General features: G+C 40.7%; 3 protein-coding genes across 9 annotated transcripts; 2 read left to right on the top strand and 1 right to left on the bottom strand.

The window, feature by feature from the left end:
- The first annotated feature begins 4,914 nt into the window (after positions 1–4,914).
- On the top strand, positions 4,915–24,037 carry AKAP3 (A-kinase anchoring protein 3). The gene is made up of 3 exons (XM_060026049.1): positions 4,915–5,010; positions 14,566–16,878; positions 23,766–24,037. The coding sequence occupies exons 1-3, from the start codon at positions 4,915–4,917 to the stop codon at positions 23,919–23,921; spliced, it is 2,565 nt and encodes an 854-aa protein (XP_059882032.1). The 3' UTR covers positions 23,922–24,037.
- Positions 24,038–34,154: 10,117 nt separating this feature from the next.
- Positions 34,155–63,377, bottom strand: RAD51AP1 (RAD51 associated protein 1). Of its 6 annotated transcripts, none has more exons than XM_060026043.1 (10): positions 63,261–63,306; positions 62,385–62,414; positions 56,790–56,839; positions 54,831–54,972; positions 51,893–52,002; positions 49,892–49,978; positions 49,239–49,388; positions 44,968–45,123; positions 41,888–42,037; positions 34,155–34,574 (listed from the first exon to the last, which is right to left on the bottom strand). In XM_060026043.1, the coding sequence occupies exons 1-10, from the start codon at positions 63,275–63,277 to the stop codon at positions 34,354–34,356; spliced, it is 1,113 nt and encodes a 370-aa protein (XP_059882026.1). In that variant the 5' UTR covers positions 63,278–63,306; the 3' UTR covers positions 34,155–34,353. The 6 variants fall into 6 exon arrangements, with proteins under 6 accessions (XP_059882026.1, XP_059882027.1, XP_059882031.1 ...); XM_060026046.1 differs by lacking the exon at positions 34,155–34,574 and adding an exon at positions 38,137–39,764; XM_060026044.1 differs by lacking the exon at positions 62,385–62,414 and having other exon boundaries at positions 63,261–63,377.
- A 339-nt stretch (positions 63,378–63,716) lies between these two features.
- FERRY3 (FERRY endosomal RAB5 effector complex subunit 3) lies at positions 63,717–109,678 on the top strand. Of its 2 annotated transcripts, none has more exons than XM_060024143.1 (14): positions 63,717–63,800; positions 65,407–65,609; positions 67,595–67,740; positions 69,856–70,037; positions 73,317–73,416; positions 73,507–73,628; positions 78,774–78,880; positions 79,248–79,445; positions 80,295–80,423; positions 84,619–84,693; positions 88,643–88,845; positions 99,337–99,394; positions 100,098–100,165; positions 108,732–109,678. In XM_060024143.1, the coding sequence occupies exons 2-14, from the start codon at positions 65,432–65,434 to the stop codon at positions 108,747–108,749; spliced, it is 1,584 nt and encodes a 527-aa protein (XP_059880126.1). In that variant the 5' UTR covers positions 63,717–63,800; positions 65,407–65,431; the 3' UTR covers positions 108,750–109,678. The 2 variants fall into 2 exon arrangements, with proteins under 2 accessions (XP_059880126.1, XP_059880125.1); XM_060024142.1 differs by lacking the exon at positions 108,732–109,678 and adding an exon at positions 100,768–101,330.
- Positions 109,679–111,125: the final 1,447 nt, after the last annotated feature.

Genomic DNA, 111,125 nt, shown 5'->3' with positions numbered 1-111,125 from the left:
AGAGGTTATTACTAAGGGAAAGTGAAACTATAGGAGAACCACAGGAAAGCTGAACAGTGAGTGGTACCACTGAGAAAAAGATACACACACACACACACACACACACACACTTTTCTAATCCTTATTTAAACAAAATCGCATGAAACTGATTTCATCAACAACCAAATTTATTGAGTGTCTACTATACGCCAGGCACTTAGAGAAAGGGAGTGAGAGAGAAAAAGAGAATGGATGTAATAGAATATATTCTTCCTTTTTTAAACTAGTAATAAAAACTAGTCGAGGGGTGGGCTGGGAAAACAAAACAAAACAAAACTAGTCAAATAAATTTCAAAACTTGATCAGATATGTATCAACCCTGCAAAAGCTTCATTTATGCTGCCTGTAAATTTGAGTTTTTCTGTGAGCTTAGGAACCTTGAGTAAACAAGAGCTCATCCTTATGATGAATACAGGAAACATGTCTCGAGAGGGAGCTGTGGTCTGGGATACAGCACCATAACCAAGCCCCTGTATTGTTGTGCACTCCTGATTCATGACAGGCACTCCTCAGTTATCTCTGAGGTAATAATCACATTGACATTTTTAAGGAACATTTTAGGTCAGTCCTTCCATTGTCCACAGGGTCCCTCTGTTGGCCATAGAAAAAATTCTTCGCTTCCGGAATGTTAACCTGCAGAGCTGTAAATATTTCAATGAATATATCCATTGTGGGTTTTTTAAAATTTATTTATTTATGTATTTTTGGCTGTGTTGGGTCCTCGTTGCTGCGCACGGGCTTTCTCTAGTTGCAGCGAGCGGGGGCTACTCTTTGTTGCAGTGCACGGGCTTCTCATTGGGGTGGCTTCTCGTTGCAGAGCACAGGCTCTTCAGTAGTTATGGCACGCGGGCTCAGTAGTTGTGGCTCGCGGGCTCTAGAGCACAGGCTCAGTAGTTGTGGCGCACGGGCTTAGTTGCTCCGCCGCATGTGGGATCTTCCCAGACCAGAGATCGAACCCGTGTCCCCTGCATTGGCAGGCGGATTCTTAACCACTGCGCCACCGGGGAAGCCTTATCCATTGGTTTTAATATTCCCTTTATGGGCCTCAATTTCCTAATCTTTAAAATGAGTATGTTACAATAAATGGTTCCTAAGGTCCATTTATCTTCACATTGTATATAGTTAGCCTTCTTTCCTCATCAAACTTAATAGATAACACAAAGCATCCTTTGCGTCTTTGATTTTCCACCCTAACTCCAGGATATTATTCACCAACTTTGAGGTTAAGAAATGGATGAATCCACTCCTTGGCTCCATTAGTCTCTAGACTCTGCTCTCTTTTCCATTTCGTTATGAGACAGGTATACAGATTCAGGAGTCTGAATATCACTATCATCCAAAGGTATTTGAGTACCTCTTTATATACACTATTATCCAGGACAATTTAGGGAATTTAAAGTCTAAAACAAACTTCATGGATGCAGACCAACATACAGAAGCTATAGAAAATAGAATAAAAACCTCAGGACATATGTGAGTGGAAGTGTTTGCTGACTCTATATAACTAGCAGGTGTGAAAGAAGTACAAGAGTGCTTTTGGCATATCGATTTATTTGTTTTATTGGGATAGGAGGTCTATTAGTAAATCATTGGATAAATATTTACACCTTCGATAAGTCCCTGGGGTGAACATATCCCCCAAAAGAGTCAAGCTTCATGCAGGTCTTAACCAGCCTAGCACACTTGAGCAAGTCATTTCTTTTTTTCTCAGATTCTCCACCTTAAGAAAGAAAAATTGAGCCATCTAGAATTAGAAATAGGCTGTATTCGTATAGTCATTCTTTCAGCAGGCAATTAGAAGGAAAATAATTGATCTGGAAGCTGGTTTTGAAGTTAATTATGAATTCCCTTTGTAACATGAGGATGTATATTTCTCCCGAGTCCTCAAAGGAGTGCCTACAAAGTGTTTTGATTTTTTGTTTTATCTTTTTGGCCGCTGCCATGCAGCATGCGGGATCCTTAGTTTCCCAACCAGGGCTCTAACCTGCGCCCCCTGCAGCGGAAATGCTGGAAGCGCGGAGTCTTAACCACTGAACTGCCGGGGAAGTCCAAAAGTGTTTTGAGATTCATGAGCTCAGGGCACTTCTTCTCCATTCTAGCTACTTATCTTCTGACTTCCTATTTAAGCCGGGTTTGAGATTAGGCTAAAAACTTTCAGCGTCCTCGTTGTCAAATTAGTCTGTCTACCAATGATTTGAAGGTGGAGAATAACAGTAGTCATTTCAGAAATTATTGGCCAGATGATGAAACCTCTGTTGTCACGTAGGAACCATCAGACTGCACCAAGAATGAGACCTGGAATTTGAATGTGAATGTCATTTTGTGCTCATCACTTATGTACCCCATGTGAAAAATCATAGGTCAGAATCATTATTTGGTAATAAGAGCAATAAAGTTCATATGTAAAATCAGCCATTTTTATTTGTGTCTTTCCGTTGCAGGTTCCTTATATTTCATGGCAGGAGGAGTGGATAAACTTAGGAATAGTGAAGACAACAAGAAATTAATCCAGAGCTTTCCTCATAGCTCAGAACCTGTCCTCAGTAAGAGTAAGTGATCACACAACTTCCTTCCTTTCTGTACTTCATTTCCATCCTTGCTTTTTAATTGTGCTATATAATCTAAGGTCAGTAGATCCTATTGATTTTGTCATTTTCTATTAGAAGTAACTCATTAAGATGAAATGTAAACTGGAGATTAAAAGACCTGCACTGTCAACAGTCCAGGACAGCCTGTTTCCAAGTCTTCTGATTCTTTGGCCAAAGAACAGTGCCCTCCCTTCCTTATGCATGGTAATGGTTCAAGGGTTCGAATATATGCACAAAATAGTGAGCTGCTGAGAAACAATACAGGGTTTAACTTCATTGACATTAAAAGCTTCCTTGTTAGGGTTTAAAAAAAAATTAAAATAAGGTACCAAGAAGGTTAGGAAATCTCAGAGAAAATTTTTAAAGAAAAGAATAATTATCTTTCCGGAGCTTGCAAGTCTACTGCGGAGAGGATCTCTCCATATAAGCCCAGGCCCAGGGGCTCTCAATTCTAGATGTACATTAGAATCACCCAGAGAGCTTTTAAGAAATTCAGTGCCTACATTGCCACAGCCTAAAACCACTGAAATAAGATTCTATGGGGATTGGTCTCTCAGATACAGTATTTTTAAACAGTTGATCCTAAGTTTCAGTATTTTTAAACAGGGCGATTCTAAGGTCTAATCAGGGTGGAAAACCCATTGCTTATTCAAGGAATCTACTGTATTACAGTGTTAGGAAGAGAAAAGAAAGCAGTTTCCCCAGCTCAGTAATCTAAGTTAGTGGGGTGTGAAAACAGGAACGCATTCTTTTGGGAGCAAAGAACAGGCGGCTCTTGAAAGATCTTATATTTTCTTTTTAGTAATTACCCATAATGTTACGTATAACAAAAATAATAAATCCACTTACAATTAAGTTTAAATCATGTGTAATCTGTGTTTGAGTTGTGTTGGTTCTATCTGTGGGGGAGATGTATAGCCCACCACGATCTAAAGTCCTTTAAAGCAAATATTTCCAATTAACCAGATATTCAACCGCTAATAATGCTCCATTTATTTCAAGCAATTATTTTTACAACACAATTTCATTGTTAAAAAAATTAGGGTAAGCTTTTGGACTTTATTATAACAGAATTTTAAACCAGTATATTTGTTGGAATTAAAATATAAATATATATGCCTGTTTCACAAAGATGTTTGTGAGGCATTGGGGAGGAAAAATTGGCCATCTTATCCCATGTTGCTTATTAAGAAGTATAGATCTAAGCAACATTTATAACACAAGAAGGGAAACTTCAGTGTGGAAGCCTGGTAATGGCATTCTGTCATGGAAAAAGAGGGCAGAGAGAAGCTGCCCATACTTGTAGATGATCAGTGGGCAAATATGACAACTAGTCCTGTTTCCAAGAACTAGCAAAGATGTGGTGCTGCAGAAAGTGGATGAGACTAAGGCCAAAGGCCAAGGAGTAAGTGGATTAGGGACCATGATGCTCACTTGTGAGATGAGGCAGTGAGAGCAGCGAGTATAAGCAATTCTTCCAAGAAAAATGACTACAAATGAGAGAAGAGAGAAATAGTAGGCTTGGGAGGGAAGAATACATGTAAAATAAATTTCAGCTTTCTGGAAGACCAGGTAGATGGCGGTGCCATTACAGAGGTTAGGGAACAGAGCAAAGAGTCGGAAAGCTTATGAAAAAATCAGCGTCAGCGAAAGGACATCACTGCCTCCAGGGCCCTTTGGATGGTGCATATGACGTCTCCCTTCTCCTGGCATTCAGATACTTGGTGGAACCTTGGAGAATGAGAATTCCTCCAGGACCCCTGGCTAATTGGAAGAGGGATTAAGGAAGCCCTTAATCTTAAGGAAGAGATACTAGACTTGCTGCTAATATAAGCAAGTTAGTGCTCTAGGAATTAATTACAGTGAAGCCTACGTTACTGTAAAAAGTTGGTGGAGGCAAGAACAGAGAGGGACAAGTAAATTAATTCTACTCTGATCACATTGAGCTTTGAGCCTGTACTGAAAATCCAAGATCTGGAGGGTCTGTCAAGCCAGGACACAGAGAGCAGGACACGTCTGCTTAGGTTCATTCATGAGCAAATCTATATCAAGCACCTCTAGAATACACCAGCCTCTGGCCTCTGCACTAGAGATACATATGCTTAAGAAATCTTCCTGCAGTTGGGAGCTGAGGATGAAAAGGTCCAGAGTTAAGTGGGTGTGGAGTAGCTCTTGGGACAGGTCTCTGTGGAGACCTGTTTTCCACATCTCAGCCTTTTACCTTATTTCTCCTTCCGTATAACTAGCCCTTTTGATGACCCATTCTCATTTTTTTTTCTTCTTGCAGATGTCGGATAGGGTTGACTGGTTACAAAGCCAAACTGGAGTTTGCAAAGTTGATGTCTATTCCCCCGGAGATGACCTACCCCAGGACTGGAAAATGGTAAGTGTGAGCCGCCTTATAAGTACTGAGTCAGGAATCTGTGCCATTAAGAGTAGCTTTATTCTCTCCACCACCACCTCTTATTCTTGAAGATGAAGTTATTGGGGGAAAGATGAACTCCTTTAGAACAAGTGATATTGTCATTCTGCCTACATCATTCAACTTAGTATCAGGCACCGTAAGTCAGAGTCCTGTCAGAAGATGGAAACCGCACCAGTAACTGAATATTAAAAACCTGTTCAGTGAAAAGTATTTAACTAAGTTAACTACTAAAAGCTGTGAAAGAAGACTCAAAGAGTTCCAGAAGCAGCAAACGCAGAAGGCAGCTACTACCCCTAGGCTGAAAGAGTAAGCAAGGAAGAAACTAAGGCTCACGAAAGCTCCCTCGCCCTCAACCAAGGCTGCTTCAGATCTCCTTGGAGAGAGTGAGCTGCAACAGGACAGCCACCTGCATCCCAGTGGTGCTGAAGACACTTGCCAGAGGGTACAGGGGGGACAGAAGGGAAACGCCTCCCACCTGTGATGACCACATAGTGCCCCTCCAGTGCCCTAGGTCAACAAAGCCAGCTGCCAAAGGAGAAGTGTTTAAAGAGTCCAGTTCCAGAGTCACAAAGCAAGACAAAAAAGGGTGGACCTGGAGTTGAGAGACAACAATGAATAACTGGCACAGACACTGTGCTGAGTCTTAGGGTCAGAGATAGATAGAAAAATAAATTAGAATTCTCTCCCTTTAAGGATCTCACAATCTAATGGAATCCCCATTGTAATCCTCATCCTTAGTACTAACATTTATCAAACATCTACTTGCATGTAATGTTACATGATCCATATTCTGTTTGTCCACAGTCTATTTGGTCTGCCTTATATAGCCTAAGAAAGAAAACATTAACAAATCTACATTAAGACATTCGGACATACACATACTAGATATCCAATTAATGTAGAATGAGTGCTAACCAAAACTGCTTCCACTAGATCTTTTATTTACTTCTGCCCTTTTCTTTAGAAAAACAACAAAAAAATGAGTTTCAATATTAAATTAACAAAAATTTCTCAATTTTTCAATAAGTGAGAAGCACTCTAGCGGATGTAGTAAAGAGTTAAAGTTTCTGTCCTCGTAGACCGTATCATTCATTTGGGAAAATAAAAAATACGCATGTGCTCTAAATAACTAGTAGACACCAATTATAAGAAGTTCGTGGTAGTGTGCCAAATGGATTTTCTGGACAGCAATTGCTCTGGGTGTTTACAGAACAGATCATTTAGAAGTGGGAGATAGGGAACATTTTATAAAGTATGTTTAATTGAGTTAGACGTGAAGAATAGGACGGGAGGTGTATGTGTTGACTTAACACTAAGCTACTGAAGCAGAAGACGGCTGAGGAGAGAAAATTAAACCCCTTAACCCTTTTCATATTCTCCTTCAGGGCCATGAAAATTTTCCCTGTTCTTAATTAAGAAAGACTCAGAAATAATGGGGCATCCACCTTCCCCAACTGTTCAAGATGCTAGTCTATAAGAAAGTTAAAGGATGCAAGAGGGCAAAAGGTTTGGAGGAGATGGGTGTTTGATTGTCAACTCCATCAACAGAAAAAGAAACAGGGTTAGTCTTTCCGCCAGTCACTCTGACTTCATCAGCTACTTCTGCAAAATTCTTCTGGATTGAGTGGAGTCATGCACATAGGGTGCACACATTTTAGTTTAAAAAACGTAAATAGAGACAATTGAAAAGCTAAAACCCACCAAGCTAACACAGCTCTTCAGACTCCATCACGAAGCTCGCTGCTGTGCTAGAGGGTTGTTTTTCCTTAATGTTCTGTGAAAAGGATTGAAAAGTAAAATCTACGTCTGCATTATAATAAGACTGTACATGTTACAGCCTAATTTTGGAAACATGCCTATTTGCAAATAGTGTGCCCATCTGTAAAAGTAGGTAACATTAAGGAATAATTTTCAAAAGGCAAAATCAAGACTCTTAATTAGATACAAAAATGAATGCATGTTAAAGATTTTTTCAACTAATTAATGAGGAAATTGGTGAGACGTGTTACAGCCAGTGCAAAGGAGAATTTTTTTAAAAGGTATACTTACAGATCAGGAATGTTGAAACGAATGTGCAAATCAAGGCAAAACTGGCCTCTTCCACAGCTAAACCTCCACTGGACAGAAGTTACATGTTTGTAGACACGTTGAATTATTTTGCATTGCTATCAATTATCTGCAGCCTACAGAGTTGCAAAGTAGCTCACACAGAATCAGAATCAGGTTATGTGGACGGCTATATGCAATGCTCAGTCTACAGACTATGGACTATAGATAGTGCATAGTTTTCTATTGAAGCACAAATGTTTTTCCTACACTTACCTCCATTTTTATTGAAAAAATCTCAAAATAAGATAAATTTTGATCACAAAATAAGGCTAGTCTCGTCAGATTTGGTCTGATTATTTATACACTTGTAGCAACCAGATAAGCCTTAAGTTTGCTTTACTGGAACTTTTTATAAGGAGTCACAGATTGGCCTTTAACAGGATCTTTTATTTTATTTTAGTTTTGCCTGCGCCGGGTCTTAGTTGCAGCACGCAGGATCTTCACTGCGGTGCACAGGCTTCTCTCTAGTTGCAGCATGCGGCTCCAGAGCCATGGGCTCTGTAGTTTACGGCACGTGGGCTCAGCAGTTGTGGTGCGAGAGCTTAGTTGCCCCGTGGCATGTGGGATCTTAGTTCCCCAACCAGGGATCGAACCCACGTCCCCTGCATTGGAAGGTGGATTCTTAACCACTGGACCACCGGGGAAGTTCCAAATTGGCTTTTAAAGGCCTCCATTGTTTGCTGTCCTGAGAGCAGGGAGTCAAAACTAAGAAACTCTCTCCACCAGGTTTCACCTGCAGTCCCTAGAAAAATAGGCATGCATTCTGTTGGATTCCTGTGAAACTATTGTTCCTAAATAGAGTCTCAGCCACTTACATTAATCATAATTTTTAACCTAAGTACTTTCCAATCTATTTCACAAAGAAACCTGGGAGAGAGGAGGTTTACAATGGTGAACTGTCACATAGCAGCTGAAGTGCAGACTAACAGAGCTTATGGACCAGACAGGACGACTGTCTACAGACATACACATCCCTTACACAATCTAAGTGGCAAAAACAAACACATTCATTAACAGACCCAAAGATTCAACCTCTCTATAGTAATAAAAATAGAAAGCAAAAGCATATAAATTATGCTTAGCTATTAGTGTTTCACTGTTCTACCTTACTTAGAAATGATCTAAGTATCCAGTGAATATCCATTAATTAGCTCAATTTAATACCAGTCCAGTGTTTTAAGTTACATGAAGATGTTGGAACTTTATCATCAAGCTGACATACTATAAAACATAATAACTGTTGAAACAAAGTTGGTCAGGATAAATATTCAATTTGATTAAACACATTTATATTTTTCATGATCTTAAACATTAAGTACAAGTAATACTAGCTGATTGGATCTGCATAACCTGTATAAGTTTATGAAGAGCACATCAACATAAAATAAAAACGCATACTTAATGTTATACCTAACTCTGGTAAATCAGAAAAGATGTAGCTGTTTTTATTAAACCAAAGTTATTAAACTAATCTTATTTACCAAAAATTTACCCAACTATGTGAACTTAGACTCCTAAAATATTTCTGAGTTAGGCTCTATAAGAATACTTTTTCCAGTCAGAATAGAGATTCTTTTGCTCAAGAAACGTTATAATATTAACTTGTTAATACCATGTGGAGGTAGGAAGACATTATTACTTACACTTAATGCTTTTCTGAATGGCAGACACGTAATGATTCAAACACTGATAAACAGCTTAGAGCCTCAATTCTAAACTTTCATCCAGTAGATTCAAATGTCCAGTGTTTTTTTTTTTTTGCGGTACACAGGCCTCTCACCGTCACGGCCCCTCCTGTTGCAGAGCACAGGCTCCGGACGCGCAGGCTCAGTGGCCATGGCTCACGGGCCCAGCCGCTCCTCAGCACATGGGATCCTCCCGGACCGGGGCACGAACCCGTGTCCCCTGCATCGGCAGGCGGACGCTCAACCACTGTGCCACCAGGGAAGCCCAAATGTCCGGTTTTTAACCAAAAAAAATTCACAAGCCATACAAAGAAACAGGAAAGTATGGCCCATTCAAAGGAAAGAAAGAAATCAACAGAATCTGTCTCTGAAGAAGACCCAGTGGCAGATCTACTAGACAAGGACTTTAAAACGACTGTCCTAAAGATGCTCAAAGAACCAAGGGAAAGATGTGGAGAAAATCAAGAAAATGATGTATGAACAAAGTGGAAATATCCATAAAGAGATAGAAAACCTAAAGATAAACTAAAAGAAATTCTGGAGCTGAAAAGTACAATAACTGAAATGAAAATATCACTAGAGGGATTCAAAGGCAGATTTAAGCAGGCAGAAGAAAGAATGAGCAAAATTGAAGATAGGACAATGGAAATGATCAACTCTAAGGAACAGAAAGAAAAAAAGGATTGAAGAAAAGAAACAGAGCCAAAGGGCTCTGTGGGACACCATCAAGAGAACAAACATGCAGCATGGGAGTCCCAGTAGGAGAAGACAGAAAAAAAGGGACAGAGAGAATATTTGGAGAAATAATGGCTGGAAACTTCCCAAATCTAATGAAAGATATGAATATAAACATCCAGAAGTTCAGTGACCTCCCAATAGGATGAAATCAAAAGACCCACACTGGGGTACATCATAATCACAATTTCAAAAGGCAAAGACAGGGCTTCCCTGGTGGCGTAGTGGTTGAGAGTCCGCCTGCCGATGCAGGGGACACGGGTTCGTGCCCCGGTCCGGGAAGATCCCACATGCCGCGGAGCGGCTGGGCCCGTGAGCTGTGGCCGCTGAGCCTGCGCGTCCGGAGCCTGTGCTCTGCAACGGGAGAGGCCACAACAGTGAGAGGCCCGCGTACCACAAAAAAAAAAAAAAAAAGGCAAAGACAAATGGAATATGGGTAGAAGTGATGTTTGTCACTTGCAGGCCTGGACAACAAAAGTTTCTCATTCAATCCTCCACAGTCTCTGGTGTTTCCCATACACTGGCTCAAAGGAAAGATTCTGAGTCCCTAAGGGAGGGTGAAACCATGCAAAAGCAGAGCCTGAGTCCCTGAGTCACTGCAAAGAAGGCTGCTCATCAAATGCCCTCTCTAAATGACGTTACACACAGACACTATATACATATTGAATTGTTTTATTATAGTTTATGATACACATCATTCATCTCCCCTAAATCACCTCCGCAAAGTGGGCTATCAGGTTGGTCCCCCTGGTGAATAGTTTGTACACTGGAACCCACTGAGTTTTCCATTTCTTGGAAGTCTTTGCTCTGACTCCACCACCTTTTCTCTGTCCCTTTCTCAGACATGCATACAGGCAGCTCTCTTTCCTACAGCTTCTTCTTAAAACTAAATTTTGTCCTTTTAGAAGTTCACCCTTGTTACTGACCTTTGGTTCAGAAAAATAATTTTTTAAAAGATTCATATGGAAACTCAGTAGTCTCTTCACACCTCCCACCCAGGCTGATGGGAATGAATTGCAGGACACACCCCTAGCCATGCTCTCTTCCAGCACTTCTGTTTTCACCCAGAGCACTACTTCCCATACACGTAGGAAGTCAAGTTATATTCCCTAGTACTCCACAGTTGGTTAACCGTGTTTCACCACATTACCCTACGATCAAGCATCTTGACTTCTCCTCCTCTTCTCTTACCCTTCTGAAGTCTAATCTTCACTTGACATGTTTAAGGAGTACTACCTGTCTGATACATTCCATTTCAAGGGTACAGATTATTTTGCGCACATTATCTCATTTAATCTTACAATCATATGAGGAAATTATTTAAAAATAATAGTAACTACCATATCCAGCAATTCCACTTCCTGGTATATATCTAAAGGAAACAAAGTCACCATCTCGAAGAGATATCTGCACCTCTGTGTTCATTGCAGCATTATTAACAACAGCCAAGACATGGACAACAACCCAAGTGTCCATTGACGGGCAATGAATAAAGAAAATGTGGTTCATATATACAGTGGAATATGAGAAGAAGGAAACCTTGCCATTTGTGACAATAGCTGCTATGTGAAATAAGTAAGACAGAGAAAGACAAATACCATATGATCTCACTTATATGTGGGCTCTAAAAAAAAAAAAGGACACATAAACTCATAGGTGCAGAGAACAGATTGGTGATTGCCAGAGGTGGGTGGGCAAAATGGGTGAAGGAGGTCAAAAGGTACAAATTTCCAGTTATAAAATAAATAAATCCTGGGGGTATAATGTACAGCATGGTGACTATAATTAATAATACTGTAGTATGTATTTTGTATATTTGAAAGTTGCTAAAAGAGTAGATCGTAAAAGAGCTCAGCACAAGAAAAAAATTTTTGAACTACGTGTGGTGATGGTGGACGTTTGACTTGTTGTGAGATGATCATCTCACAATACGTATACAGATATCGAATGATTACAGGTGTTGTACACCTGAAACTCATGTAATGTTATATGTCAACTATATGTCAATGGAAAAAAAAAAAACTTTTAGTCATGTGTCAAAGGTAAACATAGAAACCCCAAACTCACCTGTCCGGAGGTTAAAGAACCCTTCTCCTTCCAACTAGGCACAAAATTCCAAACTGATTTGAGCTTAAGGTAGGCAAAAAATACTAGCAAAATAGATTTTCTGTTGTCTGTCACCAACAGAGAATAGATCTCTATAAACCATTAATCCATTAAAGAAATCACCAAATGGTGATACAATAAAACCACATTCTCAAGCATTGCTGCCACTGGTGATTATTGGCCATGGAAGAACCAAAATGAAAACCAAAACCAAAATTCGTAGAGAGGAAAATTAAAACTAAAAAACAGAACGTCTGCAAAGTTCTGTTGCCCTTTGGATTCACCTCTGGGGGCCTAAGGAAAGACGCACCTGGTACACCATCCTCATGATGACGTTTACCTCTGTTAGGCAAAGCTGCTGGACATCTGGCAGAGACTTCCAAAACTGTTAAAAGATCATTTTCAGAGAAAGGTGAAATAATGACTCTCCTATGAATATAAAAATAAATCGTGAAAGATTTTATTTAACTCATTAATGAGGAGCTGGTGCAGTTCAAAGGAGAATCAAAGGAAAGAGACATATATAGATCAGGAATATTGAAGTGAATGTGCAAACGGAAGCAAAACTGACCTTTTCCACAGTGGGAGAGACAGTAAGTAATTCTTCCCTGGTCAGAATTAACATGTGTGTAGACAAGAATTATATTGCATTGCTATCAGTTATCTACAGTTTACAGAGTTATCAAATAGCTCTGAGAGAATCAGAATCAGAAAATGTGGAAAGGTATGCTATAGATTATGCATAGTTTTCTACTAGAGCACAAATTTCCTTATAGTAGCTATTATTCAAATTAGCAGAACCATTTAGGAGGACTCTGAACCAAGCTCGGTAGCCCACAAGCAACTTAAACCAGCCTGTAGAGGTCCAGCTGCTTTTCTCTTCTTCCCAAGTCATCCAAACATAACAGAATACTGTAGGGGTGGAGAGTGCCAATTTTAGAGTCCAAACTAGATTTGAATCCTAGCCCCCATCGTGTAGTAGCTGTGAGATGTTAGTCAGTATTTAACTTCTCTAAGCCTCTTTTCCACCTGTGAAACTGGTAGAGGGATACCCACCTTACAGGGTATGTATGAGAATTAAATAAAATAACATGCATAGAGCACTAAGCACGGTGCCTGGTAGTAGACCTAAGTATTGAACAAATAGTAGCCAGCAATTCTATGATACTTGGTAGTTAAAATAGCAAATTATGCTTTAAAGATGGGCAGTACCTGTGGTCATCCCCAGATAGATATAACTCGTTATTACAACGATCCCTTACATTTGATGGTAAGTAGGATACCTTTACATACATTCTTACTTTAGCCTATGTTCAAGTGAAGATTGTAGATTACAGTAGGTGAACATATAAATATGTCCATGTGCTTATCACAGCTAATGTCCACCGAAGAATCTGCATTCACTCAAAACTAATAAATTCTCCACAGATACTAAGTCCTCAATTACAAATCAGATTTTTAACTTAAGTCACGTCAAAGAGTCCACTGGAAGCCATTGAACATATCACATTGTGCTTGTGTAGCCCAGTAAAGCGATGAATTGGGCACAACTGTCCTTGAATTTTCTAATTTTTTGAAAACTATGCTGGAATAAAGAGACCTAAACAAAACAGATCAACCATAAAAAAATAACAATTAGTAGCAATACATGAAATCTCTGATTCAGCTCAAATGCTACCTCTGTAGCTGCTGACAGTCAGATCTTTTTTTATATATAAATTTATTTATTTAATTTATTTTTTGGGCTGCATTGGGTCTTTGTTGCTGCGCACGGGCTTTCTCTAGTTGCAGCAAGTGGGGCCACTCTTGGTTGCGGTGCACGGGCTTCTCATTGCGGTGGCTGCTCTCTCTTTTTTTAAAGTATTTTAAAAATTTATTTATTTATTTATTTATTTTTGGATGCGTTGCATCTTCATTGCTGTGTGCGGGATTTCTCTAGTTGCAGCAAGTGGGGCCACTTTTCATTGCGGTGCCCGGGCTTCTCATTGCAGTGGCTTCTCTTGTTGCGGAGCACAGGCTCTAGGCGCACGGGCTTCAGTAGTTGTGGCACGCGGGCTCAGTAGTTGTGGCTCTTGGGCTCTAGAGCTCAGGCTCAGTAGCTGTGGCACACGGGCTTAGTTCCTCCACGGCATGTGGGATCTTCCCAGACCAGGGCTCGAACCCATGTCCCCTGCGTTGGCAGGCGGATTCTTAACCACTGCACCACCAGGGAAGCCTGCAGTGGCTATCTTGTTGCGGAGCATGGGCTCTAAGTGCGTGGGCCTCAGTAGTTGTGGCACACGGGCTCAGTCGTTGTGGCTCACGGGCTCGAGAGCACAGGCTCTGGAGTTGTGGCGCACGGGCTTTGTTGCTTCTCGGCATGTGGGATCTTCCTGGACCAGGGATCAAATCCATGTCCCCTGCTTTGGCAGGTGGATCCTTAACCACTGAGCCACTGGGGGAGCCCTGACAGTCATATCTTAAGGACAGTTGTTTTTGGAGTCAGTATAGTGCAGTGGCCAAGAGCATGGGCCCTGGAGTCACTGCCTGGGTTGGAATTCCTCCTCCGTCAATGATTATAGCTGTATAACCTGAGGTAAGAAACTGACTTAAATCTCTCAGTTCTTCAATTTCCTCTTCTGTAAAATGTGGGTAATAAGAGAGCTAGCATTTAAGTTTACTGCCAGAATAATATTAAATGAGATAACAGGCCTAAAATACTTGCAGCAGTGCCTGATACCTAGTAAGCACTCAATAAATGTCAGTTACATCTATGGGGCTGACGGAGCAGTTAAGACTTGAGAGAGGCGACCATTTTTGTAACTGCTCTTTGAGGTTGTCCTGAATATCCCATATCTTTGCGTTGTTGTAGTTGGATGAATCCTTGTCTGTTTTTCAGGAAGACTCACATGATCCCATCAGGGTGCTCAGCTGGCTCCGCAGAGACCTGGAGAAAAGCACAGCAGAGTTCCAAGATGTTAGATTCAAGCCTGGAGAAGCATCAGTAGGTGGGGAAATGGTCCACTCAGGAGACCCACACAAAAGTTTCTGTGTGGACTATTATAACACCACCAGCAAGGGCAGTCCAGGGAGATTGCATTTTGAGATGAGTCACAGAGAGAACCCTTGTCAGGGCCCCAGTGCCCACGCTGGTAACAGGAGCTCAGTAGACGAAGTTTCCTTCTACGCCAATCGCCTCACAAATCTCGTCATAGCCATGGCCCGCAAGGAGATCAACGAGAGGATTGACGGCTCTGAGAGCAAATGCATCCATCAGTCAGTGTACGTGGGGGATAAGCCCGCACCCAAAAAAAGCCTGAGCAAGGTGGCATCAGAGCTGGTGAACGAGACTGTCTCTGCCTGTTCCAGAAACTCCACCTCGGATAAGGCTCCTGGCTCCTATGACAGAGCCTCAGGAACATCACAGAGTCCCATGAATGTAAAATACAAAAGTGCTTTGAAGATCAAGGACAGCACCAAGGAAAGCAGGGGTCCAGACGACAAGCCTTCTTCTAAGAAGTCTTTCTTCTATAAGGAAGTGTTTGAATCTTGTAACGCAAGTGATGCCACAGAGGGCAGAAGGTCCTTACCCGCAGAGGGAGAGATGTTGAGAGAGCAGGAAAAGCCCAATGACTTCACAGCTTCTGTCAGTCAAGGGATCATCACCTATGCTAACAGTGTGGTGTCTGATATGATGGTCTCCATCATGAAGACACTGAAGATCCAAGTGAAGGACACGACCATTGCCACCATCCTGCTAAAGAAGGTCCTGATCAAGCACGCGGAAGAGGTGGTCTCAGATCTCATCGACTCCTTCATGAAGAACCTCCACGACGTCACAGGGGCCCTCATGACTGATACGGACTTTGTCTCGGCCGTGAAAAGAAGTCTCTTCGTTCATGGAAGCCAGAAGGCCACAGATATCATGGATGCCATGCTGAGTAAACTCTACTCGGTGATATTTGCCAAGAAACCTCCTGAGACTGTCAGGGAAACCAAGGACAAGTCTGAGAGTTATTCCCTCATGTCCGTGAAAGGAACGAGTGACCCTAAAAACCGAAACGTCAGCTTTGCATCCATGAAATCTGAAGGTAAATTGAGGGAAAAAATAGGCTCTCCTGCACCCAAACCCGAGAAGGAGAAGACTTGTGTTGAAACTCTGGGCGAGCACATCATCCAAGAGGGCCTGTCCCTGTGGCATAAAAACCAGCAGAAAGAAGGAAAATCTCCAGACCTCCAGTGTGCACCGCTTGCAGCTTCCAACAAACAGCATAAACCTGCGCCAGACTCTCCCTCGGGAGTTCCTCTCGATCCTAGCAACCTCAGTCCCTCTACGCATCACCCAGAGAAACTGGAGAATTTTATGCATGACTCTGAGTCCTGGGCCAGGGACCTGATCGTATCCGCCTTACTTCTGATTCAGTACCACCTGGCCCAGGGGGGAAGCATGGATGCACAGAGTCTCCTTAAAGCTGCTGGCGGCACCAACTTGCAGGCCAGCAAGTCCCCTGCAATTTCTGATGAGTCCGGCCTTAGGTCTCCTCATATGGGGGTTGACCAAGAAGCAGCAGAAAAGAAGGATCTAATGAGCGTTTTCTTCAACTTCATCCGGAACTTACTCGGTGAGACCATTTTCAAGAGCGACCGTAGCTCTGAACCCAAGCCAACTAAGGAAGAAGACAGTCCCCAGTGTGAAAGACCTGTAAGTCCTTCTCCCATCAAACTAAATGAAGGTGATGAGGCTGGAGGTACTTTTGCTGGGCTGACCAAGAAGGTTGCTAACCAGCTAGATGACCACATGAACAAGCAAATGGTAGAACATCTGATGGACTCAGTGATGAAGTTGTGTCTCATTATTGCCAAGTCCTGTGACTCTCCATTGGCAGAAGTAGAAAGTAATAAGTCTGGGGATACCAACAGGCCAACTTCATCCTCCCCAGATAGTCTACATGAGTGTTTGTCAACCAAGGGCACAGGGGCAGCAGAGATCCTCCTGAAGAATGCTTATGAAACTATCTACAACGAATTGAGAGGCATATCAGCACCGCTCCCCGAAGGGTCTGCAGCACCCAAAGTGATTGTCAGCAGTCACAACCTAGCCGATACGGTTCAGAACAAGCAACTCCAAGCCGTTCTTCAATGGGTGGCCGCCTCTGAGCTCAATGTCCCCGTGTTGTACTTTGCTGGTTATGATGAAGGAATCCAGGAGAAGGTAAGGAAGTAGAATCGGGAATTTGGGAAGATTTTTTAGGGGTTAATTAGGGTTTTAAGTTCTTTTTTTCTTTCTGAATGGAAAGAGAGCCACGAGAAGGGTAGAATGGGGACAGTAAAAATTTGAAGCTCATGCCTCATGGTAGAGATAATGGGTAAATTAAAATTCAATTTTGCCCGCTAGGAGGCGTATCAAATGGTAAAAGGGAGATAAATCATTTTTTTTCCTCTTTTTTTTTCTGCGTATATTGATGGAAGTGCACAAATAAGGAACCTCCAAGAGACTTGGTGAAAGAATCAGATTAAGGTCTGGGCTCAGGTTGAATTCTGCATGACAGCTTTGCCCAAAGAACGAGAAGGAGCTGCTGGGAAGCATCCCATCCTGGGGATGTGCTGCTGGGCCGGGGAGGCGGGGGGGTGAAGGGTGGACTGATGGCCTTTTCAAGCCTGTCATTCCTCTCTTAGCTGGTGGTCTAGGAAGTGTTGGGGATTTGAAGGGATTCAATAAATAACATCCCTCTTCCCCTCACCGTGGGTTCTGAGTCAGTTGAGAAGTAAGACCAAAGAATAAGGCAGATGGAAAATCAGCTTATTACTGTTCTTACTGGTAAAGGTAAGTGTGCCTTCTAACTCCTTTCTTCTCCCAGGTTAGGCCTTGGAACTGCTCACTGAAGGGAAATTTGGGGTCCAGAAAGCTTTTGTTTATGTAGTTGCCGTTGCATGCTAGTGTGGGAGAATTAAGAGAGGCCATCTCCACAGCACGCACGCACACACACACACACACTCAGGATTTTTTATTATTTTCCCTCAATTGAGAAAAGTAGAACAATGGCATTTTAAGTAGTAGAAGGTGGCACGAGAGGCTGGGATTATTTATAAAAAGCATTCATCTTCTTAGAAACCAGAGGATGTGGAGAAAGAGGCTTTCTCTGTTTAATATGGGGTATTAGTAACCCTCGTAACTGGGTTACTTGGTTTATCTGATGACCGGGAAGACACAGAACTGTGTAGCATATAGAATAGGCCACACTCAGGCTAAGCGAGAAACTGTGTCATCTGTAGACTTGCTACTCGTGCGGTCTGTGGACCGACAGCATTGGCATCGCCTGGGAGCTCAGTACAAGTGCAGAATCTCAGGCTCCACTCCTGACCTACTGAATCAGAGTCTTCGCTTTAGCAAAATCCCCAGGTGATTTGTGTGCATATGTTCCACTTGGGCTAAAGGACAGAACGTGGAGATCAATCTTAGGTTTATCCCTAAGAGTCCTCGGCAAGTTCTGTCTCTTTACAGTTTTTCCAGTCTGTACAACAGACAAGTGTTTTGGCACGTAGTAATTAGCGGATGGGCCTGTATTCACAAAAGCTGTAGACTGATGCAAAAAATCTAAAAAGCCTAGCTTTCATGTGTACAGTGTGAAACGGGCTTTGTTCTGACACCATCTTTTAAGTCATCCCCATCATACATAACACATTCTGATTTTAGGTTATTTTGAATCAGAATGTCTGTGATAGAATTCTCTAAAATGGGGACAGTGGACTTGCAGGCCTCCTTGTTCTACACACACGCACATCTTTGCCCAAAGTAAAGACTGTCATCTCTTTCCTTGAAGAGTGGAAGGGTTGGGCAGCAGCGTGTCCAACTTCAACTGAGTGGATTTGCTCTGAGCGTCAGTATATGTTTAAGAACAGCTGGACGAAGTATACATCAAAGAAACTACCTAAAAATGAGTCACAATTTGTTTTTGGAAAGAGATTTAATTAACATATGCAAACATTTTCATGCGATGCAGGTGATTGAACCTGGTAACACTGGGATGCCCATGAGCCCAATTCCTTTAAACAAATTTGCATCCATTTTTGAATAAGTATGTGTGCATAGTTCAAAATCCAAAGGCACAAAAAAAGATGCACACTTAAAATTAAGGGCTTTTTCTCATCTTTATCTCCCATCCCATTGCCCTCCCTGGAGAAAACCATTCTGATCAATTTCTTGTTTATCCTTCCAGAAATGCCTATGCATGTACAAGTTAATACTTTCATATACTTCTCTTTCTTTAAGTCACACATGGTAGTCTTTTATCTATGTGTATATATGCTCTTCTGCAACATGCAGAGTTGCCACATTCTTTTCTAATGGCTGCATATTCACTGTATGCAGGTGCTGTATGCAACCACTCTTCTATGGATGGACATTTCAGCTACCAGTATCTTGCTGCTATAAGCAATGCCGTATGCACAGATTCAAATGTATCTGAACATGTGCTTGTAGGTTGGATATGTATTCCCCAATGCCTTTTATAGAGCTCGCACCAACCATATGACAGTGTCTACTTGCCCCAGTTTAACCAACAGTCCATTCCAGACTTTTGACCTTTGCCAAGTGTCGCCTTACTTCTCACATATCTTATTAGGAACGAGGGTGAATACCATTTCATATGTTTAAGAGCCATTTTTCAGTCCTTTTTCATGGATGAATTACTTGTTCATGCCCTCTGCCCATTTTTCTGTTGGGTTGTTGGTCTTTTTTTCTTTATCTCTGAGAGTTTTTTTATATACAAGGAAATTAGCCTTTGTGATATTTTTATCATTTGACTTTTGATTGGTGTTTTTTGTTGTTTTTGCCATACAGAATTTTGAAAATGTTTATGTAGTCAAATATGACAGTTTATCTTTTATTTTTCCCAGATTTTGTGTCGTATTTTGGAAAACATTCTCTACCACAAAATATTAACAAGACTTCCCCATGTTTTTCTTCTAGTATCTTTATGATTTTTTAAAAAAATGTTTAAAACTTTGATCCACGTTGAATTTGTTTTCACATAAGGTGTGATGTAGGGATGCAATCTCTTCTTTTTTTTTCCAGATAGCTGTCTTTTTTTTTTTAACATCTTTATTGGAGTATAATTGCTTTACAATGTTGTATTAGTTTCTGCTGTATAACAAAGTGAATCAGCTATACATATACGTATATCCCCATATCCCCTCCCTCTTGCGTCTCCCTCCCACTCTCCCTATCCCATCCCTCTAGGTGGTCACAAAGCACCAAACTGATCTCCCCGTGCGATGCAGTTGCTTCCCACTAGCTCAGATAGCTATCTTTGTTTTTTTTTCAAAGCCTTCTATTCCATTGAATCATTTGTCTATTCTTACTAGCTTAATACTATTTTCATAGCATATTGATTTAATTACTGTAATTCTATAATATGTTTTAATATCTGATAAGGACTAGAGACTCCTTACTTCTCTGTCTCAGAAATTTTCTAGGCGCTATTTCTCAGTTTCACCCCCAGCTGCAGGCAACCATCAACCTGCTTTCTAGCATTACAGATTTGCCTCTCCGACATTTTACATAATGGAGTCATAAACTGTGCAGCCTTTTACATCTGCCTCTGTACACCTAGCATAACGTTCTTGAGGTGTATCCATACTGCAGTATATGTCAGTAGTTCATTTCTTTTATTGCTGAATATTTTCTATGTTTTCCCTATCCGCTCACCAGTTAACAGACATTTGGGTTGTTCCCACTAGTTGGCTATTATGAATAACGCTTCTGCGCACATTCACATGCACATCTCTGTGTGGACATAACGTTTTCATTTCTCTTGGGTGACAAGGAGTGTAACTGCTGCATCTTACGGTAAGTGTACTTTCTTAAGAAGCTGTCAAACTGTTTTCCAAAGTGGCTGTACCATTTTACGTTCCTACCAGCAATTTTTGTTGATTTCAGTTTCTCATTATTCTTTTTTTTTTAAATTATAGCTGTTATAGTGGTTTCTGAGTGTGGATTTAATTTGACATACATACATTAAAATGACTAAAGATGTTGAACATCTTTTTTATGTGTTCATTAGCCATTCATATATATTCTTCGATGAGTTGTCTGTGTAAGTCTTTTGCCTATATTTTGACTGGGTTACAAGAATATAAAGTTACAAGAATTCTTTATGTATTCTGGATACAAGTCCTTTGTCAGATATGTATGATTTGCAAATATTTTCTCTCAGTATGTATCTTGTCTTTTTACTTAATGGAGTGCTGCAAATAGCAAAAGTTTTTAATGATGACATCTAATTTATCACTTTTTGCTTTCATTGCTTGTGCTTTTGATGTCATATCTGATAAATCTTTGCTTAACTCAGTGGTTCTCAACTGGAGGCAGTTTTGCCCCCAAGGGACATTTGGCAGTGCCTGGAGACGTATTTTCTTGTCACAACTGGGAAGGGGCAGTCTAGTGGGGAGAGGCCAGGGATGCTATAAACATCCTACAGTGCACAGAACAGCCCCTCAGCAAAGAATTACCTGGTCATAAGGTCAGTAGAGCCAGATTGCGAAACCCTGACCTAATAACCAGGGTCATGAAGATTCTCTTGTTTCTTTTCTTCTAAATAATAATTTCAGCTCTAATATTTAGGTCTGTGACCCATTTTGAGCTCATTTTCATGTATAATATGAGGTAGGTGTCTAGATTCTAGATTCACACTTCTGCGTGTGGGTATGCTGTTGTCTTCAGCACCTTTGTCGAAAAGACAAATGGACATCTGGCCCTTTTGAATTCTTCCCCCTTTATACCGACAGAATCACCACAAACGTTGAGGTTCAAGCTCTCTTTTGATTGGTGTTTTCATGGTACGTCTTTTGCCATAATTTTACTTTTAACTTACCTATATCACAAAATGGTACAGCCACTTTGGAAAAGAGTTTGACAGTTCCTTACGAAAGTATACTTACCATAAGGTGGTTCACGTTACCATTTTCCATAGGCAACGTAAGTAGGGTCATTTTTTTTAAACTATTCTGACAGCAGTTGGTGTGTTTAGACCATTTACAGTTAGCCTAATTATTGATATGCTTGGATTTAGGCCTATTATTTTAATGTTAGTTATGTTTATTCTCTCTGCTTTTCCTGTTTTTCCTTTTGTTGCCTTCTTTTGGATTATTTAAACAGTTTTTAGTTGTCCATTTTAATCTATCGTGTTTTCGTCTGCATCTCTTTGTGCAGTTTTTTAGTGGTTTCTCTGGGGATCACAATAACATACCTAACTTTTCAGAGTCTAACTAGAGTCAATAGTTACCACTTAAATTGGAATGTAGAAATCTTCCTACCATATAGGTCCCTTTACTCTTCTGCCTTAGGTTGCAGTTATTTTATGTATTTAGTTGCAAAAATCCTTAGGCAATGTTATTTTTGCTTTCAACCGTAAAGCACATTTTAAAGAATGGAGGCGAATCGTTTATCGTTTATCCTGAGATTTTGACTGTCTCTTTTGTTCTTTGTTCACTCCTTATGTTCCCAGTTTCCTTCTGATACCATTTTCCTTTTGCCCGAACAACAAGAGTGCATTTTCTGGCAATGAATTCTCTTAATTTAATACGAATTTTTCTTTATTTGACCTTCATTCCTGAAGTATATGTTTGCTGGACATAGAATTCTGGTTTGATAGTTCTTTTCTTTTAGTGCTTAAAAAGTGCTGTTTCACCTCCTCTGTCCTCTATGGTTTCTGACGAGAAACCTGCTGTCGTTCGAATTGTTCCCTTTCACAAAATGTGCCATTTTTCTCTGACGGCTTTTCGATTTTTTTTTTTCTTTTTCTTCAGTTTTCAGCAATTTGACTGCAGCGGGTCTTGAAGTGAATTTCTTTGGGTTCATGTTGTTTCAGCTTCACTACGCTTCTTGAATGTGTCAGTTATGTCTGTTGGCAAATAGGGGAAGCTTTCACTAAGTACGTGTTCTGTACTCCCCTCTTTCTCCTCTCCTTCTGGGATTCTAATGACATAGATGTAAACCTTTTGGAATTGTTTATTTTCTCAGTCGTTTTGAAAGAGGTTGAATCAGTCTCTTACCCTGTTCAGTGCGATGCATTTCTATTGCTCTTTCTTCAGGTTGACTGGGTTTCCTCTCTCATCTCCGTCCATTTAGTTTTCATTTGGGATTTTGTATTATTGCTTAGTTCCAAAATTTCCATTTGGGTCTTCTTTATATCTCCTCTTTGCGGAGACTCTGTCTTTCCATTTGTTTCAGGAGTATCCTCATTATTGGGTTGGCCAAAAAGTTCATTTGGGTGTAGCCGAAGATGTGATGGGAAACCCCGAACGAACTTTTTGGCCAACGCAATACTTCAGTCTGCACGGAATTTCCGCTGAAACAGTTCCTGATTTTTGGCCTGTTCATTTGCCCTTTGACTTTCTCACACAGTCAGGTGCGGAATGCACAAAATATAAACTTTGATTCCTTTGCTGCTGCGAGGATTCCGGGTGGGATAGCAATGGACTGTGCTCACATTAGAATACTTGCTTTGGCTCATGGTTTCTCATTTTAAGCTTGGGAAGAGACCTGGGTATGAGTATTACCTCCGCTAATTTCTAGCATTGTATTACTGACAGTCTTCACCTCTCCGGGCAGCGTTTTCGTGGGGGTTGAATGGATCTTTGAGTCACCTTCCTGCTCTAACATCCCAGTGTTGTCTGGTCTATGGGGCAGGGAAAGCAGCACCCACATTTGTCCTTTGTCTCTTTCTCTCCTGCCCTTGTCAGTCTTGGGACAATGATGGAGCCCGTTTTATGATGCTACAGTGAACTTAAGAACTTTAGAATCCTGAGAAGGCAAGAAGACCATTGACCAAACACCCACTGGGAGCAGGAGGTTTTTAGTCTTAGTGGGAAATCACATTTTCCGTATCACGGACAGGGGGATGTTACTTAAATTAAGGGCGATGTAACCACCTTTCTTCTGTCAGACAGGCCAGCGAGCGGCCCAGTTACGGACATCTCCTCAGCGTCTCCCTCGAGGCCCCCCCGCTGCAGGGGCTCTTTTGCCCTCGCCTCGGCAGCCCTTCCCCGCCCTCGGTGGGATGCTCGGCCGCTCACCACTGCTTTCCTTCCCTCCCTCAGCTACTTCAGCTCTCGGCAGCCGCCATGGAAAAAGGGCGCAGCGTAGGTGAGGTTCTGCAGTCGGTGCTGCGCTATGAGAAGGAACGACAGCTGCACGAGGCGGCGGGCAACGTCACGCGGCTGCAGCTGCTGGACTGGCTGATGGTGAACCTGTGATGGGGCCGCTGCTCTCCCCTCTTCCCGCGCTGGGCCCGGCCCTCGTCCCCTCCCTGCCTTCTCACCTCCGCAGCCCCCCCCTCCGTATCATCACAGAGCCCCAGCGTCACCTTCATACCACTCACATCCAAGACACGTCATCTTGTGCTAGTCCCTGGATTTCGCATTTTCCTGTCCATGTGAGCAGGACATAAAAAAAAAAAAAAAAAACATGGCTTCGGGTATTTTGTTTCTTTGGCATCCAATGGGACGGTAAGGTGAAGCAATCTCAGCAAGGAGAAAGAACCCGATGGCTAATAGCAGAAGAAAACTACTGCCGGCCTGAGAGACCCCAGCAGATGCCGTTTGGCCTGTTGTCTCTGGATCCCCCCGTCAGTGCCTTGTGGCTCCCCTGCGTTCAAGTGGTCCCTAAATAAGCCACAATTCATCAAGCGTCATTTCAGCCCTTTATAACCTTGTAAGTATTTTTCAGTATCCAATCTAAATCCTCCTAATTAGGCTACCAGGACTTGGCTCCTTGTCCTGTCTCCGCAGCACAACTGTCCACCTCAGCTCTATCCGTGGTTGCAGACAGTCGGTGACAAAAAAGGTCCAGAACACCTGAGTTCTGTTGCCAGTTCTGAACCTTTCTGGCTGTAGGACCTGGGACGAGTCACCTCTCCTGACACTGCTCTGACTTAATGTCCATGTCACCCCGCTTTAGAAGCATTTTCTGAAGTTTACATTCTCCAGATATTTTTAATTCTCCATCCTTCCTTTTAGAAACGTCCTCCTCCTCTGGTTTCTAGTTTCCCTATTTTTCTACGTCTCTCAGGGGCTCTACTCGACTTTGTCAACCCCTTACATGTTTGTCTTTCCCAGGACTTTCTCTTGACCCTCTGCTACTCTCTACCATCTTCCCTAGGTGATCTCATCCAAACCCATAGCTTCAATTACCTGGTGTCTCCCTTCATGGACAGTTACACACTGATTAAAATGAAAACTACGAAGCCATGTACGATGTTTATGACGTTATGATCTTGAGTGCCTGGTACACATTTATCTGTACTATAATTACAACCATATACAGACTGAGTTCGTGTAGGTAAAGGCTAGAAGGGCAGGTGGTGGGTGAGTGGATGCGTCCTGTAGTTTGCTCGTCTTCCGTCCTTTGGGAGAGCTGCTGTGTCCTACTCCACGTGGCCCTGGAGAAGCATCAGTCATGGCACTGCCACCACTCCACACCACACTGTGGGCTTGTGACCCAGGCTGGCCAATCAGAGGACCCCAATATCTCAGACACAGTGATGAGTTCAAGTCCGACCAATCACCTCTGAGACTTTCCCACCAGCAGGAAGACTGCATCTTCTGACTGGCCGAGAGTGGTCACCTTAACTTCTGGGCAGAGCTTGTCTTCAGAGTGAAGTTAACCATAAAAAGAAGCAAGACTAACGCAGGAGAGGGAGTCTGAGCTCCATGATCTTGTCTGAACTCCTAGATCTTGCTGTATCTACACTTAGCCCTCCTGATTCCCCAGTCACGTAAACCGATAAATGTCCTTTAAACTAGTTGGAACTCAGCTTCTGTCATTTTCAAACCAGAATCCTGACTGTCTTGGGCAAGAGGAAAAAAGTGTTTTTTTATTATTTAGCGTCCTCTCAGTGATGCTGTAACACTGAGTACTTAACCCTCTCCCCACCCCATCTCCCCACACACGCACCCATTGTTGTATTTGATTGAGGGCATAAGGAAGGAGCATGGGTGCAAGGACATCCTTTCCAATCCCTCATCATAGGAATCATGCCAATAGGCCATGTGAATAGAGGGTTTTTTTTTAAACCTTTATGCATTAAAAAACAACAGTCTTAAGTATTGTACAATAGAAGTGCTGTCTCTAATACAAATCACTGGTGGAAAGGAACAGGACACACCCTCCTCTCAGGTCACACAATAGGTGGTAAAATGTTTGTGTTCTCGGGGGAGCAGTTTTTGTTTTGTTGTCCTGTGGAGGCCTTGGACTCCGCTGGCCCAACAACTGCCTCGGGCTTTCCGGAAGCTTCTGCTAGATGAGGCAGCTGGACTTCAGCTGTGTGCTGGACAGAGCCCTGCTGACTACCTGAGTTCTGACCCTGTTTAGTGGTGCCTTCGTTGATTTTGTCTTTAGTCTCTATTTGAAGGATCATCTCTGCCAAAGAGGAGAGAGCAGGAACAAGCAAGTGTTCAAATATGAATTACATTCTAACTGTCCATTAGGCTGTAAGTCATTTGGGGGACATCTGGTTGTAATGATACAAAAACAAGTCATTTGTAAAGCACATTCTGTGTGCCAGGCATCATTCTAAGCCCTTTACACTTACTGGTTCCTTTGATCCTTCCTGCAACCAGAGAGAATAGGCATTATTCTCATTCTCATAAATGGAGAAACTGCGGCACAGAGAGGTTAAGTAAATTGCCCAAGGGCCCACAGCTGGTAAGTGGTAGGGCCAGACTTTATCCCAGGCAGCCTGACTCCAGTGACCGAGTACATAACCATGAGGCTATATTGCATATAAAAGATCCTCGCATAATTCCATAATCTGATCAAAATTCAAAAGGTAATTACAGGGCTTGCAGAGGAGGACGCATTGAAAGAAAAGGAAAGGAGGGGAATAGGAATTGGAGATAGGAGAAACACAGAAATTCCTAACGATGAGAGGGCAAAAAAAGAGGAGAACCCAGCCACAACCAAGTTTCCTGAAAGAGGAAAATCCCCAAATTACGAAGTGTCAGGCCAGTAGTGATGAAACCAGAATAATTAACCGAGGTTGAGCTCAGAGAAATTGGCAGGCAATCCTCCAGAGACGGCTGACCCCCTGGATTATGGAAATAGGACTGGCTATTTGAGGGACTGGACCTTGTTTGCCCAAGTGATGTTGCCCTTGAACCTTGCCCTTCCTGGCCTCAGAAGGGAAACAGAGACTGGCTTTCCTCAAGGTCTGAAGCCTGGGCTGTGCTTTGAGGTTCCGCGGCTCATGAATCCAAGCATGCTTGAGGGCCTGGTCAGGGGTCACGCGAAGAGAAGGCTCCCAGCTACACACCAACAAAGCCCAGCATTGGTTAGGGTTTTATTTCCCTTTTGAATAATGAAATATTTTCAAAGACCCCAATAAAGAACCTAAATAAGATGTAAAAATGGTTCATTTTTAAAGAACCCATTTAAGCTATGTTAAAACTCAAAGATACCATAGAACAGAGCTCATGACATATAATTTTGAAGTACCTGGAGGCAACTATTGGAAATGATCTTTTTAGAAAATGTGTATGACAAGCCGAGGAATGTCTCACAGCCCAAATTCCGTTACAAGAAATATTAGAGAAAATCGAAACCAGTGGGATTTAGGGGTTAGTAAACTAAGAACATCAAAATGAAGAGATGCTTAATTGTGATTCCCAAACTATGGAATCTGGACCTCCAAGTATATCACAAAGAACATTATAGAACACTAGAACATTAAGATCATGAGGGGACTTGGAGATAATCCAAACTGCTAATGCAGTAACAAGATACACTTGACCCACCATGGAATCATCTTGCCTTTCTTGAGTAATTTTAGTAACATGGCACTAACTCACAGAATTAGCTATTCCAGTTTTAAAAAACTCCAATTCTTTAAAAGTTGTTCATTTTGATTGAGCCAAGATTCACTTCTCAGGAACTTTTAGCTTAGTAACTTTGACCCGGTCTTAAATTCTACCCATGAGCATCATACAGAATGAGACAACTGATCCATCTTTTATGTCACAACCCTTCAACTATCTGAAAACATTTACATGACTACTAGTTATTGATCATATGACATGATCAGTTCCTTCCTAGATAGGAAATCTCAGCTGCTGTCTAACTGGTGTCCATCATGCTGGGAATAGCTACTAACTGCGAGGAGATGGCATCAATATTTCAGACTCGTCGAGGTCTAAACAACTCAAGTTCCCAGTTCTTTGTCCAATGAACTGCTGTTAAGCTACACCTCGCCTCTCCTGAACTCCTAGAGTTAGCCTATAAAATCTAGACACAGAACTTTACCTTTATCCCTATTAAATCTGACCCAAAACTTTTAGTCTCTCAAAGACTTGCTAATTAGCCAAATACGAAGTAATAAAACAACAGGCCCTGACAGCATGACTGCCTCTTACAAGGTGTGAGCAACCAGCCCTTTGCACTAAAAAGGAGAATAATTTCATTCCTGGCTGTGAGTTTCTGGATTACCCACCTCTGTCTCAGTACTGAGTTTCTGTTACGAGTTAATGGCCATTCATTCTATCGCCTCAGCAAGAGGCTGGGGTGGAGTGGGGGTCATGATGGGGTACAGGATCCTTCTCTGTCTCCATTTTTCAGATGGGTAGCATGACCCCGCAGATGGGAAAACTTTCGGCAGGCCCTGGTGGTTTATTTTCTGAGCTAGTACCTAAACTCCAGATGCACAAATGCCAGAAGAGTAGTATTTTGCTAAAACTACTTCATCCCACTGAAGGAATGAGAGAACATAAAGATATGGTCTTCTAAAACTACTAAACAATTATAGGACTAATACAGCTGGAAGAGACCTTAGGAATACCTCACTCTACAGAAAAGGAAACTGAAGCCCAGAGAGACAATGACTTGTCCAATATCACGTGGCTAATTTATTTGCCACTCAGTGGAGACAGACTTGCATAACCTCTTTAAAATTGGTGACAACAGCTAGTATTTTCTAAATACCTTCTAAACTAGGTACAGTTCTAAGGTGCTTTATGGACTATTGGGTTTTTTTTTTTTATCAATACTATGACGGGTGAAGTACAGAGCCTACTTTCTAAGATTCAAAATATGCCTATAGATTCTAAAAAGCTGTACATAATAAATGGTTTATAGATCACCCTTTCCCTAGTTCCCTAATATGAGAGGATTTAGACTCTAAATCCTAGGGGAATGGGTGGGAAGGGGCCTGAAACCAGCTTGTACTGGGCATGTATGCAAATAGTTATTGATACAACAGACTCTCTGAAGACCTGGGCTTCAGTCCATGAAACAGAAAACACGGAGGACTTGCCTACAACCTTGCTTCCAGGCAGTCAGGGCAAGAAGGAAGCAAGCTCGACCCACACGCTGTGTAATCCAGGGCAAGTCACTTAATCTCTCGAGCCTCAGGCTCCACGTCTCAAATCATCAGGTCGTCTGTCCCACTGACCACACAGGATGGACAGTGGAGACAGCAGTCTGATGAGGCAACAGATAGGAAAGCATCTCGTAGACCCTAAAGATCTATGGTCTGTGTTTATTATGTCCCATGACTGCCTCCCAGCCCCAGACTTTCACCAGCAAACGTGTGGGAAAGTACAGTGTTTAAGAGGAAACCCAGAAGCAAAGACACCCTGACAAAACTCACACCAAACACTTTCTCAGAAAGTCCAGGAAACCGGTGTCGTAGGTTTTCAGCACCATGGTGAGATCCTTGGAATCCGGGTATCTTTTTTTCCCCTTTTGTTGGTTATATTTTTAGGAAAACCTTTGGAATCTTTAGAGATACAACATTATGTGTTTAGTTCCAGGTGTGAATATGCATTGGTCACATCACAGCTGTTCACTCAACCTTGCTGCTTCTGGGAGTGGTCTCTGCAGCTCTCCCGCCCCCTCCCACACAGACAAACACACCCACAGTCTTAGTTTAAAATAACCACATGTACATTATCCAATGAATACAATTTACTTTTACAAATAACTTCCTACTACTCGGCATGTTCTGAGCCACCAGCTCCTCCTCCTGGAATCAATCAAATGATCTTAATGGTTTAACATTAACCAACGTAAAATAATAGTGACGATGATAATAATAATAGTAAAGTAAATCTGAAGTGACAGAAACGGTCCGCTGTGAACAAAAAGCATGTTGTCCATTCTTGGCTTTTCTATGCCCTTGATCCTCCCTCACCCCAAAACGTGAGAATTTGGGACACCCATGGGGAATAACAGCAAAGTCATTTTAGGAGAAGGATTGACTTTCAGAGCTCATGTACAAGCCACACAAGCAAGTTAACCTCATTTCTTATTTTTAGTCGTGTCAAAATTTTGTCCATAGCTGGAATGATCAAACTTGGTGGTGGCTTAAGACACTGCTTGGAATGATTTTCTTCAGCCATTTCCACGGATTAAAGCCCTCACCAAATGTATCTTCTGTCATTGCTGAAAAGAAACCCCTGAAGACAGGTCCAAAGGTGGCCTGAGAACACAGTGCAATGCCTTGAAGGCAAGACCATTCGTTTGGACATCTAGGTCGTGGTGAGCATGTTCAGAAAGGTGACCACGTATGCTCACACCTTGTAAATATACATGTGAAAGGGCAGATATGTATATACACACATGCAAATGGACACATTCCATGAAATTCTCACAAAAACTCGGGGTTCATACAATGGACATCCTGGAAGGTACATAATGAGATGCTTCTAATTACTTTTGCAATCAATACAATTTGCAGGGCGTCCAACAGAACACCTGCTCTTACTGAATTCCTGTAAGAGCCCATGAATGTGTGTATGTGTGTATATACACACATGGGTATCTGTGTGTTTATATAGAAAAAAATGGGCTGGGCGTACTGCATAGGGCATAGGTCCTGTGAACTCCTTTTTGACTGTGGCACCAGGGCTCCCACCTTATCCTAGATTGTCTTTGGTCAAAGAAGAATTAGATTCACGGGCTTACAAATAACATAGCTCCTACAGTCATCTTTATGCAATTGCTTTTCTTGCACAAGTTTTTCCTACCTCTCTGACCTTCCCCAATATCTCCTTATTCTCCCCACCTCCTCTTGCTGTCTGGAGCACCTACGTATCTTGCTACCTTTGAAGAAACAACTTTCCTCTTAATTAAGGGTATTAACTAGGAGTGGCTGGGGGCTGAGGACCTGTTGGCAGCCCAAACCTGGGGAAGGGAGAGCCAAGAACTTAAGTGGATATAGTGTTTCCAAACTCGCCTCATCATAAGCTGCTGTAAAAAACATACAGACTTCTGAGTCCCACCTCAAACACACTATACCATAGGAGGATCCTAGGAATCAGCATTTTCCCCAAGAACCCAAATGATTCTTATAATCAAATAAAATTTGGGAAACACGGATGAGGATGCAGCTCCCAATAACGTCCTTTCTTACGCAGGAAGGGAAGATGTGTGCTTTTGCTACCAAAATCACATTCGGAAGCTTAGTGCTGATGGTAAAAATCGGGTACTCTATGAAAGGGACATGAGTCTGTCTTTGGTACCCTCTTACCAAAATGCCTATATTCCCTTCCTTTTGATTCCCCCAAGTACAATCTCTTGAGTTCAGGGTTATAGGCTTGAGATGTGACTCTTCCCACATTGCCTTTGTCTAGCAGGAGGGAGCACCAACGCCCCTACTCGTCTTTCCCTAAGTCCTTTGAAATCCAAAAGGCTGAATTAAAAGTGGTGGATGGGAAAAGGACATCCGGGGTCAAGAGACCAGTTCCATTGCCCCATGCATAAGTTATACCAGCGAGTCGGCCAGTTGCTCTGCTCTGGTATGGGACTGACCAATCCGAGTGGACGACAGTCTTGGCATTGGAGGGGGATCCTGGAGGACCTTTTCTTGCCAGACCTTAAAATTTTAGTTTCTGGATCGTGGGCTCAGGGCTGTGGCTTTTTAACCAACTGGTACAGAAACAGACTCCATTTTAACCCCCAGGTGGCTGAACCAACATATACCGACTGCCCATCAACATGACTGAAACACTTTCGTCCAGGAGGGTCCCCCAGGGTGGTGTTTTTTGACTTTCCTCTTGATGGGACAAGATGTGGAGAGAAATTATGTGATTTGTCTACCCGTTTTGAGGCCACCGTTGGGTGAAAATAAGAGGCAGGAGGGCTGGGAACGACAGTGTGAGCCTGTGAACTAAGCTGACGACAATGTCGTTCCGGATGGCAGGGAGCCCGTCTGTGGAGCCCTCGTTCCTCACATCTGGCTTCACTCCACTTGGCTGACATTAGGGCCACTACGGCTTTTTGTACACAGGAATCCCTTAGCAAAGGGATTTTAGATCTGGGACTGGCTTCATCTTCTGGTTCACAGTGGCTCAGAAGCCCGGCCCGAGTTGGACTTCATTGATCCCCCGGTCCGTCCTGTACAGCACAGCTTGGCTCGAAAGACAGAGGATCATAAAATCCAGGGTCTGGGAACTGGGATGGGGGGGTGCAGCATGGAGACTGTGGATGAAGCTTCATTCCAGCAATTAGGCAGATGTCCTATACAAAACTGACAAGCCATAGCTGACAGCCCTTGCTTACCCATTTTATACCAAAGTTGCAATGAATCTGGAATAGTGAGGGACTGGGGCATTAGGAGAATTTCAGCAGGAAAGAATAAGCCTCCATTAATGATAAACTGTAGCAATGGAATTTTCCACTGTTCTTGCAAAGACGCTTCTGCTCTTTGATTTCCTTCACGGTGCATAGTGCGAGCGGGCAGGCAAGCTGCCAGGGGAGGTGGGGAGAACTGTTAGGAGAGGGTAGAGTTCTAATCTTTTGGGGTTTCAAGATCTGCTGGTAGGCCTTCTGAGCAGGAACCTGGTCATTCTTGGCACCTGTGCATTTTCACTGCCGAGACCTCGCTCCCAGTGACTGCCCCACCCATCTCCATCATGCCCCTGGTACCACGGCTCAGCATCTTTTTACTTTTCTGAAAGAAACCTCTAAGCACAGCCTGCCTTTTGGGGCGTGGCCAGAGGAAGAGCATCATATGGGGTGTAGGGCATGGAAGGTGTCTTCCGGGGCTGGGAAACCTCATCAGCTACAACAGGAAAAAGAGAGTCAGACCTGGGACTCACCAAAGAACGTCTGTCTCCCGGAGGCCGTCTGGATGAAGTGGGTCGGTGGTAAGCCCAGCACCTTCAACAAGGACAAAGCAGTGGATTCCCTCCTCTGGACTCACACATTCCAAGACTGTTAGAACTGGGTGGGACTTCAGCTAAACGTTGTCTTCTACAGATAAGGACCCAGGATATGAAGCGATAACCTCAAGCCAGTGGCAGAGCAGGTCCAGAGCCTGAGACTCGACTCCTGATCCAGGGCCGTTTCAGTACCCCGAGCACTGACACCACCCACATTATTCTAAACAGACATCAGCACCTACTAGACAGGCCACTCGTGATAGCAGGCAGATCACACTGTCTAAGCAAGTAAACCCGTGCAGCTGCGGACCACCCCTGAATTAAGGGGTGACACATCCCAGCTCAGAGCATGGGAAGGGAGGAAAGGAAAAGGAGATGGAAATCACCAGATGGGCATCAGACCACGATATGACAAAGTATCTTCTGAAAAGACAAGGGTAACACCTGCTTGGTCACCTTTCCCCAGTGCCACCTATAGGTGTGCACACAGAAGAGAGAAACGACAGGTGTCCCCCTCAGCTCTGGGCCCCTGTCCTTGCAGCCAGGTTCCCAGGTTGTCCCTTCACGACCCTGCCCTCCTGTTCCTGAGCCGCGCTGACTGAGGTCAGGAGGAAGCTGCAGTTCAGGGGCAGCAGGAACCTCCACCCAGATCCCATGCCCTCCATTGGAGGAGAAAATTGGAGGATTGGCTCCGGGATGCTTCACTGAATCGTCCATCATCAACCTTAGAAGCCATGGACTCTGGTCCCCTCATCTTACAGACATCAGACCAGGGAAGTGACTTGCCAAAGAGGACTAGCCTCCGGGTTTACTGATCTCCAGGGCGGTGTTCGTCCCACCATAGCTATCATTTATAGCTACTGTTAACTAAATTAGTGGAATACTTTATTATCAGTTTCAACCATAAGATGGATCTCTACATTAATTCCCAAGGATGTATGTGTCTCCCCAACCAACCTTTAACTTTAAGACAATCTAGAAAATGGGGATTTGGGATGAATGGATAGATAGGTTGAGAGAGAGAGGAATTAGATACGTCTTTGTTCAGAGTCAAAATATCTTTGTTCCCTGGGGAAATCCTAAAATGTGAAATTTCCAATTTTTAGGATTATTTTCTCCCATGTCATCTAATTTGGCGTAACAAGATGCTTTTAGGCAAAAGAAGAGCAGGTATAATGAATAACCATGTGAGAGTCTTGGTAAAGCCTTTTCATGGCATGATATTCTTCCCAGAAAGTTAAGATGGTAAGTAACAACTGAACAGTGCACAGATTTCAATGGGTGTCATGTCAGCCTGGTTTTTAGATTCTTTGGAATATATTTGAAAGACCGGTATAACAGTTTTATTTTTAATGTCACTATTCACAGTATGCTGGAAGTTACATCCTTTGCAGTTACTTACATTTATGATAAAAAGGTTAGATGTCGACTCAAAAGTGTACATAATTTCAAAACATCCAACCCTGTCCCGTAAACAGATGCAGGCCATTGCCCTAGAGCGAGTCCGACGCAGCCTGGAGTCTGAGAGTGGAAGTTACCCCTCCCGAGGGCATCGGTTGGAAGGCAGCCTTGTCCGCCTCACCTCCATGATGCAGGCTAGCTGCTCCACCTCGTTCTCCCCAGGGAACAGGGGGGTAGCCTGTGTACAGCTCGGCCGTGATGCACCCAGGCTCCACATATCAATGGCCATGTTGTAGGGATGGCCCAGGATCACCTCTGGGGATCGGTAGAACCGGCTTTGGATGTAGGTGTAGACTGCAGGGGAAAGAAAGAGAAACCTCACGTGGAAATCTCCTCTCCAGAGCACGCGGCTCCACATACCTGCCCAGGCGGGGGTGGACGATAATTAATTAAGAACCCCCCCTACCCCCGACTTCTTTTCACTCTCCGGGCTTTGCAGGGAGAAGGAAGTACAAATGGTCAGCACTTATGAGTCCCATCCTACATCTAATCTCATCACATCCTCAGAGCAACCTGATTATCATGAGGGGCTGTTAGCCTCACGTTACTGATACAGAACTCTAAAGTAGGCATTGTTCTAGAGAAGTAAATTTGTCAGGCAAGCTTTCAAAAAAGAAAACATAAGACGCATATAAAGCTAAGTTTTCAAATTGTCTGATTAATCTGGGGTAGACGCTCTCTGAAGTATTGCGATTTGGCAAGGGAAGACATGTATGAAAGTTGAAAAAGAAGCGTGGAAAATGCATAATGTAAAAATGTATATTCCATATATTATGTGCATTGTGTTACATAAAGTATAGAAAGAAAAGTTCAACAAAATCTCAGCAGACGAGGATGTACAGAGGATATTTAGTATTGCAGGCAGCCTAGATTTTACAGAGGAGGAAACTGAGGTTGGAGAAATGGGACATTACAGTTATTTGCAAATGCTGTTAACTGGTTACCTAGATGGCGGCAGGGCAAGGGATTTTGTAGTCACTTCTCTGTTGTTTGACTTGGGTACAGTAAGGATGTAATAACTTTTAGTGACTTAAAACAAAGATTTAATAAAAATGACTTTGTACCCTGTCTGTTTCCAAAATGGACATGAGGCACTTTGCAATCAAAGTACGAATATACAGGAAAGATTTTTTAAATGAATTTAATGACAGAGGAAGACAAATACAGTATGATTTCACTTACATGTGGAATCTAAAAAACAAGTGAACAAACAAAAGGAAAGAGAAATGTCTATTTAGGTCTTCTGCCCATTTTTGGATTGGGTTGTTTGTTTTTTTGATACTGAGCTGCATGAGCTGCTTGTATATTTTGGAGATTAATCATTTGTCAGTTGCTTCGCTTGCAAATATTTTCTCCCATTCTGAGGGGTGTCTTTTCATCTTGTTTATGGTTTCCTTTGCTGTGCAAAAACTTCTAAGTTTCATTAGGTCTCATTTGTTTATTTTTGTTTCCGTTTCTCTAGGAGGCGGGTCAAAAAGGATCTTGCTGTAGTTTATGTCAAGAGTGTTCTGCCTATGTTTTCCTGTAAGAGTTTTATAGTGTTTGGCCTTTACATTTAGGTCTTTAATCCATTTTGAGTTTATTTTTGTGTATGGTGTTAGGGAGTGTTCTAATTTCCTTCTTTTACCTGTAGCTGTCCAGTTTTCCCAGCACCACTTATTGAAGAGGCTGTCTTTTCTCCATTGTATATTCTTGCCTCCTTTATCAAAAATAAGGTGACCATGTGTGCGTGGGTTTATCTCTGGGCTTTTTATCCTGTTCCATTGATCTATAATTGTTTTTGTGCCAGTACCATACTGTCTTGATTACTGTAGCTTTGTAGTGTGGTCTGAAGTCCGGGAGCCTGTTTCCTCCAGCTCCATTTTTCTTTCTCAAGATTGCTTTGGCTATTCGGGGTCCGTTGTGTTTCCACACAAATTGTGAAATTTTTTGTTCTAGTTCTGTGAAAAATGCCATTGATAGTTTGGTAGAGATTGCATTGAATCTGTAGGTTGCTTTGGGTAGTATAGTCATTTTCGCAATGTTGATTCTTCCAATCCAAGTAATGGTATATCTCTCCATCTGTTTGTATCATCTTTAATTTCTTTCATCAGTGTCTTATAGTTTTCTGCATACAGGCCTTTTGTCTCCTTAGGTAGGTTTATTCCTAGGTATTTTATTCTTTTTGTTGCAATGGTAAATGGGAGTGTTTCCTTAATTTCTCTTTCAGATTTTTCATCATTAGTGTATAGGAATGCAAGAGATTTCTGTGCATTAATTTTGCGTCCTGCTATTTTACCAAATTTATTGTTTAGCTCTAGTAGTTTTCTGGTAGCATCTTTAGGATTCTCTATGTATAGTATCATGTCATCTGCAAACAGTGACAGCTTTACTCCTTCTTTTCCGATTTGAATTTATTTCTTTTTCATCTCTGATCGCTCTGGCTAAAACTTCCAAAACTATGTTGAATAATAGTGGTGAGAGTGGGCAGCCTTGTCTTGTTCCTGATCTTAGTGGAAATGGTTTCAGTTTTCCACCATTGAGAACGATGTTGGCTGTGGGTTTGTCATATATGGCCTTTATTATATTGAGGTAAGTTCCCTCTATGCCTTTCTGGAGAGTTTAGCATAAATGGGTGTTGAATTTTGTTGAAAGATTTTTCTGCATCTATTGAGATTATCATATGGTTTTTATCCTTCAATTTGTTAACATGGTAAAAGCAGGAAAACTAAATAGTTGAATGACAGCAGCATCACCTGGAGGAATATACAGTCTGGTCCACGGAGGAAACAGACATTCAAATAAAATTTTTTTAAGGAGCCAAGTTGATTTTCAGTCTTCAAGGACAAGTAGAAATTAGCAATGGAAAAAAGGCAAATAAGAACCATCTGAAGACCTGGAGCCATGGGTACTAGCACCCAGTGTGGTGTGGCGGGGGGTCAAAGGTGAACGTGGGCAGCACGCGACAAGGTTGAAGAAGCGGACAGGGGCCAGCCTGATTCGAAATAGCTTGTGAACTAAACAGGCTAAGGGGTATGTGTGTGGATTTTAAGCAGAGGGGTGTTCGGGCTCAGATTTTATTTTAGGAAACTCCCTCTGGCTAGAGTGGCTTGATGGGTAGGCCCGAGTAGGTTACCAGTCAAGGCAAGGACGCCAGTTAGTAGTCAGAGTAAAGGCAGCAAGTGGAAGGAGAGAGCAGTTTTGAGAAACGCAGGAAATGGACTAGAGCTTGCTGAACGGATGTGAAGGGTGCAAGTGCCTGAGGCACCTCAGCTGACTGATGGTGATGCTATTTACTAACAGAAAATATAGGAGGGAAAACGCCTGGGGAGGGGGAGACGTTATTGATTCAGTGATGACTTACGTCAAATGATCAAGTGGTCTGTGTCAGGAGCAAGGTCTGGGCTTAAAGATCCTGACTTGGCAGTCACCGTCACACTGGTGACCATTGAACTTGAAGTTGCCCAAGCTTTGAAAGAAAAAAGGACCAGGGGGGAAAAGAATGGAATCTCACAGAATATGGTATGGTAGTGAGAGCTGTGGGTGTAGGTGACACAAAAGATTAGCAAGCCACAAACAATGAAGAGAGGCAGGGAGGCAGGGAGAAAAGTACAAAAGAATGGTGTCATACGCGCCCAGAAATAAAATGTACTAAGCAGGGTATAATGAATAGGGTCTATAAGATACGGTGAGAAAGTGCACCCTGGGTTTGGCAACAGAAAGGTCATGAGTGCTTTCTGCAAGGCCAGTTTTGACGCACATTAAGGTAATTTTCAGTGGAAAGTACTAATATCAATAGCATAGAGAAAACAGGTTCATCAAGCTCGTCCAGATGACTAATTAATGATATTAGTACTAACACAGGGTAGGCTCTTAATAAACGTTTATTGTTAAACTGCCGCACACGGAGTACCTCAATACCGTGTCCCTGGGAAACATGTTTCCAAGAAGGGGTGGGGCGGGGTAGGTAAGGGGGTGTAAGACAGTAGAAAATATATACTCGATAAGAAAAAATATATATAATAGCAGTAGGATCATAATTCCTACATAAAATCATCACTTTAATCACAATTCTAAATACTTATCTTCACATTAACATAGATATTTCATTAACCAAGAAGAACTGAGCTAAGTATTATGCATTTTTTAATGGTTAACATGATTCAAAGTATTTTTATTAAAAATTGAAATTTGGTTTGGTTGAAGTTCTCACCATAAAGTATCACTATTTTTACTCACAGTGAATTAGGATGTAAGCTTCCGAAAGGGCTGTACTATCTAATACAATAGGGGTGACAAGTACTTGACAGCCACCCTCTAGAGCACGGGCTTAATGTAAAAGTGACGACTTTAAGAAACAGCTCTTCCCTTTATATTTACAACAAAAAGGCTAAGTTTTTTTGCAAAGCACTCATTTTATCATGAAATGTAGACAGAGACAGATGGATGCATTAGCATCAAGGAAAAGTGCATATCACAACTTTTTCACTTTTATTAAAGGTTTTGACAATGAGGGCTTCATAAAATGTCACAAAATTCTATTTGCTATCTAACCATCTACTTCGAAGTAGGAGACATACGCTATAGTATAGCAACTGTTTTGGGTTTTTTTGTTTTTTTTTTTCTTTTGCGGTACGCGGGCCTCTCACTGCTGGGGCCTCTCCCGTTGCGGAGCACAGGCTCCGGACGCGCAGGCTCAGTGGCCATGGCTCACGGGTCCAGCCGCTCCGCGGCATGTGGGATCCTCCCAGACTGGGGCACGAACCCGTGTCCCCTGCATCGGCAGGCGGACTCTCAACCACTGCGCCACCAGGGAAGCCGATCAACTGTTTTAATATGGAAAATTATTCTGAATTCTCAATATAAAAACATTTGGCTAAAATATGAAACATCATTGCAACAAAACTGACAATGCAGGTTAAGTAACTTATAAGATTTCAGAAATGTCTCCTGGGAGAAATGGGAATTTTCCTTTTGCCAGATAAACTGTGCACAGTTAAATTTCAGGTGCCATAAACTAGACAAAGCCAGAAAGAAGCATCGGGCATGTTACTCGGAAAGAACAACATGTAACGGGGACATCCTCCATGTCAAACTGACAGCCACGTAATGACAGTGACTTATTATATACATATAAGGGAAAGAGAATATGCTCTTCAGAAGAGGATGACATTCCAAGATAATTCTTATAAACAAACCTCTTACTGAAGTCTCAGATAGCTTTTCAGAGAACAATCACAAAACAGGTAGAGATCATTTATACAACTTTAAAGGATTCATTTATGTTACAATACCCTCCTCAAATATAAACACAAATATATACATGCTTATAAAAGTGAGATCTTCTCGATCAAACATTTTCTTGCCACTACACTCAGCTACTAGCAGCATTTGGATGCAAAGGTTTAACTCGTGCTAATCGGGACAAGCCAAGGCGGAGACTCTGAGTTGGAGACTTCACAGACACTCTGGCCAGTGGGCTACGGCTGCTGCTTCCAGACACCGCTGCAAAAAGACAGATCACCTGGTGCTGAGAACGTCAGAAATCTCGTAACAAAGGTCAGTTTATAAAACAGAAGAGGCCAAAAAAAGGAGTTAAGCATTATTCTGCTATGCAGGTTCTATCAAGGTACATATTAGATCAAGAGAATGGGAAGTACTAAAGAGCAGAAAATATGTAGCATTGCGTATTTTCAAACATCCTCAGAGGCCAAGGTAATGACACCGAAACTTTAAATGTGAAAGCTAAATAGGAAAGTTGGGAGCAAAGAACACTGATTGTAAAGACATAAAGAAATGAATGGAATTATAATTTCTAAAGTAGTAGCAAAATCTAACGCATTTTTACAAAATTCTGCAACTTTTACAAGTACTCCTTACAGAATCTGTTTTTCAACTATCACATAACTTTAAATATGACAAATACCATTTTTCTTTATTTATACTAGTTTCATTTATGCTACCACTCTAATACAGCAATCATTTCCAACAAGTATTAAATTTCAGAATTTATCCACATGTATGTTCGTAGCTGGTCATGATTTTAGCCGTAAAAAGTACAAGTGTGTGTGTACTTTTTCCATACGAAGGTTTTATGAACATTCCCATGTTTCCAGCCATCTGATTTATCATGCTTAGTTGCACATACGTGCCACATATTGGTCAAATTCCTACAACAAACTTCTGGGTTGTTTCTAGTTTTTCACCACTTTTCTACAAATGGCTATAAAGAAATCACTTAGTACTGACCACTTGCTACTCTTCCTTCTTTTGAATTCTTTTTAAGGATAAATTCCCAAGATTAGTTCCTAAGTCAAAAGGCCGATTTATTTTTATGGCTCCTGTCAAGCTGTCCTGTAAAGGGATTATAAATTTATAATAATTATACCTGCTACCCCACAACCCAGAGTGCACTGCTTGATACAGCTTTATTATTTTCTAGTTTGAGAGGTATAAAACAGTATTTTATTATTTTAATTTACATTTCCGTGATTACCAGCGAGGCTGCAATTCTTTTCATATTGGTTTCTAGTTGTACTTCTTGGGGTCAGTGGTATGTTATGTCCTTGGCTCATTTTCCCATTGGAATCTTGCTGGTCTTCTCACATTCGTATAAGACAGGAGGCTAGCTGGCAACCTGAGGGTCAAATCCTGCTCTCAGATATACTGTTTGGTCCACGTGGTGTTTTAAAAAGTCTACTTTTAAGAACTAGGAGATTTCACACTAAAATCTGTACGTCTGGCTTCTCTTGAAAAACTCAGACGTGGAAATCCGAGGTCCATAATCCTGCATGTTAACAGCCAGGTGGAGCAAAGGAACGGCGGCTTCCTTCCAGAGGGCTCGCGCTCTCGAGGGCAGCAACGCCCACTCACTCACGCTTCCTCCCCAGGCCCAATTCCCTCACCTCTGTCACCTGCCCGGCCCTTCCCCACAATGAATTAATAAGCACTTCGTGTTTTATGACGTGACTCTTTACCCATCAATCCATTATTTCTTTTTTATCTTTTTGCTTATGCTACTTTCAAATTTCTACAGTCATTATATAAATACTTTTAAAATTCTTTTGTTGCGGAATCACTAATTATTCTCATAAGAAATACACTAAGGATTATCCTTGAACTGACAGAGCTTCATTATTTCAATAACTAATCTTCCGGGACTTTCCTGGTGGCACAGTGGTTTAGAATCCGCCTGCCAATGCAGGACACACGGGTTCGAGCCCTGGTCTGGGAAGATCCCACATGCCGCAGAGCGGCTAAGCCCGTGTGCCACAACTACTGAGCCTGCGCTCTAGAACCTGCGAGCCACAGCTACTGAGCCCACATTCTGCAACTACTGAAGCCCACGTGCCTAGAGCCCACACTCTGCAACAAGAGAAGCCACCACGATGAGAAGCCTGCGCACCGCAACGAAGAGTAGCCCCCGCTTGCCGCAACTAGAGAAAGCCCGTGCGCAGCAACAAAGACCCAACACAGCCAAAAAAAATTTTTTAAATAAAATAAAAATAAATTAAAAAAAATAGTATGAGCAAGTGCTCATATGTAACATTTACAACTAAGAAGAAACAAATCTACTCGTGGTAATTTTCCAAGCCCCTGCCCTTGAGCAGTAAATAAATATACCGTACCTGGTGGGACCCACTTAGGTCTCTTGCTTTCAGCTGGAGGACTTTGTATTTGTAACGGCTTCCTAGTAGCCTCTGAAGAAGGAGAAACCTTTTTCGGTGAGGGCCAAGATTCTGACTTGACAGCAGCAGGAGCAGAATCTACTGAAGTCACTTATTTGAAAAATATACATAAAAAAGGGGTCACAGAGGAAGATAAAGTTTAGCATGTATGTGTGAAAATTGTCAAGTTACATAAGCTTATAAGAATTAAAGAAGCGGAATCATAAATTTGAAAAACTCATTCATCAACATTTATTGAGAGTCTAAGAATGGCCATCTTTTATGAGCACTACATGCTAGGAAGTATGGTAAGCATATCATATACATTCCCTCTAACCCGTAGAGCAACTCCGATACAGAACTGAGTATCCATACTGCCAGTTAAGGAAACAGAGAGGTTAGACAACCTGCCTGTAGTATGAGAGCTAGTAAGTGTCTGAGTCCAGAGTCCACACTTGTAATCATCACACAATAGTGTCTCATCGGAATATGTCAGTGAGACATTTTATTAGGCTCTAGGAATTTACGGTCCAATCACTAGACTCTAGTAGAAAGGGCAGAAACGTACAGAGATGCGTACAGTGCAACGTGGCGAGAGATGACAGACTCTAGAGGCGGTCACGGGGCAGGGAACCTACATCCAGAAGCATCTTGCCGAGGGCGGTGTAAAAGCAGACCGCCTCGACGGCTCTACGGTAACCCAGGCGAGAGGGGATCAGGGCCTGAACTAAGGGGAGAAAGGCGGGAAAACAGCAGAGTGGACGGCTTTTAGTAATCAGAAGGGGGAGGCGTGCTGGAGATGAGGGAATCATCATGATTGGCAAGTTCCTGTCAGGAACACACCATCTGATGCCGCCATTTACCCAGAGAATGAACACAGAATGGGAGTGGGTTTGGGTTTTTTGTTGGTTTGGTTTTGATGGAGGGAGGAGAAGCAGAATACAAATTCACTTTCAGATAATGTTTGCTTCGAGATACCTAAGTGGCATCTACGTGCATGTGCATATGAACATCTTCACTATACACTCTTCTTAACGTTAACATCTACATTCTCTAGGTCAGCCCCATCCCACAGACTTTTCTGCCGTGGTGGGAACGTTCTTTATTTCGTGCTGTCCAATACGGTAGCCACAAGCCACACACAGTTAGTGAGCACTTGAGATGTGGTTAGCAAAGCCAAGGAACTGACTTTTAAATTTTATCTAATTTTAATTCATTTAAATATGATAGAGCTCCTTTGGCTAGTGGCTACCATATTGGACACCAGAGCTCTTGCAATTTTCTCTATTCAGGGAAAAATTGTAACACCTGCCAGGTCAGAGACGCTTAGAGGTTATCAGTACATTATTAGTGGGACTAGAAATATAACCCATCTTTCCAAATTCTTAATCTCCTTATTTAGCTGTTAAACTTTACTTCTAATATTACATAGGAAATTTTCTCGGGAAGCAACTTGCGCCAGGGTATATGGAAGACTTTAAGCAGCAAACTCCAACCTGGAAACTGAAATTTTATCGTTAGTTTTTAGAATGTTTTGGTGAGCAAGCATAAACAAACACCTGAAGAAAATATGAAATATATTCATGTTAGGTTTTTTCCTATTGTCAATGACTTTTTCATATCAGTTTGTGGTAGGCGGTCCCTTAAAGAGACCTGTCTCCTAATTCCCAGAATGTGTGCACATGTTACCTTACACAGCAAAGGGACTTAGCAGGTGTGACTAAATTAAGGATCTGGAGATGGGGAGATTATCCTGAATTATCCGATGGCCCCAGTGTACTCACAAGGGTGCTTATAAGTGCAAGTGAGAAGTAGGAGAATGAGAGAGTTATGTGATGGCTCTGAAGGGAGAAGTGGACCACCCGTCAGAGAGCAGGCGGCCTCTAGAAGCTAGAAAAGGCAGGAAAGGGGGTTCTTCTCCCCTTGAACTTCCATAGAGGAACACAGCTCTGCCAGCAGCTTGATTTTAGCTGAGTGAGGAAAATTTTGAACCTATGACCTGAAGAACGGTAAAGTAATAAATCTGTGTTGATTTAAGCCACTAAATTTGTGATAAATTTTTACAGCAACAATTGGAAACTAATACACAGCTTTATCTCTAAAAACCCCTACATTTAAAATCTAATTTCTGGAAACCAGATGAATTTGCCAATTGCAAAAAAACACCAATTAAAACCTGGCTAATTGAGAATACAGTGGTGGGAGGACGACGACTCGATCAGTACTTAGTTCTCATTTCTCAGTTAAGTACTCAGCACCATGCTATTTAAGGTGAGAGCAACGCCCACCCTTAAGGAATCGGGTCTGAATAATGGAAAGTTTAGTTTCAAACAGTACATATGTTAAACAACCGAGACATAAAAATATCTATCAATAAGTAAAACAAAGCAGGTTAAAGGAAGTTATATTTTACAATAATCTAATGTATATTATGAACTCAAAAATATCCTAACTTCTTTTACACAAGAAACAAATATTCCACATTCAAGTCTTCACAGATTCCAAAAGTTTTATTGTAAGACTGGTTTCTCCTAACTGAATTCATTCTGAAGAAACCACAGGGCCCTAAACACATGACAAAAGTGTTCTCAACTCAAAGACTGAGTCATGTGCAACAGCAGAAAATGAGAATCACGCCAACTTCCCCGTTTAATCGTGTGGAGAAAATGTGGTCTAATGGACAGATTTACGCTCTGAATGGACAAGCCTGGGTGCAAATCCTAGCCCCTCGCTTACCAGCTACAAGAATTCCAACACACGGTCTGACCTCTTGGAGCCTCAGTTTTGTCGCTGTGAAATGCAGGTGACAGGAGCCACTCAGAGGGAGGCCCAGCATGAAGGGGGACAGTCCGTGTTGGAAGGGTTGGGGGGGGTCAGTGCCCCTATCTGCCCTTCTGCCTTCCCCACCCCAGCCTGCTCTCTTCCACGGATCTTAACAAGAAACGAACGCTGGCGAAAGGTTAAGGAGACTAAAGCAAAGGTGAGAGAAGCACGGTGAGTAAGCGAGCACATATGAAGTGGCGTGTGGGGGCTGCTCTTACCCACATCATGCCGTTTGGATTTCTTCTCTTTCTTTTCAACTGGAGATTTCCCTTTCACTTCTTTCTTTTTGATTTCTTTAACTTTACTTTTTCTCACAGTGAAACTTTCATCATCTTCACTCTCACTAAAATCAGAATCGTCCTCAGAATCCTCACCTGAAACAGAAGATTACATACCTCATCTCTAAAAAGTTCTAAGAAGTGAGGCTTCTAGGACTTCCCTGGCGGTCCAGTGGTTAGGACTCCACGCTTCCACTGCAGGGAGTTCAATCCCTGGCTGGGGAACTAAGATCTAAGATCCCGTATGGTGCTCGGCGTGGCAAAAAAAGAAAAAAAAAAAAAAAAAAAATGGTGAGGCTTCTAGTGCCTCGACTTCATCTTCTGCACCAGATTCTTGTGCCCCTTTGTGCTATGCTGTTTCCAGGGGCAAAACAATGCATGGTGCCTGGGTCTGGATCCTGGCCCCTCCGCTGACATGTCGTGTGACCTGAGACAGGTCCCTAACTGCACCGTGCCTCAGTTTCCTATGTATAAAATAGGGAGAACCCTAAAACCTGCATCACAGGGTTGTTGTGCAGATTAAGTGAGTTAATATAGGTAAAGAATAACATCTGGCATATAGCGAACAGAAGAGCATTGCTTGCTATTGCTATTATCATTAATTTCCCATCAGTAATCCTTACTTCTGATTTTACCAGTTTAACTCAGCAACTTTTGAGAAGAATGGCTGGGTATAACATTAGCTGCTCTTCCAAAACGATACCCTTGATGGTAATAATAACCGTATGCCTTTCCTTAATCACACCAACTTCAACATGCCTGAACAGAAACCCACTGGGAATTGAGAAGAGACTGACCGTACCATAACCACCTTAACTGACAATCCTGTGTATGATTTCACCTGGGACACACCTCTGATTTCCCACAAACTCCTTTCTATTCTGCATGGGATGATACAAGCCAGTGATGGAATGTATTAAGTAGCTACTACAGCTTCTGGAAAAAAGCATAGAGAATACTCGAGAGTTAAGCAAGGATTCTTCTATTTTTCGGGGGAAGAGAGGATCAGAAAATCATGTCCTATAAATACTAAACTCTGAAAATTAAGTGTAAATAAGGATTAGTCCTATATTCATAAAAATCCTTTTTACACTTTTTTATACACTATTAGAAATGCAGTACATGCTTACTGTAGAAAATGCCGACCATACCAAAAAAGTATTAAGGAAGAAGAAAGCCCACGCCCAAATCTCCTCACTCAGAGATAACCACTGTCATACCCACCCTATATAGTATCTACCTATCTATATGGAATAATATATTTTATGTAAAAAAATATATATATATGAAAAATTTCAAACATACTCTACAGTAGATAATCATCAATATTTTGCAACATTTGTTTCATCTATCTATCTTCTCTTCCCTTTCCTTCTCAGAGTATATAAAAATAAACCCAAGGTACTGCATTATTACATTTCTACATACTTCAGAATGCATCTCTAAAAAACATGGACTTATAAAAAACACATTATTATCATATCTAACGGTATCAACAATAGTTTCTTGGAATCATCTTCTATCCAGCCCATATTAATCACTTTTAATATAGGGCAATATCCCATCCCTTTTTCCCCCATGCCTTTGACATGTTGAAGCAAAAGGGTCAGTTGTCCTATGGAATGTCCTACATTCTGGATTGGTCTGTTTTCTTCCTCATGGTGTCATTTCACTTACTCCTGCGTTTCCTGTGAGCTGGAATTTTCTCAAGGCTCAATGAGAATCAAGCTCACATTATTATTATTATTACTTTTGGGGGCAAGAATACACATCATAGGTGATGCTCTGTTCTCCATATTATGTCAGTCATATCAGAAAGCACAGAATGTATGGCTGCCCCACTCCTGGCTGGTTCAGCTGACGCCGGCCTGAATTCTCCATTGTAATGATCCTCGCCAGCCTTCTATTGATGATCTTTGTCTAAATCAACAATGTCACTACAATCTTCAAATTGTGATGTCCTTATTCTATCATTCTTCCCACACAAATAAAATTTTAAAAACAGATAATCAACCCATGTATTCACATAATAGTTACCGTGTTATACAGAATTCACCATATAAGGCCAGCAGATCACATGAAGGCCGCTATATATAGTACCTTGCAAAATCAAATAATTATTTCTGGATTCCCAAGAGGATCTAGGTTCAGGGAGGGCAAGCAGTGGAGAAGTTTCTCCAAAATTTCAGACTATAGAATCTAGGAGGATACAGTTCCTATAACCCCAACAGTTACGGTATCTCATGTGTTCTTTTCTCGGCTTGAGAGGGTAACTGTAGGAGCGGGCTATCATGCTATTTAAATAAACTGGAGGTGGGGAAATGGAGCTCCCAGAATCCCAAGTCATTAGCATCTCATACTGGGAAATCTGGAAGGTCCAGACACTCAGGTTATAGATTTGGGGTATCTTTAGATGTCCTTAAGAAAAGCCTTGATTCTCTCCACTTTCACTTTTCTTTCCCCACTGAAGGTCACAGAAGTTCCTTTCTCTTCTTATCTAGGGTGAGCCAGTGCAGGAGGAAAACTCTGAAATGTCACTTAAAGAAGGGACCCTGTCCCAGATAACTCAGGTTGTCTGAAATGAATCCAGCAGCACATTCAAGTATGATAAACAACCAGCTCTGAGGGGATGGCAGAGTGAGTCATTCCTGGCTCAGGGCAGATGGAAATAAACTGGTAGTATTGCTCCCTGAAGTACACTGAGTGTATCGCGGAACATGTCCGTCCTTCCATTTAAGGTAAAGCAGGCTGGAGACCCTTCACGATCTGGCGCCAGGCGGCCTCTCCAACCTCCACCACATTCTCCCTTCCCTGCAAACCTCACTGAACTCTGTGTGTGTGTGTTTCTATGTCTTTTTCTCTTGTTTCTTCCAGCTTTACTGAGACATAACTGACATGCAGCACTGTGTAAGTTTAAGGTGTATAACATAACGATGTGACTTACGTACATCGTGAAGTGACGATCACAAGAAGTTTGGTGAACCTCCATCATCTCACAGACACAAGATTAAAGAAATCGAAAAAATTGTTTTTCTTGTGATGAGAACTCTTAGGATTTACTCTCTTAACTTTCACATGTAACACACAGCTGTGCTCATCATCTTCGTCCTGTTGTACGTTATAGCCCTAGTGCTTATTTATCTTATAGCTGCACGTGTGTACTTACTGACTGCCTCCATCCCATTCCCCCTCCCCCAACACCTGCCTCTGGTAACCACAAACCTGATCTCTTTTTCCATGAATTTGTTTGTTTGTGAAGTATAATTGACCTAAAACACTGTGCTAGCTCCTGGTACACAACACAGTGATTCGATATTTCTATACACTTCAAAATGATCACCACGATAAGCTCGTTACCATCTGTCACTACACAAAGATATTACATAATTATTGAGTATATTCCCCACACTGTACGTTCCATGACTCATTTAATTTGCAACTGGATGTCTGTCCCTCTTAATCTCCCTCAACTATTTCTTTCCTCTCCTCACACTCCTCCCCTCAGGCAACCACCTGTTTGTTCTCTGTATGTTTCTCTTTTGTTTGATCATTTATTTTGTTTTCTAGATTCCACATATAAGTGAAATCATATAGTTTTTGTCTTTCTCTGACTTACTTCACTTAGCACAGTGCCCTCTAGGTCCACCCATGTTGCTGCAAACGGCATGTTTTCTATGGCTGAGTAATAGTCACTGTGTGTGTGTGTGGACACACGCATATACCACATCCTCTTTATCCCTTCATCTACTGACGGGCACTTAGCTTGCTGTCTCATCTTGGCTATTGTGAATAATGCTGCAGCGCCCATGCGGGTGCAGATATCTTTTCTCATCAGTGCTTTTGTTTTCTTTGGATAAATACTCAGGAGTGGAACTGCTGGATCCTGAGGTGGTCCTAGTTTTAGTTTTTTGAGGAACCTCCAGCGCCACTGAGCTCTTGTATGTGCACTTGCTTGTTCTCTTGTTTATGCCCTTCTATCAGTCAGAAGTGCTATTTCACCCCTAAATGCTACTCATTTTTCAAGGCACGGCTTAAAGGTCACCTCTAGATAAAGCTTTTCCCCCAAATGCCATAGCTGAATTGCACTGTCCTGGGTATTACTCAAGTCTGCACGCACCAGACGTTTAGCAGTGCTTTGCATACGTTCATGGTCTCCAAGAACTTTCTACTGACTCTCCGTAGGGTTAATTTTGAGTCAGGACATAACCTACCAGTTGCAAAGTCTGGTTCGGAGTCATCGGCACCGTCGCCGTCGCTATTTTCCAAAAGAATCTTCCTCTGCTGGACCACGGCTTGGGATGCCGCTTTTCTTCTCCGCTGAGGACCCTGGGAATCATCCTCCTCAGTGATCTTATCCAGATCTTCAGGATAAAAAAAATCAACGAAACTTTTTGTGCCAGGTAACATTTAAAGAACTGTGGAGTAGACGTCTATTACACCTGCTCTTGTTATTTGCCCAGCTTTGTCCTTCCTGTGCTTCTAGTAACAGACCACACAGCCCAGTCTGGGTCAATCATAATACATCAGTCTCCTGGCAACAGTCTGAGTTAAGCAAAAGTCCAAGGCCCACACTGAAAGAGTCTTTCCCCAAGAATTTTCAAACTGGAGCTGGGAAGATAGAGCCCCTTTCTTCAGTGTTCAACTGATGTCAACTAGAAGCCATGGGTAGTCGTGACCCTCCACCAGGGAAGAGACTGGGTCTGCAGTTAAAAGAGAGGAAAACTAAAACAGAAAGAAACAAAGGAGAAGGGGTGAAGAGAACCTTCACAAATGTGAAGACCTTGGTTCTAGTTACAGTTTCAGGAATTTAAATAAGAGTTAGAAAATGTCAATGGAAAAAATATTATTAATATCAAAAACTTACCTAAATAATCACTGGCTACACTGCAGTTGGAGACATGAGGAGACTTACTCATGGCTTCTGTCTCACTGCTGCCGTGTTTGCCAATGTCTAAATACAAGGAAGAAGAAAGCACCCTAATCAACCAGTGTCTAGAAATGGGAAGAGAAGCGCTAACATCTAATACCATTTAGATACAGATCCAGATAAGTGATCCCTGGGCCGTGGACTGGTGCCGGTCCGCAGCCTGTTAGGAACCGGGCCGCACAGCAGGAGGGGAGGGCGAGCGAGCGAAGCTGCATCTGTATTTGCAGCCGCTCCCTATCCCTGCCCATCAATCGCATTACAGCCTGAACCATTCTCCCCCCTCCCCCCGTGGAAAAACTGCTTTCCACAAAGCCGGTCCCTGGCACCAAAAAGGTTGGGGACCGCTGATCCAGGCTCAAACTAGCACAGTGACTTTACTTGGCGAGGCTAACATATGGTTAGAAGTTTTGGTTCTGAAATCACACAAACTTTAATCAGACTTAAGTTCAAATTCAGGCTCTTAAATCGGCAATATACCAGGGGAAAGTTGCTTATCCTCTACAAAACCTAATTTCCTCATCTATAATGTGGAGATAAAAACAATCTGGGGGGCTTCCCTGGTGGCGCAGTGGTTGAGAATCCGCCTGCCAACGCAGGGGACATGGGTTCGAGCCCTGGTCTGGGAAGATCCCACATGCCGTGGAGCCTGTGCTCTAGAGTCCAAGAGCCACAACTGCTGAAGCCCGTGTGCCTAGAGCCCATGCTCCGCAACGAGAGAAGCCACCGCAGTGAGAAGCCCGTGCACCGCAAGGAAGAGCAGCCCCCGCTCGCCGCAACTAGAGAAAGCCCAGGCACAGCCACGAAGACCCAACGCAGCCAAAAAAACCCCAAAACCAAAAAAAAACCCCAAAACCAAAAAAAAACCAGTGTGGGGATTAAATGAGGCTATTGTGGGGAATTAAATGTTGACTGAATGTGGAAATTGCTTATTGTGGTGCCCAGCACAAAGGAAACAGTGGACAAATATTAACTCTCATTTTTGTGTAGACAGATCTGTGCTTTTACTAATGTAAAGACTCTTCAATCATTATCACAACTTTAAAATGATCTAGAGTATTTTAAGAGAACTTTAAGTCATGATGATTGGTACTATTACTCTCGGAGAAGTGGTACTTCCAAGGAAACCTTGCTATACAATGCCACGATCTCTTACAGGAAAGAGATTTTCATTTTCTCAGTTTTAGATACATGACAATTCTCTTTTTCAGTGTCTTTGACTCCTGATTACTAAAAGGGCCCCCTAATCAACACTATCTCACTTATTTTCAAACAGGAGGCACTACTGACTTAAACATCTATTCCCCCAAATAAGCAAATGGGCTAAAACTATCCTCCAAGATAAAAGAAGTTAGGCCAAAGCAGTTTAATCCAAAAAGCGACTGAGCAATTTTAATGTCATCTCCGGGAATAATGATTTCTGCTTCTCCAGCATATCAATGTTGCCATCTGCTGACCAATTGCCAGAAAAATTCACGGAGAAAAACCCACAGATAAAGCCAGCAGTCATAAATCTGTCAAGTCTACTGAGCTTGCTAGCAAATTAGTACCTTTAGCCTCTGTAAGTAATAGAAATGACCACCATTAGATTATGTTTAACTAATCTGGATTTGGAGAGAAAGCAGGTGGATAGCTCGGATGTTCAGGTCAGTTTACTTGGTCATGAAATTAACTTCTCACTGCACATAAAGATGAGCTTTGACCAAGCAGGGTCACAGCCCACGTCCTCCAGTTGGAGCTGAGTGTCAGGCAGAGAGGCATCTATGTGTGGATGAGATTTACGCAACTGAATAAACTGAATCCAACGGCACCCTCTGCAAATTGCTCCTTTTTAGTCCAAAGTTTTAAAACTACATTCTTCCCTCTGTAAAGGCTCATCCAACGAAATGATGGCAAAAGCAATAAGAAGGTTTTAAAGACAATTATCGAAAATAAAGTTACTTTTATCTTGAGACTCCTCCACATCAATGGTGACGGCTGGAAGTTCCTTCACTGATAAAGCCAGTGCGACTTCTAGGTCTCTCTGGTAGAGCTTATCATCTAAAGGCATTCTAAAGTAGACACACAAATAATAATGAGTTTGAAAACTATCCATCTCAGCTAAAATCTGAGATTTTCCTCAGTGACTAAGAGTTTCTTTCCAGCCTCAGAAAGATGTTCTTCAACAATAATCATGATAATTGCTCCTTAACAAGTTAAGTGTCATGTCGGACCCAGCAGAACAGATTGGAAATAGGAGCATCACGTGACAATGCCTATTTCATTGTGATGTCTCTTCCTCACCACCAGCTCCGTCCCGGTGGGAAGCACCTGCCCAACTGAGAACGGACGTGGCTCAAACATCACTTCCACTTAGAAATGTTCCTTGACCTCACCCACACCTCTTTAGACAGCTGTTATAGCTCTTTTATTAAACTGAAATTACTTTTTCTTTTTTTACATCTGTTCCGCCCAATCTGGACTTTGACAAATATTTCAGCAAGTACTTACTCTGTGAGGCAATGCACTAGACAGGATATTAAAAGTGCCCTCAAAGAGTCTGCAGTTAATGAGGAGGTAGGAAAACAAGTCCCATAATAATTACCCGATATAAAAAGATTATCACGTCTCCTGTTCAAGGCGGTCAAGAGTGCTATAGTGCTTGAGAGGAAGAGAAAGCAAAGAAAGGTGCGAAAAGGTGTGAAGGTAAGAAAAGGCTAAATAAAGGAGGTAATACTGAATGTACCTTGAAGGATTTATTTTTTAAAATAGCAATTTTATTGAGATATAAGTCGCACAGTATAAAACCCACCCTTTTGAAGCATACAATTCAGCAGTTTTTAGTATATTCAGAGAGCTGTGAAACCATCACCACTATGTAATTTCAGAACACTTTCATCAACCCAAAAAGAAACCTCATATTCACTAGCAGTCAATCCCCGTTTCCCCCTCCCCAGCATCTGGCAACCACTAATCTACTTTCTGTTTCTATGGACTTGTCTATTCCGGACATTTCGTATTACTGGAACCATATAATATGTGGCCTTTTATGCCAGCTTCTTTGGCTCCCTACAATGTTTTCAAGGTTCATCCATGTTGTAGCATATATCAGTACTTCATTTCTTTTTTTTAACATCTTTATTGGAGTATCATTGCTTTACGATGGTGTGTTAGTTTCTGCTTTATAACAAAGTGAATCAGCTGTACGTATACGTATATCCCCATATCCCATCCCTCTTGCGTCTCCCTCCCACTCTCTCTAACCAACCCCTCTAGGTGGTCACAAAGCACCGAGCTGACCTCCCTGTGCTATGCGGCTGCTTCCCACTAGCTATCTATTTTACATTTGGTAGTGTGTATATGTCCATGCCACTCTCTCGCTTCGTCCCAGCTTCCCCTTCCCCCTCCCTGTACTTCATTTCTGTTTACTGCTGAATAATATTCCACTGTATGCATATATCACATTTCACTTACCCAGTCATTAGTTGATAAACATTTGGATTACTTCCATTTTTTGGCTATTATGAATAATGCTCCTATAAATATTCATGTACAGGTTTTTGTGTGGGCATAGATTTTTATTTCTCTTGGGTATATACCTAGGCTGGGTCATATAACAGCTGTTTATTTCAAGGAGCTGCTACTCTGTTGTCCAATGTGGCTGCACCATTTCGTATCCACAGCAGCAATGTGTGAGGTTTCCATTTCTCCACATCCTCCTCGACACTTGCTGTTGTCTGTCCTTCTGCTTACAGCCATCCCTCTGGGCGTGACATGTGACATGTTATCTTATCGTGGTTTTGATTTGTATTTCCCTGATGGCGAGGGATGTTGAGCACCTTTTCATGTGCTATCGGCCATTTGCATATATTCTTTAAAGAAGTGTCTATTCAAATCCTTTGCCCATTTCTAACTTGGTTCATTATTCTTTTTATTGTTGGACTGTACGAGTTTCCTATATATTCCAGATACAAGTCCCTAATGGGTTCTATGATTTGCAAATATTTTCTCCCATCCATTGGTTGTTTTGTTAACTATATTTTAAAGGTAGTACAAGAAGCTCACAAACAAAAAAGAAAAAAGTAAGGAGAAGGACATGGGCTAAGTCTCTCTACGTTAATTAACTTTCCTCACGTTTATTGTAGGAGTAAAGCATCCCACGTCCCACGTTCCATTTGTCAGTATCCCTCCTCTGCCCATCTCCGCCCCATAGTGCAAGTCTGGGGCCTCTTGGGGCTTCCTTCCCTCATTTTACCCTCTCTCGGTACTGACTAATGGAACTCCAGGGTGGGTCTAGAAACCACAGGTCCTGCTCACTGCTGGACAAAACTCAGTAAGATAAAGAGAAAATATTTTTTCTCTCTAGAAAAATACATAGTTTAATTTTTTTCTTCCAGTTTTACTGAGATATAATTGACACCCAGCACTGTATACGTTTAAGGTGTACAACACAGTGATCCACGGTGATCTGACTTACGTGCGTCATGAAATGACGTCCACAAGCAGTTTAGGGAACATCCATCATCTCATACATTACAGATACGTGGTTTTAAATTTTATAAAACTGTCCTTACAAATGTAATTTTTAACGAAGTAGTCTTGTAAAACCTGAGGATTTCAGAGACGGGTACTAGCTCTTGTAAATGCAAGTCACACCTTCTAAACTGGTAATTATGATTGTCTTCATACTTAAATGGGTATTTCCTCGTACATTTGTGAACTTAAAGAAGTTCGGAAAGTCAGAAGGGGATTAGTGGTACATCCCCGTTCTCCTACATGCACTAAATAAAATAAGACCCATGATGCTGCTCAAATTCTAATTTAGACCAAGAATTGGAATTTATCTCTCTTTTAAATTAACACACCTAATGTCATATGTACTGTATGTCTTACCTCTCACCTTTTTTTAGGGGTTTTCTCTTGTAGTGGGATGTCTTTTTCCTGGAGATTCTTCAGTTTAGGTTCTGGTTTTTCTAGTTTTAACTCCTTTTGTGTACTTCTGGATTTTTTATTTAACGGTGCGGTTGCAGGAACAAAATCATCTATTCATGTGTGAATTAAAAAAAGAATATATGAAATTGCTTTTCCTTAGGAAGAAATAAATAAAATTACTTTCTTGGTAGCTGAGATTCATTATCACGTGTGTTCAAGTTTTAAAGGTAAGCAAATTGGGGCTTCCCTGGTGGCACAGTGGTTGAGAATCCACCTGTCAATGCAGGGGACTCGGGTTCGAGCCCTGGTCCAGGAAGATCCCACATGCCGCGGAGCAACTAAGCCTGTGCACCACGACTACTGAGCCTGCACTCTAGTGTCCACGAGCCACAACTACTGAAGCCCGCATGCCACAACTACTGAAGCCCACACGCCTAGAGCCCGTGCTCCGCAACAAGAGAAGCCACCGCAATGAGAAGCCTGCACACGGCAACGAAGAGTAGCCCCCGCTCGCCGCAACTAGAGAAAGCCTGTGCGCAGCAACGAAGACCCAGCACAGCCAAAAATAAATTAATTAAAAAAAGAAAAAAAAGCAAAAACAAGCAAATTGCTTGCTTTCCACAGTTTAAAAAATACTGTTGGTACACTGTTTGTCTTTATTCTCCCTCAAGCTTCTCAACTTTGTTCTAGTGGCCTTGATTTTTTAAAATATCAATCTATCAAAAACGAATCCCCCAAAAAGCTGCAAAGGCAACTAAGCTAATATGTGCAAGTGGCAAAGAAAAGAACAATTAATTAAAAATCTGTAAAACCATTAGAAAAATTATTAAAATTCCCTTTATAATTTTATCATATTGACAAGTGGAAGAAAATGATTTTTGGCAAAGGGATGCTCTTTTCCAGCCCATTCTGTTCTCCCAGAGTGTTCTGTCCTACCAATCCTCAGAAGTGAGGTAGCTCTTCTATTGACACTCAAGCTAAGACTGCTGCTCTAGCGTTCTAACTCATACATGGCACATGTGTGCATACCTTCATGTGCGTGTAGTCTGAATCACGCACTTTCGCATTTAATACCTGTCGTCTCTTTTATGCTTCCCCAGGTAGGAATATAATAATTTGTGACTCGCCCCCCACCCCCACGTCACAGTCTCCAGAATACAACCAGCAATTTATAACAATTTAGTGACAGACTGATGACAATAATTAAAAAGCTAGAAGTTATACCCTATGCTCTTTCCTCCCAAGTATTAGACACACATAAGACTGGGCTCAAGGTGAAAAACAGATTCCTTCAAACTGAGGAATTACTAAATATCTGACCTGCAGAAAACTCCAACGGTCTAAGAAAGAAACACAAAACTTACCTTTAAGTATAATGTAATCTAACAATGTTTCTCAAACTTTTTGACCAAAGTTCTCTTAATAGCAGAAACAAGCAAATATATATGTACACACACACACACACACATATAAAAAACACAATAGGGTAAAGTTTATGCCTGATCTTTTTTCAATGTCTTGTTTTATTGTACAATTAATGGGGATTTCACATTATATTCTGTAACACATTTGTATCTCAGAAAGACAGTGTGTTCTTCTTAGAGTAAGGGATAAAAGGGTACAAATCCCACAGTGAGAAACATGGACCTCACAGAGTTTAGATACAAAAAGCCATTTTACCTGCCCTAGTTGGTTATGATTTATGCCAATAATTCTGGTCAGTGTAATTATCAACATAAGTATCCTAAGTGCTTAGAATATTATTTTTCCAGGCCTACCTCATATGCAATTGGTACTAACCATATTGTAGCCATACACACGCACGCGCGCGCGCACACACACACACACACACACACACACATATCCTATAAATTGTGAGGAAATAAATTTCCAAATCTTTAAAGAAGACATAAGAAGCTCTACTTACCATCACTGTCAGAGTCCTCAAACTGGGAGTAATTCACTGGCTTCTTGTGCCTGTGAACAAAGCAGAAATTTTCATTTACACAAATGTCAATTTCTCACCTCCATTCTTTAAGGTCATTAATAGTCTTGAGTAAATAAAAATATGTTTGGATTCCCTTAAGAATATATAAATATATAAACCAAGATGGCGGAGCAGAAGGACGTGCTCTCATTCCCTCTTGGGAGAACACCAGAATCACAACTAACTGCTGAACAATCATCGACAGGAAGACACTGGAACTCACCAAAAAAGATACCCCACAACCAAAGACAAAGGAGAAGCTACAATGAGATGGTAGGAAGGGCATAATCACAGTAAAATCAAATCCCATAACTGCTGGGTGGGTGACTCACAAACTGGAAAACACTTATGCCACAGATGTCCACCCACTGGAGTGAAGGTTCTGAGCCCCACGTCAGGCTTCCCAACCTGGGGGTCCGCCAATGGGAGGAGGAATTCCCAGAGAATCAGACTTTGAAGGTTAGCGGGATTTGACTGCAGGACTCTGACAGGGCTGGGGGAAACAGAGACTCCACTCTTGGAGGGCACACACAAAGTAGTGTGTGCTTCAGGACCCAGGGGAAGGAGCAGTGACCCCAGGGGAGACTGAACCAGACCTACATGCTAGTGTTGGAGGGTCTCCTGCAGAGCCGGGGATGGGGGCTGTGTCTCACCTTAAGGACAAGGACACTGACAGCAGAAGTTCTGGGGAGTACTCCTTGGCGTGAGCCCTCCCAGAGTCTGCCATTAGCACCAACAAAGAGCCTGGGTAGGCTCCAGTGCTGGGTTGCCTCAGGCCAAACAACCAACAGGGAGGGAACCCAGCCCCACCTATCAGCAGACAAGTGGATTAAAGTTTTACTGAGCTCTGCCCACCAGAGCAACACCCAGCTATACCCACCACCAGTTCCTCCCATCAGGAAACTTGCACAAGCCTCTTAGATAGCCTCATCCACCAGAGGGCAGAGAGAAGAAGCAAGAATACAATCCTGCAGCCTGTGGAACAAAAACCACATTCACAGAAAGATAGACAAGATAAAAAGGCAGAGGGCTATGTACCAGATGAAGGAACAAGATAAAACCCCAGAAAAACAACTAAATGAAGCGGAGACAGGCAACCTTCCAGAAAAGAATTCAGAATAATGATAGTGAAGATGATCCAGGACCTCGGAAAAACAATGGAGGCAAAGATCAAGAAGATGCAAGAAACGTTTAACAAAGACCTAGAAGAATTAAAGGACAAACAAACAGAGATGAACAATACAATAACTGAAATGAAAACTAAACTAGAAGGAATCAATAGCAGAATAACTGAGACAGAAGAACAGATAAGTGACCTGGAAGACAGAATGGTGGAATTCATTGCCATGTAACAGAATAAAGAAAAAAGCATGAAAAGAACTGAAGACAGCCTAAGAGACCTCTGGGACAACATTAAATGCAACAACATTCGCATTATAGGGGTCCCAGAAGGAGAAGAGAGAGAGAAAGGACCTGAGAAAATATTTTAAGAGATTATAGTCGAAAACTTCCCCAACACGGGAAAGGAAATAGCCACCAAAGTCCAGGAAGCACAGAGAGTCCCATACAGGAGAAACCCAAGGAGAAACATGCCAAGACACATAGTAATCAAATTAGCAAAAATTAAAGACAAAGAAAAATTATTGAAAGCAACAAGGGAAAAACAACAAAAAACATACAAGGGAACTCCCACAAGGTTAACAGCTGATTCCTCAGCAGAAACTCTACTAGCCAGAAGGGAGTGGCATGATAAACTTAAAGTGATGAAAGGGAAGAACCTACAACCAAGATTACTCTACCCGGCAAGGATCTCATTCAGATTCGATGGAGAAATCAAAAGCTTTACAGATAAGCAAAAGCTAAGAGAATTCAGCACCATCAAACCAGCTCTACAACAAGCTGGAGAAGCAAAACTCATATCAGATAAAATAGACTTTAAAATAAAGAAATTTAAGAAAATTTAAGTAAATTTAAGTAAATTTAAGAAAACTGAAATCATATCAAGCATCTTTTCTGACCACAACGTTATGAGATTGGAAATGAATTACAGTGAAAAAAACGTAAAAAACACAAACACATGGAGGCTGAACAATACATTACTAAATAACCAAGAGATCACTGAATAAGTCAAAGAAGAAATCAAAAAATACCTAGAGACAAATGACAACGAAAACACGACGATACAAAACCTATGGGATGCAGCAAAAGCAGTTCTAAGAGGCAAGTTTATAGCTATACAAGCCTACTTCAAGGAACAAGAAAAATCTCAAATAAACAATCTAAACTTACACCTAAAGGAACTAGAGAAAGAAGAACAAAAAAAACCCAAAGTTAGGAGAAGGAAAGAAATCATAAAGATCAGAGCAGAAATAAATGAAATAGAAACAAAGAAAACAATAGCAAAGATCAATAAAACTAAAAGCTGGTCTTTGAGAAGATAAACAAGATTGATAAACCATTAGCCAGACTCATCAAGAAAAAGAGGGAGAGGACTCAAATCAGTAAAATTAGAAATGAAAAAGGAGAAGTTAAAACAGACAGCACAGACATACAAAGCACCCTAAGAAACTACTACGAGCAACTCTATGCCAATCAAATGGAAAACCTGGAAGAAATGGACAAGTTCTTAGAAAGGTATAACCTTCCAAGACTGAACCAGGAAGAAACAGAAAATATGAACAGACCAATCACAAGTAATGAAATTGAAACTGTGATTAAAAATCTTCCAACAAACAAAAGTCCAGGACCAGATGGCTTCACAGGTGAATTCTATCAAACATTTAGAGAAGAGCTAATACCCATCCTTCTCAAACTCTTCAAAAAAATTCCAGAGGAAGGAACACTCCCAAATTCATTCTATGAGGCCACCATCATGCTGATACCAAAACCAGACAAAGATACTACAAAAAAAGAAAATGATAGACCAATATCACTGATGAATATAGATGCAAAAATCCTCAACAAAATACTAGCAAACAGAATCCAACACATTAAAAGGATCATAAACCATGATCAAGTGGGGTTTATCCAAGGAAGGCAAGGATTCTTCAATATAAGCAAATCAATCAATGTGATACACCATATTAACAAACTGAAGGAGAAAAACTATATGATCATCCCAATAGACGCAGAAAAAGCTTTTGACAAAATTCAACACCAATTTATGATAAAAACCCTCCAGAAAGTAGGCATAGAGGGAACTTACCTCAACATAATAAAGGCCGTATATGACAAACCCACAGCAAACATCATTCTCAATGGTGAAAAACTGAAAGCATTTCCTCTAACATCAGGAACAAGACAAGGATGTCCACTCTCACCACTATTATTCAACATAGTTTTGAAAGTCCTAGCCATGGCAATCAGAGAAAAAGAAATAAAAGGAATACAAATGGGAAAAGAAGTAAAACTGTCACTGTTTGCAGATGACATGATACTATACATAGAGAATCCTAAAGATGCCACCAGAAAACTACTAGAGCTAATCAATGAGTTTGGTAAAGTTGCAGGATACAAAATTAATGCACAGAAATCTCTTGCATTCCTATACACTAATGATGACAAATCTGAAAGAGAAATTAAGGAAACACTCCCATTTACCACTGCAACAAAAAGAATAAAATACCTAGGAATAAGCCTACCTAGGGAGACAAAAGACCTGTATGTAGAAAACTATAAGACACTGATGAAAGAAATTAAAGATGATACCAGCAGATGGAGAGACATACCATGTTCTTGGATTGGAAGAATCAATATTGTGAAAATGACTATACTACCCAAAGCAATCTACAGATTCAATGCAATCCCTATCAAATTACCAATGGCATTTTTTACAGAACTAGAACAAAATATCTTAAAATTTGTATGAAGACACAAAAGACCCTGAATAGCCAAAGCAGTGTTGAGGGAAAAAAACGGAGCTGGAGGAATCAGACTTCGTGACTTCAGACTATACTACAAAGCTACAGTAATCAAGACAATATGGTACTGGCACAAAAACAGAAACACAGATCAATGGAACAAGATAGAAAGCCCAGAGATAAACCCACACACCTATGGTCAACTAATCTATGGCAATGGATATACAATGGAGAAAAGACAGTCTCTTCAATAAGTGGTGCTGGGAAAACTGGACAGCTACATGTAAAAGAATGAAATTGGAACACTCCCTAACACCATACACAAAAATAAACTCAAAATGGATTAGAGACCTAAATTTAAGACTGGACACTATAAAACTCTTAGAGGAAAACATAGGAAGAACACTCTTTGACATAAATCACAGCAAGATCTTTTTTGATCCACCTCCTTGAGTAATGGAAATAAAAACAAAAATAAACAAATGGGACCTAATGAAACTTCAAAGATTTTGCACAGCAAAGGAAACCATAAACAAGATGAAAAGAAAACCCTCAAAATGGGAGAAAATGGGGCTTCCCTGGTGGCGCAGTGGTTGAGAGTCCGCCTGTCGATACAGGGGACACGGATTCGTGCCCCGGTCCGGGAAGATCCCACATGCCGCAGAGCGGCTGGGCCCGTGAGCCATGGCCGCTGAGCCTGCGTGTCCGGAGCCTGTGCTCCGCAACGGGAGAGGCCACAGCAGCGAGAGGCCCGCGTACGGCCAAAAAAAAAAAAAAATAGTAAAAAAAAAAACATTGAAAATATTTGCAAACGAATCAACGGACAAAGGATTAATCTCCAAGATATATAAACAGCTCATGCAGTTCAATATTAAAAAGCAAACAACCCAATCCAGAAATGGGCAGAAGACCTAAATAGACGTTTCTCCAAAGAAGACATACAGATGGCCAAGAGGCATATGAAAAGCTGCTCAACATCACTAATTATTAGAGAAACACAAAGCAAAACTACAATGAGGTATCACCTCACACCAGTTAGAACGAGCATCATCAGAAAATCTACAAACAACAAATGCTGGAAAAGGTGTGGAGAAAAGGGAACCCTCCTGCACTGCTGGTGGGAATGTAAATTGATACAGCCACTATGGAGAACAGTATGGAGGTTCCTCAAAAAACTAAAAATAGAATTACCATATGAGCCAGCAATCCCACTCCTGGGCATATACCTGGAGAAAACTCTAATCCGAAAAGATACATGCACCCCAATGTTCACAGCAACACTATTTACAATAGCCAAGGCATGGAAGCAACCTAAAGGTCCACTGCCAGATGTGTGTATGAAGAAGTGTGGTATACATATACAACGGAATATTACTCAGCCATCAACAAGAATGAAATAATGACATTTGCAGCAACGTGGCTGGACCTAGAGATTATGATACTAAGTGAAGTAAGTCAGAAAAAGAAAGACAAAAAAACCCATATGATATCACTTATATCCGGAATCTAAAATATGATACAAATGAATTTATTTACAAAACAGAAACAGACTCAGAGACACAGAAAACAGACATGGTTACCAAAGGGGAAAGGGGATGGGGAGGGATAAGTTAAGAGTTTGGGATCAGCAGGTACAAACTACTATAAATAAAATAGATAAACAACAAGGACCTACTGTGTAGCACAGGGAGCTATATTCAACATCCTGTAATAAACCAGAATGGAAAAGAATATGAAAAAGTACATATATGTATATATAAAACTAAATCACTTTGCTGTACACCAGATACACAACATTATAAATAATTATACTTCAACAAAATTTTTTTTAAATTAAAATTAAAGTAGGGCTTTCCTCCTCCTCACTCTCTCTCACATTGCCATGTTTATTTTCCGTCTCCTAACTTCATCCCTTGACTAGACTGCAACCTCCAGCACCTAGTAAATACATATATCTAGTAAATATATACCTCCAGCACAAAAGTAAATATATTCAAAACTCTACTAAACGAGCGGCTGACCCTAGGCCTCCACGGTGCTCAACTGAGGTTAACTGGAGCAATAGTTTCAAACAGTACATTTAATGGAAAACACAGAGGATCTGGCGCCAGCTGGCTTAGGTTTGCATGTTATCCTGTAACTTACTAGCTGTGTGACTCAACTAAACTGGCTTTCGTGCCCAGAAGTTTAAATTGATAAGACAGGGAGACCCAAACTTTCTATCTCAAAGAAGTATAGGGACGAACAAATGAAATAACACGTAAGCAGAAGCTTGGTGAAATGCAAAACGCTGTAACCAGGCCTTATTTGAACGGAGTGGGTAAAAGAAACGGCAGTAACTGTCAAAGGAGCCAAGAGAAGGAAACAGCTTGGATGCTAGGACCTTTCCGAGGAGCGGCAGCTCTCCCTGGAGTCTAGAGCGTTTAGCTGTCGGTCCCACCATCGCTACCCTGGTCCTCGGGCCCTTCCCTCCATTCCATGCAGGTGACGCGGCCTACAGCGTCTTCCTGCCCTTCCTCCCCATCCGCGCCGGATGCCATGAACTACTCACCTCGCAGGCCGCACCATGGTCCCCTCCAAGGCTGGAAACCTGCAGCTCGCAGCCTCCTGTCGGCAGCGGCGGCGGCCGTTCCAATTCCCGCGCAAAACCAGATTCGAAGCTCTCCGCCCCGCCGCCAGTCCTCCAATCCTCTCCGGCCATCCCCGCGGGCGCGCATGCGCTCTGAGAAGCGCGCGTTAGTTCACGCCCCCTCCAAGCACCGCCCTTCCGCATCCGGTCTGCCAGAGCCGAGCCGGTGCTTCGCCGCTGCACTTTCGTCACTTCTGCGCCGTCTCTGAAATGGACAATAACAGTAGAAATACACCTTCTTACACTTTTTAAATGATTCAACTCAGGTATTATGGAACAAGGGGACACTTAGACCGAGGAATTTTACACGGGGTGCCGGGAAAGAGGAAAAGATGCGGACGAATCTGCCGGAGCTGATCTTCCGGCTGTAAAAACAAGGCGGCAGTCAGCTGACGGTTCCTGCACCGCGGCTGGTTGACAGCGCCGGGTGTGCGGACAGCAGGAGACTCGGAACAAGGGGAGGTGAGCCCGCGACCCGATCGAGGAAGCCCCCTCAGACCGAAACCCTCTAACCGGGGGCTGTTCCCCTCACTCGGCCGTGGCTTCTCGGCCCTTTGTCTGCCCTCCCTTCCCTGACTCATTTAAGCCTCAGAACCTCCACTCGACTGGCTGCATGAGTTCGGTTCAGCTCTCCTCCTCGCATCCCATAATTGTACGGAAACCTTGCTTGATTTCAGCCCTGCTGTTAATAACAGATCGGGGAGAGAGAGCTAAAGTATCAGTTTGTTGAAACACAATAAGGCTAAAGGTTGAACCAACTGAAACCAGAGCTAATGGTTTTTGTTTGCCGAAAATTATGACTCGAAACAAGATGAGACCATGAGCCCCTATTTCCGTAATTTTCAGTTCCCTGCAAAATGTTTTTTTACTGTCTTTGCCTGCATCATGTGTGCTCATTTAGCAGCCTTTGATTTTTTTTAATTGATATGTTCTTATAGAGCTTCCTGTTATTGTTTATTATTTTTACCAGCTTCCATTTATTGGTCATCTTAAGCTTGTCGGATGCTTCGTATTTATTATATGATTAAGCCTAATGACAGTCCTACAAGTTAAAAGGTTTCCTGGGGCCTAGCTCAGCTGAGATGTGGCCAAGGAAAGAAGGGCAGTAAGCGTGTGCTAGGCAAAGGAAAAACATTCAGAAAGGTTGGGAGTGGAAAGAGAGGTTTGGTATTGAAAGAAGTTTAGTATGGCTGGAAAATAAAGTTTTTGGATTTGTGTGTTGGAGAGGACGGGGTGCAGGTGCTGAAATAAGAGTTTGGAGGTATAAGCAGGGGCGTGGTAAGCTCCGTTAACGAGTTTGTATTGTATCCTGAGTCCTACAAGGAATGTCATAGAAGGATTTAAGCAGATGAGCAACGTGGTCAGATATGCACTTGAAAACGATTGCTGTGACTTCAGTGTAGAGAATAGTGTGAGAACTGATTTGATGGGGAAATGTCTGGGGACAGGAGTCCAGTTAGGAGGCTAATAAGTAAATCTTCAGTTGATGTATTCTTTTTGACTAGATTTTCTTCTTTATGAATAGTGTCCACTTTGCCTTGTGGGCTGTCCTGTACTTTCCACTTTCTGTGTATCTTTTTCCTTCATGGAAATCTTTCCAGCACCATCTCCCTTCTCTGCACCCCCTATCAGATCGCATACCCACCACCTCTAAGCTCTTCAAGATGAATTGGTCCCTGATCTGTTTCTTTGACTTTGTATTCACCAGCTGTTTCATGAACTGTATCCACCCACCATGCATCTGTTCCTAAGAATCCTCTCTGTTCTTCTCTCCATGATCCTTACCTATTCCTGAGAACTCTGCCTAGGAATGCTAAGTATTTTGTGGGCATAATTTTTTTCTTAAATGAAGTTTAGAAGAACCTTTTCCTTAAAAGAAGAAGCATTTTGTTTTCATCATGAAGATGAAAATGCAGGGATAAACGTAGGGAAATAGAATAATCAGCTCAGAGTCACACAAATAAAACCTCTGAGTGGGGGAACATCTTAGAAGTGGAACAGCAATAATGAAACATCATGTTTTTTTTAAATGGACTTATAACCCGCTGAGTTTTTTTGTTGTTGTCAGTGCTATAGAAATCCTGCCAAAGAAGATGAAGAAAAACAGAGAAAGATTCTGCAACAGAGAGAGGGAATTTGTGTATGAATTCAAAGTGGGCAGTCAGTGCTTAGAACTGAGGGTGCCTCTCAAATTTCCTGTTCAAGAGAATGCCAGTCATTTACATGGCCGTCTGATGCTGCTGCACAATTTACCATGCTTTATAGAAAAAGGTGAGGGTTGATTTCTTTTAAAATATCACTTCGTTATTTTCCTATAGTCTCTGTCATTAGAAGTTTTATATTAAAAAGCATAAACCTAAGAAGCATTGGAAACAACTACAAAATGTGAAGCTTTCAAGAATAAAAAGGTTCCCCAGACCTTTGTTTTCTGGAGTGTTTTTTTTTGTATCCCTTGTAATTGTTTATTAGGCATTTTAGTATAAAAATTAAATTAAAATATGAAAAATCACCGAGTCTGGATTAGAACTCTTAACCTCCTAATGTAGTTGGATGGATTCATAAGGTGTGTCCGCTATCACTAGCTATGTGCTGAATGCGTTGCCCTTTTAATGATTCGGTCCGCAATTCCTGAGATGTCATGGGAGAGAAGGGGTACCTGGCTTTCAATAATCTTTGCTCACCTAAATTAATTCCATAAAGTCATTAATAAAGTGTGTATTAAACCATGTTAAAAGGTCTGTGCTCTGTCTAGAGATGAGGGAAAATGTTTTAATTGAGAATATGTTGGATCATAGAAGGTCGAAGTTACAAGGGGACGTAGAAACTTTCCAGCACAATCTCTTTGTACAAATAAGGAAACTGGTACCTAGAAAGGTTAAATTATTTGCCCAACGCAATGATTCTCAAAAATCGTTCCCTGATCAGCAGCTACAGTATCACTTGGGAACTTGTTAGAAATGAGGATTATTGGGCAGGCTCCACCCAGTTCCCTTTGAATCAGGAACTCTGGGAGTGCATGCGGCAGTCTATTCCAGTAAGCTCTTCAGGGAACTCTGATGCATCTTAACGACTGAGAACCTCTGGTCCGAAGTTATATAACGACAGAGCCAAGACCAGAACCCAGGTATCCTGGTTTCTATGCCAGTGCTCTTCAATCAGTCTTTTTTTTTTTCTTTAAAGCAGCATAAAGCAACAAATATGTATTATCTTGTCCTTACCGTTACTGTCGTTCAGGGATGCAGGTGCAACCTAGCTGGGTGCCTCTGACTCAGGGTTTCTCATGGGGTTGCAGCCATACCATCAGTCAGGGCTACAGTCTCATCTGAAGGCTCTACTGACAGAGGGTTGTTTCCAAGATCCCTTGTGAGGTTGTTGTCAAGCCTTGTCATGTGGGCCTCTTCATAGGGTCACCTCAGGACCTGCAGCTGGCCTCCACCAGGGCCAGCAACCTAAGAGAGTGAGGGAGCAAGTGTCCAAGGTGAAAGCCATGGTCTTCTTACATCCTCAAAGCAGTCTCTGAATAGTGTCTCTAAAGTTGGAATTGTAGATCATCTGAAATAAATCAGTTTTAATATGCTAATCACTCAATTTCTCTCTCAGATTCAAAGACTGTAACAATATATACCCTTGAAAGTTAAATAGGAAACTCATTTAAATACAGAAACCTTTAGCCGCTCTACATCTGTAGGAGGTCTTTATGTGCTTTTCCCTACTCACTTTCAGATAAAGAATCAGGCTTAAGAAATTAACATTTTTAATTTTTTTTAAGATTTTTTTTTGATGTGGACCATTTTTAAAGTCTTATTGAATTTGTTACAATATTGCTTCTGTTTTATGTTTTGGTTTTTTGCCCGTGAGGCATGTGGGATCTAAGCTCCCCGACCAGGGATTGAACCCACACCCCCTGCATTGGAAGGCGAAGTCTTAACCCACTGGACGGCCAGGGAAGTCCCAACATTTTAAATTAGTATCAGGGTTGTATATCAGAGTTAAGAATTTTGACCATTCAATAACCTGTGATTGTAAAGAAGAATAATTGTGAGATTAGTTAAATGATCCCCTAAGCTGATTTTATTTTAGTTAGACATTCTCTTAAGGGTTAAGGGTATTCTCATTGTCTCATTCTGTTAAGACACTGTTTTAGTTAGACATTCTGTTAGGCTTGATAAAATAAAGTTTGACATTGGAATGCTTAGCCAGGTAAAATGTTCCCTATTTATGTGTACTGACAATGGTATTTCTTGTCCCTGTTACAGACTTAAAAGAAGCTCTGAGCCAGTTTATCGAAGAAGAATCCCTCAAAGATTATGACAGACATGCTGAAGCAGCCCTGGAAGCTGTGAAGTCAGGTGAAGTAGACTTACATCAGCTGGCAAGTACCTGGGCCAAAGCTTATGCGGAGGTAAAAAAATAGATCCCATTGTAAATTTTGAGGATATTCTGAACTTTGATGGAGATTTCTTTCCTTACAGCTTTATTGAGATGTAGTTGACGTGCGACATCGTGTAAGCTTAAGGCATACAGCATAGTGCTTTGATTTACACACGTCACGAAGTGATTATCACAAGTTTAGTGAACATCCATCCTCTCATATAGATACAAAATTAAAGAAATAGAAAATGAAATACTTTTTTTGTGTGGAGAACGCTTAGGATTTACTCTCAACAACTTTCATATATACCATAAGGCAGTGTTAATTATATTTATTACACTGTACATTACGTGCCTAGTACTTACTATAACTGGAAGTTTGCATCTTTTGATTGCAGTCATCCAATTTCCCCTTCCCCTATCCCCAGCTTCAGTTAACTGCAAATCTGATCTCTTTTCCTGTGATTTTGTTTGTTTGTTTTTAAAGTATAGTGATGGAGGAGACAGAGAAGTCCAGATGGGCCTGGTCGTGGGGTAGTTTCTCCACAGGCCCTTACTCAGTGCCCATTCCTCTCGGCTGTCCCAGTCCCCTTTTTAGGGTCACCTCTCCTGAGGGAATATGGCGCGAGTTAGGTCAGATAAGAGCTCCGTTCAGCGCTTCTCGTGTAGGTAGCTTCTGCCTATTCACAAGGCTCACTCTAGGCTGGGTTTTAAACTGATGCTGAAAATCATGTAGTGAGCAGACCTGGTTCATGGGGTTTCCAAATGTCTGGTGTTACGCAGGGCCAAGCAGATCCCCGTGATTTGGCCCTGGCTCCTTCCTGCAAAACTTCAGCCCGAGCCTGATGTGAATTTGGAACAAGGCTTAAGTCACATGGGCTGGTTATAATTTCTCGAGCGGTGCCGGGGTCTGGAGATGTAGAGCAGTTATGAGAATGCGGGTTCAGGATTTCAGAGGCATGGGGTAGATGAAATCCGCCTTCTAGATTCAGCTGGTCTTCTGAAACTCTTCTCTCCTGATCTGGCAGCCAATCGAAGTATAAGTGAAAGGAAACAGGGGAAAAGTTTACCCTATTGACCCAGTTCAAAATACCTGTTTCTGTCATTTATCCATTTGTTTTATTTAAGGTAAATTATTACTTAGTCCTGTCATAGATTCTAGTTTTTGACATTTTCCCTTTGAAAAGGGAAGAATTTAGATTATTCTTTTTTATAGATGTCTGTCTGCAAAGATCAATAATAGAAAAAATATTTCCACTTTTGCCTTTAAATTGTATGACCTTTGACAGGGGACTTCCCAGCATGCCAGTTTCCTCCCCTGGAGAGCACTGTGTGTGTCAGATGTGCTGGCACGGCACACGTCTGGGGACAGGCATCTGTCCCCTGGATGGATTTGTGTGTGTGCTTGGGGTGTCTCCATTCTGCCTCTCTGCATGTTTCTCTTTTTCTTGTTTATTGGTGTTTACTCAGCCCCTTTATCATTTTGATAGCTACTGTTTTCATACACTTTAAAACATGCTTACATTTTATAAAGAAAACAATACTTGCAAAGTTCAGAGTAAGAAAATTGCAAATGTACATCTTGATATAAAATCCTGTGCATGAATTGGGTTTTCAAGGTCAGTGTTATTGCATAGGTAACCTCATTCTCTAAATATATAGCCTACAAAACCTTTCGTAGCAATATATTTTTAATAATGGAAAGCCTCTTCTGATTATATAATTAATATATGCAAGTTATTCTGTTATGCAGCACCTTAGAATACAAAGTAAAGGTCTTCAGAAGTCCCACTCTGCCAAAACAGCCCCTTTGAGCGTGCTTGGGTTTCACAGAAATGGGGTCTCAGCTTACTCACCATTTTTTTTTTTTTTTTATTGTGGGCACTTCCTATTTCTTCCTCCACATTAACGCCTTCCCCTTGCCCCTGCCTCCAGGTAACGCACATGAACAACTTAGTTGACATCTTTCTGTATCTTTTTTGTATATTCAGATAATCCTATGTAACCTATATACACATATATGGATGGAGGGTCTTTCTGTCCTTTGATGTACAGAAGTGGAATCATAATATATGCACTTCTCTAGTAGTGTGTTCAATAAAAATACTACATCAGGATTTAAGACTGTTCGTGTCTCATCTCGTAGACCACATTAGAGCATGCAAGGCCCGAGGAGCCCAGCTGGGATGAAGATTTCGCAGACGTGTACCATGACCTAATCCATTCTCCTGCCTCTGAAACTCTCCTAAATTTGGAACACAATTACTTTGTTAGTATCTCAGAACTGATTGGCGAAAGAGATGTGGAGCTGAAAAAATTAAGAGAGAGGTATTTCAGAGTTCTTGCATTATCATAATTAAATGTTACGTCATCAAACATTGATGGGCTGCAGGACAGCTTGTTCTCATTTTGTTATAAAATGGAAGAATCTTTAACTTTAGAAATTAATTTTCTTATGCGTTTAGATCTGTCATTTCATCTGGGAAGATGAGGTCCTCATAGGTTTATAGAACTTCTCCAGTGATTTACCTAAACAAGTACGGTGGTCTTATCTATTCTTAGTTCTAATAAGAGGAATAGCTTACCTCTTTTGAAGGTCTGCTTTGTTCCAGGCACTGTGCAAAGTGCTTTGGATGCTGTCTTAGTTCAGGCTGCTGTTGAAAAAAGAAGTACCACAGACTGGGTGGCTTAAACAACAGAAATTGATTTCTTACCGTCTGGAGGCTGGGTAGTCCAAGATCAAGGTGCCAGCAGACTCTGTGTCTGCTGAGGACCCGCTGCCTGGCTTGCAGACCGTGCCTTCTTAATGTCGCTCACGTGGCGTTTCCTCAGTGCGGGCTCCTGGTGTGTTGCTCGTAGACAGACAGCTGTAGCACCTCTTCTTCTAGGCACTAATTCCATCAGGACAGCTCCAACCTCTTGAGCTCACCTAAACCTACTTACCTCCCAAAGGCCCCACCTCTGGATACCATCACATTGAGGGTTAGGGTGAACTCTGGGGAGACACAAACATGCAGTCCATAACCGGCGCCCTGTCTCACTTGATCCCTTAGCACAGTCCTACTGTTATCATCCCCATTTTACTGAGGCAAAAATGTGATTTTCTTCTAGTTCTTTATTATGTAGACAATAATATTGTGAACATACTTTAAGAATGAAATACAGATTAGATTTTTTTAAATATGTAAGAGTATAATTACCTAACAATAATGAATTACCTTCTGTTGAACCACATTTGTTTGATTTTTCCTACCAGGGCTTCAAATAATATAATCTTCATCTCATTCTGAATCTGTCCTTGGATCTCAGGTTTTCTGGGACTGCACTCATTCTGCCCATCTAGGTGTATTAGAAAATGCCCAGCCTGGCTCTCTGTAGTTCATGTCAGTAGCCATCACTCCTGCTTTCATTCAGCTGGTGAGCTGCTCTAAACTGTGGTCGACTTTGCTGCCTGCTCACTCCACCTCCCAGAAGATTTCATCTCTGGCCATCAATATTCTACAATTGTTTTTTTTCTAAATTGGAAGAAGATTCTCATTCCACAAAACTCTTCAGTTTTGGGGAATCTGAATTAACTTACTAATTATCTGCATTTACTGGTACTTCATGTGCATTTTCTGTCGTGGAGCGGTTTTTCATCAGGGGTTTGTCTTGGTTTACATTATTTTTTGAAATGTCCTTTGGCCAGACTTCTTGACGGGGCTTTGCTTTTTCCCACCTAAACGTATAAACGTTATTTGAATACATTTATTTTAAGAACAGTTTTATAGTTTATTTTTCACAAATCCAAACTGGTAGCTTAAAAAATAAAAATAAGCTATGTTCCCTTTCAGATAGGTAATATTTTTTGCAAAGGTGAACAGTATAACTAATGGTGAGTTGGAGTTCATTGATGGAAGTTCACCCACAGTTTTGGTGCTTAATTCATTTATCTAATTCATGAGCAGAAGTGACACCTTTTCTCAGTTCTCCTTTCATTTTTAATTCCATTTTACATCTTTAAAATAACTTTTCTCAGTATAGCATCAGTAGTTATAATGATCTTCTTTCCTAAGTTTGTTCAAGATAATATACAGGTTGTCAGAATCACCCCACCAGACATACTGAGCCAATAGATAGTTAGTATTTCATCTGAGAAATAATAAAATTTTTTTGATCTTAATCATAGAAAATATATATTGTATCCTTAACTACTTGTACTTCTAAAACATTTAGGGTGAAATAAATGTTCGTGAAATTTTATTTGTTGAATTATTATTTATTGGTCTTCTTTTTCCTCACTGGAAATTTGCTTCTTTTAGCAAATCAGATTCAAGATATTTCTTTGAAACTTAAAAGTGGCAATGATACTCTTTATCCACTAGAGGGAACATGTGTAATATAAAATATTAATATATTTGTATCGAAGTTTATATTTATTAATGCTTAGTAGTTATTTCTGTTTTAAATAACAATCTTACTTGCAAGCACATCCTTCACCTGACCTCTAGTAGTTATTAAAAAATTAATGGGGTCACCTGCCCACTTATAGTTAAGTAGGAATTAAGTGATATTGAATATTTAATACTAGAAGGTATACATAGAAATGTATAGAAGTATAACATATGAATGAGTTTCATTTATCATATACATGTAAGTATCTTAATCAGTTGTTATAAATAAGTATAAGTTCTCTTTTAAGAGCAATTTATAAATTGACTAGAATGATAGTAAAATCCTTTTAGTTCATGTCTGTGTTTCGTTGTTTACAAGTTTGTTTGAAATATGTTTCAGAACAAATTTTTTAAATACATTTTTTATTAGAAGATAATTTTAATGAACCTACTAAAATATAATACACATACAGAAAAGGCAATAAGCAATAGGTATACAGCTCCGTACATTTTCACAAAGTAAGTACACCCATGTGCTCATCTCCCAGATCAAGAAATGATTTCCAGCCCTACAGAAGGCTCCCTCCTGCCCATCCGGCAGTCACCACCCATTTCCCCCATAAATAACCATTATCTGAACCTCTAATACCACTGATTAGTTTTTCCCGTAGAGAAAACCATTTTTAATTTCCGCATGTTTATTTGCATAAATGAAGAAGACTAAAATGTATCTTCAGAATGTATTTCATATTCCTTTAAAAAGGGAACCCTGTGACTTAATACCAGCTTGATTCTTAGAACCTAATTGGCAGCTTCTGGTTATAATAAAGTACCTTTTGAAGGTTGAAGTCACTTTAACTCATGTTCAAATAAAAAGAAAATGTATTTAAGCTGGAATTGCAGGGTATCTTCTTTGTGTAAATCTGCAGCTTCTTAAATATTAGCCATTGAAAGATCACCTAGAATTTGAATGCTTTCATTTGTGCACTAAATTTAGATTCCAATTTAGCTGCACAAATGACGTTGTTGATATTATATGACATTATCATTATTATTTCCACATCTCCATTGGCAAGGCTTCAAGGTGCCTTCCAGGTAGTATAGTTGCCCTAACTGGACATAGTCCTAGAAAACAAAAATTTTCTTTTGACTTTGTAGAGGTTGTTCTATAAATCCGGAGTGGTTGTATTAAAAATTTGATGAATATATCTGATCTGCTTTATTTATGGTTCAGACAAGGCATTGAAATGGAAAAAGTGATGCAGGAACTGGGAAAATCACTGACAGATCAAGATGTAAATTCACTGGCTGCTCAGCATTTCGAATCCCAGCAGGTGAGTGAAGTATAATGACTTTTGGATTGCATTTTCCACTTATTTATTTTTGTAAAAGAAGTAGTTAGTCAGTGTACTGTCTCTTTTTAGGACTTGGAAAATAAATGGTCCAATGAATTAAAACAGTCGACTGCCATTCAAAAGCAAGAGTATCAGGAATGGGTGATGAAACTTCATCAAGACCTAAAAAACCCCAAAAACAGCTCTCTCAGGTATTAATCAGGTGTTGTTTTTATCAGATGAAGGTCATTGTCAGTAGTAGTTTGTATTTATTGTAAAACTGGACCTTTTTAGTTGTAGATATTTTTAAGTTGCCGGTGAAAATTCAAGATAATTTATACTTCCTGTAACACCTTTCATTTTATAGACTTTATGTGGGTGATTTGCGGGGTGGGGCGGGTAACTGGCTGTTTTACAGTAGTGATTTCCCTGCTAGAACTTAGCCGTAAATCTTGTGGGTGTGTATACCTAAATACCGCCATCACTGTCTCTTGTTTCCTTAAGTTGGTTTCCTTTCAGCGCAATACACACCGGTCGACTGCACCTTAAATGCCAAGCACTCTTTAAGCAGAAGAGCAAAAAAAAGATAACTGCCCATGTGGAGCTTATATTCTAGAGACACTGACCTGTGAATAAAACAGTACTGTACAGAATGATGTGTGCAGTAACAGAAGCATGTACAAGGTACCAAAACAGTCTAGAGGACTTTCCATAAGTCACAATTTGTGTGGTGCCTTATGGCCTAAATACATTGTGTTTCATGTGTTGCCCTAGAGCTCGCCAGTGCCTGTTCTTTCCTGGCTGTGTACTCACCTTTGAGAATTTCTTCTTTCAAATCCTAAAGTATATCCGATTGGGAATATATTTAGTACAGTATAATAATCCTATTTCCAGCATCTTCTAGTGTATGCTATAAACATTTAGATATTGCCCTTTATTTGTCTAATGTCATTCTCCCCCACCTGTCTTGCCTTGAAGACAAAAACCATGTCTGTTCTTCTGCTGTTGTATACCCAGGTCTTTGTCAAGTGTCTAGCTCTTGACACAGGCATATAAATAAATATTGATGGGATGGGTGTAAACTAGGCAGATGGATGGATTATCATTAAACTATTTACCTGACACAGTCTGTATAATCTCTTATTATAATCTGTCATTTGTGTTGTTGTTTTCCCCAAGCCAACACCTTAGAAATATTTGAACAATGTTTTATAATTAGAAATGGGATAACCTCCTGGACACTAACATATATGTACCCCTCATTTCAAATGAAAATAGTGCTGAACACAATACAAAGGGACAGGTGAGGTGACAGACAGGCTGGGAACACCTGTGTACTATGAGGTCTCAAATTGCTGGTTGCAGTCTGCCAGGGACCATGCTGGATCCTTTACTTTCCAATTGGACTTTTTAAAATGACAATAAAATGGAATGGAATTGAATGGAACAGAACTGAGTAGAATAGACTAGGGAAAAAAATATCAGCACGTTACTCATGTGTGCGTTGAGCCACAATGTGAAATATGTACTCTATACTGTGGTCAGAAAAGTAGGAAGTCATCAACCTATGGACGCTAAGAAAGCCCCTTGCTACAAAAATTATCTCCTGCTTTGCTACTCTAGTTTCAGAAATTCATTCTATAGGATCAATTCCTTTGTGTAAATACTGGCCTCTAGCTGCTGCTGCTTTAAAAACCAACTATTCCTGGGAAAGAGTATTTTTACTGTGACTTGGTTAGTTTGTTTTCCTTTTTGATAGGGATTTCCTTGGGGAGCAGAAACCTGTTTTCAACATAACTACGTATAGAACTCCTGTATGAGATTGATCCATTTAAAAAATTTATTTATTTGTTTATTTATTTTTTAACATCTTTATTGGAATATAATTGCTTTACAATGGTGTGTTAGTTGCTGCTCTATAACAAAGTGAATCAGCTATACGTATACATATATCCCCATATCTCCTCCCTCTTGCGTCTCCCTCCCACCCTCCCTACCCCACCCCTCTAGGTGGTCACAAAGCACCGAGCTGATCTCCCTGTGCTATGCAGCTGCTTCCCACTGGCTATCTGTTTTACATTTGGTAGTGTATATATGTCCGTTTTTGCCCTTTTGTTTAAAGTCAGGTCTATTGAAGGATAAATTACATAAAGTAAAAGTCACTTGTTTTAGGTTTACATTTTGATGAGTTTTGACAAACTTAATGAGTCATGAAACCATCACTGCAATCAGGACATAGCATTTCCTTTTTATACCTTTGTATTAACCCCCCTTCTCCTTGCCCAGCTTGTGGCAACCTGCTCTGATTTCTGTCCCTGTCATTTTGATTTTTACAGAATGTCATATAAATGGAATCAAACTGTATGTAGCAGTTTGTGTCTTGCTTCCTTCACTTGACATAACGCTTTGGAGACTCATTCATGTGTTGCATTTATGAGTGGTTCTTCCCTTTTTATTGCTCTGTTATTCTTTGTTTATCCATTCACTCAGTGGTGGACATTCAAAGTATTTCGGCAATTATAAATAAAGCGGCTGTAAACATTCACATACTGGTCTTTCTATAGACGTATGTTTATAATTTTCTTATGTAAATACCTAGGAGTGGGGTTGCTGGAAAACATGGGAAGTAAAATCCATGGTGTGCTTAATTTTATAAGAAGCTGGTTCTCCAAAGTGGCTGTACCGTCTTGCACTCCCAGCACCACTGTGGGAGGGTCCCAGGGGCTCCTCACCCTCGTCAGCACCTGGTGTTGATATCTAGCAATTCTAGTAGGTTGTGTAGTGGCGTCTCATTGTGGTTTTACTTTGCATTTCCCCGACGGCTACTAACATTGAACATTTTTTCACGTGCTGATCTTCTATCCATACCTCTTCTTTTTTTTTTTTCCATTATTGAGTTGTGAAAGTTCTCTATATATTCTGGATACAGGTCTATCATCAGATATGTGTTTTACAAATATTTTCTCTCACCCTGTGGCTTGTTGTTTCATTTTCTTAATGGTTTCTTTTGAAGAGCAAAGTTTTTCATTTTAATTAAGTGCAATTTATCAACTTTTAAATGGTTTGTTTCTTATCTCAGTTATCATTGCCTAATTCAAGATCACAAAGATTTTCTCCTATGTTTTCTTCTAGAAATTTTATAGTTCAAACTTATACATGTAACTCATGATGTATTGTTTCATATATATTATATGTAAATTTAAATATATCCACTATAAAACAGTAAATAAATACATCCACTATATATATGTTGGTCTGTAACTTTGTTTTTCTTATAATACCTTCATGTGGTTTTGACATCAGGGTAGTGGTGGCATCATAAAATGATTGGTGGTCTGCTGATGAGCCTGTCAAAGGAATTGACGTCTGTGATCATCGATCTGATAACATGTTTTATTTCTAGTACTTCTCCCTGCTGAAATTCCTTATCTGTCCTTGTGTGTTGTTTTACACTAAATCTTTTAGCATATTAGTCATAGTTATTTGAAAGTCCCTTTCTTTTAACCCCAGTATCTGGGTCATCTCAAAGTCTGTTTCTGTTGATTGCTTTCTCTCTTGACAGTGGGTTATTTATTTATTTATTTTTGCTTGCTTTTTTGGGTCTTTCCCCCTCTCTGTTTCTCTCTCTCTTTTTTAAACTGAATGCTGGCTGTTGTGTGTATTAGAAAAGAAGAGACTGAGGTCAATAGTACTTACGCCCAGAAAGGAGCAGGCCGTTAACGTGAAGGTTATGGAAATTTAGTCAGCAGTCGGGCTGTGTTTGGTTTCTGCTCTTCAGTCCACCATAGGCTTCATTTTCTACAGCAGTGCACTGCTGCCACTTTGTGTTGAGAGTGGGGCTTTGGCTTCTAGACTGTTCTCCTCTGTCATCCTGCTCCACCCTCAGCTTTCAGTAGCCTTTGCAGGCCTGTGCCACAGCAGGAGGTCCCCGTGTGTGCTGTTGCTCTGCCCACCCACCAGCAGTAGACTGACGTTGTTGTTACTTGATGCCAGGCTCCTGGTCGGCGGTGGGAGGCGGGTCTCTGTGGTCTTTGTCCAGCTTCAGTCTTAGCCTAAGTCCAGCAGATCTGGGCCTTGGGCTTGGGGCACTCTTAGCGCATCTGCCTGTGCCACCGAGTGGGCTGTCTCTTCTCTTGCCCTGCCCCCAAGGTTTTCTTGGAAGCGCCTGGTGGAGGCCAACAGGAAAGAGTTTGCAAGAGCATATGCAAAGTGCCCCGGTGCCTGGAGCTCACAGCTTTTCTAAATGGATGTGCTAGCCCATACTTGACCTTCAAGAATTTGTTAAAATTTTAGCTGATTTTTTCTTACCCTCTTACATACATTACAGCAACCTATTTCTACTGTGCCCTGCCCAAACTGAAAACTATCTGTGTGTCCTGTCTCTCCTTCTAAAGCGTGTCACACTTTAGAATTTAGTTTCTTGGTTGCCTTGTTACCTCAAATCTCTGATGAGCTCCAGAAAAGTTATGATCTTATAGGTTATCTGGGCTTTTCTTGCTATTAGCATGGGAACGTCATTGTCTTGTGGCTTTCTGTGTCCTAAGATGAGGATATTTTATTAATATAAATTTATACGAATCTACTTTGGCGTTTAAATTTGCCATATTTACTAATGAAGTCAATCAGTGATGCTAATGAGACTGTTTGGATTTACCCCAAAAATGTAGTCAGGGGAGTGGATGACTGTTCCAGACTTATACCATCTTCAGCTCACCATGAAATTTGAATTGAACAGTTGTACAGTTCTGGTGCCTCCATGGAAACCTTTTCCGGAAGTGCAAGGGCAGAGCAGAGCAAAGAGAGAAGTCCTTTAATGGGAGACTGTTGGTGCTGAAAAAACAGGAAATGGTAAAACAACAAAAAAAGAGAGGATATGAATACATCAAAACGAACTACATCTTTTTTTATTATTTGACATTTATTTGACATTTTAATTTTTAATTTTCCTTTCTATCACTTCACTTATTTTCTAGTTTCGCCAGCCCTCAGGCTGATATAGGATATATTAAAATGTCATTTTAAACATGTTAATGTTAGTCACTTCATTTAATCATTCTCTTAGGCTACTAAGAAATATTAAATGATGACATACAATCGATATTGTAATGACTAAAAAAATATGCATAACTTACTGAAAGAAATAACCAAAGAAATGAAAGAATAAGTAGGAGTTTTACAACCTGTGTTAATGATCTTACTCGTCCCCATGGATAAAGGATAAATTTAGGAATAAATTAAGTGCTACTTTCTGCTGTTTCATCTCATGTAACTGTAAAGCTTTCTTTCCTTTAGGAAAGGTTTTTGACAAACATACAAAAAAGAAAAAAAAAGCGTATCAATAATTTTTTCAATTTCAGTGAGGAAATTAAAGTTCAACCAAGTCAGCTCAGAGAATCCGCTGAAGCAAATGGAAGGATTTATGAGGAACAGAGAAAGTTAGAAGAAAGTTTTACCATTCACTTAGGTAAGTATATTAACTTTTTGCAGTCACAATTCATTGTAACCTGTGAAACTATTTTTAATGCTGTAAGAGAAAACTCCCTAGCATGTGAGTAGAATATACCCAGGTTCTTTTTATTAAAAATTGTGTTCTGCTCCAAGAAAGCCTATAGTTTATTGGCTGTAAGTTTTCTATTTTAGCTCATGTATTATTTCTCTGCAAATAGAAAGATGCAATGTTAATAGTTATTCAAATAGAAAATTGCAAAAGGCCCATTTTAATTATTCGTAGCACAGATGTATCTGGATTCTTGCCACAGAGGTTTGCCTCCTGCCCTGCTGGCTTTCTGCAGCTGTCTAAGTATCTTTCTGGGCTTGTTGCCTACCCCCAGGAGCCCAGCTGAAGACCATGCATAACCTGAGGTTGCTGAGAGCAGATATGCTGGATTTCTGTAAGCACAAGAGGAGCCACCGAAGCGGCGTGAAGCTGCACCGACTCCAGACGGCGCTGTCGCTTTACTCCACGTCCCTCTGTGGCCTGGTGTTGCTAGTGGATAACCGCATCAATTCATATAGTGGTATTAAAAGAGGTAAGTTAGCATTATGCATATTTATGCCATTAAAGTTCTCCATTTAATGCCATTCTAAAAAGAAAGGAATTAGCGAAAAACTTAAAAAAAGGCTTGAGTCACCCCAGTATTCAGGTAGACCAAACAGCACACATACCCAGGCACTGCCATTTGAGGTTTGTTTCATACTTCAGCAGGCCTAGGGTGCTTCAGGGTATTTCATTTTTCTTAAAATTCTATCACATTGTAGATAATACTCTTACAGGATCCTTGTTTCAAGGTATAACAAAAAGAATAATCAAGATATAAATGTATTTTTCAAAAAGGAGCAGATCCTGACTCAGTGAATTTTAGTTCATCCATTTGTCCTTTTTTTCTTTCTTTTTTAAAATAACCTATTTCTTAAATATGCTAGGTAAAATTCTACTTTCCCTCTTAGTACAATTAATTTTTTATGATTATTTAAAAAATTTTAATATGTAAAGTATATTCAGATGTATAACTGTTTTTAAAAGAAGCTTGAATAGAGTTTATTTTCTATGATAAATAAAAGAACCTTATATTTCTTAGCACTTTTGGGGACTGGATTATGATCAAAGTATATATTATTTAAAGAAGGTTTGGACTTATATTAAAATTTCCTTGCCTATTAATTGTTTACTCTTCTGGGCGATTGAGAGATGAAGTTTCTGATCAAAACCAAATTGTTGTCCCCTAACTTAGTAAGACATAATTATTGAAAGGACAAGTATGAGAAGTCGTCCTTGTGAATGCTGTATTCTCTTGCTGCTAGATCTCATTGTCTGTAAGTAAATACTAAATACTTGATACTTCACCTTTAGAAGTTCGTAACTGTGTTGGGTCCCTTAGATTTCGCCACAGTTTGCCAAGAATGCACTGACTTTCATTTTCCCCGAATTGAAGAGCAGCTGGAGGTTGTCCAGCAGGTGGTACTTTACGCCAGAACCCAGCGCAGGAGCAAGCTGAAAGAATCTCACGGTCAGTGAAACTCAGATGTTCTTAAATTTCACTTTCAGGATGTTCTGTCCCTAAGCACTCTTCTAGCATATGGGCCATCTGAAGTAGAGAAAGTTGTATCGGTGGGAAGATGCAAGAAAGAAATTAAGAACAAAATTCAGGGTCTTTAGAAGCTTGAATTCTGTTCTTAATTTCCTTGTTTGTGTGATTTTGTTCAAGATCCTTAGAAAAACTGTTTTTAAAATTCAATTCACTAGTTATACGTGAAGCAGGCACTCAGTGGAAAGTTGGTGATCTTTTGATCCAAGTTCTGTATCTCTAAAATGGATATAATTAGTACTATAAAGGACATTGAAATCATAGGGTATATAGCCCAAAATATACACTTTTTATATGTTCCATCTTTGATCCACTTAGGTAGCACGCAGTCAGTTACAAGAATTGGTTTTGGTTGTTCTTTTAAAAAATTACTATGTTTAGAATTATGTCTTGCTTTTTCTATATTTATCCACAATCTGAACATCCTTCTAGGAAATTTACTGGAAGATGATTTTAAAGCTATGGAAGAAGTTCATGGCATTTTTCTTCGGAAGATTTCTATTTATTTATGCATAAGGAGACCTTAGGGAAGACATAAAAGAAAACACTCTGACTCAAATTATGGAGTAGTTCTTCTACCTTTAATTGAAAAATGAAAGTTTAAAGAGCAGTCTTTTTAAACATTAAATTGGCGCCATAAGTCTGTGTAGTTGGGAGCTGAACATAAGGGTGTGCTCATTTGAAAATATAGGGGGGCCTCCCTGGTGGCGCAGTGGTTGGGAGTCCGCCTGCCGATGCAGGGGACATGGGTTCGAGCCCTGGTCTGGGAGGATCCCACATGCCGGGGAGCGGCTGGGCCCGTGAGCCATGGCTGCTGAGCCTGCGCGTCCGGAGCCTGAGCTCCGCAACGGGAGAGGCCACAACAGTGAGAGGTCCGCGCAGTGCGATGAAGAATGGCCCCCGCTCGCCGCAACTAGAGAAAGCCCTTGCACAGAAACGAAGACCCAACACAGCCAAAAATAAATAAATAAATAAATAAATGTTAAAAAAAAAAAATATATATATATATATATATATATATACACACACACATAGGGTGTGTTTTTCTTATTTTCTGACATTTCATATTATGTCACAGGCATAAAGTTATAATACATGCTCCCATCTGGCTTGAGTGCATACTCAGTGTTTTATTATTTCTTATGGAAACTTGATGTCTTGCGCAGGAAATGAAATATGGCAGGGTTTTAAACGGTTGCTGGTCAGACCTTTAAATCTACCTCTGGTACTTTGGATGTCTGTCTTGTTTGTTTGTTTTGCAACTGCAGTGTTTCAAAGAAACCCTTATATACTTTGGGTTCACATGTTTTGTATTTTTTAGTAAACAGAGAGAGAGACTGCTGTATCTTTGCTTGGTGTCTTTGTTCTCTAGCCCATGAGGAATTCCTCACATTCTCTTGATGCTAGAATTCTAGAATGCAGCTCTCTAGGCTCAACTAGAGAGCTGTGATTAGCAGTCACGGTAGTTTTCGTGTTCATTCAGTAGATGTAAAAAAAAAAGCGTTTTATTTATATTTTAATCATTTCTAAGATAGGTAAAACAATCTGAAGATTCACAATTCAAACTGTACAGAAGAGCATACAGTGAAAAGTCTTTGTATCTCTGTCCACCAGCCGTCCAGTTTCCTGCTCCAGAGGCAGCCAGTGCTGTGTCACATGTACCTTCTGGACGTGTTTATGTGTGTGTGTGTGAACAGGTGTATGTATGTATTTTGCCTTTTCACACAAATGGCAACTTTCTCTGCACACTTCTCTGTCCTCTGCTTTTTTTCACTGAATAGTTTGTCTTGGACATCATTTCATATCTGGACAGAAAGAGCATCCTTAGAGCTTTTCACTGCTGGATAGTGTTCCACTGCAGGATATCCCATTAGTGCTCAGTTCCCTATTGATAGACATTTTATCTGTTCCCAAGTTTTGCTCTTATAAGTGATAGTGCATGAATAACCTTATACGTATATTGTCATGCGTGACTGAGCGTATCTATGGAATAGATTTGTAAAGAGAAATTCCTGAGCTAAAGGGCACATACGTTTGTAATTTTGATAGTGTCAGCAACTGCTCTCCATAGCGGCCCCACCAGTTTGTATTTCCACTCCGGGTAACATAGCTTTGTAGTGGTGACGTCTGTCACATACAACAGAGCCAGGCTGAGTCTTAGGAAATCAGTGTGGAAGTGTATCCCAGCGAAGGGCCTTTCAGAAAATTACAGTCTGTCCTCTTACTCTTCTGCCATCTCCTTCCTCCATCTCATTCAAACTAGCAAGGATGTGATCAGACACATTCAACTATTATTCTTAGTAGTAACTAAAAGCATGAAGATTGAGATCATGACAGGTGTGGGAGAAGGCGGAGGACGCAAAGTTTATGAGAGGAAGTTTTTAAACCACATACGGTTAAGGCAACGTGTGTACATCATGGTAGTATTTTGTTCTTGTTCAAGCAACTATTTTGTGGTTTAAGTGAGTCAGTGAAACAAGTAGGTTTATAAAAGACTACTTTCTTAGAGGAACCCGCGTGTTGTTATAGAAGAGTTTTGCGAAAATACTTTCTCCATCTTTTCCTTTTCTGAGCATGCCCACGTGTTTGTTCTACACGTTTACATCCTGATACGCAAGTACTGTCTATTCTAAGACATTCTGTTGTTTTTCTCACTGTGCCTGTTATATCAGCATCTTTATATTTCTGTGGTTCATGATAAGCCAAAAGCAATTTGATTTTTTGTACATGTTTTATATACATTAAAAACTTTAGCCGTCTTCTTAGTATTATAAGGTATTACCATTGAAACACGGAAAGGGAGATGGACTAGAAACTGTTCTTTCTTGTTTACTTAGTAGGGATTCTGTCTGTTCGTATTCCACGTGAACAAAATGAGAGTCTTCATTTATTGTTTTTGTTTTCTGCGCTGTGAGCAGACATTTATTCGAAGCCTATCGATTACATGGGTCTGTATGAGAATCAGACTGTTGCATTACATGTGGATTCTGGCAACACAGAGCCTTCTCTCTATGCCTCTCTCTCCCTCTGCCTGTTTATAAAATATATGCATTTACAAGGTATGATGTTGTAAATCAGTTACTCAGAGTAGTCAGTGGGTAAAAATATTAGGTTACTTTTATTCAGAACTCGTTTGAAACCATAAGGCTCCCTTGGTATTTTCAGTTTACTCATTTGAAGTTCTGACTGTTTTCAAGTGATTTTCTGATGTTGAAGGCCATTTCAATATAGTTTCATATTTAATTTGAATAAATATACAGCCTCTTAAAGATAGCTACTTAGAATGCTAATATTCATCCTGCAGTTTTCAGTTCTCATAGAATTCTTATAAAATTCAGATGTATCTTCTATTAAAAATATATGTACATGTATAAAATAATTTGTGTTCAACCATAATAATGAATGATCAAATGTGATAAATCTTATTTTACCGACATTTATCCCTCAAAGTAATATCATGCCTTCTAAAAAGGAAGAAGAACTATTGACTATCTGAAAAAAACATTCCATTTGAAACAGAATCTCACCTGTCTGTTTGAAAGAAATTGTATACAGTGTTAGATAAGAAGTAACAAATTTCAGGAATGGGCTGAATAGCAGGTGATTCCTGGTACTGCTAACCATTAGCTGATCGTCCTGAACAAGTTATATCGACAGCAGTGACTCAGATTCTAAAAATAAAGCTGGCCACCCCCCAACTGTCTAATGGAGTCATTTCATGTGTACTTAGCTTAGTGCCCTGAACCTCCCAGATGAAAAATAGGGGATTGGCAAGTCTAAAGCGGTCAAGACCACAGGCTTTGGAATCTGAGTATGTGGGATCGAGACCTGGTTCCACCACTTACCTGTGCCTTCCCCGTTAAGTGAATTAACCTATCGAATCCTCTCTTCTCGTGTATAACGTGAAGAGAACACTAGTCCCTCATAGGGTTGTGGTTAGAGGGGTTTTGTAAGAACTAAATGAGACCATCCATGTAAAGCATGTATCTGACTACCTGGCACCTAGAGATCCTTAGTAAATTTTTGCTGTTGTTGTGCTTGTTTGGGGAATAGTAGTAGTAATGTGTTTTCATATGTTATTGTGTTCTTTCCCGTTGCATAACTACCTTATGAATAGATTCTGGAAACCGAAATGGAGGAAGTGATGATAAGACTAAGAATGCAGATAGAAACTATTTAAACATTCTACCTGGTAAGTATTATTTTACTTTAAACTGCAATTTTCTTAGAATCACATACATTGAAATCATAGATTTGAAACATAAGTGCTTATGGTGTACCTTATAAAATTTTTGTTGGTCAGTGTATCACTTTAGAACATTGTATCTATCATCTATAAACACACGGTCGCAATGTTCTGCAATTAAATCTTTATTCTTATAGTAGCACTGACTTTTCCTGGATCCAAACAAGAAAAATTCCTCAAGCCGTTGCATAAGTCTAATCATTATTTGCTATTTCAAATGTCCTCTTTTATACATTGTTTCTTAGTTTCTTAAATGAACCAAAAAATAATTTTTACTATGAAATAAACAATAGTAAGTAGAGGTGTGAACAGTTGAACATGTGGAAAGAACATGGGTCATCTGATCTAGCATCTTTCTTATTGCCATTGCCCGGTAAATTGTCCTGCTTTATTATTCTGGGATATATTGTTTATCAGCTGGAAATTCACTCTCTTGATCCTCTTCCAGGTTGAATGCACTCTGATGATCCTTAGTAGTGTTTGTATGACGGCATAACAGGGAAGGCCTATTTGTAGACGTTATAAGTGTAAAGTCTTTTAAACCAAACGGTAAATGTTGCAGGTTCATACACAACCAAGTTTGTCTCCTCACATGTCCTCCCCTGGATTTTCTGCACATAGGTCGTCACATTCCGTTTATTCCTGCTGCTCATTTTGTCTCCCGGCCAGTTCGCTTGTGGCCATCAGCTTCCGAATATGCTCCCACCTCAGATAGCCCACCTTCGCGGATAATGTTAGTGGCAGATTGCATCACCACATGCTGTTTCCTCCACTTTGTGGAACAGGAAACTGTCCTCTGCTCCATCTAAAAATACCTTCATTGAGACAGGATTTATTGTATTTCTCTTCGTAGATCCATAATTTAAATCATCTGTATTTTGTGGCTTTCTTAAAATGTGCCAATCTTATCTCTTCCGGAGGTACCAACGTCTGATTTTTTTTAAACTTAACTCTTTACTGCTGTATTTCTGTTCCTTCTTGCTCCTTTTTGGAAAAAGCCTATAGGTTAGTATCTCATTATTACCAGCAAATCAGAAGACTATGTCCTCATAGTCCTCATAGAAGTCCTCATCAGCAAAGAAGTAGTGACAATTCAGTTAGTTTTGCTGATAGCATCTGAATTTCCATTTGGGTAAAGGACGCTGCATGGCCAGGACTGTACAGGAGGTGAGAAAGATCCAAATCACAAAGTGCCTTTAGATTTTGAAGTTGCAAAGAAAAAGTTTGATTTATGTATCTTTTAACCAGTGGGTTTGCTTTATCATTATCTAAGTATTTGTAGTTTATATCATCTAATTCTCAAAACGATTTTGTAAGGAGAGCAGTCAGGCATTATTTTCCCCCATTTAATTCACGAAGTACAGAGGATCTGTAAGTTGAATTGATTTGCCCAAGATCATTCCACCAATAAATGCTAGAGACCAGATCTTTTTAACACCCAGTCTGGTCCCTTTTCTACCATATTATGTTATTTTGATTACTACTACCAGCTCCGAGACCCCCATCTTACTAACGGGTAAAATGAGGCCCAGGACAGGTTATCTGAGGTCGAACGAGGCAGTGCCAGTTTGGGGGTTAGGAGCACCTGACTTGTCCACTAAGTCCTCGGCCTCAGTCCTGGACCGTAGCCCATGTTTAATGCTGTGAGTACCACCGTGTGAACCATCAGGAGGAGTTCAAGAGGTGACACGCTTCATTGGATATACTGGGTCTCTGATAAGCAGTCTGCGTCTTTTATTGCCTGCCAGGGAAATTGCTATACTACTCCTCGCCGGACAATTTTTTTTTTTTACTTTTCCTTTGTCTGGTTTGTTTAGATCTGTCACTGGCCTTTCTCTTTTTATTTATTTATTTATTTATTTATTTATTTATTTATTTTTGGCTGCATTGGGTCTTCATTGCTGCGCGCGGGCTTTCTCTAGTTGTGGCGAGCGGGGGCTATCCTTCGTTGCAGTGCGCGGGCTTCTCATTGCCGTGGCTTCTCTTATTGCAGAGCATGAGCTCTAGGCGCGCGGGCTTCAGTAGTCGTGGCATCAGGTCTCAGTAGTTGTGGCTTGCAGGCTCTAGAGCGCAGGCTCAGTAGTTGTGGCACACGGGCTTAGTTGCTCTGCGGCATGTGGGATCTTCCCGGACCAGAGCTCGAACCCGTGTCCCCTGCATTGGCAGGCGGATTCTTAACCACTGCGCTACCAGGGAAGTCCCTGGCCTTTCTCTTTTACTGTTTATCTAGTTCTTTTATTGTGTAAGTTAAAAAAAAAAAGACCTTTGCCTGGGGCCTTTCAGTGGCATCCATGGGCACAGCTTATGTACACTAGTAATTGGAAATGGTTAAACATTGTGCCAAAGTATATTCAATACTTAAAAAATACTATATGTTTATAAATAAATATAAGTAAAATCCTAAGGTAAGGACTTTGAAGCCAGGATGAGCAGAATTGGTGAGGACGTGGGTTAGTGATAGAAGAATAGTTCTTAGAAGAGCAGCGTTTTCCTAGAAGGACGTAACAAATTTTCCAGTGAGTCAGGTGTGTTTATAAAAACATATTTTTTATATTTTATTTATATTGACAGAAACTGCAGAATATAAAAGCCAATGGCTAGCATGGCTACATAGAAAATAGAGTGATTGTAGAAAGCCTGGATGTTAAGGTTTGATAAACACTGCACCGGCATTCAGTCCAAAACGTTTGTTTCCCATTCAGTGAACAGATGTTTACTGAGTACCTTCTATGTACCAGGCCCTGTTGTTCCACGTGCCAGAGATAGAACATTAAACAAGAGAGAAAAAAATCCCTACAGTCACGGCATGTAAACAGTGGTCCCTTTAAAATAACCTCATAAACAAATAACAGAAGAATTTCAGTGCTGAGAAGAACATAGAACAATGTGAAAGAGAATAAGTGAGGGGTGAGGGAGTCCTATATCAGTCAGATGGGTCAGTCAAGGAAGACCTCTGGGAAGAGGTGACCTTCACTCTGAGGTGTGCTTGGCGAAAAGCAGTCAGTCAACAAGAATCTTGGGGGAAAGCCTCTCCCGGGGAGCAGCCCTGGATCGGGAATAAGCCCTGTGTGTCTGAAGATCTTAAGGAGAGTCTGTGTGGCTGAGGCAGGAGCAGAGGGTGAGATAAGAGGACGGAGTTTGGACTTTTTCCTGAGTGTCATGTGAGCCACGTTAAATGGGAGAGTGATATAATCTGATTTATACTTAAATCGTTTTAACTGCAAATGTGGATGTTGTTTGTAGGTGGGCAAGAATAGGAGCAGAGGTTAATTAAGAGGCTATTACAGAAACCTAAGTGAAATGATGGTAGCATGAACTAGGGTGATAGCAATAAAAATGGAATGCTCAGATTTGAGATATTTGAGGTATGTGTTGCAGATACACAAAATAGCTGGTGGTGAATTGGATTGGGGAAGAGGCAGTGAGAGAAAGAAAGTAATTAAGGGCAACTCCTGGTTTCTGTCCTGTGCAGCTAACGGGAGGGGGACTGGACCCATAAACCGAGATGGAGAGAAGCAGGTTCAGGGTGCAGGAAAGACAGGTCATCAAGTAGCCTGTTTGTACATGTTAAGTTTGAGTTAAGTATGACGTTTTGAGCATTTCCATCAAAATAGCGATGATGAGTACTCATTTGACCTACTTATGAGTAAATAAGCTTGGTGGTCTCTTCATACCAATTTAGGAACCTAAGGTAAATTTGGCCTCTTTTTTCATCACCCTTCTTTCCAAGAATGAAGGAGCACTAATTATATTTGCTTCCTGAGTCCAACACAGGTTCTGATAACACCTCTGCTGGTTCAACACATTGCCTGCCCACTACAGTTGTTTATGAAGCCCACTGATGACTTATGTGACTTATGCATTTGAAAGTCATGATTGTATCTGCTGTTCACAGGAGAATTTTACATTACGCGGCATTCTAATCTCTCAGAAATCCATGTTGCTTTCCATCTCTGTGTGGACGACAACGTGAAGTCGGGAAACATCACTGCACGGGACCCTGCCATCATGGGTCTCCGAAACATACTCAAGGTTTGCTGCACCCATGACATCACAACAATAAGTATTCCTCTCCTGCTGGTGCATGATATGTCAGAGGTAAGCAGGTAGGAAAATACCAGCGTTTTCTGAAAATGTTAAAATATTGTATAATGATAATAATCCACTTTACATTTTAAAAGCTCTGTTTAACTAATGAGGCTTTGCATCACCTATCTGCATCTCCTATACGTCATCAATAGAATTGAGTGACATATAACATAAAACAGTGAATAATCCTTAACCAAGTATGTTCAAAAGAATTCTAGCATTATCCTATAGTAGGTAAACCAGAAAGCCAGGCTTCTTTTTAGCTTTGGATAAGGCAGGTGCCCCTAATCCTCCCCCTTCTCGTCTGTTTTTGTCTTAAGTAGCTTTAGATTTACCTCCACACTTGTATTTGGCTTCAGCTAACATTAAAATTAGTAGGCATTAATAGGCAATAGAAAGAGAAGCTAGATGACGGGAAGAAGCCAGCCTCATTTTGACATTGTCTCAAGGATGCTCATAGGATAATACAAGTACTGGCTTCTACGACCGAAATGTGGCGTAATCATTCATTCGTTTTATGATGTACTGAACTTTATTTTACATGTTTAATTTAAAAATCTCTTTCCATGGCTGTTTGCTTTCTCTCCTGCTTTCGTCCCTTACCTACATAAAAACCAGTTAGAAGGGATAAGTTGTAGAAATAATACAGAGACTAAAAATTCAACTTCAGATAGTCTGGAGGAGCAAAGCAGCCTCTAAACAAACGGGTGCAGGCAAGTCCTTCTGGGAGAGTCAGTGGCCAACGTGGTGATGCACCCATGTCAGCAACATGGTGCCTGCTTGTTTTGAGGGGCACTTTTTAAAAAAGCAAGATGGCTAACTGGCAAGCACAGCTTATGAAAGGAAGGAAGTGCAATCATCGATTATTAAAAAGTTGTCTACCAAAATAATAGATGTGTATAAATACTGTATCATAAAGTGCAGGGTAAAAGATCTCATACTGTACTTTTTAGAGTGACTCAGTCCCCAGTTAGACTCATCACGTTATAGACACCTCATTTTAAATGCAATACTCTATATAAACACACACACAAAAATCAATTCCATATAAGACAGGATGATTTCAAATGGTTTCCCACTTACAATTCTTTTGTATTTTTACCAGACACACTATCGTTTTGATTAAAAGAATTCTGGCTCCATCAGATGCAAGCTGCATCAAACTCTTTAATTCCTCAGCCTCAGTCACACCTAACGCGGCCTTAGGAGAGATTGACCAACATGTTTTGTTTTGTTTTATTTTTCCCACTGTAGCTTTATAAAGTTTTAGTCCCATCAGGAATTTTTAGCCATTGTTAGCGTCACTAACTAGTCCATCTATAAAAGAGTCTTTGGGGAGTGACAAAGAAAGTTTGTGATGAATTCCAGCCACACGGAAACATCCGAACGTTCCTGCAGCTGGACTCCTGGTTAACCAGTTTATAAAAATGGTCATATGTAGGTGGGAAACAACCTCAAAAACAGTGTTTCCAAAATTCACTAAGTTCGGATTTACTTCCAGACATCTGATACTATAGCGTGCCCTCTCCCACAGTGTCACAAAGGTTACATGTTTTAAATTGGGACAGCCAGCTGCAGAACATTAAGTCTGTTTCCAGAGTGTCCATTTTAATTCACGAAAGTATATTGAGCCACTCTCCTCCCATTGGTCATATTTAAACATCCATTCAGGTCAAGAAGTTTATCCTACAAACTCAGACAACACTGCACAGGATATAGAGGCAGTATTTGTCTTAGCTTTCGTGCAAGGATCCCAAAGCGTTTCGGCTCTTGTTTTCTTCCTGTAACAGACTTGCCAGACTCTCAGTTACCATATTGCAGTGTGTGCAAGGTAATGATGACAGTGTCGGAAACAGTCCATGTCCCAGCGTCGATAAAAACAGCTGTAGAAATGAATTGCAGTTTAAAAAAACAGGAAAAGAAAAAATAATCTATCGGCAAGAAGGAAGACATCCTGCTCTTACCAGTTTTATCTCTGTAGATCTTTGTGATCTGAAGACACTGTCATCCTGGAGTTCAGTCTAACCTGATAGACGGGGAGTGAACGTGCAGGTCACAAATCCTGAGTTCCTGACCTTTCCTTTTGTTTGTGCTGTTAACTTGTTGAATCAGTTGGGACTGAAGGGTTTTAGTTGTTATAATTGTTGTGGTTGATGCAGATGTTGTTCTTAACCTTTTATTAGCATATAATACACATAAAGAAAAGCACACATAAATATACAGCTCACATTTTCGCCACCTGAACACCAACATCACCAACGCCCAGATGATGAAACAGAACGTCACCAGCCAGCACCCCAGCGTCGCCCTGTGCTCCCTTCCCATCGCTTAACCCACATTCCCTCCCTCCACAAGGGTAACCACTGTTTTCACTCTGAAAAGCATAGGTTAGTTAGGTGTGTTTTTGTAATTTACGTGGGTGGAATCCTGTTGTACATACTCCCCTATCTGGCTTCTTTCACTCAGTATTGTGTGTGTGAAATTTATCCATAGTACTGTTTGAGGTTGTAGATTGCTCGTTCTCATCGTTTCGTAGCGTTCCATTGCATGACTGGACCACAGTTGTTTAGTCATTCTACTATTTGTGGACATTCGGTTGGTTTCCAGGTATTGATTATTGCGACGGATGTTGCTGTGAACATTCTAGAACGTATGTTTTGGCATTTCTGTTGGATACATACTTAGGGGTGGAATTGGTAGACGGTAGGCCAGGCACCCGTTTAGCTTTGGTAGATCCAGTCAAATAGTTTCCCAAAGCGATTGTTGAATGTAAAAAAAGAGAAAGCCAGACTGCTGTTGCTCACCTTCAGATGATGCTTATGAAACCGATTAACATGAGTGTTTCAGGAACCTCCGAGGCACAAGCTTGAGATAAAGGATAGTCTTGCAGTTTCCCTCAGGGGTGCATAAACCCAGGAAATAATTCTTATATCTACCGTCTAAGACACACCGTGAAGACCTAAAAGTACATACCAGTTAGTCACCTCTGCAGTTCAGCCTTACTCTAATTGGAAGATTCAGGTTGGGTGGTCAAAGTGCGGCCACTGACTTTAGATACAAGATATTGTCTGCGATCATAATTAGAACTGGCATCCTCATTTCAATTTCACAGGTTTAGAATTTACTGTGTGTGTGCCGTGCCCACTTATCATCTAAAGTATAGCCACCGGGCCCAGTTTCCTGCCTCATTTCCAAAGTCTGAAGTGTTTCACATGATCCGTTCAGCTTCTTCAATGGATTTCTTTCCCATGTACTCTCACAGATGTGACACTAAGATTTAGTCACTTGGCTGTTAGTTAGAACTCATGATCAAAAGCGTTCTGTGCTTACCTGACCCACTGTGTTGTAGACGCCACCTACTGTATAATATATACTAAGGGTTACTTCCAGAAGAGAGCTCCTTACAGGACTACAGGCCACATCCCACGATGACACCCAGTAAATCATGTCTTCTTGTGACCTTGTTGACTTCTAAAGCTTGCGGTTTAGAGTCCTGAAAGCCATTCTTTTTAGGCACTGCTTTCGATCAGAGAACAAATGACAGGGGTGCTTGGGATGGAGCCTTTGTGTGGGCAAATGGGGGTTTTAAAAACCACCTGGGTGTGTATTTGTGCAGGTGCCTGCAGCTTTCTAGTTTCCTTTCTGATCCACCTGCTGCTAAGTAGCGCTAAGCGAAGGTAAACAGAATATGCGTGTTCATATCATGTGAAAATTAAATTGTCTGTCACTTCGAAGATATCCTGGGATCCTGCCCGGAGCTGGTATTTTGGTGTGTTCTCTATATAGCACTGATGAAACTTTGCGTTAATTCACATCATTCTGAAGAGTTCGTATTAATTTGGCTCATAGATATTTGCTCTAGACCACGCTATTGACCACACATACCAAAAGCAAGAAAGCAAGCTATTGAGGGATAAAAGGGGATGATCTTTGGAGAAGTGGGGCAGTGAAGGGACTTGATTTTTTCCATCTACTTTTGGTCAAACCACTAGAACTATCCCTGTTCTAACTTGTGCTTCAGTCTTTCATCATCTCCATCACGATCCTGACTTTAACACAGTGGGATCATACGTATTCTGTGTGTTGATGTTGAAGGCTGGCCCTTCGGAAGCTCTGTGCTCACACCGCACAATGGCTGTCCTCGTGTAAGTAGTGCTTAGCCTTGGCCTTAGCCTGAGATGTTTCAAAGGCTAATCGTAGATGACAATAAATTACAGATAAGACAAGCTACTGTCAGATAATGCTTTTTTATATGTAAAAACAAGTGCTTTATTATAATAGGATGAAAAGTAATAATTCCTTGATTCTGATTATTTCCGTGGTGTTTCGAAAAAATGTTATGTTTTAGAGTAGCATTTTAAAGTGATGCAAATACTCAGTTATACTTTAGCATTTATCCCCACATATGATCCTTCAATAAAATGTTTAATGCAAGTGAAGGGTAAGTAAATAAAACACCACTAATGAAAACCAGCAGAAACAACGAAACCTAAAAACAGATGCGCAAAGACTTTTGAGGCACTGGAATTGTGAGACACGGACCATAAAATAGTTGATTACTGTGTTTAAAGAGCTTGAAGACAAGCTTAAAATGTCTTCAAGTAAAAAGATGCTGTGAAAAACGACCTAGCAACTACAAAATTGAGTTTTTAGTTACTGAAAGAAATTTAAAAGACCTAAATAAATAGATACACTATGTTCATTGGTTGGAAGACTCAGTACTGCTATCTGTTCTCTTCAAACTGACCTATAGATTTAAATCCCAGTCAAAATCCTTATAAGGTGATTTTGGAGATAAAGCTAATTCTAAAATTTATATGAAATACACAGGACCTAAAACAGTCAAAACAATTTTGAAAAAGAACAAAGTTGGGGAACTTACAGCAATTGATTTCAAGGCTTACAAGCTTAGCAAACTACAATAACCAGTGCAGTGTGACACTGGCAAAAAAGTAGACTGTGGCTCAAAGGAACAGAATAAAGAATCCAGAAATAAATCCGTGCATATGTGGTCATTTGGTTTACAGCAGAGATGCCAAGGCAGTTCAGTGTGAGAAAGTGTAATGTTTCCAACCAGTGGTGTTGGAAAAATTGGGTATTTATACAGTAAAACAACAACAACAACAACAAAACAAACCTTGAGCTTTACCTCACAATCATACATAAAAATTAACTTAAAATGGACCATAGACCTAAGCCAAAAAAGCTAATAGTGTAAAACCTCTAGAGGAAAACACGAAAGAAAATCCTGGCATCAGATTAAGCAGAGATTTGTTAAGACACCAAAAAAACATAAAAGAAAAGCTTAATAAATTGTGCTTCATTAAAATTTAAAACCTTTCTCATCAAAAGATACTGTTAAGAAAATGAAAAAATGCAGGTCTCAGACTGTCACATGACCTTGAGTGGTTCACTCTACCTTTCTCAGTGTCCTTTTTAGTTTATAAAAGTTGTTTTTTGTGAGATACAAATTATGTATATTGTAAAGTTCTGTGTAAATGTAAGACATTATTATTGTAGTTTTCAGAGCTATCAGCATTTCCTCTTAGCCGCAGGTAGGTATTTCTTAGTCACCTTGCTCTCTCTGTACATTTTTTTAAACTAGGCAGAAATAAGACAAAAGACAAAAACTTGTCACTCCATGCATATGTGTACTCCCGTAAGGCACCGTGGCTCTCTTATAACAGCCTTGTCAGTTACAAGGAAATATTCTTCCTGAACTTTGAAGCTAAGACGTATTATAAACTTAATTTAAACATCAGGCAATTCTGCTAGTCATTTTTATAAGCGTCCAGAGTCTTGGAAAAGAGGATTCTTTACTTTTTAGCCCTTTTGGCAACTAGACCCCTTTTATTTATCAATCTTAAAAGTATCTTGGACACAAAAAAGTAGTTTCCTGGGAATTCCCTGCAGTTCAGTGGTTAGGACTCTGCACTTTCCTGCTGAGGGCCCGGGTTCGATCCCTGGTCGGGGAAGTAAGATCCCGCATGCCGCGAGGCACAGCCAAAAAGAAAAAGAAAACAAAGTAGTTTCCTCTCAAAGCCTAATTCTAGCTACAGAGAAAGTCACTTTCTTTTTAAATTTCCATGGATAATAAATGGTTCACTCACTCAACCTGTATGCCTGAGCTTCTGTATGCTCAGTGTTGCAGGAGGCATCATCATAAAGGTAATAAAGGTAAATAAAAAGTGGTTCCTGCCCTTAGAGAGCACACACCTTAATAAAGAAGACATAGATCCCATCTCCCTACCTGTTCCTCTACCACCGCCCCCCCCAAAAAAAAAAAACACAGTAAAATATGATCATGGAGATAAAACAAAAACAAAGTACTCGGGGAGTTCAGAGACACCATTTGTAGCTTGGGAACTGGGAAGTACTTCATGAAGGAGAGGACGGTTAGGGAGGGAAGAGCAGGTTTCAACAGATGGGAAGAATGGGGAGGGCATTCTAGGCAGAAGAAATGGCTTGAGGAAAATGGGAGGAGTGGGTGACAGGCATTGCAGATCATGTTCAGGCAAAGGCGGACAGGCAGGCTGGAGTGAAACCTCACTTTTTTAATTTAAAAGTCATAGAAGCTGAGATAGTTTGGGTCCTAAGGTAATTAGCCTTAAATACTAAAGAAAGTCCTAGATGTTATTCATGTGGCAGCAGGAAGCAATTGCAACTTACTAAACAGGAGTGTAATGTGATCAGAAAGGTATTTCAGATAAATCAACCAAATCAGTTCGAAGGGGAAATTCTGGGGTCCAGGAAACTACATGGGAAGCGATAGCAATAACTAGACCTGAAATCACAGAGACCGTCAGAGATGGGTGAAGGCCTGGGATAGCTCAGTGACACTCAGCCCAGGAGAGGGGCTGGCACGTTTCATGAAGAGTGTGAATAATGCCGGAGAAGCCAATTAGAGCAAGACTGAGAGAAGGTTAGGTAATTATAACCCAAAATATAAAGTAAATATCCATGAGTCCATACTGATATAAACAAATGCTCGAATAAACAAATGAATAGGGGAGAAGAAACAAACCTCCCATGCAGAAAAATTCCAAGTAACTTACGTAGATCCTCCATCCTCAAGGAGGGGGGCACAAAATCCCCACTCTTAAGTGTGGGCTGCCCACAGTTAGTGACTTCTTCCCACAGAGGTCAGAGGGGAGGGTCAGGGCTGGCGACCTTAAAAACACCACCCCAGCCAGGTGTTCCAGGCTTACATCGCTAGTCATAAATCGCATTGATTATCTACCCTTGATATGGTGTGATGAAAATGATACTTCACCTCTGTAGTCTTCCTGCCCAAATCCATAGCTCCTGTCTAATCATGATGCAAACATCAAATTCTAATAGGGGGCGTCCTACAAAATACCTGACCAGCCCTCCTCAAAACTCAGGCTCATCAAAAACAAGGGAAGTCTGAGAAACTCAGGGCAAGAGGAGCCTCGGGCGACGTAATGACTCAGTAGAGTGAAGTGTCCTGGACGTGGTCCTCGAACAGAAAACGCCATTAGGTAAAAGCCGGGGAAATCTGCGTGCACTGTGGATTTGAGTTAATAATAAGGTGTCAATAGTAGTTCAGGTTTTTTTCTGGTTTTTAAGTAATTTGTTTATAGTACTGCATTTACAAAGAGAATAGTGCACCCAGTAGAAAGAATAAAAATGTATTTGGGGTCTTATTTTTAACTGACTGCAAATAGAAATCCTTTAGTGACATCATGGCAATTTGACAGTTATGATTAAGTTCACTAAAAGTACATGGGGTACTTGGAAGATCAGATTCTAGCTGCTGCTTTCTAACAGCCTCTGATTCATCTGGCTCCTTAAATGATACGGGCTAAAGCCCTTATTTGGTGGGGAAACATTTCCAAAATGAACTTTTAGGTTCTCCTTAATAATTTTCTCCTGACAATTGTTAAAAATAGGACTTTCTGTTTCTGTGTCTGTGTGTGTGTTGGTTATTTCACCGAAGTGTCATCCCCCGAATTCCTATAACTTCACAATAGTGATTTTACAATGTAGAAAAAATTCAGTTGTTGTCGTCTGCTATTGCTTTAGATATACACATCGCTGAAAACCCAAAGTAGATTAGAATTGCTAAAGGATTTTTCTGCCATTGTTTGATGTAGTCTGGTTTCTTTATTCCTTTTTAAAAAATTTTATTGAAGTATAGTTGATTTACAGTGTTGTGTTTAATTTCTGTTATATAGCAAAGTGACTGTTATACATATATTTACATTTTTTTCATATTCTTTCCCATTAGGGCTTATCACAGGATACTGAATATGGTTCCCTGTGCTAAACAGTAGGACCTTGTTGTTTATCCATCCTATATGCAATAGTTTGCATCTGCTAATCCCAAACTCCCAATCCTTCCTTCCCCCTCCCCCCTCCCCCTTGGCAACCACAAGTCTGTTCTCTATGTCTGTTAGTCTGTTTTTGTTTTGTAGATAAGTTCATTTGTGTCGTATGTTCCCTTTATTCTTGATAGATATGTGGACAGCCTCACTTCTAGTGCTCTACTAATATAAGATGTTAACAGGGGAAACTGAGTGTGGGAGTGTATGGCAATTCTCGGTACCATTTTCATAATTTTTCTGTCAACCTAAAACTGTTTCAAAAAATAAATCCTATTTTTTAAAAGCCATCAGGGTGATACTGTTTTGGATCTATTAAATTAGTAAGTATGTTAAATAATCTTTTAAATAATATTTAAGTGTCCAAATGCTGGTGGACAATATGATAAAATTGGATGATGCATACATTGCTAATGGCTAATGTAAATTGATATTACCTTTTAGGGAAAAACTTGAATTTTATTTCACTAATCTATAGGAGTAAGTATCCCAGGAAATTATTCAAAAAACAAGACATCTATAGATGTAGATACACACATGCGTCATATACATAAATATGTCCTGCAGTGTTATTAACAAAAAGGGGAAATTGAGTTATAAGAGGCCATTTTAAATAAATTATGATGCATTAACTCAAAATAGCAGTTTTTAAATTGTGTTCTGAAGATACCCCAGGATGCTAGCCCCTTCTGGGGGTCAGCAAGACTAAAAATATCTTCATGATAATACTAAGACACTCTGCCTTTTGCATTCTCATTCTTGCATGAGCGTCACTGAGTTCTTCCCGAGGCTGTATGGTCACACAGCAGATTGATGCAGAGGCAGATGTGAGAGTCCAGATGTCTTCCGTGAGGCCAGGCATTAATGAGATTTGTAGATATGTAAGGCATTGCCCTTCTTCTCACTCAGATTTTTTTTGTTTTGGAAAATATAGTAACTTTACATTTTTAAAAAATACGTTACATTAACGTATGGTGGGTTTATCGTTTTTAAATGAAATTAAAATTTTCTCAGTTTTAATTTCTAATGCAATAAGTATCAGGAGACATAATCCACATAGACAGAAGCTCAGTGCAGTCCTCAGTGATTTCCAAGAGTGTAAAAAAGATCCTGAAGGATCACCGTAATGAATTAATAAACATATTCTATTGTTACAGTTACAAAGACTTGCAGCATGGGAAAGGAATTCGATAATAGTGAAAAGAAAAGGAATTTAAAATGGCACAATCGCTGATCACGACCACAGAAAAGTATAAATGTGTGGGTTGGTTGGTTCGCGGCACGCATGTGCTCACTTGGTCAAGGGTTAGGAAGGAGCGTCCAAAAAAGAGCTCATTGGTCGGTTAGGTGGCTGGAATAGGGCGCTTGTTTGTTTCTGGTACTTTGTGATAACATGTTATACACAGAAAACATTTTTTTTTAATTTAAATTTATTTATTTATTTTTGGCTGCATTGGGTCTTCATTGCTGCGTGCGGGCTTTCTCTAGTTGCAGCGAGCGGAGGCTGCTCTTCGTTGCGGTGCGAGGGCTTCTCACTGAGGTGGCTTCTCGTTGCGGAGCACGGGCTCTAGGCGCACGGGCTTCAGTAGTTGTGACTCGCGGGCTCAGTAGTTGTGGCTCATGAGCTCAAGAGCACAGTCTCAGTAGTTGCGGCGCATGGGCTTAGTTGCTCTGTGGCATGTTGGATCTTCCCAGACCAGGGATAGAATCCGTGTCCCCTGCATTGGCAGGCGGATTCTTAACCACTGCGCCACCAGGGAAGCCCCAAGGAAAACATTTTGATGCATTGCTTATTCAAATATTGTACAATTTAATAGAATTATTCATGCTAACATATTGAGAGAAGTAGGTGGAGTTCCTATGTCACATATATTTGTCTTCAGAGTTAATTATGTAGAAAGTTTTAAGGGAATGTTCATTTTTAAAATTATACTGACTAGGCTAATTCAGTTAGTTTGCATTCCACAAGTATAGTCTAACAGCTGGAACAGGTTACATGCCTAAAAACCAGAGGAAATCTAGCTGAAATTAGCTAATGGTTGCCTGTAAGTGGATGGTCAACATTATAGATAAATTAAGATCTGACCGTATATATATTTTTTTCTTTTTTACAAAGTTCAGTTAAAAACATGATTTGTTTTGTTTCTGTTTTTAGGAAATGACTATACCGTGGTGCTTAAGGAGAGCAGAACTTGTGTTTAAGTGTGTCAAAGGTAAACACAACCTTATATTTAACAACAACGACCTATATTTCTTCCTTGAAAATATTGAAAGTAGAGCAAACCAGGAGGAAGAATTGTAGCAGTTGCCCCTGTCATCTGGTGCCTCAGTTAAATGGTTGGACAAGCACATATTTCATAGCGGCTTTTTTATCTACCTTTTTCCAATCAAAAAATAAAATCTCCAGCCCTCTTTTTTGGGCCGTGTCACACGGCCTGCAGGATCTCAGTTCCCTGACCAGGGATTGAACCCGGGTCACAGGAGTGAAAGCCTGTAATCCTAACCACTAGGCCACCAGGGAGCTCCCTCCAGACCTCTTGAAATGTGAGAATATTTGGACATTGAGATGGAGCTTACTCTCTGTTACCTTTTATTTTCTTGAAAAGAAAATAGAACCACGTGTTTCATTAATCTTTGATAACCTGTTTTGGCTTCATTGTGTGGAGGCAAAATAGGACTTAAGAAATGACATTACAAGTATTTTGACGGAAGTCTGTGCAACCTCTCTGGCCTGGAGAAATAAGGATTGCAGAAGCTTATCTGGCCTTCAGGCTTAACCTTTCCTACAGGCAAGTAGCTACCTAAAAAGTCAAGACGTGCAGCTCCACGATGAAAATTCAGTTTACTTTCAATAAAGGACTGGTAGGTTTGAAGACCAGAACTCATAATTCAGCAAAGTCTGTTGTTCTATTTTAGGTTTCATGATGGAAATGGCTTCGTGGGACGGAGGAATTTCTAGGACAGTGCAATTTCTGGTACCACAGGTGTGTTATCTGGATAGCTCTCACCCCAGTTCAGTCTCTGTTGTGATATTCCTCGCAGACATAGCTAGGCACACTGCCGTAAACTCAAAAGAGCATAAGAAAATGCTAGCAGCTTTCTGTGTTTTAAGGGGAGAAGTGTTTGCATGCCATCAAGGCACTTAGTTTACTGTCAAAGATGTTAGTATCTGCCACTCAGGGGATCTTCGATTAAACCCCAAAGCTGAACTTAACTCATCTTTCCTTCCCCGCCCCACATTTATGTTATATCGATTCATAAAGGACATGAGCAGAGGATGATTCCGTGTTCTATGTAAAATTTAGCAAAACTTATCACTGAATGCACTACTGTTATCTAGGGGGTTTTCTGGTAATCAGACTTATTATTTGACAGAAATAGTGTAGGTTCTCAGAGGCTGGATCCAGAGAAACAGCCCTGCCCACAGCTGTGCAGTTAAATCAGCTCTGAAAGATAGTGTTCACATATTACACTCCATGTCTAGAACTACTGCCATTACTTCCATGTTTTAAAATACTTAAACATTTTTTTTAAATCAGTGATGATTTAACAAGTGCAAACTTTTTTTTTTCTTACCTCTTAACAGAGCATTTCTGAAGAAATGTTTTACCAACTTAGTAACATGCTTCCCCAGATCTTCCGAGTATCATCAACACTCACCCTGACATCCAAGCACTAAACCCCCTAGATTGATATCTGGCAGAAGAGGATGCGTAAACTATCCAGGAACTTGAGATGTGCTGGGACTCTGTCAAGCAAAAGATGCCCAGAAAGAGGACTTGCCACCCAAGCCACGAATCAAATCATGATAAACATCTGTTAAACGTTCCAAAATCCACATGCCGTACAGACTAGTGCTCAGCCCCTTACTTATACATTTATTCTTTTTTTTTCACACACACACACACACACACACACACACACACACACACACTGTATTTTATTTTTACAAGAGATAAACTGACACCAAGCATTTTAAATGGATGACCACAACAAAAGCAACAATGACTGCAATTATCAAACACGAAACACACTCATACTATGTCATAATATGGACATTCAGTCCAGTAATCCTCCACTGTAACAGCTCCTTTACTTTGCAGAGAAAACTGATTTGTATATTTTTTGCCTCTGAGTCCTTGTGGGTTTTTTTTTATTCAAACAGAAAGTCACAAAAATTATAATCATCCTCATCAGTTCACTCAGTCCCATGTAATTAATTTTTTTTCATCTTGATCTTTTGTTAGCACTTTTATGAGTTCATCAGTTTTCCGTTAGAGTTCTGAAAACGCTTATTCATTCAGTTCAGCAGTACAGTCAGTTACCAGAAACCTGTGCTTGTCAGAGTCTTTTCCATGAATTCCCTGAAGATGAAACCCTTTTATAGGAACATTTTTGGGAAAGTGTCGGAGTACACCCAGAACTGTCTGTAAATGACAAAAGACTTAAAAATGACCACGGTTAAAGATTTGATGAAAGTTCATTATAATGCAATTGACAAGGAAATTTAGTTATTTGAGATATACATTTTAAAGAAATAACTAGAATTATGACTTATTATACCAGAACATATAAGATTTTTAGAAATTTCATGTAATGTCTGAAACATTTATATTAACATATTTCCATACAAATAACCCAAAGAAAGTTTAGTATTAGTTGTTTTTTTTGTTTGTTTGGTTTTTTACACTGCAGATTCTTATTAGTCATCAGTTTTATACACATCAGTGTATACATGTCAATCCCAATCGCCCAATTCAGGACACCACCATCCCCACCCCACCGTGGTTTTCCCCACTTGGTGTCCATACGTTTGTTCTCTACATCTGTGTCTCAACTTCTGCCTTGCAAACAGGTTCATCTGTACCATTTTTCTAGGTTCCACTTACATGTGTTAATATACGATATTTGTTTTTCTCTTTCTGACTTCACTCTGTATGACAGTCTCTAGATCCATCCACATCTCAACAAATGACTCAATTTCGTTCTTTTTTATGGCTGCATAATATTCCATTGTATATATTTACCACAACTTCTTTATTCATATGTCTGTCAATGGGCATTTAGGTTGCTTCCATGACCTGGCTATTGTAAATAATGCTGCAATGAACACTGGGGTGCATGTGTCTTTTTGAATTATGGTTTTCTCTGGGTATACACCCAGTAATGCCAGTAATGGGATTGCTGGATCATATGGTAATTCTATTTTTAGTTTTTTAAGGAACCTCCATTCTGTTCTCCATAGTGGCTGTATCAATTTACATTCCCACCAACAGTGCAAAAGGGTTCCCTTTTCTCCACACCCTCTCCAGCATTTGTTGTTTGTAGAATTTCTGATGATGCCCATTCTAACTAGTGTGAGATGATACCTCATTATAGTTTTGATTTACATTTCTCTAATAATGAGTGATGTTGAGCAGCTGTTCATGTGATTCTTGTCCATCTGTAAGTCTTCTTCGGAGAACTGTCTATTTAGGTCTTCTGCCCATTTTTGGATTGGGTTGTTTGTTTCCTTAATATTGAGCTGCATGCGCTGTTTATATATTTTGGAGATTAATCCTTTGTCCATTGATTTGTTTGCGAATATTTTCTCCCATTCTGCGGGTTATCTTTTCGTCTTGTTTATGGTTTCCTTTGCTGTGCAAAAGCTTTGAAGTTTCATTAGGTCCCATTTGTTTATTTTTGTTTTTATTTCCGTTACTCTAGGAAGTGGATCAAAAAAGGTATTGCTGTGATTTATGTCAAAGAGTGTTCTTCCTATGTTTTCCTCTAAGAGTTTTATACTGTACGGTCTTACATTTAGGTCTCTAATCCATTTTGAGTTTATTTTTGTGTATGGTGTTACGGAGTATTCTAATTTCATTCTTTTACACGTAGCTGTCCAGTTTTCCCAGCACCACTTATTGAAGAGACTGTCTTTTCTCCATTGTATATCTTTGCCTCCTTTGTCATAGATTAGTTGACCATAGGTGCGTGGGTTTATCTCTGGGCTTTCTGCCTTGTTCCATTGATCTATGTTTCTGTTTTTGTGCCAGTACCATATTGTCTTGATTACTGTAGCTTTGTAGAATAGTCTGAAGTCACGGAGTCTGATTCCTCCAGCTCCATTTTTTCCCCTCAAGACTGCTTTGGCTATTCAGGGTCTTTTGTGTCTCCATACAAATTTTGAGATAATTTGTTCTAGTTCTGTAAAAAATGCCATTGGTAATTTGATAGGGATTGCATTGAATCTGTAGATTGCTTTGGGTAGTATAGTCATTTTCACAATGTTGATTCTTCCAATCCAAGAACATGGTAGATCTCTCCATCTGTTGGTATCATCTTTAATTTCTTTCATCAGTGTCTTATAGTTTTCTGCATACAGGTCTTTTGTTTCCCTAGGTAGGTTTATTCCTAGGTATTTTATTCTTTTTGTTGCCGTGGTAAATGGGAGTGTTTCCATAATTTCTCTTTCAGATTTGTCATCATTAGTGTATAGGAATGCAAAAGATTTCTGTGCAATAATTTTGTATCCTGCAACTTTACCAAATTCATTGATTAGCTCTAGTAGTTTTCTGGTGGCATTTTTAGGATTCTCTATGTATAGTTTGTCATCTGCAAACAGTGACACTTTTACTTCTTCTTTTCCAATTTGCATTCCTTTTATTTCTTTTTTTCCTCCGATTGCCGTGGCTAGGACTTCCAAAACTATGTTGAATAATAGTGGTGAAAGTGGACATCCTTGTCTTGTTCCTGATCTTAGAGGAAATGCTTTCAGTTTTTCACCATTGAGAATGATGTTTGCTGTGGGTTTATCATGTATGGCCTTTATTATGTGAGGAAGGTTCCCTCTATGCCCACTTTCTGGAGAGTTTTTATCATAAATGGGTGTTGAATTTTGTCAAAAGCTTTTTCTGCATCTATTGCGATGATCGTATGGTTTTTATTCTTCAATTTGTTAATATGATGTATCACATTGATTTGTGTATATTGAAGAATCCTTGCATCCCTGGGATAAATCCCACTTGATCATGGTGTATGATCCTTTTAATGTGTTGTTGCATTCTGTTTGCTAGTATTTTGTTGAGGATTTTTGCGTCTATATTCATCAGTGATATTGGTCTGTCATTTTCCTTTTTGTAGTATCTTTGTCTGGTTTTGGTATCAGGGTAATGGTGGCCTCATAGAATGAGTTTGGGAGTGTTCCTTTGCAATTTTTTTGAAGAGTTTGAGAAGGATGGGTGTTAGCTCTTCTCTAAATGTTTGATAGAATTCACCTGTGAAGCCATCTGGTCCTGGACTTTTGTTTGTTGGAAGATTTTTAATTACAGTTTCAATTTCATTACTTGTGATTGGTCTGTTCATATTTTCTGTTTCTTCCTGGTTCAGTCTTGGAAGGTTATACCTTTCTAAGAACTTGTCCATTTCTTCCAGGTTGTCCATTTTATTGGCCTAGAGTTGCTTGTATTAGTCTCTTAGGATGCTTTGTATTTCTGCAGTTTCTGTTGTAACTTCTCCTTTTTCATTTCTAATTTTGTTGACGTGAGTTCTCTCCCTCTTGATGAGTCTGGCTAGTAGTTTATCAATTTGGTTTATCTTCTCAAAGAACCAGCTTTTAGTTTTATTGGTCTTTGCCATTGTTTTCTTTGTTTCTATTTCATTTATTTCTGCTCTGATCTTTATGATTTCTTTCCTTCTCCTAACTTTGGGTTTTGTTTGTTCTTCTTTGTCTAGTTCCTTTATGTGTAAGGTTTGATTGTTTACTTGAAATTTTTCTTGTTTCTTGAGGTAGGCTTGTATAGCTATAAACTTCCCTCTTAGAACTGCTTTTGCTGCATCCCATAGGTTTTGGATCGTCGTGTTTTCATTGTCATTTGTCTCTAGGTATTTTTTGATTTCCTCTTTGATTTCTTCAGTGATCGCTTGGTTATTTAGTAACATATTGTTTAGCCACCATGTGTTTGTGTTTTTTATGTTCTTTTCCCTGTAATTCATTTCTAATCTCATAGCATTGTGGTCAGATAAGATGCGTGATATGATTTCAATTTTCTTAAATTTACTGAGGCTTGATTTGTGACCTAAGGTGTGATCTATCCTGGAGAATGTTCCATGTGCACTTGAGAAGAAAGTGTAATCTGCTGTTTTTGGATGGCATGTCTTATAAATATCAATTAAATCTATCTGGTCTGTTGTGTCATTTAAAGCTTCTGTTTCCTTATTTATTTTCATTTTGGATGATCCGTCCATTGGTGTAAGTGAGGTGTTAAAGTCCCCCACTATTATTGTGTTACTGTCAATTTCCTCTTTTATAGCTGTTAGCAGTTGCATTATGTATTGAGTTGCTCCTATATTGGGTGCATATATATTTATAATTGTTATATCTTCTTCTTGGATTGATCCCTTGATCATGATGTAGTGTCCTTCCTTGTCTCTTGTAACATTCTTTGTTTTAAAGTCTATTTTATCTGATATGAGTATAGCTACTTCAGCTTTCTTTTGATTTCCATTTGCATGGAATATCTTTTTCCATCCCCTCACTTTCAGTCTGTATGTGTCCCTAGGTCTGAAGTGGGTCTCTTGTAGATAGCATATAGATGGGTATTGTTTTTGTATCCATTCAGCAAGCCTGTGTCTTTTGGTTGGAGCATTTAATCCGTTCATGTTTAAGGTAATTATCGATATGTATGTTCCTATGGCCATTTCTTAATTGTTTTGGGTTTGTTTTTGTAGATCCTTTTCTTCTCTTGTGTTTCTTGTCTAGAGAAGTTCCTTTTGCGTTTGTTGTAGAGCTGGTTTGGTGGTGCTGAATTCTCTTAGCTTTTGCTTATCTGTAAAGCTTTTGATTTCTCCATCAAATCTGAATGAGATCCTTGCCAGGTAGAGTAATCTTGGTTGTAGGTTCTTCCCTTTCATCTCTTTAAGTGTATCATGCCACTCCCTTCAGGCTAGTAGAGTTTCTGCTGCGAAATCAGCTGTTAACCTTATGGGAGTTCCCTTGTATGTTATTTGTCATTTTTCCCTTGCTGCTTTCAATAATTTTTCTTTAATTATTGCCAGTTTGATTACTATGTGTCTTGGCATGTTTCTCCTTGGGTTTCTCCTGTATGGGACTCTCTGTGCTTCCTGGACTTGGGTGGCTATTTCCTTTCCCATGTTAGGGAAGTTTTCGACTATAATCTCTTCAAATATTTTCTCAGGTCCTTTCTCTCTCTCTTCTCCTTCTTGGACCCCTATAATGTGAAAGTTGTTGCATTTAATTGTTGTCCCAGAGGTCTCTTAGGCTGTGTTCATTTGTTTTCATTCTTTTTTCTTTATTCTTTTCCACAGCAGTGAATTCCACCATTCTGTCTTCCAGGTCACTTATCCGTTCTTCTGTCTCAGTTAATCTGCTATTGATTCCTTCTAGTGTAGTTTTCATTTCAGTTATTGTATTGTTCATCTCTGTTTGTTTGTTCTTTAATTCTTCTAGGTCTTTGCTAAACATTTCTTGCATCTTCTCGATCTTTGCCTCCATTGTTTTTCCCAGGTCCTGGATCATCTTTACTTTCATTATTCTGAATTCTTTCTCTGGAAGGTTGCCTATCTCCACTTTATTTAGTTGTTTTTCTGGGGTTTTATCTTGTTCCTTCATGTGGTACATAGCCCTCTGCCTTTTCATCTTGTCTGTCTTTCTGTGAATGTGGTTTTTGTTCCACAGGCTGCAGGATTGTAGTTCTTCTTGCTTCTGCTCTCTGCCCTCTGGTGGATGAGGCTATCTAAGAGGCTTGATGGGAGGGACTGGTGGTGGGTATAGCTGGGTGTTGCTCTGGTGGGCAGAGCTCAGTAAAACTTTAATCCACTTGACTGTTGATGGGTGGGACTGGGTTCCCTCCCTGTTGGTTGTTTGGCCTGAGGCAACCCAACACTGGAGCCTACCCGGGCTCTTTGTTGGGGCTAGTGGCCGACTCTGGGAGGGCTCACGCCAAGGAGTACTCCCCAGAACTTCTGCTGTCAGTGTCCTTGTCCTCAAGGTGAGACACAGCCACCCCCTGCCTCTGCAGGAGACCCTCCAACACTGGCAGGTAGGTCTGGTTCAGTCTCCCCTGGGGTCACTGCTCCTTCCCCTGGGTCCCGATGCACACACTACTTTGTGTGTGCCCTCCAAGAGTGGAGTCTCTTGTTTCCCCCAGTCCTGTCAAAGTCCTGCAATCAATTCCCACTATGCTTCAAAGTCTGATTCTCTAGGAATTCCTCTTCCCGTTGCCGGACCCCCAGGTTGGGAAGCCTGACGTGGGGCTCAGAACCTTCACTCCAGTGGGTGGACTTTTGTGGCATAAGTGTTCTCCAGTCTGTGAGTCACCCACCCAGCAGTTATGGGATTTGATTTTACTGTGATTGCGCCCTTCCTACCATCTCATTGTGGCTTCTCCTTTGTCTTTGGATGTGGGGTATCTTTTTTGGTGAGTTCCAGTGTCTTCCTGTCGATGATTGTTCAGCAGTTCGTTGTGATTCTGGTGTTCTCGCAAGAGGGAGTGAGAGCACGTCCTTCTGCTCCGCCATCTTGGTTCCTTTCCTCTATACAGTTATTCTTAAAGTCTCTTTATGAAAAAAAAGTGTCCTTTTTCCTACCATTATGTCCTATATGTGAATATTCGTGAGTTAAAACTTCCACGTGTCCCACACAGATACTAGGTGTAGGAGACTATTCACTACAATTTCATGGAGATATTTGACTTTTCCAAAAGATTTGAATCATTCCGGGTACAAGGCTTAATTAACATACAAATAAAACCTTCCCTCTACCTTATTTTCCAATTAAATTTTAAAAATTACAGAGCAGTGAAATATACCTTGCAAGTGTGGATTTCCTGTGATAATCTTTTTATAGAAGTGTATGAGACAAATGTGACTGTTTTAAGTCCCTCCCTTTCAGAAGCTTGCCTTTAAGGTGCTCTTTCTGAGATTTTATAAGAGTCAAAAAAGGACTTTGGATTCTTTACCCCTGTCTCATCTTCCCTTTGTGACCTCGCCCTTGTCCATTAATAACGTTTTGTGGACTGGGAAAGTAGTGTGCCTATGTGCGGGCCTGGTGGAAGTCGGTCTAAAGCAGCAACTGGCAGTGTTTTAGTGACACTGAGTCAACATGGCGGTGATCAGACAGTGGGGAGCATCTTCATTTCTGCTTACTGCGCTCTCAGCTCCCTTAATCCTTTGGCTTCCTGCATTACTTGGCCAATAACTGTGTCCCCGTTTCTGTCTCTGCTGTTTTGCCGCCTTTTCCACTGTCTTTCCTCGTAGAACTACATTCTCAGATGCTCCCTATCCCATCTAGAACATATTTGCTGCAAGTAGTGACTACAACGAATAAAGGCATCTACAAAAGCAATAGTTTCATCCAATCCAAATTGTATGCAGATTGTAACTGGCCAGCAGACTGAGCTGGAGGACGTCTGACATCATCATAAGATGGTCTGTCTTGATTCCAAGAAACAAAAAGCACTCTATTAGTATGCCCAAATGTAATAACTTATGGAAACTCCTTTGGCACAGAGAAAACTTTCTCATAGAATGTGTCTTGATTTTCTACTCAAGGAAACAACTGTCCAGTAACAACCCTAAGGAGAACACCAGTCCAGACTGGGTCCATTACTCACTAACACTTTCCACATCCTTTTCCAAAGAGCCTGGTGATCCCACCAAGAACAAGGTAGGTGCTCTGTCCTTGGAGCAAGAAATTGTCTTCTGAGCATGAATGCTACCATTGCAACTGCTTCTACTGCAAAGCCATGTAGACAGACAGAAAACTGGGCTGTGCAGGACCAGGGTCAGAGACTGTCAGGGTTTGTGCTATGACAGGTCGAGTTGAAGTGGGTGTAGTATGATCAAAAGACGTTCAGTTTATGCCTATTCAATAAATTAGGAGTTTGGGATTAGCAGATACAAACTACTATATATAATATAAAATAGATAACAAGGCCCGGTTACCTATAGTACAGGGGACTATAGTCAATATCTTGTAATAAACTATAATGGAAAAGGATCTGAAAAAGTATGTATCTGAATCACTTTGCTGTATACCAGAAACTAACACAACATTGTAAATCAACGATACTTCAGTAAAATCAAATTTAAAAAAAAATTTTTAGTAAATGAATAAAAGGCATTCAAAAAGAGGAGGATGTTTTCACAGAATTCCTGTAACTAGGTGTAAAGCCAACAGCTTGAAGGGTGCAGTCAGGTGCAGGGATAAGGCTTCATTCACAAAAGGTGGGTGAGAGCTGCTACCCAGCTCTTCCTTTGTCACCTCAAGTCTGTTTTATTAGGTTTTATTAGGTATTAAGTGGTGGCTTTCACAGCAGGGCAATTTAAAGGTACCATTTGGCCTATGAAATCAAAATAAATGTATTAGGTATCTGTTTTTCACATGGTGCTGTATTATGAAATATACAGAAGCGGTAAGACTGGAAAAAATCAAGCTATGGTGTTATATGAAGACACACCAAACACTAAGCCGATAACATACATAATTTACATACTTTAAAATACTAGATGGTAAAGATTTTAGATGAAGTCTGCAGTTTTGTATTTGGACTGAGAAGGACGAGATTAAGACTATTTCCCTGAGTGTTCTAGAAGCCTTCTTGGACGGGAGTGGTCTCAGACACTCCAAGAATAATGTGAAGAAGATGGCTTGGCCGGCTGAGAAGAGAAGGGGCATCCTCGGTGTCGGGTCCAGATGCGAGCAGGAGTAGATAAAGGAGGCGGGATACACAGCCCGGATGGTGAAGAAGCTGATCGCAAGAGCCTTCTGCGGATACGGGGCAGGGCCCGGGCCTTCGTGCAGACATTGGGGAAGACTGTCTCACTGAGCGTCAGGTTCTCTATTTGTACAAACAGTTAAGCATGCCTACGACAGACAACAAGGTCCTCAAGGCTTTAAAAACACACTTTGGAAATGAGGCAGGCACTGAGCCTGAGGTCTCCAGTCCCTACTGCCCTCTCCTCCCCTGCCCCCATTTCTGTTCTCAAAGCACAGAACCCAGCGAGGCTGTAACCTTGCCTCGATGGGGAAGGGTGGCACCAGCTGTTCCTCAGAATGACATTGCAACGGGAATGGAAGAAATGCATGAAAAGGAATTTCAAGAGAAACACAGATTAGGTTGCCTGGGCACTGGCAGACGTCTGACTGGTACAGTACATGCTGTCTGTGCCACTGCAGTTGGATCCTGGCTGATTCTCACAAGAAGAAAGAATGTTCCACAAAGGAAAGGTGAATTCCCGGAGAGCTTCCTGTTCACGAGGCCCTCGGGAGAATCAGCAGAGCCGTGTTGAAAGAACGAACAAAGCTGAAGGAGTGGCTCCTCAGGCCTGTTCTCCAGCTTCCAGGTGAGGGAGTTCGCTTCTGCTGCTTAGTTTTCCCATTTAGGTGGAGTTGGACTGCTTTGCCTAAAAGAAGTCAGGGCAGTGTAAACATCCTTATCATTATTTAGAAACAATAAACAATATTTTATAACACCTATTTACAAAAAGGTCCATGTGTTCAGAACCATTTAGATGGATGGTTTTCTATCCTTGAACCATCAAAGAACATTTCCATTATCTCCCCCATATTTCCCTGAAATGTTCTGAAAACTTTCCCTTAGCAAACAATTTGAGCAGTTATCTGTTTTTCATTCATCAAAGACATGTCTGTGGAGCTGAGAGATAGATGGTATTAGCAAGCAATAGATAGTATCATGGCATAGGATTATCACTGTACAGGGACTTCCCTGGTGGTGCAGTGGTTAAGAATCCACCTGCCAATGCAGGGGACACAGATTTGAGCCCTGGTCCAGGAAGATACCACGTGCCACGGAGCAACTAAGCCCGTGCACTGTAACTACTGAGCCTGTGCTCTAGAGCCAGTGCGCCACAATTAGTAAGCCTGCGTGCTGCAACTACTGAAGGCCGTGCTCCTAGAGCCCGTGCTGCAAAAAGAGGAGCCAC

The sequence above is a fragment of the Delphinus delphis genome, chromosome 11 (genome assembly GCF_949987515.2).
Source record: "Delphinus delphis chromosome 11, mDelDel1.2, whole genome shotgun sequence".
Classification (NCBI taxonomy): domain Eukaryota; kingdom Metazoa; phylum Chordata; class Mammalia; order Artiodactyla; family Delphinidae; genus Delphinus; species Delphinus delphis.
Note: the sequence above shows the minus strand (reverse complement) of the source record. Positions and strands in the feature narration are given on the sequence as shown.

Coding starts and splice junctions, on each gene's coding strand:
- AKAP3 (XM_060026049.1), top strand. CDS start 4,915: ATGTCGGATAGGGTTGACTGGTTACAAAGCCAAACTGGAGTTTGCAAA. Junction 5,011..14,565: donor TACCCCAGGACTGGAAAATG/GTAAGTGTGAGC, acceptor TCTGTTTTTCAG/GAAGACTCACATGATCCCAT. Junction 16,879..23,765: donor ATGAAGGAATCCAGGAGAAG/GTAAGGAAGTAG, acceptor TCCCTCCCTCAG/CTACTTCAGCTCTCGGCAGC.
- RAD51AP1 (XM_060026043.1), bottom strand. Junction 49,979..51,892: donor GGAGGAGTCTCAAGATAAAA/GTAACTTTATTT, acceptor CCTTGTATTTAG/ACATTGGCAAACACGGCAGC. Junction 34,575..41,887: donor ACCTAAGTGGGTCCCACCAG/GTACGGTATATT, acceptor TTTCCCCTGCAG/TCTACACCTACATCCAAAGC.
- FERRY3 (XM_060024142.1), top strand. CDS start 65,432: ATGAAGAAAAACAGAGAAAGATTCTGCAACAGAGAGAGGGAATTTGTG. Junction 65,610..67,594: donor ACCATGCTTTATAGAAAAAG/GTGAGGGTTGAT, acceptor TCCCTGTTACAG/ACTTAAAAGAAGCTCTGAGC. Junction 78,881..79,247: donor AAGTTTTACCATTCACTTAG/GTAAGTATATTA, acceptor GCCTACCCCCAG/GAGCCCAGCTGAAGACCATG.